Consider the following 113,260-nt stretch of genomic DNA (forward strand, 5'->3'; position numbering starts at 1 on the left):
CGGAAGAATTTGTCTGAAATCTCCTCCTAAAACAACAACTTTACCACCAAATGGCTTATCATTATCAACGGCTGAATACGACTTCATCAAATCAGTCATAGTCCTATCCAATGCTTCAAAACAAAACCTATTAAGCATTGGTGCTTCATCCCATATTATCAAGCTTGTTTTCTGGAGCAACTCTGCTTTTAGCGAACCCTGTGCTACATTGCATGTTGAGCATTCTTTTATAGATATAGGAATACTGAATCTCGAATGAGCAGTCCTCCCCCCAGGGAGAAGTAAAGATGCAGTACCGCTCGAAGCAACATTCAATACAATCAACCCTTCCGCCCTAACTGCAGCAGATAAAGTGTTCCACAAATATGTTTTTCCTGTGCCTCCAAATCCATACAGAAAAAAAAGACCCCCAGATTGAGACAACACTGCTTTCATTATTTCATTGTATATCTGATGTTGTTCTTCGGTCAATGAGCTGAGTAATGAGTTGCTTAAATTTGCCATTGCAACTTTATCATAATTCAATTCATCAGCTATAAATTTGTTAACATACTGACAATCATCAAAAAGTTGAGAATACGGTAAGCATGGATAATCTTTTAGAGACCTCCCATTTAAGTGCAATAATTTCTCCAATTCAACTAAACAGAGATTTTTTAAATCTTCATCTTTTATATGAAGATCTACAAAACAAATAAGCATATATCTAATTAGTGTTAGATAAAAAATGATAACACACATATTCATTGTGCAAAACTCACCAGGTAGGCGTAGTTTTTTTCTTCTTTCATAAACAATACCATCACACAAAATCCGCCAAGACTTTTCCCACACAAATTCAGGTTTACTCATTGTGTTTGTTGTAAGCAACATAACAAAGAATTTTCGTAGTTGTATGCCTGTAAATATAATGTGGATTAATATATATTATATACCATCAATATTTACTAATTATATAATCAAATACTAATAAAACAACATTTATAACAAAATAGTACCCCCTCCGTTCCTAAATAACTGATACTAATTTGGTTCTTTTTTTTGTTCCTATTTAACTGATATTTTTACAATTTCAAGAGAGCATTAATGCTACTTTATCAATTGTGTCCTTCATTTATTGTTGGTAGGAAAATTGAAAAGTTAGAATTGATAAGAGAGATAAAGGGTATAATAGGAAGTTAGATAGTAATTTTAGTAAAATAAGAATATTAATTGCTACTTCTTAATATTTGTGCCACAACCTTAAAGTATCAGTTATATAGGAACGGAGGGAGTACATACTACTAACCTGATGCCAAATCATTAGATTCAATGATTGCATCAATAAATTCTCTTGTCATCTGCTAACAACCCCAATGCATAACACGCATCATGAAAAGAGGCATACACAACATCTTCAATAGTGCGAATGCTTTCCCAACTGGTGCAACCTTTTTGGCGAGTTAATAGAATTCTCAAGTAGTATATAATTCACCAACTCCATGAGGTATATATTGGAGTCTCCCAATAGAATATCCTTTTTTCCTAGGATTGCCATGATTGAGAATCTTCATCAAAGACAAAATATGATGGAAACTCGGAATATGTTAATCCCTTCCCCTCTTCATACATGGCATTTGCTCTCATCCAAGCTATAAACATAGTGTCCTTTTCAGCAGCCTTTTCAACAACATATTGTAAATTATCATTGTCTTCAAAACAAACACTCTGATTATTCTGAAGATGGAAAGTCACCTTCAACACAGCAGGCCACTTGACATGAATATAATATTTAAATGTTCTCCAAACAGCCTCACATGGGGTAAGGTATCTGCAGTCATAATATTGCTTAATTTCATCTTTTACCTCAATTTCCAACCCATCCTCTTTCTGATTGGTAATCTCCCAAATTTACTCGATCAGGACCTTTACTCACATACTTGAAAAGATACTTGATTGCATTAGATTTGTTGCAGTATTCAACATTGATATGACCATTGTATAGCATTAATAATTGAGGATTATAAGGAACAACAAAACTATTATCCATGCGAATACCTTTCTTCTCAACATAAATTCCAGTATCTCTCCTTTTATACAAAGGATAACCATCTTCATCAATAACAGTGCTTTCTTGAAATTTTTTTGGAAAAAACTTGGTGCACTTACCTTCAGACATGCATGGAGATTTTAAAATTCACGTCCACATGGACCATGCAACATATAATTGCAAACAACTTTGTTCAATTTGGGATATAAAATAGGATCAGGAATTTCAGCAGATATGCATTTATCAATATCAGAAGTTGTTACTAACTTGTTGTCCTTTGACAACCATAGTAGGATATGAGCATGCGGTAAACCTCTCTTCTGGAATTCAATTGTGTACATACCTGCAGCAAAATTAATATAGTAAAAAAACACACAATTTGCTAACTAAAAATACTAAAAAATAATAAATGGCTTTAGAAATGCGATGTACATGCATCTAAAGGTCCAAAAATAATACCACTTTTCAAAGTACTAACTAAATGGTCCAATTTCATCTTGAAAACCCGACAGCATATATCGGGCCTTTCATCAGGTCTAAGATTTTTTGCTCGTACAAACCTATCAATTTCTTTCCATACAGAATTGCAAGTAAAAGTGATGAAGAGATCAGGATAGCCGTATCGCTTGCAAATTGCCATTGCATCTTGACAACAATCAAACATATAACGCCTTCCGCCAACAAATGATGACGGCAATACAATACGTGTTCCCAAAGAACCCGCGTCAGTTTCTCCTCGATCCATAGCTTCTTCAATACCATTTAGGAAATCAGCATGAATCAACTTTTGGTTATTTCGAACAAAAGAAAGTCTTTGAGATTCAATCATGGTAAAACAATCTACCAAAAATTGTTGAAAAAGCCTTCTACATAATAGAACATTACCATGCTCCAAATCTCTTTCTTGAATCCTAAATGTTATGAACTCTCTCAATGTCACGCGAGGTTTCAACCTAGTGCTAGTAGATGCGGATACACCACTTAAAGGAATATCTTCTTGCCATCCATCTTCCCCGTAAGAAAATACCAATGGATATTGTAATGGAATAAATGATGTATGAGTTTCATGTATCCGAGAAAGTACTCCATCTTTTTTCACAATAATATCTCTACCAACCTCAATGTTATCAAAGTCACCAATAATAAGCGCTGCAATCTCATCACATGTAGGAAGATTATAGGTTCGAGGATCCTTTCCTCTTTTTCGAAATAGTCTCAAGGCAATTGGTGTTGATTCATTAGACATTACATAATCTCGCACCTTGCGAAAAGTCTTCGCAAGTATATTGTTTTCATCAATCATTTGCTTAAGATCATTCACTAAAGATATATCCAACTTGTCCCCTTTCTTCCCATCACTGCACATCAATAAAAACAAAAATAATAAAATAAGTCCAACCTATACAAAGTGATAATTTGCTGCAAAGAAACCAAAGGACGAAGCTTATAATTCATTACACTTACATGAAAGGCTTCATTCTGTTCAGATTTTCATTTTGCGTATCGTATATATAGAGCTGTGCAAATTTTGGCGCTTGCCCACCTTGAGGTAGCAAAGTCCCAATTCTATGATAATTTTGACCACTCAAGACAAATTGAGGTGGACCTCCACCATTATTCACAGCAGATTCTACTTTTCCACCAATTGAAGTAAAAGCAAACATACTATTATATGCTCTAATGTTATCTTTGAAATGTTTACTTCGGGGATCGATTCCATGTAACAAATTGTATAACACCAAGGGAGGTTTAGATAACAATGGCAACACAACCTTACCTTTCATGCAACACAGCGAAAATTCAGGTCTTATACTCCGCTTACTTTTAGCAATTCTTTCTTCGTACCACATGTGAGCATCACAATAACGACATGTATAAGACGCATCCCCAAGGTCTATCTCATCTATACACACATATAAATAAAGATTTAAAAAAAATTAATCATACTTAAATAACAACTGTCAAATTCAATGTAACAAAATATACCTAATAACTCAGAGTCTTGATATAGTTGATCCAAGCACTGTGACTCTGAAGGTGCTGAGTCATTTCCTAATCCAACACGCACAGAGCCACCCATTATGCAAGTAGTGTCAACAACGGTTCCATTTGATGACTTTCCTATATAGTGCCTTGAGTCAGATCTTTGATGCAGATAATTTTTCTTCACATTGCTCCTTTCATATCGTTGCTTTATATTCAACCGCTTTGAATTGTTACCTACCACCAGTTGTATACAAAATCAGTCTCACGGGCAGCCAAATGACGATTACAGGTTCTCCTATAAATACCTTGTTTGCAAAGAGTTTTGTCCTTACGCAAAGCTACCAATCTTTCCTTACCAGCATCATGGCTCCTACATTTACTTCTTATATAATGTAATCTCCTAGCCCTTGCAAACACACACTGCCGTTTTTTCTCACTAAAATCAACTGCAATTCGAAATCACAACCCAAATTATCAGAATATTACAATAAATATTATCCCAAATTTTCTTAACCAATATTTGCAAACTAACCACTATTATTTACAACATTGGAGATGCCACCTGGAGATGTGGATAACGGAGTTGAAGATAACCTATATTGAGAAAATCCATTGCCTGCAATATACCAACCTCTAAAACATTTTTTAAATCCTATTTCAAATTAATGATATAGATACAACACTATCAAACTTACCAAGTAACCTGCTTGTAGAAGTTACAGTGGATCTGAATGACATGCCATTCACAGAACTACCCAAATCACTTGCGCTCAAAGTTAAACCGTTTCCTTTTGTCAAGTTGTTGGTAATATCTGACAGAGGGGACCTTGAATAATTCTTCCTCACCTTTGTAACTGTTTTACACATGATAGAAAAACATCTATATCACCATACAAATAATAGCATGACAGCTTTGAAAGATATCAAAATATCCCATAAATGTACTTAACAATATAACAAATAAACTACCCATGCAACACTTTACACAATTATAACTATATTCACAAACTTGCCTTCCATACTACTACTACCAGCTTTATTCTGAGACATTTCCTCAGAACTCCTCTTCCTTGCCATTAATTGCTTCCTCCTACTCCTAGCTACATGGGAAATAATAAAAGGCTTATATAAATGATTACTATTAGATATTCATTCCAAAATTAAATGATGCATATAACACACTTTATATAATTACAATTCATTAGGAACTTGAATGTTTAGTTATATAACTCTACCTTGCTCTGAGACATCCTTCGAAACATTTAGAGGCTGATTAGAAAACTCCATGATTCCCTTGTTTTAAACCACAATATTTCTTTGACACCGTAAACTAAAGAACTACCTCCAACTAAAGAAGTTAGATAATAAATGTAAATCAATTCTCCATTACAACACCATTTTCAGTTGGATAAATTTTCGCATAAGCTCATGTTTGGAACATATGCGATGAGCTCTACAATATTTGTTAAAAAATGAACTTTATACAATTTTTTGCCATTGGGCACAGAACCTTCCAATAGTCAGGCACATGTAGCCTACTGTACTCTACAATAGAACCAAGACATTAAACACATGTTGTGCCCAGGTACATATGACCAAATTAATATTAATAAGTGTTTGCAAAATTTAACACACTCACAGAACTGTGGTTACAATCAGTTATATGAGAATGGGTAATGTTTCATCCACACCTCTCTTTTGAGGTGGAGAGGTGGAATGATGAAAGAGATAGGAAGAAAAGAAAAAGTAAAAGAGAGAAAATATGATATGTGATAGATGATAAGATGAGAGAGATAGAAATAAAAATATGTGGAAATGAAGTGTTTAAAAAATGAGGTGTGTATATATCATTACTCATATGAGAATATATGAACCACTAATATAAGGCATTATACAAATTCTGCAAATAAAGTTAACTTCCTTCATGGAAAAAAAGGTATAATTTAAATGCTCCCCTCCTGCCACATCTGAGAGTATAATCAATTATGCTAGGTTAAAATAAAAACTTTTAAAATAACTTACACTTTGTTCACTCATTCTTAATGTTCAGACATTCATTCCAGCTATTAATAAGGATGAATAAACTCAACAGTATCACATCTTGCAGTAGAACACAAAGAAGAAACTTTCATTCCTTAAAGAAACAGAACATAGATAACTTATCTTACAATGCCATTAAACATAAATCTGCAACAGAATGCAGGACTAAACATTGTTCAAACAACTGAACTTAGAAAACACAAATTACACATTAAAGCACAATAGTTAAAACCACCCAGATTTTGAAAAGGACTTCTTCCCGCCAAAACACTTTTCCAGACAAAACAATTGAGACCATAACCTCTGGACCACCATAACCAACTATCTGTCGAAAACAACATCAATAAGCCTAGCAACCCCGTCTGTAAAGTTCATAGTAATCCTGTCACCCGGAAGAACACCGTGAAGTTTACAGAACTTCCGCCACCCTTTGCCAAGTTTCGTGTGACGTCCATTGGTTCGGTGCAAGACGTTAACCCTGATACAGATCCCAGACGGCCCTCTTAACACCCAGGGCTCAAGACCGTGCCGATGAACATAAAGCGCAACCCTACGTGGCAAGGTCTGCAACAGATAAAATGAGAATCAGTTTATGTCATAAAGTGGTAATATAATGATGAAGAAAAAAAAAACTTACATACTGACTCCCATAAGCTCTATAGGGGGTTATAGTACTGTTTAAACCCATATGGTATTGAAGCACAACACCTTCAGGCAGCCCATTTGGTGCAGGCAAAGCCTCCGGGACTACCTGGTCATCAAGGACTTCATTGCACAGCACAGAGACCGGTGATGAGTTCACTTCTGGAACAACTTGATCCAGATGAAGCTCAGGCAAATATTCATCAATGCTTGGTGAAAAGTCAGCAAAAAAGTGGTCCACATCTTCTGGGAGAAACAACGGTGGTGAATCAGGCACTTCCATACGATAGTACAGAATCTCTCCCCCAGCTTCAGCAGAAATGCTCATGTGAAAATGACATGGAACAACCATCTTCAACATACACCAGTGTTTTCCTGATAGACCATAGAACTCTGACAGTGACTTCCAACCTTTTTGGAGAGCAGGATTGTTTAAGTCTTTGTTGAACTCAACCACAAAGATATTGTGTAGAGGATCTTCAAGGTACCACTTTTCCTCCAGCAAATAATCCCATGAAAGAGCATACCTTAGATCAATCTTGGCTACCTCCTATATCAAATATTTCACATTAGAATTTTGTTTCAATATGTTATAGACTTAATGGATTATTATGATCCACAAAATACCCAAAAAAACCTAGAGCCATACTACCACAATTGATGGTTTTAACTGACACAACAAACATAATTTGAAACCAAATCTGAATAATTTTACCATTATTAGAACTTATTATAAGGAAAAAGTTCTTAGATTACAAATTTTAGCGTGAAATGAAAGGTCAAGGTTCCAACAAAGAGTAATAACAACTCATGACTAAACTATGGAATATATAAAAGTTAATAAGATTTTTTTTTTCAACAAAAGATCAATAACCAAATATTTTCAAAGAAAAAGAAAAAACCATACTTCCCCAGGATGCAGAAAAATCCCAACACTGTTAACATATCCATCGTCTGGTTCTACATGCACCATGTTCTTTCAAAATGATATGGAAAAACTTAAAGAGCAGGTAATGTAAAGCAGAGAAAGTATGACTTATCCATAACTCAAACTATCTTTTTATAGTAAAGTATTCACATAGAAAACTTTAAGCTGGGTACTAAAAGGACTACGTGTACATTTTGGCCAACATATTGTATTTTAGAGAATAAAATATTTCATAGCAAAATTTCAAAATAATTTTAACACAATAGATATAAATTACAAAATAATAAATTTACTACATAAAAAGTTACCACAAAAACCCTGCTTAAAGTCTTATTTCATTCTGGAAAAAAAAAAGAGTTTTTTTATTAAAAAATACACAACAATTAAGTGTACAACATTATACTTTTCCACTAAAATTTGACAGCTCCTATTTCCAAAATTAACTGAAATACATTTCTTATAAACGGTTGAAATCAAATTTTAAACACAATTTTACAACTACTAACATTCACACCTAAATATCTAACACATTGTATTAGATTATAAAAGCTCCTAAAACAACGTCAGATATAATAAAATATCTACATGTATAGATCACCTTCATTTACATTATAAATTTAATTGCTTAAGTATCAAATACTCTATAATAATCTATCTACCAATTATAGACTTTCAAATCTGCACAATTTAACCCATGCATTGTTAAAAGATGATATCAAACACAACAATATGACATTTTAACTCCAACTGCTTTTGACTTTATTTATTTATCCAGATTCGAAAACATGCAAAACCAGCACAAAAAGACTTTTGAAATAACTCTAAACCGAGGCCATTTTTCAGACTTAAATCCTAATTAATATGTGCAACTACCAAATCTGGTATATACTCTATTATGTCCTTTCGTGCATATATCAAGAAGATTTCTTCCCCAAATCTTGTGCTGTGGCCTGAAAACCAAATCATTACCTATATTATGCCTAAAATAGAGAAGCAGCCGTAATTGCTCAAATGAATTAATTTCTCCAAATCACTGCAGGACAGGTACACGAACGCACAAATACTGCCAGGCACAATTAATCTTGATTGAGATTAGAACTCCAAGGCTATGCACTAAGCCGCGTCGCCACTAAACCATACATTTCTTCTCCCCAACACATATTCCCACAGTCCTATTGCTGAAAAGATTCAGGCCACAGTAATGTTAATTGATAAACATGAATTGATTGATTCAGTGATGTGAGGCATACCCACATTATTAATTACAACTCAATTGGATCAACAATTCAATTTACAAATTTTCTACTTTCAAATTAACCGCCAAAACAACCTTCAATTTCTAGACTCCAATTTAGCACACTTTAACTACGACACACAGATATAATGGGACTATTTTCCAACTCCTTATTTCAATTGATATACCCAAACAAACACTTATCTGTCTTTTTAAAGTTATTAACCCTACACTATTAATATCACTCAAGCAACCATAACTCCCACACGTTAATATATGTATTAGACACTCATCCAATGTAACCACAGTAATGAATTTGGCAAAATTCAGGATAAACTTACATTCCAAATCATTTACACTATTCAGTGGTGATACCAACACAATATATTACGCATTTGATCTGCCTGCTCTGCAATTTTTAGTCCAAGTGATCTTTCTATATCATGTAACATTTAATGATTTATCCTAATACCTAAATAATTTTATCATCAACATTCTTCTACAACATAGCCTTTCAGTTTAACACATTATTTTTTATAAAATATAACCTTACAAATTTGATATATATTATATTTCTTTAAATAAAAACATGTTGACCTCTTATACCAGATTTAAAAAAAGATGTAAAATTACTCCACTCTAACAGTGATGCATATTAAAGGTCACATATAATGTATACCGGAAGCATTTCCTAACATATTAGTACTTACCTAATCATGTTTACCTAGTGAATATAAAAAATGACATTTAGACGGATGATTAGAATAAGAGCATTAGTTTTAACACCCCCTTATTAATCTCACACCCTATTTTATTTTCTAAATTCTCTTATTAACCTCTCTTATAAAAAGATAATCAAAGTGTGAAAATATTTCACACTCACTAAGTGTGAAACACTTAAAACGACATGAAAAAGGTGAATAGAGAATGAACATACTCGATTCACACAATTCAGTTTCACACTCAAGATCAATAGTGTGAATATGCCAATTGTTGAGAATTTTAATTTCAAGTTTAAATTTTTCATGTCTTTATAATAAGATTTCACACTCAAGTGTGTGAAACATTTTCAAATTTCACACTCAAGAATGTGAGTTATTAAACTAAAAATAATTTTATTTTTAAAATTTTATTTTTTCGTATTTTATATTTTTATTAAACACTCGAGTGAAATCTTTTCAAGTTTTACACTCAAGAGTTTAAAAGAACCAATTGTTAGAAAAATTATTTTTAATTTTAAATATTTTGTTTTTTATAATTAAATTTCACACTCAAGTGTGTGAAACATTTCAAATTTCACAATCAAGAGTGAGTTATTGAAGTATTCATATTTTAATTTGAAAAATAATTTTTAGTTTTCTTACATTTTCATTTCACTATCAAGAGTGTGAAATATTTTTAAATTTCACCCTCAAAGGTTTGAAATAACCAATTGTTAAAAATATGAAATTGTTTTACACTAAGTGAGTGTGAAACACTTAAAACACAAGGAAGAAGAAGAATAGAGAATGAATATTTCTCGGTTCACACTTATAAAACATGAAATGTTTTCACATATATTAAGTGTAAAAAGTGGCAACGAAAAAAAAATATGAGATGAAACTAAAGTGAAGGGTAGTGTGACAAACAAAAATGATCGTAGTGATAAAATAGGAAAATACATATGTTTGGAATGAAATTAAATTTTAAAGGATATTTGTGACATTTTGATGCACAAATTAGAAAAACTTTTATAACACCATTGGTACCTTGTTTTAACCTCACTTCTGGTATGCACATCTAAAAGCAAGGAATAAATATATACACATATAAACTGATACGATGGTTAGTGCAAAACAATATATAAAATAAGCAGCAATGAATATTGCAAGTTTACCTACACACTATTTGAATAACCTTCTTTGAAAAGTCAACTACTGTATTCTATTAATATTCATTTAATCTAAATAATTCTGAGATTTTTAAAATTAAAACCAGGAACGTATTTTAAACCTTTTCTAAAATCTTGTGTTCAAAGACAATGTATTAAAAAATCTCAAACTATACGGCTCCATTGTTGCTTCTCAACTCTTTATATGTACATAGCTAATTTAAAAAATGTTAAGCTGCCCAACCAGTTATTCTATTGAAAAAATGAGCCCACCATTAAAACTGTATTCCAATCAGTCCAATTGAGCCTCTTATGATAAACATAAATAATAAAAAAACTGTAATTGTCCTACGTCCAAAGTGTGACTGTAGAAGACCGTTAAGCCTATACAAACTTAAAAAAACACACAATGATATTTAACACAACACAAATTAAAATTACCATTTTTTTCAACGTTTTAAAATGATGCTCGTAAATTACTTATAAACATGAAGGCCTAATACCGATATTTCATCTGGCCCAAACATACAATGTTTTTTAATCACGTATAAACATGAACGCATAAAAGAACGACAATCTGGCCCACATAGCAAACTGATAGCTAAACCCTCAATCTCCAATCCGTAATTAGTAACAGCCACCAAGTTAAATATTATTTCTTGACAATGAATCATTCCTGTAAAGATTTTACACAAACATATAATGAAAGTGAGATCACCATGGTCAACAAAACTTCATTCGAAATAGTCATAAAAGAAATTTTAACAGCAATGATCAACTATATATTAAGATTCAAACATAGGAAAGACAGGGCATTTCCTTACAATCATCCAATACCAACATTCAAAAACTTAAATAATCCAAATAGTAAACAACTAATCCTACACAGTTGACAAATTGCAACTAAACGTTGCTTCTTCACCAATACTTACACAAACTGTTCCTACACACTTGATAATCTGCAACTGGAAGTTGCTTCTTCACAAACACTTAAACAAATTGCTTCTTAACAAACACATCCGTTAAAATAAACATTCTACAAACACTGCACCACACAACCAATGTCAATCACATCTTGTCCTTCTTCATCTTGAGTGACATCTTCTTCTTCCTCCCAAACCCGGACACCAATTCTTCATTTTCAGTTGATAGACTCCTTTTAGAGTTTATGATGTCCTGAGTATCTCCATTCAAATCAATGGTAGGAGACTCCAGTGCAAAGGGTGTTACAGGTGACTTGTCATCCCCAACAGTCCCAAAATCTTCCATCAAATCCTACCACACCAAAAACACAAACAATTACTTTCAACAGACAATGCACACAATCATAAATAATAAAAAATTCATTTTATAGACTATACAAACCTTTGCAACTCCTTCATGCTTCAATGTTGACTGGGGAGTCACCATAACACAGCTTGAAGATGCCCCAACCTTTATCCCGTAAGGATTAATATCAGACCCATCATTAGGAAAATATGTATAGCAAAAATAAGGCAAATGAACACGTACATTGTGCTCCAGCTGCATTTTTTTGAACTGCTGTATAATATCTTCATCTGTACACACTCGCTTAACACGATACGACGCCTCAAAACGGGACCTATCAAACCTTAGGCTAGTAAAATTCTTAACCTCAATCTTGAAAAGAGCAGCTGTACCAATGAACTTAGCAATTTCCTCCGGAATTCCATTAGAACCATCATCCTAACAATACACAATAAACACCAGATTATAATATGCTATTAGGTACACAACCAGATTAAATATCAAATTATTATAATTTATAACCTTTTCAGTCACTTCAACCATTTCAGTACATGATCTTCCCACCAACGAAGATGCTTCCTTATCAAAAAGAACCAAATTAGCAATCCCAGTATGGTCTTCCACAGTCAGCTGCAAACGATACCTATAACATGGATTGCAAACATCAATTGTTATATTGAATATCCTACATAAATAATGTATAAAGTACTCCAAACAAAACATATCATAACTTCCACATTCAACCTAGGATACACTGCAAGGACATGGCGATTACAGCTTTCACAAAAGAACATCTTTTCATCAGCATACACCTTCCTATTACATCTACAGGCCGTGTACCACCACTCAACACCTTCTTCAATTGGACAAATCCTACCATACACAACACAGATAACGTCCTGCAAAAAACCCACCTCAATAATTAGTAAAAGGACAATCACCACTTTAAATTTCACCTATCCTTTAAACATCCTTATCACCTTCTTCAAATCCTTCAATTCAGCAATTGTCTTGCTAGAAGTTAATACCAAGAAGTCATCCTCACCAGAAACACTTTTAGAATCTGTCAACTGGCTAAGAGACCTAGAACCACTATCATTTTTTTCCAAAAACCTGAACGACAAAATGAAACATTAAACCAAAATAAAAGCAATCTATCAACAATTATACCATCAATCACACTACCTCCTCTTCAACACATCAGCCATCGGTACAGGTGGATCAAACAATATCTTGGTGGCACCATGTACATTTTGGATACTATTATTGCCTTGGAAAGATTTAACTTTGGCAAACTGAACAATAACAACAGGGTTATTTAGGTCACCACCACCAAGGAAGTTGGTCAGCTCATCAGCATAAACACCAAATAGAGCACACTCAATCCTCAAACTGAAAACAACACAATTACACATTCAACCAACAAAACAATCATCCAAAGGCAGAGCTTAATTACATTCTACAAAGGAAAAAACAGTACCCTTCAGATTCAATTTCAACCACATTCATTTTAGATGTCTTCCCATGAGTGACAATCTCCCTTTCAACACCAACCCCAGTGTGAATCCCAATGACATCTGCATTACATGACAACCATACCATCAAACAAAATTCACACATGGAGCATAAAAATGAATACAACAATGATTTATTGCAAACATACCGACTAAAAAGTTTGATTCACACCCAGGTGAGAGGATCTTAGCAAGAGACACAAATGTGTAAGGAAACACCTCAATAGGAAACTGATTCATTGGACGAACCTCAGTCTTAAACATGAAACAAATCTTGTAGTTGTGCCTGGTCGTCTTGTAATCACCACAGCTATCCACCAAAACAAACCCTGAAATACTATACACGTTACCATCCACAAGCAACTTCTCAAACTTGTACATCAAAGTCTTCTTGATTGTGGCATGGATTTTGTTACCCTGCATATAACATACACACACACACATTAACATGGCTAACAGATTTAACTAACATAACCACATAGAGCTGGTATTAACACCTCACCTTAGAATCCATCAGCACCATCTCAAGAGAAAGGGGAAGTTTGGAACTGGCAAAACCTTTGCTATACCAGATCCTAATGACTTTCACCATAATCTTCCACTGTTCCTTTCCACTTCGAAGCTCAGAAACATCATTAAATACAGCTTTCATCTCGGATATTGAATTTCGAAAATCAGACGGGTTTGGGAATGAGTTTGCCTCATCTGCAGGTTCGAATGTTATTTATAGATAGCTCAATCACACACAAAGAAAAGCCACAGAAACAACATGTCAGATGATAATAGCTTGATATTATCCACCCACATACATGCGGTATGTACCCGTATTCGACCTAGGAGGAGACTGGGCACATCTAAAAGAGGAACCTGTAGGTTATATTTGTGGCCACCTAATGGTTAACTGCTGACGGATTTTGACCTACTGAAGAAAATAACTTTAATAAAAGAAAATGAAATAGTTGGATAAATTGACACCTGTAGGACTGCTCTGCTAACGCCACGTCGGATTTTTGTCCTCCTTAAGGGCTTGTGCATTGTATCTAGTATAGATACGGCCTCCATTGTTAATACCCCGTGAATAGACTCCATGAGTCTGCAGCCTGCAAGCATGACGGTCACAAAGGTTCATCAATGCAGTTTGTATTTCTTTACGGGTAAATGGTCACTTTGGTCCTCAAAAGTGTCAACCGACTTCACATTCGTCCCTGAATGAATTTTATTCACCTTGCGGTCCCCCAAAGTGTCAAACGTCCGTCACTTTAGTCCTTGACGTTAAAACACACAAACAGACGTTAACGGAAGGTTGAGTTGGAACGTTGAGAAAGTTTAAAATGCTTCAATTTAGTCCTTGATCTGGATTTTCCCCAAATCTTTATCTTCCTCAACCTGCAACCTTCATCACCTCAGATCTATCCCAGAAATCTTCATCTTCCTAATCAAAAGCCATCCCACATCCACCACCCATTCTCTTGCTTTTGGATCCAATCTCTCTTGACTCCTTTTTCGTCATGCACGCAAAACGATTACCCATTTTTTCCAAACCCAATTTCTCTACACAAAATTGCTGGAAATTGAAGAAAGTCACGATTTTTCTTTATGGGTATGTCCTTTTCCGTGGTTTCTGAGAGTTGTTGAGTGTGAGAGTTGTTGTTGGAATAAATGCATAAAAATGAAGAAAGAAATATGCGAATGAAACGAAGAGTTGAAGACTCAACTGGTTTTAGAGGTTATTAAATGCTTTTTTTCAGGGTTTCAATTCAGAGGTTATTAAACATCAACTTCTGATTATGGTGGTTGTGTTGTGTGTGGCCATGCCAAGAAGAAACCAAACTAGTCTTGGTCACCTCAGCCATTAAAGGATTCAAGAAAAACACATATTTTACTTCAAATTTTCTTGAGAAAATTGAGAGAAAGAAGAGAAGAGAGAATCAGAAGGTTTCAAGGAACAAAGTGCGGAAAAGGTAGGAGGAAAACGCTTTATGCGGGCTTTTGCAAGCTTGTTGGGAGGGATGAGAGAGTGGCCATGGTGCTGGTAAGGGGATCGATCCAGAAAAGGGTGGATGTGGGATGACTTTTGATTAGGAAGATGAAGATTTCTGGGATGGATCTGAGGTGATGAAGGTTGCAGGTTGAGGAAGATGAATATTTGGGGAAAAATTCAGATCAAGCACTAAATTGAAGCATTTCAAACTTTCCTAACGTTCCAACTTAACCTTCTATTAACGTCTGTTTGTGTTTTTTAACGTCAAGGACTAAAGTGACGGACGTTTGACACTTTGGGGGACCGCGAGGTGAATAAAATTCATTCAGGGACGAATGTGAAGTAGGTTAACACTTTTGAGGACCAAAGTGACCATTTACCCTTTCCTTACACGCCCGTGATATTCATCTTGTTTTCTTATTCAAGCCAAAGGATCTTTTAGCAGGTTCGTACATTCTCATTTCTCAATCACATGGTACTTCGTGGCATATGATAAATGGTAAACCAATGTAGTGATTTTTCTTTTTCTTTTTTCTTATCATAAATTGTGTTTGTTTGTTGTTTAATTTAATGCATTATTATTTTAATAGAACTCATACTTACATGTTAAATGTGTAATAGATAGTTGGAGGTTCGAATCCCAACTCTTGCGAATAGAAAAAACTCTTTGGCTAACCCCTACCACTTAGTCCGCTGACCGCGGGGTGAAGGATTAGTCTCACAGCTGTCGGCCTGAGGATACCTTGGTCAAGACGAAAAAAAAGTGTAATAGACCGGTGATATATCGATTAAATAGAAAAGAGAAGGAAAATAAAGAAAAAGTGAAGAAAAAGCTGAAAAAGCTTAACAACACAACCACCATGGATGCTTCACAAACAATGTTCTCTATATGTGCAAATTAAAGCAGGACCGTTGATGTTTCACATAGCACGGTCGTACATTTTATAAAACATCGTCGTGCTTAGTGACACATCTTCTTATTAAGAGCTAAATGTATGGTTTTATATTATATTTTAACACGCACCCTCATGCAAGAGTTCTTTGAACTTGAAGTGTGAATAAATGCAAATGTCCACCTACCATATGCTTAATTCCACTTTTTAATTAGAAAGTGAGTTGAGTAAGGGTTTCTAGAGTCTAGATGGCCGCTAAGTCATAGATAGTTCTTCTATTTTGATTCGAAACATCTCTATTTTTTAACTTTTTATTTTAAACCGAACACTTGAGAGTCACACTATAAGAAAAATCCTCATTAACGTTGACCAAAATCCAACGTTAATGAGACAAAAGCGATAGCACCGGCTTCGTGACTCATGTCAAATGTCAATTTAATGTTTTAGCACTAGTGTTTGGCACTGACGCTACTTTTAGCATCGTCTTAGGTAACTCGCCGAAACAACACACATGCTACCATGGTCGATGCTTCCAATTAGCGTCAATTGTATAAGTTAACTCTAACATTTTCATTTTAGTGTCGGTCGGAGAGGCCAACGCTATACCGATGATGCGAACCATTGGTAATTACTGACAATCGCACCCATGGGTAAGCCACCAACAACCTTCTCCATCAATAGCGTACTGACCGAACATACCATTGGTAAACTACCAACAACTATATATGAATCTAACAGTAATTTTTCCAACGATCCCAATACAAAAAGCTTCATAGCCTTCAAAATTATGTCGGTAAATTAGCATTACTTACGGTTTTCAGTGTCAAAGGCTTTTGGCAATTGCTTTTGAAAATTCAAAATCAATTGGATTCAGCCTTATACGTACGCGAGGAAGGTAATCAAAAAAGAAAAAAAAACTCATCTTGGTAAACAGTGTTTTTCTTGTAGTTTTTTTTTAGATAAGCCAAATGTGTATTGATAAGGAAGTACAAGGGGTACTTCAATCCCAATACAAGAGAAACCAACAAACCAAAAAGAAAAAGCCAAAAAATAACCAAAACAAACACTGAACTTTGAAACCAAAGAACAGTGGCAAACCCAACTAAAAACACCTACGGGCAACACCTAAAAAGCACCTCAAAAGCACAAAACTCACCAAAGATTCCAAACCAGAAACAATACAAATTCACCCCACAAAACACAGCAGCAATCTTAGTACCAACCCACCCAACTAAACCGACAGCACACACATAGTAGGATTCGTGCTCCACTCAAACATAGAATACCCAAAACCCTTCAAATTGGCCGTATTCCACTGCCACGACCGCCACCGAACAAGCTCCAAAGCTGCTGAAAGACAGAAAGATTATCCCCTATACACAATTCCATTGCGCATCTGCCATAGTGTCCAAGCACAAGCCAACCAAATTGATCACATCCCACTACGCTGCTGTTCATTCCCACCAAAATTAAATTGAAGAAGGTGTTCCCTTGCTGTCGCCGGCAGGACTATAATGACACCAAGCCACCGATAACACTCCTTCCACAGCTCTTGCGACGCTGAACAGGTAAATAATAGATGACACACCGACTCCTCCTCTGAACGACAAAAACTGCATTGCGCCTCCTCCTAGGTCAAGGCAATCCCGCGGGCCAACAAGTTTTGAAAACAAGGAAGATGATTGAGCAATGACCGCCACCCAAACGCTTTGACAGTCGAAGGCGCATTCGAGTGCCAAACCAGATTAAACAGAGGGTCAGGCGGACTCAAAGAAGGTTCCTGCATAAACGAGTAGGCAGATTGCACAGAGTACACCCCATCCACTGCTGGCTGCCAAGACCAAGAGTCTGATTTCCTGCCTGAAAGCCACTAGTAGGAAGATTTTGAATCATCGTAGTAAGCCACTCCTGCTCACGCGAACCCAAAGTACGACGCCAAGTAAACCTCCAACGCCATTGATTCTGCTCCCAAACACCACAATTTGCAACAACATCACGTTTCATATTGGACAGATTATAGAGGCGATAGAACTGCTCCCGAAGCACCCCCCCCCCTCCTGACCAATTCTCCAACCAGAACTGTGTGGCATCACCACCCCGAAATGATTTAACCACAGCCTCCTCAAACCAATTCACCTCCCTAAAATTACAAGCCTTGTGCACATCACGCCACCATGGAGACTCTTTTATATAAAAGGCATCCTCATGCTTGGCCTGAAGCACCCAACACCATAATGCACCCCGTTCTGTCTTCCATCTCCACACCCACTTCCCCAGTAATGCTCGATTAAATAAGTCCAAACACTTGATACCCAATCCTCCAACCTCCTTTGGTTGACAAATATCAGCCCACTTCACCCACGCTATTTTCCTTCCCCCATCACTAGCACCCCAAAGGAAATCCCGCATAATTCTATTACACACCTTCAAGACACACGTGGGAATCTTGAAATAAGATAAGAAAAATAAAGGCAACGCCGTTAGCACACTCTGAACCAAACACAATCGCCCTCCAAAAGAAACCATCTTGTGTTTCCAAGAAGCAAGTCTAGCCCTCAACTTCTTAATTACAGGTTCCCATGTCTTCATACAATCCGCCCTCGCTCCCACAGGAATGCCCAGATAAACAAACGGGATTGTCATAGTTTTACAGTTAAGGAAAGAAGCAAACTGATGAGTCACCCCAGAGTCAAGTGCAATAGTAGCCAATTTACTCTTATGAAAATTAACCTTCAGCCCAGAAACCAATTCAAAACAGCAAAGAATGCATTTCAAAACCACCAAATTCTGTATTGATGCCTCACCAAGAAAAACTGTGTCATCAGCAAACTGCAGCAGGGACACCTTCAAGCTTCCTTGCCGCCCAACCTTTATGCCGTTAAATTTCCCCACAGACACAGCGTTCTGGAACAACCCATTTAGACCTTCTGCCACTATTAAGAACAAAAAAGGAGCTAATGGATCACCCTGACGGAGACCCTTCTCCATCCGGAACTCCCTGGTCGGACTGCCATTAACCAACACAGACACAATTGCTGATTTAAGACAACCCATGATCCACCCAATCCACTTCTGACTGAACTGCATTCTCCCCATCATATACTCCAAAAAGCTCCACTCCACAGAGTCATAAGCTTTTTCATAATCAACCTTAAAAACGATACTAGGCCGCTTCTTAATCTTAGCTTCATGCATCACCTCATTCAAGACCACCACACTATCCAACATATGACGGTTCCCCACAAAAGCAAATTGACGCTCATCAATCACCTTCCCAATGACAAAGCTTAACCTGACTGCTAACAGCTTCGAAATCACTTTATAAATGCAGCCTATTAGAGAAATTGGCCTGAAATCATTAAGAGCTTGCGGGGACTGAACCTTCGGGATAAGAGCTATGAAGGACGCATTACAACCACGCGGCCAAGCACCCCTACGCCAAAACTCCTTCACAGCCTTAAACAGATCACCCTTCAGCAAATCCCAGAACCGCTGAATAAACCTGAAATTAAACCCATCAGGACCCGGACTTTTACTCCCCCCACACTCCCAAACTGCCCTTTTAATCTCATCCTCCTCAAAAACCGCAGTTAGACCAGAATTATCATCAATAGTAATAGATTTAAACTGCACACCATCAAGCTTTGGCCTATTTACACCAGCAGACTTGAACTTAGCCTCAAAGAAACCATGAACTGCCCCCTTTACTCTCTCTGGTTCCTCCTCCCAAACTCCATCAATCATTAAGCCAACAATGGAATTAACCCTCCTCCTCCAATTAATAGTAGAGTGAAAGAACCTAGAATTTTGATCACCCTCAACCAACCATCTCAACCGGGCCTTCTGACACAGCAAAGATTCATGGAACCGCAACACTCTCCAAAACTCTGTAAGAAGATCCCTTCTCAACACTACCTCCTCCTGAGACAAACCCTCATCCTCCTCCTTGACATCCAACAAATTAATCTTCTGAACAACTTCCACCCTACGGGTCTTCAGGTCACCAAAAACACCTTTATTCCACTCCTTTAAACACCCTCTGAGACCCTTCAACTTCTCCTTGAGAACATAAGCACCCCAACCATGCACCCTCATCCCCTTCCAAGATTGATCAACTAAAGGAGGCAAACGAGGGTCCTCAAGCCAACAATTCAAGACCCTAAAAGGTTTGGGGGCCCAATCATGATTAAGTTGCCGCAACAGCAAGGGACAATGGTCAGAGACATCACGATTCAGTACCAGTTGCGAGCAATTAGGCCAAGACTCACACCAAGCCTCCGACACCAAGAACCTGTCAATCCTGCTCTTAGCCTGATTATTTGGCCTCCTCCAAGTAAACTTTCGGCCCGCCAAAGGAAGGTCCACCAAATCCATATTTGCAATGAAAATATTAAACTCATGCATCTCTCTCCTTTGAGAAGAAAGCACCCCAGAAGTACCACGCCGTTCATCTTCCCACCGAACAGCATTAAAATCCCCCGCAAGACACCACTCCAAAATACTACAGCTACCACGCCAAGAGCAGAGAGCATCCCACATAGCCCTCTTCCCCTCAATGTCACAAGCAGAATAAATATTTACAATCACACACCGTCGCTGGTTCGGCTCCCAACGCCCCACCAGACCAAGAAAACCCAAACCCTCCACGCACTCCTCCAACACAAACAGCTTGGAATTCCAAACACATAAAAGACCCCCACCCCTATTCACAGCCGGGATTGCCCGCCACTCAAACTCAGAATCACCCCACAACATACTACACATCCTCCTATCTACATTCTGGCATTTAGTCTCCTGAATACATAACACTTCCACATGATTTTGACAGACCAATTCCCTCACCACCCTCCTTTTTGCCCCATCTCCCAACCCCCTAATATTAAAAGTCAACAGCTTCATTGAGCAACCCCATTAGTCCCCTCACCACCGTGACCCAAAAGCCCCACATGCCCTGGAGCATCACGTTTCGCCAACTCCAACAGCCTAGAAACCATCTCCGCTTCATCCCCTTCAAACGACACCCCAAACTCCTCCCCCATTGCCCACATATGCTTTGCATCAGATGTCACATCCCGAAGCCAATCTGTTGTGAGCGACTGGGATTCCGGCAGCGCAGAGAAAAGTGAAGAGATCACTCTCCTCCACTGCTTACGGAAAACTGCAGCTGATTGACCCTGGTCGGGTGCCGGAGGCGCTGAAGATGTTGGACGAGGAACACCATCATACAGACGTTGGGCAACCCCATCTCCCGCCGACCTTGCTTTCAGGCCTTCCACAACCTCCAACGCAATGGGAGAGGTGATCGCACCAGTAGAGCAAGGTTGAGCAACCATTGGAGTACACGATACCCTGTCAGGTTGGCAAGTTATAAGTTTTGGGTCAGAGCTCGCTTGGGTCGGATTTGGGTCAAACCCAGTTAACTTTGCACACGGCCCCACTGATGAAACAATATCCTCATGGTCCCCAATAACCACCTTCCTCGCTGGCACATCAGAATTAAAATGATCATTTTGTATTTCCAAAGAATTAACCCACGTGGGCCCCACAGGTTGTACATCCTTACGCACATGCACATTCTTTTCGGTAACCGTATCCACTAGCCCATCATTGGCAATGAGTATCTCATCATTAGCCTCACCAATCCCACCGCAATCAATGCCCTCATCATTATGAACATTCAAAAATTCAAATGTGCCACCTTGTATGTCGTTACCTGGTATCTCGCAAAAACTATTACTACCCCCCACGAAAAAATTCAAAGCCTCCTAAGTGAATTGCGTCGGCTCGCCTTCCGTCATGGCAATGGTGGCCGGAAGCGTTTCACTCCCTGCGCCCACATCCTCATCAGCAGCAGACCTGCCCAAGCCTTGTGAAGCATCACTTAGCGACCACCTATCTGAACCGTCTTCCTCACCCCCATCTGAACACCCCTTGGCACACTGACAAGGTGTCCCCGGAACGCCGCCAGTCTCTTCCACCATGCGAACCCAGTACTGCACCCCGTTAACACGCAACCTCCTACTATGATCCACAACACCCACCTGCGACGTTTTGATCTGAAGCCTGGCATACTCTAGCACGACCATCTCCTTTGTTTTGGCATCAATGGAGACCAACTCCCCACAGGGACGAAGAACCTCCTCAAAGCACTCCTTCGTCCACATATGTAACGGGAAACCGGTGCAGCGAACCCAAGTCACCCTAGCCTCCAAAACGACCTCTGGTGTCCAGTTGTAAATCGTTGTAAACACTGCATCAGGACCCGCCGTCAACTCCCTAAGAGCTTCCTCCAAGGCAAAGCCCTCAGGCCCAGTCAAGAGAACTTTGTCATCCCCCAGATACCTAACCTGGATAAAGTGGAAGCCATCAATGAACCCAGCATTTTGCAGCGACGCCACCAATTCAAAGTCTTTGATCACCCCCACCAGACTTCTCTGTAGCCAAGCAGAACCCTCAAGGATTGGACCAGTCCAGTCCTCAACAGGTGCAAGACGTGCTTCTGTCCTGGCCCCCTGCCTGTGGGTAGGCTGCTTGGGAACTCCCACAGGTTCATTTATGGCAGCCTGCTTGTTGGCTAACACAGGCACTGACTTGACCGCCTGAGCAAAAGTTTTCTTAGGTTGGATCTCCCCCCTCCTTGTCCCAATCCTGTTTCCCGGTTGCAAAGGCCGCGTCACACCACCACCAATGGAACGCTTGTCAAAACGAGGAAAATTAACATGCATCTTCAAGTGGCCAATGCGGATGGTATCCAGGTCTTGTTCAAGGCGGCTTGGATTCTGCACTCCAAGAAAACGAACAAAACCAAACCTTTGCCCCGCCTTGGTCCTTCTGTGCGCAATAAACACCTCCCAAACCGTAGCATACCGTTGGAAAACTGGCCAAAGCTCCTTCTCTATGAAATCCTCAGGGAAGTTGGAAAAGAAATAGTGAGTAATCTGGCCACCACTAGGTGATGGCTTACTCCCCCATATGCCTCCTGGACTCCGCCCAGCATAGGCAGAGTTACCCCATGCATTCCACTGCTTTTGCCGTCCAATAGCACCCGCTACGCCTCCTTTCTCTCTCCCCTTCTCTCTCTCCACTTTTCTCGCTCCTTCTCTCTCCCCATTTCACACCTCAATAATGGTGCTTCTCCATATTCAATGATGTCTCGTAAGTCAGGTTGTATTTGGTTTTCAGTTTGAAAGAAGTATGTTTGAGGCATTGAAATTCGAGATCGCATATTCCAATGCCTCAAACATGAAAGAGGCTTTGAACCTCCGTTGGGTGAAAGTACTTTCAAACTGAAAATCAAACAAACACTCAATGTGTATAGACTCAATGAACAACTACATCCTAGCCTTTTGGTATCGATCGGTAGTCTTCTCCATTGAAGGATTGAAGGCTTAAAACAGATTGATCTTCTGCAAGGTAGGTCTATTTTCCATTAGCTTCCCATATGAATCGCTTCCCTATAACACTTTAGGTGGTCAACTATGAGGCTAAACTATAATACGAACTGAAATAAACAAAAGAAAACACAAGAATGAGATTTTTCCACTATCTTTGACAATGATACAAGTGTTATCACGGCCTCTTCTGGCTTACACCCAAGTAGTGAGACAACACCTTCAAGCTAACAACAATCATATTTTTAGAAAGACTGATAAATTAAATTCTTCAAATTGAAACTGGTCTTTCTCTTTCAAATTCAAATAATGAGGATGCAATTAAAAGCTTAGCACAAAACTTTCTTCTAATTTTTTGGATACGCCAATTTGCACTAATAGCCACAAGGGGTGATGTAAGACCCAAGTTTTTAGCTTAGAATAAATTAGTGAAATTTCTTATTCACGAATAATTTCGATGTAACGTGAAGTAAGGAAGCTGGATAAACGTTTATTAAATGGAATAAATGTATGGAGAAGATATTTCACGAGAAGGTTAAGGACAAGATTCGAATCGATGGAACTTATGACGCAAGCAGTATTCGCTTAAACCTAGGACAAGAACCTTAGGAAAAGATTAATTCCAAAGATCTTCCACCCTTGGAACACTATAGGAATAAATTCCAAAGATCTTCCACCCTTGGAACACTATAGGAATAAATTCCAAAAATCTTCAGAGAAATGTTAGAACTTCTCTTAATCCTTATATAACAAGCGTTTCAAGGTGAAACCCTAGGATCTACGAACGTCCGATTCCAATCATCGGAAGTTTGCCGAAACTAAAACCCTGATAGTTCAAGAACCCTAAAATGAACTGTCAAGGAAGACTTTTTCTATTCGGAGCTTCAGATGAAGATTTCACACGCGTACGCCCACTCTAATCGACGTTCCAAATCTTTCTTCAGAAGGAAGTTTCTGCATCCGAGGTCAAAATCATAAAGTGCATAAAGTGCATTTTAAGCCGGTAAACATTAAAAAAAACAAGCCTCGAAAACCAAAAATCATACTGATATTTCTTTGAAGAATTAGAAGATTCAGCAGGAAGAATATCGTGTCTAAAATACGTTGGAATCAGTAGGAAAAATCGGAATCGCGAAATAATCATTTTCTCACGTTTTCAATTTCCTATAAATAGGACTTCAAAAAACTCAAAAAAATCACACCATCCTTTTCATTTTCTTTGTTGGCCGTGGGTGAGCTTTTTGGAGGAAAAGGAGGAGATTTGATTTTTTCCAATTCTTGACCGATCGTCGTTCTGTTCGTTGCTACGCATAGGCCTCGAGGTACTGATGTTATTTCTTTCTTCTGATCTTAAATTCCGTCGCTTTTTGTTATGTCTTTCTGTGCTCCAAGTTTTGAGCTTTTTGTAAAACTGTCCAAATAGGTTGATTTTAGTGTCTAAATATATTCTCTTCGTACCCAAGAGTACTTCTAGCGGATTACATTTTGCCGAATGTCGCCGAAATGCTGCCGGAATTCATTTCTGTAGGAAATACCCATTTTTGGCTAAAGTTCCGTCCTTTGGGCTTAAAACTCTCGACTGAGCTTAGCGTTAGTAGGATTAGTCGTCATAATCGTCGTTGGTGTCGACCCCATCTAATTTGTTTTTCGAAATTCTGATTTTGAGTTTCCGAGCTAAAAATATTGACCAAAATACCCCTGTGACAGTTTTCGATCTGATAATTTTTCTGAGAGTTTCCCTGGCCTAGATATCGCCTAGGAATACCTAGGAATTGATTTAGATCGAAGAAAAAGTTCGGAAACCCTATTTTTGAGAGTGGCCGAAACCTATTTGTTAGGGTACCGTGTCCAAAAATAATTTTTGAGTCTCTATGACCTGAGCCATTGAGTAGCTATTTCGATTGTCAAAATTTTGGCGTTGGTTTCGTGTCATTCCGAGTTATGTAGCTCGAGTTATGCTCGTTTTAGCGAACGAAGTCTCCGTTGTCAATTTGTGCCTAAATAGGAACTCTGAAGCTTTAAAAGCTTTCTTTACGATTTCGATTAGTATTGTTAGATCGTGTTGCTTCTAGTGAAGCTTGTGTTGATGATTGTGTTTCCTTGTTCTAGGTTCACAACTTCCATGCCCAACTTCTACTCACGAAGGTAAGGGTAACTCAGTTTTAGAGCGTCTTTGAGTCTTGCATGCTTTTATCGCACTGCCTGTGTTTGAGATGAAGATGTTTATATTGATTGGCAGATGATTATGATTACTATGCTTGCTTATGTTGACTGTTTCTGAGGCTTGTGCCAAATGTTTTCTGAAGGCTTCGGCCGAGTAAACTTATTGAGACGTGTGTCTCCGTTTTCTGAGAGGCTTTGGCCGTTTACTGGTTTCTGTCATTGAACTGAGTTAGTATGCAATTGAATTGAGTTATGCTTGTTGAAATTATGAATAACAGTTGGTTATTCTGAGTTGATCATTGGTTTGGGCATTGTTGTTGACTGACTTGGCATATAGGCTTTGGTTCTTAAGTGGCGATGAGGTGGGTGTGGTCCCACGTGATTGTCCCATCTTTCGAGGCGTTATAAAGTGGCAATGAGGTGGGTGTGGTCCCGCGGGATTGTCCCATCTTTCGAGATGTTCTAAAGTGGCGATGAGGTGGGTGTGGTCCCACGCGATTGTCCCGTCCGGAGTGGCGTTAAGTGGCAATGAGGTGGGTGTGGTCTCGCGTGATTGTCACGTCTTGAGAGACGTTGCTGATCGATCCATTTTGGTAGAAGCATATAGTTGCATTATAGGGAACTAACACCTAACCCTATGTTGTTATTAGTTTATTGATATCTGATTTGATGTTATATGTTTGGTTGTCGATATCTGAATTGATGTTATATGTTAGGTTGTCGATATTTGAATTGATGTTATATGTTAGGTTGTCGATATCTGAATTGATGTTATATGTTAGGTTGTTGATATATGAGTTTAGTTATGTTGTTGGTTTATTTACCATGATAGGTAGTTAAATTTGAATAGCATGATTTTCTCTTTCATACATGGTAATTGTATGGAGTTAACCCTTTCTATTTGCTACTTGTTGTTTGGGCGCTTAACGCTATTAGGCGATGGAGAGCCTTCCGCTGAAGCTTAGCTGTTCAAGTTGGAGACCGTGACCGTGGGCGGTCGAGTAGAGGTGGATGAAGCAGTTGCTTCTCCCTTTTTAGTGGACTATGTCTGAGTTTCTTTTTCCTTCTGAAAACTCTGTTGTTTAAACCTTATATTCGCCACTTGTCTAAGTGAGCGTACTTACTTTGGAAACTTGTTCATGATGATGTATGACACTATTATTATTATGTCGGGAATGGATTGTTGAATAAAGTCTATGTTATATATTCAATTATGTTCAGCTGTTTCGAAAAGGAAAAAAAAATATATTGTGTTTTCTCAGGATTAAGAAATAGTCCTTAGACTTATTAGGTTACTAATGTGACTCCTCAGTTGAGAAATTGGGGCGTTACAGGTGCCACATAAGAGTAATGCTTCGTTTGGTAGAGTAGAGAGAGATAGAGAAGAGAGAGTAGAGAAGAGAGAAATAGGTGAGAAATAGAGTAAATTTAGAGGTTGTTTGGTATAGTAGAGATAAAGGAGAGAGAGAAATGAGAAATAATGAGGTTGAAGAAAGAAAAAAATTAACTTTTAATTAAAAAACAATTTTTTACAAAAAAGGTGTCAGATTGAAGATAGTGGCGGTTCTAAACCGCCACTAAATACACATGACAACAATAATTAAAATATAGTGGCGGTTTCAAACCGCCACTAAATGCACAGGATACGAGAAAAAAAAAAGTGGCCCAGGATGCTTTCTCTTCGCAATTTGCGAAGAGAACAAAAAGTGACATTTTGGCTCCCTCTCTCTCTCTCTCACCTGAATCTCTCCTTCACCACAAGGGTGATTTCACCCTCTCTCCTCTAACTCTCTCTTCTCTCAATCTCTCTTCTCTAACACTTTGTTTGGTAGAGTAGAGAGAGATAGAGAAGAGAGAGTACAGAAGAGAGAAGTTGAGTAGAGAGAAATATGTGAGAAATAGAGTAGATTTAAGCTTCGTTTGGTAGAGAAGAGAGAGATAGAAAAGAGAGAGTAGGGAAGAGAGAAGTTGAGTAGAGAAAAATAAGTGAGAAATAGAGTAGTTTTACACTCTGTTTGGTAGGGGTGAGTTAGGATAGAGAGAGATGAGAAGAAGAGAGATAGAGGGAAGGTAGGGAAAGTTACCTTGTTTGGTGGTAGAGAGAGTGAGGTGAGAGAGAGATAGAGGGTGGGAAAATCCCACTTTTTTATCTCTTCGCGTTTTGCGAAGAGATTCACGTGGGGGTGTTTTTTTTTTTTTGATTACGGTGCAGTTAGTGGCGGTTCCAAACCGCCACTATTATATTTTTTGTCCTTTTCTTAGCATTTAGTGGCGGTTCTAAACCGCCAGAACCGCCACTAAATGCATTCTAACACCTTTATTATAAAAAATATTTTTTTAATCAAAAGTCAATTTTTCTCTTTCTTCCACCTCATTATTTTCCATCTCTCTCTCTTTTATCTCTATCATATCAAACAACCTCAAAATCTACTCTATTTCTCACCTATTTCTCTCTACTCAAACTCTCCCTTCTCTACTATCTCTTCTCTATCTCTCTCTACTCTACCAAACAGAGCATAAGGCCTTGTTTGGCGGGAGAGAGATGGAGAAGAGATTGAGGGAAGAGAGAGAGGTATGAGAGAGATTGATCAAGTACCTTTGTTTGATACCAAATTACTGTAGACAAGAGAGAGATAAAGGGTGGTGTTTTGTTGCTTTTTGCAGTCTTCGCGTTTTGCGAAGAGATGGGGCCAACATGCCAATTTTTTTATTCCTTGCTGTGTTAGTGGCGGTTTAGAACCGCCACTATCTGCATTGTTGACTTTTTTGTTTTAATAATTATTTTTTTAATCAAAAGTTAATTGATTTCTCTCTCTTCCACCCCATTAATTCTCATCTTTCTCTCCTTTATCTCTATCATACCAAACAATCTCTAATGTTTTGTTTGGCAGATGTGAGTTTGTGAAGAGAGAGATAGGTTGGAGAGAGTTAGAGAAGAAAAGAAGAAGCACCCTTGTTTGGTAGGGGGAGAGAGGGGGAGAGAGAGAGGTGAGAAGGTGAGTTTTTCGGTCTCCCCAAAATGAAGAGAAATGGGGAGAGAGAGGAAAGCTGTTTCATTTATTTATATTTTAATATTTCTGGCGGTTATAAGTTGTCAGAAATTGTCAAAAACCGCCAGAAATGTTTTGACACAATAAAAATTATTTTTTCTCTCTCTTCCACCTTATCATTTCTCTTCTATCTCTCTTCTCTTTTTATTATACCAAACAACCTTTAAACTCTCTCCTATCAAACAAGGTCTAAGAAACGGAAACGGGTTGGAAACATGTCTAGCTCATTTTGACTTGTGTTGTCTATGTTCTTCATGACGACATGGCCCACATGAAGAAAGATGAACTCCATCACAGTCTATAGGGTAAAATACACTGCTGAGGGTTGTGATGTAGATTCTATAGAAGCATGCATTCTCAATACAATAAATTTTTTATGCAGAAGAAATTTCTGTCCTTTTCTCTCACATGATCGGCAGTGTATTTCACTATTTCCCAAGAAATACAGATCCAGTATTTTTTTTATAACATATGAATTCCCTACTGCAGTTGGCAAAATTGTAGGCAAGATAAGATCATGTCTTTCCTCACAAATGGAGAAGTGCATACCCTGTTCAATGACTCTATGGAATCTTTTCTATTTCATCATAATGTGTTTGGGAGCTGAAACATTTCCCAACGCTTTAAGATATTGCACAAAAACATTAACTTTTCCAGGTTGCCCCGTAAATGCTACTCCATCCATTCAAAAATTATTGTAATTTAAGGTTTATGCATTAAGTTTAAGAGTTCATTAATTGATGTTATAATTTGACTAAAACACCCTTATTTAATATGAATTATGTGAAAGAGAGAGAATAAAAATTATTGGTCAAATAATTGGTGAGAATTGTGATTGGTGGAAATAAAAAGTGATACTTGGGAGATACAATATTAAATAAGGGCATGAATGGAAGAGAATGAGATAAAATGCTTTAAATATGTAAAACAACAATGGTTTTGAAACAAAACAAAAAAGTTAAAACTACAATAGTTTTGGAACGGAGTTAGCATATACTCCCTCCGGTCCTATTTATAAGCATGAAAGAGAAGAAAAATCTTGGTCCTTTTTATAAGAACCAAATGAAAGTTTGAGCTATATTAATTAATTTTTTCCAATGATGCCCTTATTAATTCTAACTTGTAAAATGTGTCTCATTAATTATTCTCTCTCTTTTCCACTTTCCAACACTAATAACAAAGGGTAATTTTGGAAGTTCATTTTAATTTAAGACAAATTTAATGCATTTTATCTAGTTTAACTACATTTCTTAAACTATGTGAATTTTTTTTTGTTGCTTATAAATAGGACCGGAGGGAGTACGTGGGAAGAAGCCTAGATTTACGAAGAAGAATAAAAAATAGAATGGGATGTCAAATTTTGGTTATGGCAAAGAGAGCAAAAAACTTGATTAATTTCTTCAGAAGCATTTTCACAGTCTAAGCCACCTTCATGATAATCAAGTTGAGAACCATTATCAATAGTAGAATCCATGCTGGCAAAAAAATTCTTCAGGATTTACTTTTTGCAACTTAGTCATTCATTTGTAATCGATCTCAGCAAATTTCTTCAATTAGTTTTCAATTAGAGCTGATAAACTACAACTAATTATTCTACAAACTATGACTATATTTATTATCATTCCTGTGCATTTCCATCAATAATGAAAACAAGAAGTGACAACAAAGAAAGACTGAGAGAGAAGCTGAACGTTGTCAAGAGGAAGAAAGTGAAATGAATGAGAGATGATTATGGCAAGTTGGCAAGACAACTATACTTGTCTCTCACACAAGGTCTCTTAAGTTTTTTTTCCCTGTTTCTAATAAATTTTATATTTCTTTATGTATTTTTGTCAAGTTTCTATTTTTATTTTAAATCATCGAATGATAGTTCAAGTGGTAATAGGAGTTATGAAACATATGAGCTAGGATGAGAAAGTCCATGGATCAATTCATGTAGGGGACAATTTAATTTTAAAGGCTTACCAAAAAATGATTTCGCTCGACTTAACTCATTTTTATTTCAACTCGTGATAAATCAGTTAGAAATTAGAATGAACCGCGTTAACTCACTTGAGGCCTAAATATAATGATGGATGTGCGCACCACTTTTATGATTGTGAAAGCAGACGTTGGACACAACCTTTGTGGAGAGATTCTGGGTTAAAATAAAAGTGCGCGCACTTTATCTAAGTAATAATGTGGGGTTGTGTAAAAAAAATAGGATTAATTCACAAATTAGTCTCTGTCTTTGTCCCGCCGTCTGAACTATGTCTCTGACCGAAAAAATATGTGGAATAAGTCCTCTATTTTATAAAACGTCTGGAGCAAGTCCTCGCCGGAGTCCGGAGTTCCGGCGAGTGATGATGTGGCTTGCTGATTGTGTTAATGGGGCTTACGTGGATTTAAAAAATAAAAATGAAATTTGGGTTTGGGGTTTTTGGGTTAGGGTTTTGGTTTGGAGTTTCTAGGTTGAAAGGGGATTTGAGGTTTCTGGGTTGAAATCCCTCTTCAATTGGTGTTGTTGGTCGTCCAGTATTGTCCCAGTAGTGGCTTGCTGTAGTTTCCAGTTGGGTTCTTAAAGCATTAAAATTTCTAATTATGCTGATACGTGGGTGGGTGTGGGATTCCTTTATGGTAAATGAATTAGGCTTCAATGAATTAATCTTTGATTGTGAGTTCTATATTGATATTGTATGGATTCTATATTGTTGAGACATGAGTGGGTGTGTGAATTTCCCGTAGTTGCACTTTGTATGGATACATACTAGTGTGTGGATTTTCAGTAGCTTCAATGAAATTTCAGTGGGTTTTTGTTTGTTTTTTAAATTAAGGATTAAGTTGTTGTAATTACTGTCAAAAAAGTTGGTGTAATTAATACTTATTTTTTAATTAATGCTTATTTAGATTTTTTATTTATTTTTAATTAATAATTAATATTTTCTATTTATTTTTTAAATCCACGTAAGCCTCATTAATACAGTCAGCAAGCCATATCATCACTCGCCGGAGCTCCAGACTCCGGCGAGGACTTGCTCCGGACGTTTTATAAAATAGAGGACTTATTTTACAAATTTTTTCGGTGAGGGATCTAGTTCAGACGGCGAGACAAAGACATGAATTAATTTGAGGATTAAGCCAAAAAATATTATATTTTCATTCATTGCTATATCACTTTCTTTTTATCCTATTTTGATCCACTTTTTATTTCTACTCTTTATTCTTTTTCATATCATATCATTTATTATATCTTTCATTTCTCTATCTTTTTACCATTTATTTCTCAAGATATTTGAATCAAGAAAAAACAATTAATAACCTATTTTGATTTGGTTTATTCATATGCACTTTACAATTTTTTTTTATCCCAATTTACTCATTTTTAATTTATCTCTTCTTTTTCTATCACATCATTTATCTTATCTTTATTTTTCTTCCTATTTTATTATGTGTGATGTTAGTAATTTTATTTTTTATGTGAAGTCAACTTTATCCAACAAATTTACCTAAATTCACATGTGTCTTTCTTCCCACATGAAGCAAGACAAAATGACCCTAAACCCACGTCTATGCTGTCGCGTCATGTAATAAAAAACATTATCTTGCTTCTTCCCACACTCACCAGGTTCCCGCATTTGAGCGAACCTCAAAGCCAAAAACTCATTATCAAAGATGGTGTATGTGTAAAATTGAGTCATGAAAATACAAAACGAAAACATGTACATGAGATTACAAGAAAAAAATCCAAAAAAGCGTGATTGAAAGTTTGTGACCATTGAAAACTTGTCGGAAAGCAACTTATCATCAACGTTGTGGATCGTGCCATGTTTCGCACTCTCATTGGCTCAACATCACATCAATGATTCAACTCACTCACCGTTGGTCCACGTTCAAGCATCTCTATGGTTCCATCTACTTTTTTAAAAGACTTAAAAAAAGCTTAAATATGTTTTTAGTCCCTAAAAAATTAGCAAATATTATTTATAGTCCCTAAAGTATATTTCTTAATTTTAAATCTAAAGATATAAAGTACATATTTTAGTCCTTGCTTGTTAAGTTTTTTTATGTGACTCATAGAAAGATGATTCGTCATATTTACTTGAAGTCTTTTTTTTTTATCTCATCTGGCACATCGGAACCCACTAATCCATACCTAGGGGCTAGGACTCCCATCGCCTTCGTTGGCAAGCTCGTTGTCATCATTGCATATTTGGTTGACGCGAAATTCCATTAACAACAACATTCAAACTCTTCCTTGATAATGTTAGTGGGTCCCACAATATAAAATCAAATAAAAAACTCCAAGTAAGAAGGATAAATAATAATCATTCTATGATGCACATAAGCAAAACTTAACAAGAAGAAAGCAGAAAGAGGAAAGGAAACAGGCTAGTCCCGGCCGACGGTCTCACAAAGAGACACTCATCATATCCGCAAAAAACAAACTACCCATGTCATTTGGGGGAGAAGCCACCATGTGCAAAGGGTCCTCCTGACGGGCTCCCAACTTAGCCAAGAAATCACCACAAGCACTACGTTCTCGAAGGGTATGTTTTAGATCAACTAACCACGATCTCTCCATTAAGTCCTTGAGGCCACAAAATACTCACCGGAGAGGAATCCAAGATCTAAAACAAATTTTTTTCAGAGATTAAAAACTAGAAAAATATTTTTTAGGGGCTAAAACCAGCATTTGCTATATTTCAAGGGACTAACTAGAAAAACAAAATGACACCCTGTCCCTGAGACTCTCCCTTAAATCCTGACTGGTGAGAAGGCGGCAGAAGACACTTGTCGACACCACCATACTCCCAAATCTCAAGATCGCTGCCAACAACGTTCATCAACAACACGAGTGTTCCACAAACAACACAAGGTAATTTCAATTTCAATTCAATTGTCTCCTTTCGTTCTCACCGCCAATTTTTTTATCATTCGTTTTCCCCTTAGTTTTTTCCTCTTTTACCCTTTTCTTGTTCTTCCATAACAACACAGTTTCACTATAAATTGAACCAAATCACTCGCCTTAGTTCTGAATTCTCCGATCTCGAGGAATCCAACTTCGCGTAGCAGCATCAACTGCGAATTCCCCAAAATAGTAACGATGTTCGAATCAGAAAATAGCAAAATTATCAAATAGTTGATGGTGTCGCATGTGAAGGATTTTAAATTGAAGTGATTTCAATAGAAAAAGCAAGATGGGTTGTTTTGTTAAACTTGTAAAAGGGTGTTACTGTTGGGTGTTAAGGAGGATTGAGCTAACTATTGGTGTGTAAATTAAGTTACATCCACATCAGATTTTTGCTGACTAGATCAGGATCCAAACTAATCTAATTTACCAAACTTTTTGGATATTTTCACTTGTGAATCTTGAGCTGAAAAAAATACTAAAAATAACAGAAGATTTGATCTGGGTTGTGAATCAAATTGCACATGAAGGGTTTGTGAAAATGTTTATTCTAAGATATGGTTACATGTATATGAGTTTCCCTGTAATGTTGTAAGAGGGTAGTAATGATCTGTTGTGGTAGCTTTATTAATTAAATGTTTTTTAATGTACTGAAAAGTGAGATCTGAATCCAGGGGAATCATTGCAAACTACACTGGCTGATAATACCATATGATCTAATTGGGCACATGATTGATACTTGACACAGAGATTGCTTAAGAAAACCTCTTGCTTCTGCTTAAGTATTGGAAAGTGGGGTCAAGATGAATTTCAGAAACTCTGGTGATAACCCCATTTGGGATGCAATGGGAGCTGGGAAGCCACAAGGGAATGTTCCTCTGGTGAGACAGTCATCATCAATTTACTCATTGACTTTTGATGAGTTGCAGAACACCATTGGTGGAATTGGAAAGGATTTTGGATCAATGAACATGGATGAGCTCTTGAAAAATGTGTGGACTGCTGAAGAGACTTCGTCTTTGGCTGGTGGAGGAGGAGAAGGTCATAACAACCCGGGTGGTAATTTGCAAAGGCAAGGTTCTTTGACATTGCCTAGGACTCTTAGTCAGAAAACAGTTGATGAGGTTTGGAGGGATTTGCTCAAAGAAAGTACTGGTGGAGCCCAAGATGGGAGTGGGAATGGTGGTTCATCCATGCCTCAAAGACAACCAACATTAGGTGAAATAACTTTGGAGGAGTTTTTGGTTAGAGCTGGGGTTGTGAGAGAAGACATGCCTCCACAACAAATTGGAAGGCCAAATGGAAATAATGGATGGTTTGGTGACTTTTCTAAATCCAACAATAACAGTGGTCCACTAATTCTTGGCTATCAACACCCAAATGGAAATAATGGGAATTTGGTTGAGGGAAATAACTTAGCTCCAAAACACATTCCTCCTCCAATAAACTCAAACCAATCTCAGAGACAAGCACAACAGCAACCTCCACCACTATTCCCTAAACCAGCAAATGTGACATTTGCTGCTTCTATGCATGCGTTAAACAATGCTCAACTTGCTAGCCCTGGGAGAAGGAGAGGGATGATTGGCGCCCCGGAACATTCAATGAATGGAACAATGATTCAAAGCAGTGCAGTTACTAGTGTTGGAATGCTTGGTTTAGCCCCAACCAATGTCTCAGCTCCAGGTGCTTCTCCAGGAAGTAAAATATCACCGGATGGGATCACAAAGAACAATGTAGATTCAATGTCACCAGTTCCTTGTGTGATCAACAGGGGAAGGAAGAGTGGTCCTGTGGAGAAAGTTGTTGAGAGGAGACAAAGGAGGATGATCAAAAATAGAGAATCAGCTGCCAGGTCACGGGCTCGCAAGCAGGTTAGCCTTTGGGCCCGTTTAGATACGGATCAAAAATCACTTATTGGAGCTTATCTGCTAAAAAAAAGCACTAAATAAGCTCCAGTAAGTGTTCTTTGGTCCGCATCCAAAAGTCTCTTTCATTCTTGTTATACTGCCAGTAGGAAATTAAATTAATTACATGTTTTATCTCTCTTATCTGAAAAATTAAGTACGTATTGAGTTCATTAGTTATCAATTCTTCAATACAAATGATTTTTTTTCTGCTTAGTAAGGTGCCCCTCTTTTATCTCAAAATGATTTCTTGTAATGCCTTATGATGAACATGGCAGGCCTACACTTATGAACTAGAGTCTGAAGTTGCAAAATTGAAGGAAATAAACAGGGAATTGCAAAGAAAACAAGTATGTTTCTCATTTTGCGCCACATCCTCATCAGTATTTTGCCAACTATGGTTTTGGCAGTCTCTGACTATATTTGTTTTGGTACAGGAAGAAATTATGGAAATGCAGAAAAATAAGGTATATAATCTTTTGCATATGACTGCCAGTTTTCTCTAGACAAGCTCAGTATTTAGTATTTACCTATGCTTTTTCCTATTTTTTCTTTGGTTGTCCATGAGGATAAACCAAAACGTGGGGAGCCTGAAATTATGAAGTCAATGGTCAACTTCATCCTTGAGAGAATTTGCCAAAGTTAGTCCATGAAATAAAGAAATGCGTTCGTAAGTTGCTGAATGTGTAAAAATGTTAGTCAAGTTAGTCTTGACGTTTTAGCTGATCAAATTTGACTGTAGGGTAGCTTGACCGATATTTTACATATTCAAAGGGTTTCATATCCATTTCCTTCTTCTATGGACTAACTTGCAGCGGTGAAATATTTCAGGGACCAAGTTCACCATTCACTCTGAAATTATGAAACATTTCCTTGATGATTTATTTACACTGTAGTTGAAACTTGAAAGTCAAATAAACTTTTTTATTCCATTTATTTTGGCAGGATTTGAACTCTGGGTACAAGCCATGGGGAAATAGTAAAAGACAATGCTTGAGGAGGACACTTACAGGTCCTTGGTAGTGGAAGACAACGTGAGTTGGTTGGTCCTTGTTTCTAAGTGACAGCTCTACAAAGGAAGCCATTGTTATGTCTTAAGGACTGGAGTGTATATTCCAGATGTGAGATAAATGCAGTCCAATGGCAATAATAGATAGGGCGATAGCTTATATGTATAGGAACTAGGAACTTTAGTTGTACATTAATTAAACCTGCATCTTGTATAATAAACTATTTCATTTGCTTATATGCTGTTGTCTCTTATGTTGGATGATGATAAGACAAGCCTATTAGGCTATGTAAGTTTCTAACCTCAGTGTCCAATGTAAATATTAGTTTGTATAGTGTATTAATCAATGGACTTGGGCTCTCATGTATCTTCTTTTTAAGCTCTAAATTTTGGTGAATTTTTTTCTAGTTTTTCTCAATTTAGAAAGTAAATCTCAACTAAGTTTTACATTACTGAATGGCAAAAGCTGTTTGATCTGTAGAAAGAGTTTGAGTAGAAAATCCTTTCAAGTTTTAATCTTCAGTTAGTTACAACATGAAATAATAATGAAATTAAGGAGAGAAGATGACACAAGATGTTTATCTCGGCTCACCTTCTGCTATTAGGGTTACATCCTGTTCCAACGCATGTTAAGTCTTAACTTTCCACCAAGTCTTCTACAACCTTGGCAAAAAGATAGCCCTAAAACTTTGTGAAATTACTAAAATAATCAATGGAGATTGCATTGCTTGTGCGAATCATAGGTGCTGGACATATTGTAGTCACAGAGAATGTTGAACTCAAAAAAAAAAAGAGTGACAGATAATTGAACAAAATCTTCAGAAGTATATTGTGTCAATGATAAAGGAATATTTCTTGTCCTATGTGACTTGTAAAGTTGATACCCTTATGACCAATAAAAAAATTCCCGCGTGGGTCTAATATGCACTCAAATATAATGTGTCTAGCACTCTAGCTCAAGTTATTAAAGAATGGGTAAAGACTGCTCAAGTAGTAATAACATGCAAACATGAAGAATTTGCACATCACATGAAGTTTACTCACATGCTATTATTTAGGTTGTTGGGGCTAGTTTGTTAATTAGTTAGATGCACTAAATTTTCTCTTTACGATTCAGTTGCTTATCTTCTACTAGCACCATCCATGTAGAATTACATGATCAGCATTCATATTCATTGAGAAAAGAAAAAATACAGAATTTAGTTTCCTTCAATTTTTCTTCTCAGCTTTAACTTTGCAATTGTTTGAAACATGCACTAAACTAGTGTTCTAATTTCGTATCCTCTGCATATGTTTTTGCTAATGCAACAATCCTCCAAAAAATGAGACCAAGAAGCTGAACTATTGACAACATAATTCTGTACAATTTAATCAAATATTGTTCATCCCTCTTTAGTGTAGTGTGGGCTGTGGAAGATGGCCAAAATTCTCATCTCTTAGACTAACTATAACTATTTCTCCCACCTATAAGTACTTACAAATCACATACTCTTTTTCCTAGGGAACTCAAAAACAAGGCCTTCTGCTACACTTCTTGCTCTTCCAGCACCGAATAGCTTGCTCACAATAGCCAATGAAAAAGCCGTTACAGTGGCAAGTCCCTCACTAGTGATCAGCTTGCCATCAATAACTACGTCGGCGTCTTTTATCGCTTCTTCTTTAAGCTTATCTAAGACAGAGGGATGAGCTGTGGCCTTCTTGTCCTGTAACAACAGAAAGAGACTTCACAGTTAAGTAGGGCTTTACTAAAGAATCGGATTAGGAAGCACAATGGAGATAGTATGGTGTCAGCTACCTTTAGTAAACCCTGTTTGTGTAGAATGGCCGGTGAAGAGCAGACAGCACCATATATTCTTCCAGCTGAACTTTGTTCTTTAAGAAGCTTCTTCAGAATTCTAGATTTGCTTAGCTTTTGAGCTCCAGCAATTCCTCCCTGAAAATTCATGACAATATCAGCAACAAAAAACAAGAGTGGTCTGATTCTGCAGAAAATGACTACCCTAAGCTAAATGGATCGAGTTATTATACCTGGAACAGAAGACACTACGTTTGTTTATGATTCTATTTTCTTTTCTTTTTTTGGCATCTTGAGTCGTGTAACATTATTTGATCTGATTTTCAAATCATTGTAGTTTTGCATATATAGAAATCCACTAAAATTTGCTTTGATTTGAGTGGATTTCATTTTATTTCAGTTTTAAATGCTTGAAATGATAATTTTATCCTTATTTAACCACTCTACCTATTCTAGTTAAGGATAGGAGTGCAGAGGCATATAAATATAATGAACTCTGTTCATTTTTAAGGTGTTCCAAACATAAAAAGTTGATTTACAAATTAACTCAAAACCTATATTTTGCAATGGCTTACAAACATGAGAATCATGTTAAAATCAAATCATATTATAATGATTCAAAACACAACCATAAAGACTTGCCATTGTAGCCTGTACTATTCACCACGAAAAACAGGAGCAGCTCGAAAGACAATATTCTAAACATCATAATTATTTTTTAATCAAATCAAATTTTAATGAATCAAAACAAAACCAACAAAACCCATATCATACCACCACCACCCAATTAAGAAAACAACTTTATATTCTAAGGAATTTAAATTACCGGAAGAATAATCATATCATGTGCTGACTCTTGTGCGTCACTAATTAATACATCAGCAACTATTTTGGTTCCTTGCGAAGCCGAAATTTCAAGAGTTTTCTCAACAGAAGCAACTTTGACATTAGCTTTTGCTCGCCTCAGAATGTCTATCAGTGTCACTGCTTCAATCTCTTCAGAACCATGTGCAATTGGGATAAGAATCTAGGCATCATCATAGTGTACTGTAAGACCCTAGTAGCAGAAGCATAAGCAGCAAAACTCTTCCCAAATTATACAGATATGATGATAGTAACTTACTTTAGGGGGATGGTTGCCAACAGTCCACTCAACTTCATTGAACTCCTTCTTGACTCTATTATCATCAGCAGTTCTCATCAACTTTATAAAAGAAGAAAGAGTGTTTGATCAGGCACAGAACATAACTGATAAGCCTACACACATCAAATATCATGACGAACAATAGAAGCGATTAAATTTCATTAACATTATCATGAACCTACTATCCCATAAACTTAAAGCTGTTAGATGAAGACATGTGAATAGTTTTATATGTTATCCTCAAGCAAGAGCCCATTGAGCTTGAAGCATGGACAATACACATGCTCACCTTCATGTGCTGAAATTCAACTTTTTGTTAGAATAATGAGGACATCAATGATTGAACTCTAGACCACTTAGTCATAGAGGCTTTGATACCATGTCACTAACTACTATTCCAAAAGCTTAAGCTGTTAGGTGAAGACGTGTGAATGGTTTTATATTTTATTACTAACAAACATAATCAAGAGTCAAGACCAAACTTTAGGATCCAGATTGAGAAACAATTTGAAGTAAAACTCATCATTTTGCATTTATTTCCTTCTGCTCTTCTCTTTTCCTCTCTGTCAATCATTTTGTTTTGTTTTTCCACTCTTGGTTAAAAGTCGCCAATTCAACTAGTTCCATATCTAATAACTGAATCTTATTAGAATGCTGTCTTCAAGTGATTACTAAATTTGCATTTCCCTTTCGCGAAATTGTGCAAAATCGGTTGCAAAACAGCTTACCAACGATTCTGCAAGCTCCTTAGCAACAGAGTCCCCAAATAGCTGCTGAACCAACGATAAAGCAAACTGGTAAGTAGTAGCAGGGCCACGGCTAGTTGTAAGCTCTCCCGAGACCTGAATGTTTGATTTAACCGCCCAAAAGGTGGGAAGGTCGCCAAAGAATGCAGGGTGACAGGTTGTCTTGCATGACAAAATGGTGAAAATTAGCCTCATCAAAATATTAAAAGAAAAATAAAAGACAAACAGGCAAAAAATAAATCAAACTCCAAAACCCTCTTGGGTGCCTAGTGTGTGAAAAGTGGAATGAGATGAAACTCTTATATCTTTGAATGTTAAATGGATCAAAAGTAGAATGAAAAGAAAAGGAATTGACTGTAATATAGTAGAACAGAACACAATTGAATAAAGCAACTATAATACTGTTTGAATACTTTTACCATGAAATTAAAAAGAGAAAAACCAATGATAACTCATTCCCAAAAATTGAAGGAGAAAAGGGAAAATATGAGATGAAAATGCATTTTATTATACCCCTACCCCATTCAATTTCATCATCTTTTAAACAACATAAACACTAAAACATAGTATTACTTTCCTTTCCTAGAATGAGTTCAACAGATATTAAACCAATCCAAGTAAAAGAAAGCACCTTCTTCCTCTTCAAAAGACCCCAAGGCAAAAGGGTAACCGCGGGTGCAGCACAAATAGCACCATAGAGCCTCCTTTCCTCAGCTTGTTTACAAGTGATTTTTCGCAGAACATCGCAATCCCTTAACCTCGCCGAGCCAGGCATTCCTCCCTGTTGCATATAATGGTAGCAATATTAGGCCATGTTTGAATCATTGTATGCAAACCATGAACAAAAAAAGCAAGTTCATTTTATCAAACATGTTATCTGCAAAAGAAAAACTCCATTTTGAGAACTAACCGGTAAAGCAATGAGGTCGAAAATTTGATCAGAACATTCAGAGATGGAGGTGTCAGCTACCAACTTGGTACCTCCAGCGGCTTCAATTTGAAGCTGCGGCTCGACAGAAGCCACGGTGACGTGAGCACCGGCGCGGCGGAGGACATGTATCAAGATAGCAGCTTCCATTTCCTCGGTGCCGAAACCGATGGGAAGCAGGACCTTCTTTTGAGGAGCTGCATTTGCGCTATCGGTTGCCGGTGGAGAGATGGAGATGGTGAGGGGTTTTGGGGTGGACCGTGGAGGTGCGATGGAGGCGGAGGGTTTGAGACCAAGTGCGCTGCGCGTGGAGGCGACGGTCGCCGGAGAGAGCCTCGTGGAAGGTTGAGGAAGCAGGAATAGCAACGACATGGAATGGAGTCTGTTACCGTTTTAGCTCTCTACTTCAAAAGGGAACAAAGGAAGTGAATATCAACTTGGTTCCAAGTTCCAACTACAAGTTATCCATTAAGGTCAATATGAGTTGCATTCAATATTGAAGTAAAGAATGCACAAGATAGAATGATAGTACTTGGGAGGGGAATTAGATTTCCCACCCCCAGTTTTAGAATTGTCACCCTAGTCTTTTTTAAAAAATGCCGGGACTACCCTCCGGGACTTAAACATCTATACGAGTCAAGAGGTTGATGTTTTGGACTAGTACGAGAGTTATAAGTTCGGATTCTTTAATTACAGTTAAAATAACATGACTTTAGTCCAATTGCAGCAAAAATAACATGACTTTAAAATTTAAAAGTTACATAATCCAATTTAAACAAAATTACAATACATAAATAATGTAATGGTGTAGGATGCCTTTGGTGCATATGGGACTAATATAGGAAGTAAAGGGATTTATGGTGTAGGATGAATGAGTAATGGGGCTGGTGGTGGGGTTGGTGGTGAAGATTAATGGTGGTCAGAGTTGGTTGTGTGATAGGCAGTGATGGTGGTTGAGATTGTAATTGAGGAATATGCCTTTGGTTTGGTCTTAACTTGCTGCATTTGGTAAGAGTGATCCAGGACTTTAAGTTTCGGATCAATCCAGTACTATAAGTTTCGGATCTCTCCAGGACTATAAGGTTCGGACTGATTGATAATTAAATTTACCACCCCTTTTTAAGACGTCCGAGAGTTGAAAAACTGGATTAAAATGAAACTTCAAGATTCGGATCTCTCAAACCAGATACTGTCACAAAGACAGAAACATGAAAATGCAGTGACAATAATATGGGACATGGGTCTTGGTCGCGATTCTTGGTCGGATATGAGTACCTCAGTATCGCTTCTGGTTCGCTTCTGGGTCACACGTATTGAGAGCTCAGTGTCGCGATTCTTGGTCTTGGTCGCGATTCTTGGTCGGATATGGGTACCTCAGTATCGCTTCTGGGTCACACGTATTGAGAGCTCCGAGTGTTGATGTTCTGTTATGTTCTAAAAGTGAATCTGAATTGATTGTTCTGTTCTAATATTAGCAGAGTCCGAATTTTCAACCTCTGGAGGAGTCCGAATTTTCAACCTCTTGAGGAGTCCGAATGTTCAACCTCTGGACTAAAACACGGAGGGACAATTTTGGTTTTTCCTCACTTTTAAATGGGGTGGCAATTCTAAAACAGGGGTGGGAAATCTAATTCCCACTTGGGAGTTACATTAGAGTGTAAAGATATTTAGAATTTACTTCTTTATTTTTTTTTTAAAAGTATACTTATTCTTATTGGGGCAAATTTGTCTTAATCACTTGTATTTACATGGACTTGAATTCAAAATTTTTGTTTAAACTAAAACAATCTCTCGTTAAGTAAACTATGTAAATTGTTGAATCCAATGTAATATGCACAAGATATATATAATCGTAGGTCATGAGAGAAATGGTATGAACTATGTTGCACGGATACGGGTACGGGATACGACATTTTTAAAAAAAACAGGGTACGAGTCCGCCAGTTATATATATTTATTTAAATATATATATATATAATAGAAATAAAATGTTTTCTACCACAATATTATTAATTAAAAATATCAAATCTCCTAATGTTCAATACTCGTATTTCATAGCCAATACTCACATCAAAGACTAACATGAAAATCATCACAACCTAATGAAAATCATCAAAAGAATATGTAACACCTTAACATATATCTTCAAACACATCAAAACGACACAGTTCTGATAGAGTGAAAGAGTGAAAAATAAAATTAGGTTTTGATCTTTTAGATAAATTGAGAATAAAATTTTTAATTTTTAATAGAGCAAATAAAAACATCAAAACGACTCAGTTCTGAACATTTTTAAATTTTTATTTATTTAAATTATCCGGCGTACCCCAAACGTACCCGCGGCGTACCCAAAACTTACCCGGTTTTTTTTTGGCGATGCATTTAGGTACGTACCCATGGCGTACCCGGTACTCTTCCAATTTTGGCGTACCCGTGCAACAGTATGAAATACCATTGGGTTGCCTGGGTTAGGCCATCAGTGGAGTGGGTGTTGTCAATTGTGATGGCATCGCATTTTTGGAATCCGGTGCAATAAGATTTGAAGGAGCAGTACACGACGACTCTCAAGTTTGGGTGATAGGGTTATTGAGAGTTTTGGTTTCGCATAGGACCCTCCATATGGAATTTATTGCTTTGGGATTTTGGCTTTCGGTGGGTGGTGGTTTGTTCAGACTCCTTGCTTTCTCTCTCTTTGATTTAGAAGGAGGTTTCTTCCTTCCATTAGTATGCGCCTATCATTTGTAGCATCAAGGAGATTTATGCATGTGATTAAGTGATTATGTGCTTTGGTTGAGCATTGTCTTTGTGAGGAGAATGTTGTGGTTGATCTTTTATATAAGCTCGGTGCATCATTTGCGTGTGGCTTTCGGGTTCATACACATCCTTGTATGGGGTTAAATTTACTTTTGACGTGTTCACGCCTCAGATGTAAATTTTGTCATGTTTATTCTTTGCATAAAAAAGAACTTGCATGAGAAGACAAAAAGGGAAGAAAAATCAGAAGAAGATTTTCGAGAACAACATGAATGGTTTGAGGTATGTCACTCTACTCCTTCTTGTATGTATGTGAGAACCAAGGAATTTAAAGATCCTCTTTTAATTTCTATGCAGTATGTAAAACCATGAAAAATGTAACACTTCAATCTTAAATTACTTTTAGTTGAGACTGTTCCCAAGGGTTACCTCAAATGGTAAGAGCTAGGAGACATAAGAGTTGGGGAGGGGAAGGTCCAGGGTTCGATTCTTGAAAGGAAAATTTGAAGGAATTTTCTAACTTACTAACAACTAACAAAACATTTGTCTATCAAAAAAAACTCAGTTAAGACTAGGGTAGACCTTTTTAAAATTGATCCACCGGTAGATATAAGGGCATTTTGGACTAAATCACTTCTTTACCCTTCGCACCACCCAAAGCATTCTCCACCAAACCCTCACTTTCCATTTAGATCGAGACCTTGAAGTGGAACAAGATCGACTCCTCTTTCTTCCACTATTAATAGAGTCATCATCACTTTCATTCTCATCTGAATTGTCATACCTTTGCTTATTCCTCTTCTTGCTCTTGTTCCCTTTCCTTTTATTGTTATTTCTTTGTTTATGATCTTCTTCTTCCTCCTCTTAAAATTCACAATAGATATATGACTGCCTTGAAGAATTAGTAAAATTATTTCTTCCCTTCTTCCTACGTGAATCGTCTATTTCATTATTTGATGATTTCTTTGATGTGGAATCAGATTTTTCCCTAGGTTTAATTTGTAAGCAGAAAATTTCATAAAGCAATTATATGAAATTAGAACACCAACACTTACTTGTTGAAGACATGATTTTGGAGAAGAATGATTGTTGTTCTTGATTCAGTTTTCCTACAACGTTGAACGACCAGATCTTTCTTTGTATCCCACATTCCCTTTCACAAAGCTCAATGGGGCAAGTTGTGGAGCAGATAGTTTTCTTATGTCGTGATTACAGAGAGGACCTAGCCAAACCTATTATAACCTAGTCCCTACCCATCATGGCCCAAGAATTACGACCTACACTAATCAGATTATAGGTAGGAATCACTTAATAAAAAGAAGTCAATGCACCCGTAAGAACTATGAATTAACCTGTTTTTACAAACAAAATAACAATTAATTGCATCCCACACATTGTTAGATAAATCTATATCACCCATTATATCACTTAATTGTCCTCTAATTCTTATCATACTTCATTCCACTTATAAGCTAAGTATTCACAAAACTTAATTCAATAAATTATTTCTCCCAAGAGCAGAATTTTACTGATTGTTAGCTCGTGTCCTAAACACAAAAGACGTGGCGAGGTTATCCAATGTCATAATCATCACATTTTTTTATCTTCATCGGATAGACACAGTTAGCTGGACACTATCATGTGTTCGTTCAATGATGACATTATTAATTGTCGTGTCCGCAAACACAGGTAGAAAAATCAACACTGAATAGCAAAACCACATAGGATAAACAATGATCGGGTTAATCGGAAGAAAAGCAAGCTGGGCATCCTCCAATTTGGTAGGAAGAAGAGGCTTTTGCTTGGGAATCCTTCCTCATAGCAATGGTGGTGCCACTGCCATGGAAGATTTGCTTTCCCAGCTCCAATCTCACGTCCATAAAGCTCTTGCTGGTGGAGGAGCTGAAGCAGTGAAGAGGAACACAAGTAGGAATAAACTTCTACCGAGAGAAAGAATCGATCGCCTTCTTGATCCTGGTTCTTCCTTCCTCGAGCTTTCACAGGTTTGCATATAAATATATAGGTGCCCATGTGGTTTAATTTACTTTTTGTGTTCAGGATTGATTTGGGTTTGTGGAAAGTTTGTGACTTTAGTGTGTTTGGTTACACATTGGGAGCTTCAGAATCAACTCTCATAGAGTGAAATCAATTCTGGATGACAATATTGTGGAAGTGATTTCGTTCAGAATTGATTTCAGCTCCAAAATAGAAGCTAGAGAGAGTGACTTTTGCATTAGACATAATCAATTCTGAGATTTTACAACTGAATTTTATAAGATTACCCTACAAAAATCATTTTTTTCACAAATGTATTGAAATATAAATCACAACATTTTAGCTCATTTATCCTGTGCAATTTTTCTAGAATCAATTTTGCTGACACTGATCCAAACAAACACACATAATAGCTTCTGCGTTGAACATAGTCAACTACGAGATTTCATAACCGGATTGCACAACATTAAAATAACCACTTTTTTCAAAGATGTATCCAAACATAAATCATTTCACTTTTAACTCACTTTACCTATAGTCAAGTTTGCCAAAATCAATTGTGATATCCCTGATTCTAACACGTACTTAGTCATGTGAAGTGACTACTTGCAATGAGTAATGGTTTAAGGGTTGGAAATGGGAATTATGAGAAATGGGTTATGTGTTTTACCAAAGAAAGGTTTTAACTTTAGATTGGTAAAGCTTGCAGGACATGAGTTGTATGAAGAACCCTTGCCTTCTGGTGGAGTTGTCACTGGGATAGGTCCTGTGCATGGGCGACTTTGTATGTTTGTGGCCAATGATCCCACTGTTAAGGGAGGGACCTATTATCCTATTACTGTTAAGAAGCATCTCAGAGCACAGGAGATTGCTTCTCAGTGCAAATTGCCCTGCGTGTATCTTGTTGACAGTGGAGGTGCTTTCCTTCCCAAGCAGGCTGATGTCTTTCCAGACAGGGAGAACTTCGGTAGAATATTCTATAATCAAGCTCTAATGTCTGCTGAAGGGATTCCGCAGATTGCGTTGGTTTTAGGTTCTTGCACGGCTGGGGGTGCATACATACCTGCTATGGCTGATGAAAGTGTGATGGTCAAGGGAAATGGCACCATTTTTTTAGCAGGACCTCCTCTTGTTAAGGTCAGCTCCAGCCACTCTGATATTCCAAAATGCTATTGTGTGTGATAGTCTCTGTCTATTTGTTTGTTCTTCTTTGTTTTTTTACGTTGAGAAGTTCCACATTGACTAGAGATATGGCCAAAATAGTCCTTATAAAGGGTAGAACAACTTTCACTTCTAAGGTAGCTTTTGGGATAGTGTTAGGCCTGACCCAAATTTTAAGTTGTATATCTTTTAACCATAGTTCACATTAATCAAATGATTTTATAGGCTGCTACTGGAGAAGAAGTCTCTGCAGAGGATTTGGGAGGTGCTACTGTGCACTGCAAGACATCAGGTGTTTCAGACTATTTTGCTCAAGGTATTTTCTCCACCACTTATCTGAATGGATAGAGCATGTGATAGCTGCTGTAGTCTTATTGGTTTCTATTATTGATATTATACATTTTTTGCTTCTCTGTAGATGAATTTCATGCACTTGCACTTGGGAGGAACATCATTAAGAATTTGCACATGGCTGGGAAAGATGTCTTGGCAAATGGATTGCAAAATTTAAGCTATGAATATAAAGAGCCTCTATATGATGTCAACGAACTTCGTTCTATAGCCCCCACTGATCTTAAGAAGCAGTTTGATGTCCGATCAGTTATTGCTCGTATTGTGGATGGAAGTGAATTTGATGAATTCAAGAAATTGTATGGCACTGTGAGGGCATATTCACCTTACTGTCTACATGCTTAATCATTATATTTATATCTATGTGTTGCTATGAAACTTCACTTTTGCTTTTCTCTCTAGGTGCTAGTACCCTTGATGAGTTGTCACACATTTATTGGTTGTTAGTTTTCACAATAAATATTTGGAGTCCACCAAGTATATGCAGCAACCAAGAAATGTTTGACAAGTTCTAAATGTACTGGTAGCCTGGAAAAGAAGTACTTTAATGATTACATGCGTGTATGATATATCCTTATTCAACATATATGCAGACTCTCGTAACAGGTTTTGCTAGAATTTATGGACAGCCTGTAGGAATTATTGGAAACAATGGGATTTTATTCAACGAATCTGCTCTGAAAGGGGCCCATTTCATTGAAATATGTACTCAACGTAACATTCCCTTGGTCTTCCTTCAGAACATCACTGGATTCATGGTATGAATTTAAACTTTTTCTTCAGTTACTGTGATTATGATAGTTTGTTTTATTATTCTGAGTAGAATGGTTCCCTTCTCCTTCAGAACATCACTGGGTTCGCAGTATGAATAATATCATTATATTTTAGTGTTTATTAGTTGCGAGATGCTGAATTGTCTAGTATTGTCCATGATGAGTGATGACATGAATAAATGATCTACATGATTGATGGGGGGAATCAGGAAATAGTAACGAGAGTTTGAGAATCATCATCTGTAATTTGATAAAACCATAATGATGTGTAGATTTAGACAATCCAGCTGGATTATTGACACTGTAAGACAAGTCAATGCACATGAGATCTCAAACTTCAGTTTGATCTATCTCCTTGACCTTTTTTAGCCATGATCCATATTCTTATATTAATTATAGAAGCTGAAGAGATACATTTGCTATTAGCTTGTCTCTCATTTTTTCCAGGTCAAGAATGGTTAAATTATTCAAATATGACACTGAAAAACTATCCCATTAGTAGTTTGCTGAAGAATGAGACTGTAATTTGTGTCTATTTGGTAGGTGGGCTCAAGATCTGAGGCAAATGGCATAGCAAAATCTGGTGCGAAAATGGTGATGGCAGTTTCTTGCGCAAAGGTTTGTCAATTCTCACCTATTTATAAAACTGTTTACAATTGTGCTTATATGGCGTCTGCACCATGTCTTTTTGGGGGGTGGGGGGTTGGAGCTGTTAAGTCAATTTAAACGAAAGAAAATAGAAGGTATAGTAGAATGAAAGAGGTTGTAATATGTTTATAAAGGTGAATCTCAACTCATGCAAGATATTCTCGAAAATAAATTTTTTTGCTTCAAATAAATATCTGCAGGTACCTAAAATCACCATAATTGTCGGCGGAAGCTTCGGTGCAGGAAACTATGCAATGTGTGGCCGTGCCTACAGTCCCAATTTCATGTTCCTTTGGCCTAATGCCAGAATATCTGTGATGGGTGGTGCTCAGGTAAGTGTATCTCTCTACAAATTATTGCCATTTCTGAACAGCTCTCGACACCGTCATTGTTCTGAACTTTTTGAGATGCATATCATGTTTTATGCGTGTGTCCTCCATTTGAAATCAAACTTGATTTTTGAATATTTGATTGATCATTAGTTGAAATTCATCTGGGTTTTGTGGATTTTACATATATTCCTGTGGAATGTGATCATCAGGCTGCTGGGGTACTGTCTCAAATAGAGAAAACCAACAAGAAAAAGCAAGGAATTCAGGTAAAATATGATTGAGGAAATATTGTTTAGTTTACTTGCTTATAACAAATTCATGGCTTTCTCATTTGCCTTTTTTGTGTCTTGATGTGCATTATACTTGTAATGCAGTGGAGCAAGGAAGAAGAAGAAAAGTTCAAAACAAAAGTAGTGGAGGCTTATGAGGTAGAAGGAAGTCCTTATTACTCAACAGCGAGGCTTTGGGATGATGGAATCATAGATCCAGCGGATACAAGAAAAGTGATTGGTCTGAGCATATCTGCTTCCTTGAACCGCGCCATAGAAGATACCAAATTTGGTGTGTTTAGAATGTGATTGCTGTGTGCACTAGAACTGGCGGCTATCCTCCAGTGTGACATAGATTTGTTACTTCTGTAATTAAAAGGAAACAAACACTACCTGAAAAGGGGAACAAGTGAAAAGTAATTTATGTCAATGTGTAACAGCCAGATTTGTTTAGAATAAAAAGTTCAATCGCACTTTTAGTCCCTCATCTCTATCGCGACTGTAAGATTAAAGTGATTTTGTTATAGAATTTATTAACATGTTACAATTAGGTTCTTTCAGTAGTGTTCCATTCAAATTTTAGCTGAATTTTCTCATATATGGCCTTGAATATCTTGATAACAATACACATAAAAAGTTCTAAGTTTGTAATATCTAGTTTTTATCTGCATCTATTTCTTGTTGCACCAATGGTTTGTAACTAGCATCAGGACCCAAGAAGATTAAGCTTAATAGAATATGATTATTCATATCTTAGACTTGCTTAATCGGACCAAAAAATCGCTTACATTGGTACGTGGATTATGATTACTCACTACACATAAGTATAGTTGAAAATTCTATGCTACTAGATTTACAACCTAATCAAGGAGGAAGTGACACATTTGGAGGCAATTTGAAAGGGAAAAATAGACCAGTTTTGATTTGTGTACACACCATAATAATCTTGGATTTGGGAACATCATAATAATAATAACACTCACATACATCTTTTTTTCTCTCTATCTCTTTTTTTTGTTACATTACATCACATATCACATCTATTATTTTTCTCTCTTCTCTCTTTTATATTTATGTGTCTACATAAAAAAAGCTGCACACGAATCTTTATTGAAAATAAATGTAGGTCACTGAGGTGTTGTTAGAGGTTCTCAAAGATCATTCTATATCTCATTTTCAGGTGTTGATTGCTAGTTATTTCCTACTTGTTAGATTTCCTATTATTTTCAAAGATGTTGGTTTGTTCCGTGTTGAAGCTATGTTTCAGCTTAGTTGTTTGAGTGTGCATTGCGTTATCACTCGTTGAAATTTATTCTCGCATTAATGTAATGTAAGCGTCCTTAAGAAATCCTTTGAATAATATTTTTTTTTTGTTGAGAAAATCCAAAGTTGACTTGCTGTACATAAATGCAACTCCATCCACCGTTTTCCACCTGGTATTTTCAAGAATCCAGCGGTCCCATTGTTGCATTGATCTCATTCTCAGTTGTGTCACACACACTCGTTTCTCTCGCTCGCCATGGCTTCTATCTCAACCTCCATTTCTCTGACCTCTTCTTCTTCTTCTTCTTCTTCTTCTTCTTCTTCTTCTCACCTTCACGATCCCTTCCTCTCTTCTTCCCGTTCCCACCTCAACCCCTCTCTCTCATTTCCCTTCCATTTGCGAATCACCCACAAACCCCTTCACCTTCAAAACCCTCCTCATCTTCCTCGTTCGCACAAGATTCGCTCTCTCCGCCAAGAAACTAGAGGTATCTATTTATTTATTTCTCCCCAATTTGGAAAAAATAGTGTTAGATTCATGCATTTATTTCAATCTTTCTTTTTTTGTTCTGGGCTTTCTTTATTATTTCGAATCAAACCGGATCGAACGCAAGATTTGAAGAAACCTAGTCAGGGTTTTCAAGATCCATTGCTTTGATCATAAGAGTGTCTAGTGATACTTCTAATTTCTCACCGATCAGTTTCTGTATTATGTTGATGTTTTCGTTTTGGAATTGGGTAACTGAGCTTGTTTCTGTTCTGATGCTCTTGTTAGGGTTTGATGAATTGTGTATAGCTGCTGCTGATTAGATCTTGGAAACAGTAAGCACTGGAAAAATGGGTAACAGTAATTGCTATGCATTAGTGCTAAAGAATTTTGTGGGAGCTGTTGGAAAGTACTATCAGAGACTTTAGATCAGAAATAGGATCACCTGAATTTCATTCATAATGCTTTCTTATTATGGAGTTTTGGAAATTATTTTTGGGTGTTCTGGTAACACTTAAGAGATTTTTTTTTGTCTATTTTCCTTTTTTCTCTTTAAACTGGATTTTTCACTCGTACTTTTACGCGTTCTTCAGCTTTGCTTAGGTTTTCAATAGGTGTGGGAAATATACTACCATGTAATTTAGCAGTGTTAGTTTGAGTGATTAAAACTAGCAACATTAGGTGTCCTTCAAGTACTTGTTTATAATTTGAAGAAATCAGATTAAACAAATTCCATACAAAATATACAATAGTTTTGGTTCATGGGCATTTATCAGGAGGCTAGTGGTCTGTTTTTAAAGAAAAATTTAAGATCTCCTTTTCTTCTCTTCTTTTTTGAGAGAAGTATTAACTGAAATGGATTGTAAAATAAAATTATTGTATTGTTTTATTCTTTTGAATTGTCTTGCAAAATATGCAGAAACTTCCTTCTTACCAAACTCCACAAACTTGACCAAATTGCTGTTGAAACTTGAAAAAGATTCAATCATTTAAACTGAGATTGGGCTATGAAAAACTTGATCTCTGGAAATCATTTGTACCTAAAATTACTTGCAGAGTTGTAGAAGGCCAGACAAATAATGTATGATATGTGTGACCTATGGTTATATTGCTTAGACCTGAGAAACCAGCATAATGAGCATATTACCTGTCATGATGATGTATTTCTTTTCTTACGGATCTTGAGCATTTTAAACCTTTCGATCATTTGCTTATTTATGTTTGCAGGAGGTTGAATGGTCTAGTTGATTATTGTATTTATTCCTGGTTTAAGTTACTAGCTTGTTGCAATAGTTTTCCCCCTCGTTTTTAAGGACTTTAAGGCCAATTTGATAATTTTGAACTGTCTTATTTGTTTTCTCATCTGAAGAGATAAAAACATTGAGAAGTTCTTAATTTGTTCTTGTTACCCCCCTCTCATGATTGTTTTGTCAGTAGGCTTTGGATGCTTGGGTAACGCACGCTCATTACTGTATGTTGAAGTATATTGATTGTTTCTATTTCAGAATTCCAGTTTGTTTGAATTTAATCATGATGATGGACTCCAAGTTCAACCTAAGGAATGAGACATATTAGCTCCCCTCCACCACAAACTGATAAAGGCTAAACCATGTAAAAGGCCTTTGAATTAATCTATTTGGTGTAATGAGTAGAAAGTTTATTTGTGTTTATGTTACTATACTCCTGACATGAAGTAGGGATGATATTGAAAATTTTCGATTGGTGGTGCATGTCTTTTTCTTAGTGTTTCTTATCTGTAGTTTGTCCTGCCTTCAATTTTGTTATCTTTGGGATGCCAGTGTCTATTGTGGCTAGAACCATTAGATGGCCTTTTAATTATAATTTTGTTATTTGGCAGCTACACCAATAACGAAAGATCTTTGGGAAAACTCAATTCTGAAAAGTGATATTCCAGTCCTGGTTGAATTCTACGCAAGTTGGTGTGGCCCATGCAGGATGGTACACCGGGTAATTGATGACATTGCAAAAGAGTATGCTGGGAGGCTTAACTGTTTCTTAGTTAACACAGACACCGACATGCAAATTGCTGATGACTATGAAATCAAGGCTGTACCAGTGGTTATGTTGTTTAAAGATGGACAGAAATGTGATGCTGTTATTGGCACCATGCCGAAGGAGTTTTATGTAAATGCAATTGAGAGGGTGTTGAAGCCCTAGACATAGATCCCTGCGGATAAAATCTCAGTAAAGAGGATAAACTTTTGCCCTTGCATGTCATGTTGAGTTGTGGTTACATTTTCAGTTAGCTTGGCAGAGCTTGTTTAACATGTTGAGTTCTTTCTTGTACATATTATACTTTTTTCCATAATAGGTGCGACCTCTCTAGACTTCAATCCACCTTCAATCTTTATAATCTTTGAAAGAATTTCTGTTTAGCTATGAAACAGTTGAATTTGTTTGTTCCTTTGCTACCTTTTGAACGGTGGCTGTTATTCTGAACGTTCTATTTGATTATCGCGTATCGATTGATTAGCTACGATTTGTTCTTGTGTTTTCCTATAAGGCGTATTGAGCTAGAAAACAACTTATGGAATTTCTTCTGATTTATGTTTCTTTGCCCCGTTTTTTCCCAGGGACGGGTCTTGGGAATCTGTGGTAATATTTCCAGATTGTAGATTCAAATCCTATACTCATCAGTCATCACCTATATTTCGGGCTTTTCAAGTTAAGGCACTGTATTCTTTCCACTCATTTTGGCACACTCTATATTCCCCCTTTCTCTGTTAATTCATGAAATATCATGATATCTTACAAAGACTCCCCTTTCTCATGTGGGTTCGTTCCCTTCTCTGTTAATTTCGTGTGATTTGTGTTCATAATTTTTGTGCTTCTTGGGTACACAAATTGATCAAGACAACTTGAGGTTTTTTTTTGTTGTTGTTAATTTCTGTATCAGAAAATAGGAATAACTTCTACACAAGATTCTACATCGTGATTAACTGGGAAAATGATTTCATGATGTTTGATCTTAGTTCCATGTGTATGTTCACACACGAAGAGATAGGACTAACCCAATTACACAATATAGAGACTACAAATCATATGAATTAGCATTCAACATATGAAAATTATTAATGTAAGATGAATGTAAGAAAATGGTTATATATAAATTCAAAGTATTGGGTGATTTTCTTTTTTTTGATACATCGGAAAATTATTGGATGATTTTCTTTATGAAGATAAACAATTTTGGATGAGTAATAAAATAGTGAGACAATTTAAAAAAATACAAATATCCATTCAATCAGAAGTCAGAACACCATACTAAGCATAATTAAAATAATTGTGAGGCTTGGATATTCATCGCAACAACAATGACTAATCTCTTCACAATAGATATTAGTACTAAACGGTAAGCGTCTGACCACTATATGCGCTAAAATTTTGGACGTGATATTATTAAGGTTTCTTATTTTATAATTTAACCACAATTTATCTTGGGTTAAAGAGAGCATTCTATAAGCATAGTTAAGAGCTAAGTTACATGTAGTAAATAATTTGGAGTGAAGTGTATATTTTAAACAAAAATAATGTTAATATAACTCAGACGAACCCGAAGATGAAGAGGTCAGTGTATTTTACCCAAGGTTGTCAATAGCGTGTGATGGTGACGCAAATGCGGCGGTGCGTGGCAGAATGAAGGTTGACCGCGACGGCGGTAGTGGCGCGAATTTCGCGTCGCGGTGGTAGCAGGGGCGATCGCGGCTGGTTAGGCGTGATAGTCGTGTGATGGATGAAAGGTGAAGTGATGACAAGCAAAATTCCGTTTTTGCCCGTACTTAGGTTTAAAAATTGAGGGCAGAATGGTCTTTTTTGCTGGGAACACTTCCACTTACACTGATTCAGGTAATTCCATAGCAGACTTTTTTTGCTAGGAACGCTTCCACTTGCATCGATTCAGTTTGGGTGGAGGAGGTACATTTGGCTGCAGTTCCTTTTGTGAACCCTGATGTTTTGGTTTCTTTACCTCGCGTTTAGTTAATGTATTTTTTTTTTGGTGCTTCGGAAGACGTTTAGTTAATGTATTGACGAACCTCAAAATAAGATAGTAATTAATTAATTATATAAACTTTTCTCTCACTTTTCTTTCATTTTTCCTTCTTTTAAGAATGATGTTAATTATAACTCTAACCAACCAGAAGATGAAAATGCTAGTATATTTTACCCAGGGTTTCCAATAGCTCGCGAAGGCAGCACAACCGCCATGGAATCTTGAAAATTGATAGCGTAGTCATACATACACATGTATAGTATAATTATATGTAATATATACAAAAAGGAAATTCAGCTTAAAGACCGTTATGCTATAACGGTTTTTTGAATTTGCCGCTACGCTACGCTATCCGCCCTTAACAACACTGATTTTACTCAAGCCAAATCGAAAGAGGTAAATGTTCCATTAAAATATGTAAAGATCAAGATTGTGTCTTAAAACTCCCAAACAAAGCATTCATGGTGAAGAATCAAAATGGATAATTAGGTGAGAGGAATATGATCTTGCAACAAGGAACAAGAATCACCCACACACCCACACCCACACCCACACCCACACGTGGGAGCATAATAAATAGTAATAGAAGGTTCGAAAAGGCAGCACGGCGCCGAAATAGAAGGTTCATTCATCATAGTACGATTGGAACCAATCATCATTAGTGTGTCAGTCATTCTTCTGACTCACTCACTTTACCTATTCCCAATCACCACCTACCCAACCCAAACCTCGATTTCCCCAAAACCGCCGCCATGGAATCTCGCAAATTGGCGGCGCTGCTTTCCTCCCTTGTCTCTCAGCTCATCCTCCTCCTCCTCCTCATTTTCCCTCCCAATTCCACCGATTCCAATTCCAATCCCAATCCCAATTCCGCCGATTCCACTTTCCCCTTAATCCACCACTTCTTGTTCTCCCAACAAACCGCCGCAACCGCCACCCTCCTCTCCCGCAAACGCAAACGACACGGCGGCGAAAACCAAAACCCGCCGCCGCGAAGCCCTGACTGGTTCCGCGCGTCTTTCCTCATGACCTCCTCCACCTTCGAGTGGCTCTCCGGCCTCCTTGAGCCTCTTCTTGATTGCCGTGACCCTGCTGACCTTCTACCGCTCAACCTCTCCTCCGGCGTCCGCCTCGGTATCGGCCTCTTCCGCCTCGCCACCGGCTCCGACTACGCTGACATCTCCGACCGATTCGGCGTCTCTGTCCCCGTCGCTAGATTCTGCGTCAAGCAGCTTTGCAGGGTTCTCTGTACCAATTTCCGATTCTGGATCTCCTTCCCTGGACCTAACGACCTTCCCTCCGTTTCCCATGGCTTTGAGTCCCTCTCCGGGCTACCCAATTGCTGCGGCGTCGTTTTCTGCTCTCGCTTCGATGTCTCCCCTTCCGCCGCCACAAAAAACGCCCAAAACCACCGTGTGGCTGCCCAGATAGTCGTCGACTCCACATGTAAGATTTTGAGCATTGCTGCGGGGTTTTTGGGTGAAAAGAGTGATTCCCAGATTCTTAAGGCATCAACGTTGTGTGAGGATATTGAAGATGGTACTCTCTTGAATGCTCCTTCTACTGATAATGCAGGGGTGAATCAGTATTTGGTTGGTGATTCTGGGTACCCTTTGCTTCCTTGGCTGATGGTGCCTTTTGCGGAGGCTGCTCCGGGTTCTGTTGAGGGGAATTTCAATGAGGTTCATGGCCTTATGCGCCTTACGGCGCTTAGGACTGAAGCTAGCTTGAGGAATTGGGGTGTTCTGAGTAAGCCTGTTAAGGAGGAGGTGAAGATGGCTGTGGCTTATATGGGTGCTTGTTCTATTCTTCATAATAGTTTGTTGATGAGGGAGGATTTTTCTGCTTTGGCTACTGGTTTTGACTTTGATTATCATGAGATTCACCCTCAAACACATGATCATGGCCAGCCATGTGTGTCGGAGGATGATCCCGTCGCGAATAAGGCTTTGGTTATGAGGAATACTTTGGCTACCATGGCGAAGAAAATTAGTTAGTGCACATTTTCGTTTGCATTGGACAAAAGCAAAATCTAAGAGAAGTTGTTTCTGTCTAGTGGTTTTCAAACGAATTTACAAACATACTTTTAGTTCAAATTCTTAATTGAGGGTGGGGAAGCTATATTGATTAATGATTATTTTTATTGATGATGCTCCAATATGAGTGTAATTTTTCAGCTTCCACTTTTGTTTGTGTGGATGCGAGAATGTAAATACCATAACTCTCTTGATTGAGCATTGTTAGCTATTTTTTGCGGATATTCACATTGTTGATTGCAAGTCTTTGGACCCCTGGCTTTGATTTGGACGGATATTATCAAATATTGTTTTTGTGGTTCCTGAGAACTAATGAGTCTGACCATTAAAGTTTCTGTTATGTATGGTTTTATGTTGTGTTGGCTTTTGGTTGATGAACATAGTGAACTCATTGCAACGTTCTTTAGTTGTTTTTTTCTTTTCATTTATGGTGTCAAGAAGAAACATAGAGGTAATTGAACTTTGTTCTGTAGCTCTTAGTTCTGTTTTGACCTTCACCAGGGTTTTCTGTGATTATGGATGATGCTCATAGTCAGAGGGCTTGTTGAAATCTGTAAGTTTCAATATGCTAAATGTGTGACAAATTGAGGATTGCAAACTGCACAAAACATTTCATGGAAGTTGCAGTTGGAAAGGATTTGGTCATTGGAAGGCGAGTTCTTCAATTTTTTTTTTTTTTTACTCTATTGGTCATTCATGCCCAAATGAGTTGAAGCTAAATGAAAGAACAAGCATGCATTTAGTGTGTGGTTTGTTACCTAAAATTGTGTGGCTTACCTACAAAAGCAGTTCATAAGCCCAATCTTGATGATATAATTTTGTAACAGCTAATCAGGAGCATTAAAACCTCCGGATCCCATTGCTATGTTTTACTTCATTGCTTATTTAAATCTCCAGAAAGTTGCATGATCCCTACTTGATTATTGTATTGATTGCCGGTTACAGCTGCTTCCTTTATTGCTCTTGTAAATGATGGCTATTTTGATTCCAGTAATATTTTGGTCAAGTACATGTATTCTCCACGGGAGACAATCCTATTCGAACCGGAAATATCCACATCCTAGTAGCGATGAGTTTCCAATTCCTACATAAGACTCAAACCGAGACCATACTTAAAGAGAACCAAGAATGTACTAATTGACTCATGTTCTTAGTACTTCATAAAAATGATCAGAAAACAAGTTTCTTGTATTTTGTTCTATATAGTTTGTGTTGCTCCAGTAATTCTTTGTCATTGACATTTTCCCCCCCTTCATCACCCATCTTTCCTCCTGCACCCTTTGTTCTGACTATAACTGACAAGAGATTGTAATTGAGAATGCATAGAGACATAAGTGCTTTGTAGTTAACACTAAAATCAAGGCTGGTATCACCGTATCAGTGGTTTGTTGTTTGAAAATTGCTGGAAATTTGAGATTGTATGTGATACCACATGCTAAAGTAGTTTTATGTGGCTGCCATTAAGACTTCAGAGGATGTTGAAGTCCTAAACATGGATGAGCCCAGAAAAGGGTATGAATATTTGCCTTGCAAGTTATGCGGATGTTGAATAATTTTTCAATAGTTTATCAGACTACTCTACACTACTATTTTTTTTATAAGCACTCTACACTACTATTGTAAATATTCACTAAACTTTCTCCATATTAGGTACAAAACTGATAATGATCCGGCTTTAGTAGTCTTTTTTGAAATCTCTTTTTCTTTTACTAAAAATAATATCATCAAACATCACTCTGAAATCTTGAAAGAGTGTATACTAATGCATGAGTATCACTGTAACTAGAAAATTAGCATGGCAAAACAAATATTGGATGTTAGATTATATCATACAGTAGATATTTTTTGGCTTAATTGCAACTTTGGTCCCTGACGTTTACCAATTCCACGATTTTAGTCCTCCACCTAATTTAATTACACGAATGGTCCCTGACTTTGCTGGCCGTTTGCAACATTGGTCCTACCGTTTATATGTTAATGGACGAGGTTTATGTGGATTGTCACTTAGCTGATGTGGAAGTCGAATTAGAGAGAGAAAGAGATCAGCAACTGATTCAACCTTCTTCGTCGCCTCTAGGGACTCGTTTGTTCTTTATCTCTTCCTTTTTCGCTCAATCTCAAGCTTCGAGACATCTTCCTCACGGTGCTCTGATTTTTAAGGATGAAGAGGGTAGAAGATGACCGTTGCAGGTCTCACGTGCAACTCACATGCTTCCCTCTCTCTTCAGTCCTTCTTTCTCTCTCCAATGTGAGCCTCCTCCGTTAACAAATAAACGACAGGACCAACGTTGTAGACGGCCAGCAAAGTCAGGGACCATCCGTGTAATTAAATTAGGTGGGGGACTAAAATCGTGGAATTGGTAAACGTCATGGACCAAAGTTGCAATTAAGCCATATTTTTTTTAAATTGCAGCATTCTACATTTGTGTTCAAAAAATAAAAAAAATCATTACTGGGCAATGGTGCTACAACTCTTGCTTGCATCCAAAACAGCGTTTCTGAAAACTAAAACTTAGAGGAACATGGACTTTACATTTTAATTTGATTCTTTCTTACATGTCAACGTTTCTTTTTGGTCCATAGCCTTAGAAGTAGCTATTTAAAAATAATCTATTGCTAGTTCTGTCATCCTATGCTTTTGCATGTTTCTCTTCTATAAAAGAAACATAGAAAGAATAATCAGTAATGTACTCTTTTATGGGTGCGTTTATTGGGCACCACCTGATTAGGTGGTGTACCCGTCCTCCACCAATTTATAGCATTGGATATAAAGATAAAATATTGGACGCAGGAGATGTAAATGGTTACTGTTGATAGTAAACCGGTGGGTGCAGGTTTAGTACAAATTGCTATTAAGTACGTCGAAATTATTAAATTTCATGTATAAACCATCTAGTTCTCCCATATGTTTCTGCGACATTTTTTCAGTTCCAGTTGGAAGCGGCTCCGGATCGCGCAGTGTTGGTTATATCTTAAATTGGGACTAACCGAACCGAATTACGGTAACGTATAAAAATCTGACAGGTTTACTAAATTGGTGATGAATTATGCAGTTATTTGTGGTTTATGATTAAGGTCGTGTGTATTTACAAGCAGGTTAGTGAATAGTGAACAAGCAATCGGAACTATGGGTTGAATTGCAAGATTCTAAACGTGATGCAATGGAACATTCAGTTTTGAATAAAAAATTAAAATTCCATTCTCGTGTATTCTGTGTTGTAGCACAAGAAATTGGGGTGGTTTTATTGTTCCAGGGTTGAAGACCATAGGTGTTTTAGTTGGAGGGGATGGAAAATAGAAGTTGTTGGTAATGATTCAACTTTTCGGTTCAACCAAGGTAGTCGGGATTAGGATATGGATTGAAATAATGTCAAAAAAAAAGGATATGGATTGAAATTGGAATTTGATGTCGTACGATCTCAAATTTCAATTTCGATCTCGGTTGTGGTCAGGATTGTAAATCTAGTAGATTGAATAATGATCTAGATATTTGAGGTAGGATGTTAGGATCTCTAGCCTATTAGACTTTTAATGGATCATATTATAATTGATTAACTTAGGTAAATTCATTATGGTTTTGTCAATTAATTTATCCAATAGTCAATATTCAATTACCCACCTATTCCAAACTGTAATTGTATTTTGAATTAGAAATAGTGAAATGGTGAATTGAAACGGTGTTGTTTATGTTTCCATTGTTTTTTGGTGGTGTAACATGTGTGTTTGGTTGGTGCCGGCATCTCTTAATTTTGTCGTGTGCCTCCTCAAGTGATTTGTTATGTGATTCAAGGGCATGATTTATTTGTTGCATAAGGCTTTTATCTATTCGTTATGTCTTATTTAATGAGTTTAACATGTATTTTGGTTAGTTTGTTTTATGTTATGTGATGCATGAGTACTACAAATTGGTTTTGGGTTAGAGTATTGTGCCTGCCACAGGTTTATGATATCTTGTGTAAAGGGATTGGGGCATCTGTTTTTTGATTTTGAGTTTTGCTTTTAAGTTATGACTATATATTAGTTGGGACTAACAAACAACAGGTCTTCTTAATTTGTTAAGCTGAGTCAAGAGTAATGTTTTGGATTTGTCGTATAAGAAGACCTTGTGTTTTAATGTTTAAGCATGAATAATTATTGTTCTATATTTACGTTTAAGATATTTGTATTTTGATTAAATACATATTAGTGTTTTTGTAGGATCTTACAATCAACATCCCGATTGTCCGATCTTTGATCGCCATCTTGATTCTACGTATGATCCGGATCCTAACTACCTTTAGTTCAACTATTCACTTTGTATGTTGTATCAGTTTTTTTTCACAACGAAGTTGATGAAAGACGATTAAATATAATAGTTTTGAATCAGTGTGAAAGACAATAATCATAAATTTATTATTAAGTTAACGTATGAAGTTAAGAATAATCGTTAGACCAAGTATATTCCTGGAAATGTGAAGTATAGGAGAAAGATATTAATTTAATAAAATATATATATATATATATATATTATCAAATTTATTGCGGGTCCCATAAATTATGAATGGTTTAACCGGATATAAACGACGGTGGATCCGGCCCAGAGCGAACCGTAAGTAACACATTCTCTATTAAGTGTAAGTGGAACAAACAGGGCCGATACACAACAGTTTGGAACAGTGATGGAACATAGAACTCTGAAAGGTTAAAATAAGTGACGGTAATGGTTTTTGGCAGGAGTTTATAGGAGGCCCATGAGTGATGGATAGAAGTTAATAGCCGATGACCAGTCATGTGAAGCCCATTACCAGATTGCCATCTCAAGCCCATCATGGATGTGTTATCGTTGATGTAGGTCTTGTCCTTCTATAAAAGGTAACCAAGCCATGTTAGATTGAATATTGTTGTGACCCTAACATCAGAATTTATTTGAAGACATGAAACGTACCCTATATGATATAGATACATTTTTGTTTGATGATTAAATATTAGTTCATAACCTTGTTTGTGAACGTAAAGTAATGAATATGAATTTTGGTGAGACTATTTTGTCATTGATAGAGAGTAAGTTGTTTGCAGTTACAGAGAGAGATGCATTTGTCATATATCAGATTTTGAAGCGAGTTAAAATAGATGTTGTTTACTTAGTTTTTGACAACTTAAGATGAAGAATAATGAATTTTTCACACCTCTTGTTGAGGTGGATAGATGTGGAATGAGGAGGGAGATATAAAGAAAATAAAAATAAATAGACATAAAATATGAGATGTCATAGATAATAAGACGAAAAAGATATAAATAAAATGGAAAAGAACAACCTTATCAGAAACACTTAGATTAGGTGGCACTTTCAGGTTCACTCTCCTCTCACCCTCTCACTAGCTGACAAGTGTCAATGTCACCCACATTCGAAGAAAATTTAAGAACAACTTAAAAACTCATTTAATTTGGTTTGATGGTACATCATTGATTAACTATTACATAATCATTAAATAGCCTATTAATTTTTCAATCTGTCATTCTGAATAAAAATAAAAACACATAAATTTCAAAATCCTTCTATATTTGAGAAACAATCTTGATTATGTTAATTAAAAATAATTAAATTACCCCATAAATTTATGTAACGTTTGTATAGTCATTAATACCTTGCATACCTTTGTTGCATAGCCTGTTAATTTTCGGTTAGATTTCAATAAAAGGATTTGAAATCAATCTTCATTAGATAACCCATTAAAATGCAGGTATTTGAATAATCATTAATACCTTGCTGACATTTTCTAAATTGACAATAATCAACAAGGCTTTTCTTTAGAAGAACATAAATTTCGTAGATTAAGGAACCTAATTTATTTAATATTTTTAAAATTGTAAAAAATAATTTTGCTATTTTAGATTGAAATTTAAAATGAGTATTAAATAATTGTAATTTGATCCTTAAATCACATGGTAAAAATCTTTCACGGGGAAAAACATTTTACACTAAAAATAATTGGTGTAAAAACTAATTATTTTTCCTAACTCTTCATTCCCCTTCAACCCTTATGTCTCATAGCTTTTCAACTCTCGGTAACAATGTTTCATCTCATTTAAGTATGTTTTTCACAATTTAAAAAATGTTTTTCACAAAATATTTAGGATTAAATATATATGAGGTTTTTTTCTAAATTTTGCAAGTTGTGTGATACTCATTGTGATTGTGCTTGGTTCAATATTCATTTTTGTGATATCGTAAATTCTTTAGTACGTGCCTAAATAATGAAATTAATATTCCCGCACGGGGTAAAAACGCTAGTTATAAAATTATTGGAACATGGACATGTTACATGCAATTATATTCATTTTGGGTTTGTTTGGATTACATGTATTTACTCCATTTAATTCGTGTTCTACCAGTTTTGTGGGTGTTAATTATATTATTATTTTTTACATGTGGTTTCAAATTTGTGGTTATGAACCTGTCGACGTTGTTGCCTTAGGTAACTGGACCCTGACCTTTATTGCGGACCACATATTAGTGAAAGACAACTGAGTTTACTAATGCTTTACAATTCTACCATTCTGCAAAAAAATTGTCCTCCATCATGGGGGACCCCACCATGTTTCTGTGATGTCCAGATCATACAGTAGTCCCTGTGGAAGAGCTTCTATGGCGGAGCACGTGATGTACCATACTTCAGTTGTCTATAATACTGACAAATCAATCCACTCAATCAGGCGCTGGATGCAGCGTGGTGGGACTCAGGATGGTCACCATATATATTGGAGTTTTATTTTTTTTTAATTTCCTATTGTTTGTCATAAATATAGTACTCTCCAGTTCGCTATTACTGTATATGTCAAACCATTAATGACATGTTTACTCATAGAAGACAAAAGAGAACACATGGTACATTCATTTATTCCTTGACTACGGTGTTGCTCTTGATTGGTTTACTGACTAAATGACATGTTTACTCAGGCTACTTGGCATTTCTAGGCGTTGGAATTATAAATGTTCGAATTTATGTCCTCCAACAGACGAAATTTAATAGAGGGCTGTTGGCTTCATATATAAACAAATGTGTCATTATCTTTGAAAACAAGTTACTATTATATTCTTTTGACAGAAGACCCTTGTTTGGAAATGTCTTGCCGTGGTTCTTGTTCTTTTACCGGCACCGGGAAGGGCCGTAAGACGTACGTTGTGTTTGTTGGTCGTGTCCCTGGTTTGTACTCAACGTGGTTTGAGTGTCAAGAGCAGGTCCATGGATATAGCGGAGCTTCTTTTAACATGTTCCCAACCAGAGAGGAGGCCTTAGCTGCGTGGAACCGTTACTGGAACCGTTTCTCAGAGGGAACAGAAGTTCCTTTTTCCGCTGGGGGTGGTGGACAACATGATCAAAACAACGTAGCGCAGCTTCCAGCTCCATCAACCGGTGTGGGTCTGTTCCAGGCAACAACTTCTTCTTTCCCTGGCGGTCCATTTCCAGGTGAAGCCATCGCACAAGCAAATCCCCTGATGCCCGCTGAACCCACAATGGATGATGAGAAACACTCCTCCGTTCCAACCCAGGGACGTGAACCTGACAATCTGGATTCTAGCCATGTGTGGTTTCTGTTCAGTGTTGTTGTCATTCTCTTTGCATTTATCATCTTCCTTATATTGTCCAGGTGATGGGTTAGTGTTCCGTTTGTAGTGTTTTTTACCCTATGTCTTTCGCCTAACTTATCATGGAATGTAACAAAATGTCTTGTCGTTTAATGTGTGTTGAACTATGGCTTTTTCATATTCTGTAATCTGCTTATTAAGTAGTGTACATTATCGTTCATGCAATCTGGGGTACCATGATTCAGACACTACGTATCACCGATATGTACGTGATATAATGATTTATGTATAGTCCCCCATATTAGCGACAAGATTATAGAATTATTTCGCAACAACACACGTCAAATAGTATTAAAATACCCTAAAAAACCTACTTAGTGGTATTTACATCAGGCTCTCAGGAAAGATGTATGTTTGAACCTTAATACTTTGACACAAGACCAATAATCACATGTTGTACTTGGATATCGAATTGGATTTTATGTAATAATTTGTTTGCCCCGTTACTGAACTGCTCGAGGAGTGGTAACTAATTAATCAAGGAGATCCGCTTCAATAGCTGCAAGATTCATTTAATTAATTTAATCATTATAATAGGGTAATATAGCTGCAGGAGTGATTTCATGATTAAATTTTACTAAACGGCGGTAAACAACGGGCTTTCCCAAGTTACTTCAGTATAACCAAAGTGGGTTACAGTTCTTTTCCCCGCCATTTCAAAAGCACACTTTAACTATGGTTTAAAGTCGATGAACTTTGGTAAACGGATGCAAAATAACCTAAATGCTGACTTGTCTATATATAGAGGAAGGTGGTGTGATTAACATTCAATATCTCAGGTTTATGCTAGAACCAACATTTTCGCTGAAGTCTTAATTTGTGTTGTACTCGATTCAACGCTTTCAATGGATGGCTTGAGAAACCTTAAAGGCATTCAATCACCACACCAAATCTCTGGCTCTCGGTTAAGAACAATTTAACAATCGTTTGTTTCTTCTTGTTTACCATGTTACACGACCTAACCCTAACAATGTTACTTTTGTTCAACCAGTTGCGACGTTTATGAAGATCCGCCAAACGACGACCTGCGTTCACTGCCGAATGTTGTTTTGCAGCCCCCGAAGGTATAGATCCGTTCATTATGTCACTCCAAAGATAAATTTTGTTCTATTACTTATGCTAATACTTATTATTTTTTCTCTAAGAGGGCGTGCTGTGATTACTACGATGTAAAGGGGTTTGTCAATGGTGTCAGTTATAGTTTGAAAACACTCATGGACATGGTTCAGGTAATATAATCACTGAGTTAGCGCTTGTGTCATAAGTTCAAATGGGCTAATCTTAAAGGGACCAATCTTTTACATTTGTTCTCAAAATATTGTACACTTGAAAAAGCTTTTTTTTGGAATTTTGTATCTAGTTTGGAAATTTTACGTGCATTGACTTCAAGATCTGGACCAGATCTGAGTGCTATACGGTAGCACGATCTAAAAAAGGCAAACCACATGTTTAGAAATATATTCCTATTGTCTGATCTGCGTAACATTACTTGGCACGAGCAGTGAACAAATTACGTGGCAAATCCTTTACCCTTTATAAATGCACGTGGTTAACTCACTGAAATTTGTTTGGTTTAGACGTTGACCTGCCGTGTTAATGACGTGGAAAAAGTCTCCAGTTCTGTGTTGACCCAAGTTACTACACTGAAATGGTTAACACATGAGATGCAACGGAAATTGGAAATTAATGTGGTTGAAACATCTGCTAAGATTTCTGCAGCCCAGTTCGCTGACAGCGTGATAAAAAACACTGGTCAATACGACAACAACTCTCCTTCCACAGTGACTGGCTCAAACAAAAAATCGAAATCCAAATTGAATTTGTCTGGTATAGAAGACATTGTTTTCACAGTGTCTGATTCGGAGAATGACGATGAAGATTTTATTATCACTGAATCCGCCGATGGATATGACTTGAATGTCAAAGACCCGTTTGAGTTCGAGATGGTGGACAAATATTAAGTCCTTCAAGCACAAACAAACAAGGGGAAAGGGAAGATGGTTGTCGATAATGAATATTGTGGAGTCCAAACAACCAAGGTAGTTGATAATACTGTTATTTCATTAATTTACATTTGCTACCCTGCATTAATATTTGTCTAACAAAGTTTTATATTTCCCTTTTATGGATGAAGGGAATCAAAATGGCTGAACAAGTTTTCCACTCAAGATCTCCACTGGCCGGGAAAACTTTATTTCATTCACCCCCTAATCCAAAGGTAATGAGCATGTCAGCCACTATCCACGAAAATCTGCTAACCCCAAATACCGGTTGTGGAAATAACCAGGTCAACACACCGACGACACCGGTTACTAAGCGAAAGACAACCTCTGGGGCTGCACCTTTCGTCAAAAGTGTTAAACCCTATGGGTACACACTTCCAAGGGTAAAAGCCAATTCTGTACTGCGTTAATATCTTTGACTATGAATTGTGGGTGAATTTTTTACATGTTGTTAATTCTACAGATATGGGTTAAGATGTGTTCTTATTTTTGCAGGTTTTTAAATGCAAATTTAGACCAATTCCAGAAATGGAGCTTACTCAGAAAGAAGTGCAAATGTGTGCATATATTTATACTCCGGAGCTTGAGGGAACAGAAATTATTTTTAGGAGCGGCCAGAGCATGGCCTTGAGATTGGACCTGGAGTGTCTATGTCCAGGAAGACGAGTTTCAGACGAGGTTACTGTTACATACACTAGAGTTAAACTCATTTCTCATTTACATTGTATATTGTAATGTGCGAATGTCATAGCTGTTTAACCTATATTGGAACAGGTCATGAAATTCTATACTCTTAAGGTCACATGGGGTCAGTGTAGGTCCACAAACCCCCAAATTTGGTGTCTACCACCATCATTCTCTGTAAGTCTTTTACAAAATCTGAATCACCTAATTCGCGACACCCAGTTCCATCTTCCAAATTATGTTAACTAACTATAAACTATTAACAGGAAGGTGTAGAGGAAGGGGTCCCACTTAGTGATATGTTAGCATGCTTTGTAACCAGGGATAAGTGGATGCCAGCTTTTCCAAATTTGAAATATGTATGTGGAAATATGTTAAATAGATATACAATACGAACTGATTTCTGTCACTTTGCACTTGGCAATATATAATTTTGCATCACTAATTTCCTATGAGGTTCTTTCTTGCAAGATTTATGCACCTATTAGAGATAAAACCCATTGGTACTTGATGGTAGTGTGCATCCAAGAGGAAGTTATTTACCATCTAGACTCTTACTTGCCTGTTGAAAAAATGGCCTCTAGAAAAGCACACATTCGCGACATGGTATAGACTCAACAGTTGACACTCGGAAACAAATACAGTAGTTATGTGTGCTTTTACCACCAACCTTTGAAAACTTTTTACATTTTGCAGGCTGAGGTCATTGCGAAAATGATTCAATCTGACTGTTATCCCACTGGATATATGCAACAAGCATACGCATTGCCAGCATGGGACATTAGTGATGCAAAAGGAATACCAAACTGTGGAAAGAGGTCATAACACTATCATCATTTAATTGATCCGGTTGCATTTTGATTAAATTTCACCTCAGCCATTAACATCAAATTTTGATTTGGGTGAATTGCTTCAGTGATGACTCCTCGATTTGGGTTATAGATTGGATGGACATGGAACATGCTTTCCAAAACAACCTCATCGGCGTGGTTTGTATACGAGATTTCTATTACAATATTTATTTGAATAGAACGCAGACGTGTTGAAACTGATTTGTTGTGTTCACCATTTGTAGTTGAAGGATAAGGTTGTCAGAATGAGGGCAGCGCTGAATATCGTGACTGGGGGGCACAACGAGTACTATGAATCTGTGTTCAAAAAGGCGATGCTGTACTGGAAGTCCATCGTGGACACCAACAAAGTGTGAAATTGACGCTGTCAAACACCAATGGAGCAACTTCAGACTGAAAGCTATGCCCACGACCAGCCCTTTTGTTGTAATATAATTGGTGGTTTAGTTAAATAATCTTCCAGTTTGGGGTTGTCTCCCACCTTATTTGTATAATTACTGAGACAGAGCACCGCTATTCCTCTGTTATTTTGGAACTATCAGGCCACATTTACTGTATAAGAAGTGGCATCATGTCAACCTAGTGTATAACAATGCTGGGTTATATGTTTTATCGCAAACAATGCACGGTGTGCTTGGTTTTAATGAAACTATTTGGGGTGTATTTGATCCAGTTCCTTATACCAGAGTTCCTTTTTGCCGCTTTACAATATTTGGCCCAATTGTTAACTTTGGGCCTATATGCATTTTTAAAATATTTTTTAAACTCTTATAACCTGAAACCTTTCCCTTGGCCCAACGCAAACCAACAATCTCCTTATCGGGCCACACAATATTCAACTGCACCTCGTATACGTTACCATGCTTTGTTGACTTATCCAGAAATTAACGCACCCTTAATTTACCATGCTTTGAGATACCATGAATGTTTCGTAGCACTCATAAAAATCAAGTACATCAATCTCACTTCTGTTCAGGTAACATGAATGCTTAATACACATAATTCCTTAATCAAAAACAAGTACTTAAGTCTCACTAAACGGCGGGGTTTAACATTAATGCTTCATACACATAAACATAATTCAATACAAGTACATGAGTCTGACTTGTGTTTAGTTAACATAAATGCTTAATACACATACACATAATAAAAGTCACACATTAGTCTCACAGTGTTCAGCCACAGCTACCATAGATGCATAATACAAACAACATACTTGAAGTACATGAGACTGATTTGTCTTCAGGTCCATGAATGGTTAAGACCCACATTTCATTACAACTTGTCTACAGGTATGTAGACTCCATTATGTACTACATTCTCTACTAATGCCTTTGTTTGTAGGACGCAAGTGCAACAAAAAATAACCCTGCAACAATACAGAAAACTTCACAAATTACCTCAGGTTTTCAAGCTATATTACCAAAATCGAAAATTACAAAACATAATAAAGTATAAACTCATACCGGATTTGTCAGTAATTGATGGTGAATATCTTGGTAGTTAGGCTTCATCATGTGATTGTGTATCACCACCGTACAGTTCCTGCGCCATATCACGACGCTTTATTGTGCCCAGGTGTCCTGCATACACTACACGTAGTCTTTCTACGACGATGACCTTTCGTGCCCGATGTACTTGCACCACCATATGCGCGCTTGGCACGGTCGGGGTTCCTCAACGGGACAGATTGATTGTTTTCATCAATGTTGTCATGTACCGTGTTGTCCTTTTTCTTCTCTTTCAGTCTTTCAGTATGTGTAGTAATAAGGTGTCTAGTGCTTGTGAAATCTTCAACCGAGTCACCGGCCAATTTGCACATTTCTCTACAACCATTTAGTAACACTGCATGGTGAGCCATGTTAACAGAACCCCAATTACCACTGACATCAGCAGCATAACATTCAATTACATCTCTAGCACGTTTGGTCCACCTATGCAGCACAAGACTAGGTGGAATTTCATGCATACCTAAAATTACCATAACAGCTATAATATGCTCACATGGAAGCCCAATTGACTCCATCCGTTGACAAGAACATTTCAGCATTGGTGTTGGTGGATAAAAAGATACATGCCATTCCTTGCTCGGTGTTCGAAACTTCGAAACTGTGAATATCTTGAAAGTGGCAGTGCTTCTACGACCACTAACATACACTAAGAATGCTTTAACAATAACACCCCAAAATTTCTCAAATATGGCCGGCGTGTACACAGAGGCAGCTGACTTCTCAAGTAGCTTGAAGGGAGTTTCTAGGGGTGCCTTCCCAACAACCGATGACAACTTTGCTTCTTCCTCCCTAAACCGCATAAAATTCAAACATCTGTGAAAGTGTTTTAAAAACTCTGAAAGGTTATACCTTGAATGTATGAACTTCTTGATTTCTAAATGCAAACTCTCACATCTTGATGTTGTGCGAAACCCAGCAAAAAAACAGCCCCTTATATGAGCTACTGCCCATATCTTTCTATTTTCATAATGTTCCATCACCCATTCATTGTCTTCCAAACCGAATTTTGATACAACAGATTCCCACTTATGTTTGAATTCACCCACCTCATAGTCAACCAACATGCATCTTTTGAACTGTTGAGTGAAACCTGGAATCTTTATGTTTCTTGTAGCATTCTGCAGCAAGTGCCAGGCACATAATCTATGATGAGCACTAGGAAATACTGTGGTAATTGCATTTTTCATTGACAAATGCCCATCAGTAATTACAGATGTAGGAAACTTTCCTCTCATTGCCTCAAGAAATCTTTCAAGTAGCCAAACATATGTCTCTTCACTTTCATTTGCAATTATTGCACAGGCAAACACCGTTGTTTGGTTGTGGTTGTTTAGTCCAGAAAATATTACAAATGGGTACTGATATTTGTTTTTCCCGTACGTAGCGTCAAACGCTACAACATCACCAAATACTTCATAGTTCTTTTGGCTAATTCCATCTGCCCAAAACAAAAGTTCCACTTTGCCATCCTCGTTAGCATGATGTCGCCAAAACATTGCCGGATCTTTTTTGCGCAAATCCTTCAAGTACAAAATAGCATTTTCAACATCAGACTTTAGCTGCCTCCTTTGTTTGCCTATCTGATTGTGTAAATGCATTTTCGTAAACGGCACCCTATCAAATCCACCAGACTGACTAGCAATGAGGTTGTAAACTCCCGTTACACCTATGCCAGCATTCCTCATCCCATTAAGCTGCATAACATCACCTTCCCTTAACCTTCTATGATGGGCCAACCGACCAACATGTCTTTCGCTTAACAACTCATGATTGTGGTCATCGTCAAATTTTGTAACATACTAGCGACTAGTTGCAATGTGAACGTGGAAATGAAAGTTTGCAAGACAACCACAACGCCGCTCTGCTTGCTTCTTTCTCTTTCTACTTCCCCTTGCAACCACTTTGCGGAATCCTTCTCTAAAACATACAAAGGATTGTTGCACAACCTCCCCTTTTTTGTTCCTTAAGATTTTGTTTTTCCTCGCTGCAAACCCTTTCACCATCGCATACAGGTTGTAAAACTCAAAGCCAACCTCACGATTACTAAATTGAAATTTCATTGCTGCTTCAGTACTCAAACTCTTCATATCATAATTCAACAAATCATCCATTCCAGTTATCACTACTTCTACATCATGGGGTTCTTCATCACCGCCATTTTCAGACATATCCTCCAAACCCTATTGTCAAAAATATTTTCATCATTTACATAAAAACAACCACAATAATCAAATTATGTTTTTTCAAAATCATTGCATAGATGCAAATTATTTAACACTTCAAATTCATTTACCTGTCCTGTCAGACGTTCTTCACCTTCATTTGGGAGTTCAACCTCTTCTTCCAAAATAACCATACCTCAAACCTCGACAATAGCACCTTAGTCAATATACTGCAACAAATATAGAAAAACGTCAATGTCTATAACAAACCTTGCAATCAAACATAACGTAAAGACCCATATCGATAATTCCCAACTCCTTCAATTACCCATGAACCCTGATCTTTTTCTCAACAGTCAAAATGCCCAGACCTTACACATGCATCAACTACAACCAAACTATATCAATTAAAATCTACATGAAATCGATATACTGGAAATTGCTTCCCTTTCAGTAAGCACGGCGCTTAAGACAAATTTAAGTGTAAATCATACCTACAAATAAAATCGTGAAGATAGCCAGGTTATGATCTGGAAGTAATGATCTGGACAACGCGACGTACCCACAAACACACATAATGTAGAACCACCTCGCAATTATAGACCACTAACATCGCCTAAGCTTATCGCTTCTTCAAGGTAACTCCAAGACCGCTCTTTCTCAATGTCAAGTCCTAACATTACCCAAAGTTACAACCCCCTTTTGAACCCTAAATCGACAACTTGATAGAGGTACCAAAGTACAAATCTTAATATTTACCTGGCCCCCACTGTAATTTACTTACCAGCACTACCCTTGCAAATACACTAAACCGAAATAAAACCGGCTAAACCCACTGCAGCAGGTGACTTTGGTGGAGGACGGGTACACCACCTAATCAGGTGGTGCCCAATAAAACCACCCCTCTTTTATTGGTCGAATTAGTAGAAATGCACTCAAAGGAAAAAAGAATAATTGATACAACTTTTTTCGTCCAATCTTGTTAAAGTTGAAACAAGATAGGTGTTTGAATTGTGGTCTCCACATCAGCAAGGCTAAAACCTCAACGTCACCTAAATGACAAGATGGTAAATGTGTAATTTACAATTGATCAGAGGACCAATATATATGCAGGTTTGGTGCAATTGTAAGAAAAACACAAAACATTTGTTATGTGCTCTTAGGAGCTTTGAGATTCTCTCTCTTTGATCTTGATTTAACTTGAGCTCAAAATATCTTTTGCACGTAGCTCCACTTACGTGGATTCTCATTGCACTAACATGCTCTCAGTTACGCGCACCACCGTGCAACACTACATTTGATCGGAGGTTCGTTCCCACATACTTTGAAAGAACAATTGACGTCATCTGTGAGAATTTTTGTAAATTAATGCTTATTACCATGATCAAAATATGTCACAAACAGCTTTTTGATGGAGGCTCAGTTTCAGAACAATAAGAAATTTGCTGAATTCCTCATTCAAACCGTGTGAGAACCTTGACTGTGTGGAATTGATGCCATGAATGCAAGCTATTGATTGTTGGGAATTACATGATGATTGATGACATGATTACATGCCTCGAGTGATGCGGATAACATGATGATATTGTGATATTCATATGAGTTATATATTTTACTTTCATGTTTAACTATATATCAACTGTGATTGAATGTGAAAGTTGATTGAGAAAGTTGTCGTTGCGATGAGTAGAAATGGATATCAATGAGTTGGTGATCCTGATCACTCATGAGAAGGGTGCATCTTATTTGAGATTAAGTTTGTACGTTGTGAACGTCACATCATTTGTTTGACTAATCATGGTGCATATCATTGCATTGGAGAAAAATCATGAAGTTGCTAGTGGACGGAGAGTCCGACTCCTTGTGGATTGAGGATTCCGTGTGTTTCCATTTGAGATTCGATCCCTAATGATTGTGAGAGTAAATCAGAAGTTGCAACAAAGGTAGTTCGCTAACTTCGGGCTAACTGACAAAATTTTCGTGTGTAGGTCCCACCTGTCGTGTGGAGTTGGCGTTTTCATACGGATCATGATGAAATTACACTAAGCATATGACATATACTAACAATAAAGACTAATATGTATTCCATGGAGCACGATCTGACCCTCGGGCTCGACCGAATTTAAGCTCATCGACACAGATTTAAGAGACACTTGGGCTACTATTGTCACTCCTTATGCCTAACCTACTTTGGACGGATTAAAGAGGCTCAATTTGACGATTATGGCACCCCATCGCTAATGAGTGTGTTTAGAAATCCTTGCGTTGGCCCATTCCCCTGTGGATGACATTTGTGGACCTCGAGGCGACTTCGACTGTTACGAGCTCTGCTGCGACCTCTAGCTACTCTTTGGCATCCGAGGAGGCTGTCTCTTCACCTCTTGAGGTGATCCCCATCCTTCACCAGTGCAATTTTGCGTTCTTCATCGAATCGTTGTTAAGGAGGAGGTAGCTCATCGGGAGCACATTGATCTCACTGTCTCATTGGTGGATCTTGACCTTGAGGGTCCTTTGGACGTCTATGTTCTGGTTGCAACGATGGAGCATGACTTTCTAGCGGCATGGAGGAGGATCCGGAGTAGGAGTCTTCGGAGTAGTCTTTTGACGTTGGTGGGTTGTCGAGGGTAGTATAGCATTGCCGAGTTTTTTTATGTTTTCACTAAAGCTTCGCCTCTTCGATTTTTTATTTAACTTCTTCCCAAGGTTGGCATAATTGATGTATACTACCCTCCAGCTTTCAAGGGTATTAAAACCTAATGAAGTTAATTAGTGAAGTTACATATTTGTTAGGAGGTTAAGGATTGTTAGTTAATCAGAAAATGAGTATGTGAGTTTTATTTGCGCGTACTCAAGACTATATAACTAGGTACATACTAATACATGTATGTATATAAGTTTCTCTCATGTACAATTTGATGTAGAGCATACATTCTTCTTCTACCATGTTCATCTATTTTTTTTTTTCCTTAACAGAGTTTTAACCTGTTCAGGATACGGTGAATGTCTCTCCCAACAATTCAACAAATAATCTATCTTGCCTACTTCAAAACAATGAAAACCCAAACCTACCTTGTTGAGTCTGAGTCACTCTTTACTCTTTAGGCCAAGACTAAAAATCCAGGATAAAAAGAAGTCACCGACCCAACCCAACCCAACTTCAAGCCGTACCCTTTGTTGCTTTCCTTCATTCACTTTCTTCTGCACCAGGTTCCCTCCTCCCTCTCTCTCTCTCTCTCTCTCTCTCTCTGTGATTGATCTTTGAGATCGATCATCCATTTGCTTTTTAATCACGATCTTCAGTCACCTTCTTCCAGATTCCAGTTCGTACCTGTGTGGAGGAGCATCAGATTTGATTCGCCAAAAGCTTCTCAGCAATTTCCCGTTTACTGCATCCAATTATTGGTACTACTCTTTTCATTTCATCACTGCCTTCTTCTTCTGAGATTTTGGGTTTTGAGTTCTGAAATTATGAAATTTTAGCTCCGATTTGGTTTTCATGAAAAGGGTTTCTGCTCAATAGCGTGAGAAATTCGGAATGTAAACTGATGCTTTCTGTTAGAATATGTTCTTTTTCTGATGGAATTTCTTTGCTTTGAAATTTGTCTTGCTAGAACTAGGTTTGTTGTGGAAGTTGGCATTTTTTACTGGTTACGCTTTTTGATTACTCTGTTGTAAGGGTAGGTGGTGGAAGTTGCATAAAGTATGTTTCTTTTGATTTGGGTTGTTGTTAGTTTTATTTCAATGGATTTTTGGAATCTTGATTTGATGTATGATGTGGTGTGTGGTGAGGGTTCGGGATATTCGTTGTGGAGTTATGTGGATTTCTATCAGTGCATCTGTAAGTGATTATGGACCCATGTAATGCTGGAGATGTGAGCAAGGCTCGGCAATGATCTTGTTCCATGAAATGACAGCACATTAAGTTAGTGATGTTTGGAAATCATTTTATGTTTTGTGGTTTCTTTCAGAATCATTGTTTTTGGGGGTTGTTCAAGAATATTTGTAGTTCTTAGTTTGGTAGCCTTACCATTGTTTTTGCATCCTGCAATCTGTGAACTAGATTAACGTTGCGTCGGCCTTCTTTGACACCCAGGCAGCCCTGCTTCTTGATCTTGTGGGTTGTAGCCCGTGTTTATAGTTATTTGAGACTCTTAACCTGCTTCTGACTGAAGAAAACTGTGTTTTTTCATAGTTCTGCGGGTTTTGTTTCTCTTAACTTATATGGTGTTATGAATATGTGTATGTTGATGCTTATGGCTAGGATATACATGCCTATAACCTTACCTTCTCACTATCTTGTATGAAATTGTTTATGGGGATTTGTTTTGTTTAGTGATGTTTTCACTTCATTTTGTGCAGGAAGTCTTGGTTTTCTATTATATTGATGGCCACCCCAAGTAAATCAGCACCAATAATGTCTTCAGACTCCTTCGAACAGAATGGGAAAATTATTGAATCAAATGCAAACATGCTTCAATGTCCTATAAACCAGCAACACCGTAACTCCTTAGATGGCCCTGTAGCTATCCTTTGGGATATTGAAAATTGTCCTGTTCCAAGTGATGTACGTCCTGAAGATGTAGCAGGTAATATAAGAATGGCTTTGCGGGTGCACCCAGTAATTACAGGAGCTGTTATGTTGTTTTCTGCTTATGGGGACTTCAATGCTTTCCCTAGGCGACTTAGAGAGGGCTGTCAGCGAACTGGTGTTAAACTCATTGATGTTCCCAATGGGAGAAAAGATGCTGCTGACAAAGCTATCTTGGTTGACATGTTCTTATTTGCTCTTGACAACCCTCCACCATCCTCTATCATGCTAATATCTGGAGATGTTGATTTTGCCCCTGCGCTTCACATTCTTGGTCAGCGGGGATATACAATAATTCTTGTCATCCCCGCTGGGGTGGGTGTTTCATCTGCGTTATGCAATGCTGGTAAATTTGTCTGGGACTGGCCTAGCGTGTCTCGTGGAGAAGGCTTTGTTCCTCCCTCTAGGGGTTTATTTCCACCCCGTGGAGGTCCAATGGAGCTTGCTGGATATTTCACGGGGTACCATATCAACGAAAACTCTGAAGGAGGACAAAATGAAGAAGAAGCAATAGTTTATAGAGGGATGTCACAGAGCTATTATAACTCGAGGGAATTCTCGCTTGTGTCACAGTCTCTATCTGAATACAACACAGCAAACATGCAGTGCTTGCCGGGAACTCTGAGATCGTATAGCCTTCCATCAGGAATAAATGATGTTGCAGGAGGAGCTATGCCTTCTAGTGACCATACTGAAGACCCGATATGGGTGCAACCTGGGGATTTAAATGGTCTCAAGGGTCAGATGGTAAGGTTGCTCGAACTTTTTGGAGGATACCTGCCTCTGACCCGAGTTCCAGCAGAGTACCAGAAAATTTATGGGAGACCTCTTTATATATCTGAATACGGAGCAATGAAGTTGGTCAATCTTTTCAAGAAGATGGGCGATACCATGGCTGTGGAAGGAAAAGGGCAAAGAAAATTTGTGTATCTCAGGAACTGGAAGACCAGCCCAAGTGCTCCTCCACTGTCTCTTGCAAAGAAAGATAAGAAAGGAAAAGGGGCGCAGGAAGAGAATGCAAACGTTGTCACTGGTGGCTGCTCTTCTGATGAGTTCTCAGATGAAGAAAGAGTAGTCGTTGAAGAACACGATGGGAGAAGTTGCAGAGGGAAAGGTAACCAGGCGAGAGAATCCAGTTTTGAAATTGATGATCGTATTCTTGAGCAGTTCAAGTGCGAGCTGCAAGAGATCCTAGTCAGTTATTCTTGTCGAATATCCTTTGATTGTTTCGAGGATATATACAAGCAACGGTACAAGAAAAAACTGGAGTATCAGAGATTTGGGGTGGACAAGTTAGAGGATTTGTTGCAGGAAGTGAGTGATGTGGCAGTATTGCACGAGGAACCCGTAAGCAAGAAGAAGTTTCTGGCCGCCGTGGGTGGTTAGAAAACTTGTGCAAGAGAGTGTTGTTTGTTTTAACCTTTCTGGCATTTATAACTTAAATGTTTACCACGAATGGTCAGCAAACACATGATCTCCCTTGCAAGCTCTTCGATTTCAGTTTCTTTATGCCTCTGTAGTCTTGTAAATTTTATATGCTGGGCGCACGTGTTTTTTTATAGTCACTGTCCTGCATTTATTTGAATCTTTTGTAAAATGTCTGTGTTGCTTATTTCCAGTATCTGCAACAGATTACTTATAAAAGTTGGGAGAATATTTAAAATTAGTAGCCTTTCTACTTCTATCCTGTATCCAATTTCAATATCTATGTACAATTTTCCCATGCATGTTGACTTGACAAGATACTGATTACTAGTTGAACATTCTTTTTATGGTTTTATACACAGAAAGTTAAGTAGGAGTTGATTGGTTATGGTATTACTGAGATGGTTACTGATGGGTCACTAAGTTCTGCTCATTATATTTTTCTTAAATAGTAAAAATGCTAACAACAAACTTAACTCCATGCGATTGTCTTTTCCAAATGCAAGAAAAAATAAACTCCATGTGATTGATTTAGTTTTAAAAAAGGTCAACATATATTTTGAAAAGTGGGGCAAATATGTTGACCTTGGGGCAGTGTTATAAAATATAAATACTCTTTATATACACTCTCCAAGTCTCCAACCCAGTTTGTTTGTGTGTTTGGTTTATTTTTAAAAAGTAAATACATTTCTATGTTTTCAAAATATATGTTTCCCTAAATTTTTTATGAAAGATAAGATGAGGGATGTGATAGGAAAAGAAGAAATATGAGATAAAGTAAGTAAAAATGAGATCGAAGAAAAATAGGAGTGTGAATGAATTAAAACCTGTAGACAAGTGTCTTTAAAAGAATTTATTGCTACCACTTCTCTTATATATATTTTCACCTATTTGGGTTTTGATTTCTCAAGGAGCAATAACTTAATAACTATGGACCTAGAGGGACTATATTTAATAAAAAATAAGGATAACAACAAACAAGATCTAGCGTATTTGGTAGATAATTGAACTTTCTAAGCATCTAGTTCAGAGTGCGCTTCTTGGGGCTGTGCGTATGAAAAAGATTTGTCGGGAAAGACCTACCCACTTAATGTGATATCTGAGACTATATTTAATCAGAATTAAGGATAAACAATAAGATCTAACACAACTGGTAGATAAGTGAGCTCCTTAAACATCTAGTCTAGGGTGCGATTCCTGAGCGGTGTGTAAGAAGGATTTGTTGAGAAAAACCTACCAACTTAATGTGATCTCCGAGCTTCGAGAAAGTTAGTTTCATGGTTGGCGGCGGTGAGAATACATTGTGGGAGAAGAAAAAAAAAGATAGGAAAACTTCAATTAATAGAAAATATAGGGGATATATACTTTAATAATGGGGACCAAAATTTATATCTGGAAACATATAGACAGAGGTTAAGAAGTAATATCAGGAAAATCAAAACTAAAAATTATAAGAATCAATCTTATTTTAAGTTTTTGTTGTATTATATTTTATAGGGATCTCCTTGCGGCAGTGGGATTCTTTGATTGAAAATTCCAACTTATGTCTTGCATACGCAAGAACAATGTTCATTGGACCTCACTGGCACTGTAATATTAATACCTGGCAACTTTGGACCTTCTCAAACACTAATGCCTGGATCAGAAGCAACCTTTTCGGAAATATTTAAGGATGACAATTGAGTTAAGATGTAATAGGTACCATAAAAATCATTAGATGTAGGATTTGTACTTTTAACATTGATCTAGGTTTGGACATCAATAATAATCCATAAAATTTGTGGGTGTTAGTCCCCTGACCTTGTATGAAAAATGATTTGTTGGGAGTCATAAAACTCACTTCGGTGATTGGTACGACATTGAAAAGAAATCCCTTCAAATATACAAGCAAAAGAAGAAATCGCATGCATGGCTAAGAATTTGGCATGTGTCTATTATGTCCAGTTGCAGGCATTGTATAAGGGTTTAAAATGAAATCGCAAAACAAATTCTTAAAAAGTGGTGTGACAAAGAACATTGCTTATGTTTCAGCTAATCTTTATATGCAACTGCAAGCCAATGCGGATCATAGCAGCAAAGAAAGAAAGCTCTGTATTTCTCGTCTTCCCCAATATTTTAACATATGGACAGTTTAAGAGATGTGTTCCTACTTCTTACAAATCCACAATTTTGATGTCAGTAAATGAGAAATTCAAGTCAACTAGAAGAACCTAATGATTGTTTCAGATTGAGAACACATTTGGTGGGGACTGTGGTGAGCCATTCTCTAGCAAAAAGCTTCTACTGCAATATGACCGAGATGTACTAGAAGATGATGCAAGATATCTTCCATCCCCGGTGTGAAAATTTGCCTCATTTCTTTGGATCTTCCCTTTACTTCTTCTTCCTCTCTGCTGATTTCCCTCACATTCATCATCTTCCGCAGCTAGTAGAAACTCACTGTGCATCGGTTCCGATGCCTCATACAGAAGCCTAAGGACCTGTTTTATTGAAGGTCTTGCCCTACCTTCTCTCTGAGTGCACCATCCTACTATGGAGATTACTGTTCGGAGCTGATCCAAGTCAAAAGACTCCCTCACATTGGGATCTACTAGCTCCAATAAACTTGTTTCTGATTCCATGTAAGGTTGTGCCCATTCTACCAAATTCTTGTTATCTTGAATAGCTCGTCTTCCTGTTACAATTTCCAATAGTAACACCCCAAAACTGTATATATCGCTTTTCTCCGTGAGCTCTTGAGTAACAATATATTCAGGATCCATATAACCTGGAATGCATTTAATAGCCAGAATTCAGTATTGTCAGTTATGACAATTATAGAATTATCTTTTGATCTAAGGCCAAAATCAGCTAACTGAAATATAGTGCAGGAAATAATTTTATACCTGGAGTTCCCCGGATTTCGGTGTTTACAGGTTCAAAGCATATCGAACCATCATTTGAAGCTTGTGCAAGGCCAAAATCAGCTATCTGTGAAATGATGTAACATCAGAAAAATGAATTACCTAAAAGCATCTAATGGAACAGTTGTAAATTAGCATTATCCATTATCATATCAATTTTGTGCAGTTTTGAATTATAATGGGAAGCCTGGTGCATCAAAGCTCCCGCTATGCATGGGGTCCAGGGAAGGGTCCGACCACTTAGTCTATTGTATATTTGTATGCAGCCTTGCTCTATATTTTTTTATGCAAGAGGCTGTTTCAAGATGTTGAACCCGTGTTGCGTAACCTCAATCACATGCAACAACCTTTTACTGTTGCGCCAAGGCTCGCCGTTTTGAACTCTATGACTTCAAAATGGATATTAACAGGAGAACATGTGGGATGCAATTAGAGAATCAACCAACCTTAGCAACAAATTTCTCGTCCAGTAAAGTGTTGCTGGACTTAATATCTCTGTGACACAGAGGAGGATCACAATAGAAATGAAGGTACTCCTGCACATGAGAGAATGTGATTTAAAAATAAAATCTATGAAATAGAAAGAATAAAAAAAGAGAGATAAAATAAAGCATAGAATCAATTATGATAAATTTTGAAATGAAACCACGTTCAAAAAAAAATGAAATGAAACTACTCAATCATAATCAGAAATTACCAGTGCATTAGCCACATCAATGGCAATTTGGATTCGAGTTCGCCAACTTAAGGGTGTTTTACCTGGGGCTGTACCAATCAACAAAATATATCACATGAGATTAAGGGGTTAATAGGGGAATAAGCTAATGAACTGAGTTTGTTTCCTCACTACTTGAATGCTACTATTTTATAACAAATAGTATGCATTATGGCCATGCTGGGTATGGCAGAAGGTATTACGAACTCAAAAAAGTTGCAGAATGCACAAGATAGAGGCTCAATTCTAATCCAACATATAAGGTCCAGAATATGATATTGAAAACAATGTATAGATATTGAGAGGCATACAATGAAGATGATCTTTTAAGCTTCCATTTCCCATGTACTCATACAACAGAAACCTGCCATCAGACATGCAGAACGTTTTGATTTGCTGGTATAGGTTGTCAAAGAACATAATCAAGCACACAAGCAAATACCTCTCATGTTTTTTGATGCAAAAGCCTCTCAAAGAAACAAGATGCCGATGGTGCAGCCGAGCAAGAAGCTCAATTTCTCTGCAAAACTCATCCTCTCCCTGTTCCGAGACTCTGTTCATTCGCTTTACAGCTACCACTAGGCCATCACTAAAATGAGCCTTATATACTGTTCCGAACCCCCCTTGGCCAATAATGGTGCTAAACCCCTCTGTTGCCTTCTTTATCTCACTGTAATTGAATTTTCGAAACATACATGAAGAACCTGCAGGACACAAAGGTTCCAAGAATAACAAAATAAAGCACTGGTTTTGATATACTACTGCTAAGAAAGAAAATAATAAGAACAAATGCAATTTAAAAGAACCTGACCTTCCTGAAATTTCCATGTTGCAGAAGGTGGTAAGGTTTTTGAAAAGGTTTTACCAAAATTTTCAGGCTCATCTAACTCTCTTCTTTTTTGGCGAATTAGAACTATCAAGACTATGAACGCTGTAACAGCAAGAGCTGTAACTGCAATAGCAATCCATGGAACTAACGTCAAGTGATATGAATGGTGGTTTGTCTTTGAAGGTACACCTAACAATAGTTGACTTGGGCTATCAGCAGCAACCACTGGACTTGGAGACGCCTTTGGAGCAGGGAAGGATGGAGGTGACTGTGAAACTAGCATCAAAGTTGCAAAAATATGATTAGCCAAGTTTTACCCTATCAGTAACAATACACAGATTTCATTTTACATGTTAAATAAGTATTTTAATATGGAAAATACAAAATAAAAGAGCAGTCATTTGGCACATGTTAACTGATAGAACTAGCATTTATCCTGTTTTTCCTAGCATAAATCAGCTTTAGAATGATTTTTGAATCCCGATTTCAATTCATGCCTTGATATGCCAACATAAAGGGATTTCAGCAACTATCATTTATTCAATGACAAGCTATTATGAGGAGGACTGTTGGTGATTTTAGAATCATCAATGTATTTTAGTAGTAATGTGATCTACTATAGGCTGATGCAATTACTCGTTAGGCTCAGAATCGAGTCAGGTTAGTGCGGAGTGCACGCTCGGTGAGCCAACGCATAATTGACCGCGAATACGAACCGGGGTCCAAGTGACCCTAGTTTGAAATTGTTTGAAGAATTGTGACTTTTCGGAACAATTGTGATCATTCGTGCAAACACAACCTTCTATATAAGGTTGCTTGCAGCCTAAGGAAAAAACACACAGAAAACAAAACCAGAATCGCTCTCTACTTTCTGATCTGTTCTCTATTGCCAGAAGCAGATTGATCTTCAAAATTATCCTATCAAGGATTTCGTGAACCCAGGCAAGAATAGGGTCGAAATACTTTGTTCGGAAAGTGTGCAAACACGATTTTCGAAGTTATCCAGGATTATCATACCCAAAATTCTAACAAGGACCTCTAACGTTATAAAGTAGAGATCTCATCCAATCCATTTGGCTCTACATCACTATAATTCCCATACATATAATGAGAGAGATGAAGAGAATCATATCACAGCCAATTCCTGTTAATACTTTTGATTTAAAACTGTCATTACCAGGAGGCCTGAGAAGTCCTTGAACTCCAAAGAAACAACTTGCAATGTCAATAGTAGATATCTCATTGACTTGGCTTGCTAGTGCAACAAAAGTGGCATCGCGGCATGTGCTCAGTGTTATATTATCTGCAATTCCTAGATGATGCAGATAACCAAAGCCTGCATTTAAGCACTTCTTACATCTACTTTCCTTTCCAAGCGGCAATTTGCAATTCTTTTCAACCTCCACAAATCTGGGAGATTGTAGCATATGCACAACACTAGTTTGGCCCTTGCATTCATAATTAACTGGAATTTTTGTCCCAAATCCACAGAAAACTGCTACATTTTGTGGAACTCCGTAACGTTGCAAGGTCTGAGATATGGTTTGGAGGCAGATATCAGTAGTATTTGGAGGGACACCTAAATCGTTTGTTGCATTAGCGAAACGAGCAACAGAAATCGCAATGTTAGCATTAATGTATCGGCAACATTGTCCCCTGTTGCTTTGGTTTGAGCATAAAGAGGTTGCCAGTGTAAAGTTTGAAGAAGTAAAATCCAAGGGGCAATCTGCAAAAGAAGGATTAGCAATATTAGATCACCAAATTACATTTATAATTCATTACCTAATGCTAAAGTTAACTACCATTACTTTTTAAAAGATTGTCCATTCATGTTCACTCCGATAAGGTTAATGTGCAGCTACAAATCTCAACAACAACAAATAGGATGGATACCATTTCTGTTACAGTATTCATGATGCAAGAGATAAAGCTACACCCCAAAGAACATCCTATGCTTTGTTTCATGACATTCTCACCGTATTGGTTTTGGTACATGCTTATTTCATTACTTTTACTGTTTCTAGTCACAATACGCGCAAGATGATAGCTTTTGGCTCCCTAACTAAGTCATTATTCACCTTGGATAATCGGGAATATGAGAAGAATAATTGTGGAAGAGCATGTAGCCTAACGAATTGAGTCAGCGAAATGCCTACGCCTGATGTTAACATTCATACATCTTATATAGGCAAAACATATATTTGACATTAGCTCTAAAACACAGGAGAAATTGAATGAGAAGTTAGGACATAATAATTTAATAATAAGCATTGAATTTTATCAACGTCAGTACATTGTTGTAGCAAGCATTGCAACAAGGTTCATGAACTTGCATATTATCCTTCAGAATAAAAAGATAAGAGAGCACTCATGTTTCAAGGTTCCAAAAATCATGAACTATGAAGTAAGCCCAGAAAAGAAATGGTTCATACATCTAACATCCCCCATCACATAAAAGCCCTTTGGGGACAAGGGATGGGCAAAATACAAGCCCACTAAAACCTTGTTTTGAAATGATAATTTAATGAGAACAATAGGGGCAGCAAAGATGAATGGTTTCTTATCTATAATAACAGGCATTAAATTTTATCACAAGTCTGAACACCTCCATTTTAAACAATGCCAGAAAAAAAATACAACAGAGAATATGTAAGGGTCAGTTTGGTTTCCACTCTCATTGTCTGTTTGCAATTCATGTTCTGTTTTAACTACAAAAATGTCACTCTGTTCTCACTTCATTCCCTGTTTTCTAAACAAAACTATGAAAACAGAATAAAGGGACATTTTTGTAATTAAAACTGAACAGTAAAATGGAAGCCAAACAGCTCCTAAGATAAGCATGGGTTTGGGGTAGGCCTATCCAAATACTAGTACTAGTCTACAATAAATGCAGTCAAATATTGCTACTCTTTCAGATGGTAACCCACAGTCCACTAGTAACAGATTTATGATGCTAATTAAATTTGCAAGGCTACTACTCTAGGTCTGCAAGGGTATTATTTGACTCTAAGTTGAATATACACTAGATAAATTTACAAGGATTATTTGACTCTAAGTTGAATATAAACTAGATAAATTTACAAGGGTATATGAATGAATCTGGAATGCACTGAAATTTTTCTATCATGATTTCTGCAACCATACTACTAGTAACAAGATACTTATCCCATCATTCAAGCAACTTCATTTCAGAAAGTTAAAAAAAAGGAAACAAAGTGAGAAAAATTTTAGGATAAGAATGAATTGATTAGGTCATGAATACAAAGGGGTCAACCAATCATAACAACCATAAATAGCCATTCTCATTGATTCTTAAACTCCACCATTTCCCAACCTGAGAAATGCTGCTACAAATCAATGCACTAATTTCCCTACTCAGTTTCACAAAAATGGCAAAAAGGGTAGAAGATTCAGAAGCAAAAACCAAGAAAGGAAAGAACTTTTTCAATGAACTAACCAGAGATTACAACAGGGAACTGCATTCCAAGAAAAGCCAACATTAACAATCCCAACAAGGAGGAAGGTACGAAGAACATGGTGGAAATGGAAATGGAGAAAGGTTGAGAACAGTGAAGAAATTTTCAGGTACAAGAAGAAGAGGGTACTAGTTGCTTAACCCATTTTTGGATGGTGCGAATCGGTTTGAGAAAGAATGGTGGGTGTGTGTGAGAGGAGAGGGTTTTGTAGTTTTGTTTGGCTCTATTCAATGAGCACTAATGAGGAACAACAACACCACATTTTTTGGGTGCTTTTGTGGGGTACCCTTCAGATTCCTTAGGGTAGAGTTCATGTTGCCCTTCATTTTTGTGATGCCAACCCTCTCTCAAAAGAATAATGAATTATGGGATGGTGATTGTTTGACTTGTCCCTTAAACAGATAATGTAGGGTTCCATTATTGCCCATGAAAATGGTTGTTAAACGGATTTTTCACTAAGTCCGGGCATCAGCAACGAGAAGATTAGTCGGGAGATACATTGGTCTCAAAAGAAAATTTTATATTGCAATTGTTCAAACTTGTAAGCTAATGCATGATACAACTATGCACAAAAATGTTTTTGTACATATGATTTTAGTTGACAGCTGAGTGACGATTGTTAATTGCCACAAACATTTGTGACAGTTTAAAACCGCCACTAAATTATATGTTCAGCCAAAACTATATGTACACATATCATTACTTTTATGAAAATTTTCAATTAATTATACAACTACATGAATGAGACTTTATAGATTTTTCTTATAATTGATTTTTGGAGCAAGAATGAACTGTGGAACAAAATAATTCAATGAGAGCCTCGATCCTATAATTTTGACTTTTTTTCCCAATTCTACTGTGTCCGTGTGACAAAGTGGTTATTTTTTTTGGCATGAAATGGGAGTTTTGTTTTGCCTTCTTACCTTATCTTATCAATGCTAAAGCATCAAATACCCCATTTTCACTTTTAGCAAATTAATCTAACAAGGAAGGTTGTTTCACTCTTTTTGGGTACATATATAAACTTTGTATCAAATAACAACTCCAGGTTCGTGGTCCAGACAGAGAGATTCTTTTCTTAAAGATTGCAAAAGATTAATCCTTTACTTGGTCACTGATATTTGTTTCCGTTTTGGTTTAGATTTGAAGGTTGAAAAACAAGGTCTATCACACTCAAAGTCCAAACCTAAACGGTTGAGGGTCTCACGGGTCTGCATCAGGTTCTATAATCATGCAAATACATAAATATCATGGACTTAGCTGTATCACCATGTGAGGTTTGGTGGGACCTATGACCTACGCACACTACCATGTGTATATAATGTATATTGCTGTTATTAACTTATTAGTACATTGCATATGTTAGCCGCAGGCAACATCCAATGGCATGGGATGTATGGACACTGTTTACAGGGGTCCGGCAGCATGTCTTTTTCTATTTGCCCACGGATTTTCTGTTCTGGATTTGACCTCTCATTCAAAAATATTTGCATTTTGGTCCTCACAAATAAAGAAATTGTTTGTTGTGGAAGATACAATCTCCTCTTGAACTAAAAGAATCATGTAATAAATAATGAGATAAAGGCAACATGTCAAGATAAGAGAAGTGAAATGATTAAAGCCATAAGAAATGTCAAAGGGAAAATTTTGAGTAATAGAATGTAAGAACAGCTCAACTCAATGGGATGCAAAACCTCCCTAATACCCACATTGTATGCATGACACTCTACCATAAAAGGGTTAATAAAATAAAGCAATAATAGAATTGATGCATCTAAGGTACTAAAAACTTGGGACAAACCTCCTATAAAACCTTTCCAAACCATGAAAGATCATAACATAACTCTCATTCTTTGGTATTGGCCATTGTTGAATAGTCTAACATTTTCTTATGTACTTGGATCTTGTTAAAGCGCACTACATAGCATAAAAAGACTACAAGATTCAAGCAAAAGAAACAATTATCAAATTTAACATAAAACTTTTGTTCCTTTAAAATAGATCTTGCTCACACTTTGCTAACATTATCAAATTTAAGATGAGCAACATGGTTCTTGTGAGAATAGATCTTGCTCCTTGAGCATGGCAAAAGGTTTTGATGAGGAAAACACATCCTACGATTCAAAAATGAGAAAGAAAAGAAGAGAAAGCTACATGAAGTATTCTTATATAATTTTTCATATTATTAGTCTCGTGTATGCTTATTCACACACTTTGCTAACATAATAAGCTTGTTCTCTTGAAAGATATGTCAATGAACTTAACTAATTGTTAAAATATGATTTCTTAGAGATCAGAAGACTTAGTACACGATTTCCTTACACATCACTAATAGCTAGCAAGATTTCCTTGCACTAGTTCTACTAAATAAGACAAACGAATAAAAGTACAACTTTAAACATATAAAATATTAAATGATGAAGACTCCTTCAGAAATATTAGGTGTACACCTGGACACGGTGACGATGAGCTCCTCCCCGTGGACCAAGGCGACGGTTACTAGCTCCGGGCAGGTGGATTCTGGGAGGTGGAACCTCCTAATATCAAGGTCAAGCTCAAGGTGAGGCTAGAGATTATGTAAATGGTGCAGAGTGAAGAGAATTAATGACCATATTTTAGTGTCGATTTTGCGTGAAGGTAACTAATGACCGACTTGAAACTTTTTTTTTGAATGTTTCGTATTCCCTCATGATAAAATTAAGGAATAGTTTAAGGGTTTTGATTTATTCACACCACTCTTTCTCTTCCATCTCATCTCATTTTCACTTCTTTTTTCTATTCATCTCTCTTATTTCTCTATCAAACCACTTAATCTCTTATTTGTTCCTTTCTTATTTTGGTGTAAGTGTAGTTCAAGACTTCAAGTGTCTACATGCACTTATGTATTGTATATTACTCCTAGTTCTTTAAGTTGTTCTTTGGGTCACCATTATGGGATTTTTGTTTCTTGCAACATTTTTTTAGTTTAATAACCCAACTGAGCTGTCATAAGACCGATCATTCTTTAATTATTCTAAGCTGCATAACTCTTCGGAATTGCTTTAGACAAATGTCCTGTATTGATAAAATAGGACTTCAAAAAGACAAAACCTAGCTTCAATTATATTGAGAGATAGAAACAATTTGCGCATAAGTAGATTAAGAGAGTGTAATCTTAGATATTTTCAATCTTAGCTTTTCAAATATTTAAAATGTCATTTCCAATCAACCTGTAATTTGTAATGTAATTAGTAGTTTATCTATGCAATACATAATCTAGTTTTGATTGTGAAACATAACCCAAAAAAAATCCAATGGAGGTAAGTGCAATTAGATTTGCATTCTTCTTGCTCTGCCTTTGCATTTAGTTGACTCTTGTATCCTTATTATCCTGCAGAACTACCTTCTCATTGCCACTTTGGTTAGCGCCAGTCTTGTATTTGGTTGCTATTACATACTCGTCCAGGTACTTCATTATCAATAGAAATTGCTATTAGATTCTAAAAAAGAAAAAAAAAAAAACTAAGGTATAGTAACAATCTTAGCAGTAAGAAGATGAACATGCATGAACTTTTTATTATTATGTTGACCTTAGTTTCTGTATCATATAACAAGGTATGGTAACAATCTTAGCAGTAAGAAGATGAACATGAACTTTTTATTATTATTTTGACCTTAGTTTCTGTATCATATAACACTTGCTTATATAGAACTTTATAATTAAACTGCAATAATTTAACATACTTGAACCATATATAAACTCATAATACATTTTTCTTTCCATTGTGGATATATAAGTGCTCAAAATCCCTCCAAAGGTTATGCAAATTGATGAAAAATGGGTTTTTCCGTGGCTTCATACTCATTCTGCAGAGCATCTCAAGTTCTTTTGCATTACTAAAGCCAATAATTGTTTAATAAATGCCTTTTCTCTAAGCATGCTGTGTGTTATGAAAGAACACTAGCAGATTTCTTCAGTTTCTTTGTGTTGCTTCAATTGATTGCCTTGCAAAGGCACTGGTTATTGTTGTTGATGCCTTTCTTGTACAAAATATTTTTAAAAACTTAGAACATGTCACTCCAAAGTCATAATATCCACTAACAAAGATAGGAACTACTCTTGGCCAATATTAAATGAGATAATTGATGTTTGTCGATGAAATAAGTCTTATCCCACTAGGTGAGGTCGACTATCAGTTTTACATTGGCAACTGCAAACCTAACACAACCTTCCTCAGATGTCACCGCTACAAAATATTAGATTCTGCAGAAAAACTAAGGGCGCGAAAGCAAAGAAGATGATCAGATTTTTTTTTCATCTTCTGCATCACTTTGCAACTGGTACAACACCTAAATACACGGAATTCTTAGAAAACAAAGAGTTGTCAAATACTTGTACCATGAGCACATAGTGTCTTATTTTAAAGTACTTCATTATTAATTAGTATAGTTCCTTATTTCTCAGAATATATGCCTGGAAGTAAAACATGTTTGATTCTCTCAAGCAATGTCTCGAGTTCGAGTCTTGTGTACGGAAAACCCCCCGCTAGGAGAATTAGCACCACGAGAATGTGGATGTCCACGACATTACCTCCCTAGAAGATAACTGTGTTGAGATAAAAAAGAATTAACTTCTATCTATTATCACTTACTCGTTAACTAGTTTGTATCATAATATAAGTTTCTTCTTCTATTTTTTTTTGTGTTTCTTTTGGGTGAAACTAGTTGGCATCAAAAGCTAACTAAATCTCATCATTCTAGGTTAACTTTTCTTTTTCTTCCTGTGAGAAACATTTCCTAACAGATCGCAGAAACATGCTCACGTGATATCAATGACTGTGACTTGGGGCTGCAGTGCCTTGAGTGTCATTCGCAAAACCGGTGCACACGAATTAGAACTATAAGTCCCACTTCAAAGGTTCTTATTTCTTATTCTTTTTCTTTCCATTTTTTTCACAGTACCTGTGAATAAATTTGGTGTGAGATTATTCTGAATGATGTATAGGTGATGGAGCTCCCATTCAATGAGTACTCATGGCTTACAACCCACAACTCATTTGCAGCCAAGGGAGTGAACTGGAGTACAGGTTCTCCAGTTTTGGCCTTCACAAACCAGGAAGATTCCATTACAGATCAGCTCAAGGTATGTTACATGTATTTCTCTCCTTACTCTATGGAAAGAAGAATGAAATTGTATCATAAACTACTTCATTTACTTAGGGAAAGGAAAAAATAAAGAGAAAAAGCATGTATTAAGATCAAGACTCCACGGGATTTGGTTCCTTGCAGTTAGGACAATCCTAAATTCACGCATTCAAGTAATCTTAGCTATTTGATCAAGATCAAACAACTCATAGTTTTCATCAGATCGGATAGCTCAGATAAACTCAAAATTTGAATGTTCTGATTTTGATCGAATGACTCAAATTTCTTAATGGTGTAATTTAAGGATTTTTCTGACTGCGTGGAATCCAAATTCAACTCAAGGGATCAAAATAAAGAGGGATGAAGGGAATATTTACACATTTTACTTCCAATACTTGAGGGGGACATGCATATAATTGAAGATGAAATGATTGCCCCTTAGATTTCAAAAGATATATACATACCTATGATTCTTATGAGCCTTTCTCTGTTGCAGAATGGTGTGAGAGGACTAATGCTGGACATGTGGGATTATGAAGATACCATTTGGTTGTGTCGTGGGCCTTGCACCAAATATACAACCTTTGTAAGAGATACATGAAAGTTTATGATATTGACTACAGTATACACTAAGAGACGGTCTGGATACAGACTAAAGAACACTTATTTGAGTTTATGTGCTATATAAAGCACTAGGTAAGTTCTAATAAATGCTCTTTAGTCTGCATCCAAACAGGTTATAATTTCGTTTGATTTGATTAAGCTTAACTAAGATTTAAGTATCTCTTGATCTATGAAATCTGATTTAACAGCAACCTGCCCTTAATGTTCTGAAAGAGGTCAGAGTGTTCCTCGTAACACACCCAACAGAGATCATCACCATTTTCATTGATGATCATGTAACATCAGGAAATGGTGTGAACAAGGTGTTTGATAAAGCTAGATTGAGGAAATTCTGGTTTCCAGTGTCTAAAATGCCTAAGAATGGAAGTGATTGGCCAACAGTCAAAACAATGATAAGGAAGAATTATAGGCTAATTGTGTTCACTTCAAATGCTTCTAGGGAGGCTTCTGAAGGAATTGCCTATGAGTGGAATTATGTTGTAGAAAGCCAATGTGAGTCCTCTTCTTATTCCTCTATGATTAAATGATATTTGAGTGAATAGTCATTTTTTAGCCCATAAACTTTATGATGTGAGTTCTTGAAAGATGAAAATAGGTAAAATTGTCCCTGAAAAATAAAATGCGATCAATTTAGAGTGTTTTTGTTTTTCAATTTGGTTTATATTTGACTCATGAGAATTCCAAATCTCGAATTCCAACACGGTGAACACATGAAAGGGGAAACTGAGTTCCGTTTCCGTTCATTTCACGAACTAAATTTCAAACAGGCCATTAGTCATTGAAAGGTGAAAACCACAATCAATATAATCCTTGAAAGATGAAAAAAGACTATTCATCTTAGTCCCTTAAAGATTAAACTGAAATTTAGTTTTATCTGTCCGGTACTATTTTGCATATTTCTCTAGTAGCAGGATCAAAGTGACGACCTTATATCTCTTAGAGATTAAAGTGACCATTCATTCAATGATACTTTGATTGGAATCTACATTATGCAGAATAGACAATTTTGACGAGTTCTTAAATTGCAGTTGGAAATGTTGGGATTAAGGGAGGTTCTTGTCAAAATAGACCTGAATCACTTCCAATGAACAATGCTACAAAGTCACTAGTCCTAATGAACTACTTCAGAAATGTCCGAAATCATGATGATGAAGCATGCAGGGATAACTCATCTCCATTGATTGCAATGATGCATGTCTGCTTTAGAGCTGCGGGTAACCGATGGCCTAACTTTATTGCTGTTGACTTTTACAAGGTAAAATCTTACAACCATTTCGATGTTAAGTAATATCTGAAGAGTATAAGCTACTACTTGGTACATTTTATTCTGTGGGTTGTCTAACTTCCCCAAGTGTTAAACAACTAAATCCTTTGTTGACCAATGTAATTAAGACATTACACTAAAAATTCTTGAATAATTTTTGTCCTGAATCTTACACTCTAATTTGGTTTTGGTGTGCACTTTAATAATCGATGATTCGGCAGAGGGTCACATTACCATTACCACATGACCAACATAACCTTACATGAACTATTTTGTTGTCAAGTTAGATATAATAGCTAGCACTTTTAATAAAAAAATATCTTACCGATGGAGAAATGATAACTCAGAGTGGTTTTTTTTTTTACTAGTCATTACATCTGATTTGAAAGCAAAATATGGCATATAAGATTATCCTAGAATAGTAATGCTGGTGTGATCCACTATTAGTCATATCACTGATTAATAGTGTGAGATGTTTTAAAACGGGTCCGAAACTAATGTTATATGTAAAAGTATGTTCCAAAGCTTTAAAATTAGATGGTAGGATCCAAAACCACATCTGATAGCAAAATGATAGACTAAAAAGCTATTTAAGCCTATTAAAAGTTATACCAACTTCTTTACTTGATTTTCTAAATTATATTGGTCTAGTTGTTTAACACTTCGATTAGTTAAACACTTTTTTATTCAATGGAGTTAATTAGTGGGTAAAACAATTTGCAGAGAGGCGACGGAGGAGGAGCCCCAGAAGCATTAGATTTGGCAAATCGAAACTTGATTAGGCTGTGAGCAAACATGTCAGTCATTTGGGAGTTATATATCCAATGAATTAAACTAGCTTTCTATGTTACTTTTTTGCTACATGGAATGAAGGCCTTACATGCTTAAGAATGTGTGTGGTATGTATATTGAAAGATACTGACCGCATTTACATGTTTTTTCCTAATGATTGGCCTAATGTGGTTAAGGTGGTATGTTTTTACCTTAATTACTTGAGTTAGAATCTTAAGTAAGGACTTAAGAGGATTGTTTTTCCTTAAATAAGAAAAAAAAAAGCTAGAAGCCTACAATGATTCACATCCTCTACATTAACATAATGTGAATGAACCCAAAATCCAAATATTCGAAAGACAAATCAATTGAATCATAGCGTAGCGTAATGGAATTGGTTCATACTGTTAAGAGTCTCTTAAAGTTATAACCAAAGTTATTTATGCGAATATTCATTTATTGATGACAAATATGCAAGGGAATTGTTATTCAGACCCCCCGATAGTTATTCAGACCCCTCAAAATTAGTGAATTGTCCAAAATTCCCTTGTTTAAAAAAAAAAACTTCTCACTTTCCCCACTAACCCCCCCCCCCCTCTCCCTCCCCAAAACACATTTCACTTATTCAAAATCTCCCTCCCTCTCTCACGCATCTCCTCCACTGCCTCCGCCTGCCACCGCCATCGCCAGCGACACCGCAACCGAGTGGAGTCGTCGTCACCCCCATCGCCACCTTATGCTGCCAACCATCCAACATTCTTCCCGAAACCCAGGTTTGTTACGCGACCCGACCCATTATGTTATGGTTTTGATTGCACCTTGTAGATGCGTCTGTGTCGCAGCTTGAAGGTGCGTGTTCAGAATGCACGCACCTTTAAGGGGCGACACAGACGCACCCTGAGAGTGCGTCATAGACCCTTATCTGTCAAAGCTTCAATGCCTTTATGTTTTTGTTTTGTTTTGAGTCTTATGTTTCCAATGTTGGTTGATATATGGCAAGAACAAAGAATTTGAATGTGCCCCCGGCCAACGAAAGGAGAATCTCCCCCACGGCATCGGTACGTAAGGAGCGTGAAGCCGCCACCCTACGAAAGAAAGAAGAAGCACGTAAAAGGCGTGACGAGGCAACCCGTAAAAGGCGTGCAGGTAGTGCAACGACTGCTGCCAGTGCAGTACAGGAGCCTGAAGATGATGATATGGTTGATGCAGAACAGGGTTCTGGTGAAGGAGAGGAGGAGAGAACTGGTGAAGAAGAGGAGGAGGGTTCTACTGAGGAGGAGGACGAAGAGGAGGACGGGGATAAACAAGCGGATCAAGGTGAGAAAGATGATGATTATGACATTGTTAACACCAAAATTTCCTAGTTTGGAAATCAATTCCTGAAATATGGTGTACATGGATGCGTGGTATAATTTAGTAGAATTTTTATCATGTTGCCAAATTATTATGGACTACATGTGTGTCGAAATATTAAGACTTGTCATTGATCGAAATCTTGTACCACATTGGAAAGGCAATATGAGAAATATATATATATCCATGTAATGAAGCATGACTTCGACAAATATGCAAGAGTGGGTCTCTTAAATGGTTAAAGAATGATTCAAATGATATGGTGATGCTGGACCATTTCGACCAAGTTGGAGAATCATGTTTTCGACCAAGTGTTAATACTATAAAGCACACATCAAGCTGGTCGACAAATGTGACGGTTTATTGAATGAGCAGATTAAGCAAAGCAACGGTTATTGAAGAAGCAAAACTTAGTGGAAGTTACTATATAATGGCTATTAAAGTGGAGTAAAGGAGAACGTGGCAGTTACTTACTGAAGATGCAACATGAACATGGCTTGGAAAATGGAAGTGGCTGCAAGTTATTATATTTGTACTTATGCTAAGTATGACTCTAGTGTAGGGAGTTATTTTCTAAGATTTAATCTCAACCGTAGGATCTAGTGGCAGTTTCATTCCAAGTTCTATAAGTAGCAAATCTAATTGTAAAATTAGGCAGGCTCACACAATTACTCAAAACTCTCCATGGATGCCTCCAAGTCTCATGTGACATATGGCTACAAAGAGACTAAGAGTGTGTTGTGATTCTCACCTTTTATGTTCAATGCAATTTCATTTCCTTTGCCATTTTGATTTCCTTTTACTTTTTGTGTCTCTTTTCCCTTTCGATCCTCTACTCTTTTTCCCTTTTGTTCATACCGTTCTTCACAAAGACCCAACCTTGACATTTAAAACGTCTTCACTAAAGAACCCAGAAAGGACTCCGAATCCGGTCCTTAAATTGCTTTTGGATTCTATTTGTTTACCAAAATTCAGTGTAAACAAATTGGCACACCCAGTGGGACCATTTTAGTGGAAACTAAGTTTTAAAGTGTCATTTATATCTGGTCTAGAATCTATTTGGGTTTCAGGATTCAATATTAAGACCATAAGTGATTTGACATTGTTTGTGTATCCAATATCACTATACCCAGATTTCTTTACTTGATAAAGGCCATATTTTTCTTTGCTACACATTCTTGTGAAGGGAAAATTTTTCACTCTCCCAGTCTTGACTCGTGAGGAAGCAGCCACTGTATTGCATAAACAACTTGGTGTTACACAAGCAGCTGCTGAAGAGGAGATCCGGAAGTCCTTAGGACCTTATGCTCAGTATACATGGTTGTTGAAGTTGGCTGAGGACATGGCTAAGGAAGGGAAGACCAAGAAAGCTGCTAGAGCCTTCTTGCTGCGTTTGGTGGGGATGACGATCTTCTGTGGGAAGACAAACAACAAGGTGGATGTTGCATATTTGGGGATGTTCATGGACTTGAAAAAGGTTGGGGAGTATGCATGGGGCGCCATGGCATTGTCTTTCCTTTATGACCAGCTGAAGGACGCCACCAAGGTATGCACCACTAGCCTTGGAGGATACTTAAATCTGTTTCAGGTATGATTCTATAACTCTTATTTTAGTTAAATTGTAATTAACGTAATTTAATGTATAAGGTATCACATTTTGATGTATGAGTATTTGATTGCAGGCATGGATATTTGAGCACTTCCCTGCTTCATTGTTTGATAAAAACCTGAACAGGAAATACAGTGAGAAAGACTCGCGAGCTTGCAAATGAGTCACCAAGAGGGGGACTGTGAACCTGCATGCGAAGAGGCTAATCCTAGATGACCTTAGGGATAGCAGTGTTATATGGACTCCATATGACGAGCATATAGTGGATTGGCCCTTTCGGCAGGAGTGTCTTTACAGTGGGTGGATTCGGCATTCAGGCATCATCCGCCCATATCTGCCAGAGCGTGTGTTGAGGCAGTTCCATATGCTCCAGGATCAACCCAATTTACCACCGGCAAACATTCCCCCTGTTGAGGATATTGATGAGAGGTTCGAGAACATGGCTCATTGCGTGGCTGCTCAACATACTGACACTCCAACGACAACGCCTCGCTACTTTGAGTGGTACAAGTCAATCTCACACCGCTTTGTGGTCCCTCCTGAAACAAGAGGTCCTGTGGCAGTAACTCTTGTGGTAAGGATCAATAATTTAATGACTAGTTTGATTTTGTTTATGTTACAATTTATGATTTTGTTTCATTGTTGCTTGTAGGATGTTCTCGAACAATTACGGGAGTTGAGTGATATCACAGTTGACCCCAGTGAGACGCCTCAGCAGATCCTCGAGGCAAACCAGCGTATGCGGGATATCATACTGCAACACTTGGAGTATGGAGGTGATGATGATGACAGTGGCAGTGGCAATAGAGTTGCACCTCATGGTGGTGGTGGCCCTGACAGAAAGAAGAAAGGAAAAACATCTACCTCGAAGACTAGTTAGGTCTAGTGTTTTAGGATTAATTTATGGATGACTGTATTGAAGACAAATTACTTTTCACCTAGGATTAATTTATGTTGACATGTTATGTTATGTTGTGATGTGAATAATTTAGTCTTCAATTGTTGTGTTTTGTACCATTTACCTGCTTTGTTTATTATCATGTTTCTATTTTTGTACCATTTACTGTTTTAATGTTTCTGTTTTGCCTGAAACGTTTCTGTTGCAGAGTTCCTTTATTCACGCACTCTCAGGGTGCGCGAACATCGCACACTCAGGGTGCGACAGAGTCGTACCCTCAAGATGCGTCTTAGACGCTCCATGAGAGTGCGACGTGTAACAAAATCTATGTTCAAACAGTAACTTTAAGGCCAGGGTCCCTGTACATTACACAAGTTCTGAATTAATCGCACTCTCATGATGCGTCCTAGACGCTTCTCCATGGTGCGTCTCAGACGCTCCTTGGAGAAGCGTCTCAGACGCATCATGAAAGTGTGATTTGTAACTCCAAACCAGAAACAGATCTGAAACAGAAACATGATGAAACAGACATGAACAGAAACATATCCAAGAAAAGGACTTTATTCATAATTTTGTGATGATACATTACAAAATTTTCGAACATACAAGTACAATGACCCCTAGACCCTAAGTCCTAACCCTAGTACTTGACATATACAAGTACAATGGCCCCCCCATATGGGATACAATCAGGAGGCAGTCTTCTTCTTCTTCAGGTCCTCTTTCTTGGCTTTTGAGGTCCCCTTCCTTGTCTTCTCCTCCTCGGCATCCCGGATAGATCCAGTGCAACCACCTGAGCCTGGGTGAGTCTTGATGTTTCCATCACAATCTCACACTGCCGGAGGGCATTTTCTACTGGAGCATGAACCTATTCTATTTAGCAACTTTGAGTACTTTAAACAAGCAAGGATGAGCAAGGATGGTCACCCCTACATTAGCAACTTTGACACTCTGAATTTGAAATTTCACTTTCAAAGTACTCAAAGTTGCTAATGTTGGGGATAACATCCACATGACCCCAACCACTCAAAACCCCCTAAAAAACAAGACATAAGAAAAGCATAGAAGAGGAGGGGAGGAAGAAGAGAGATTTTGTGTGAAAATGAAGGATTGGGAAGCCCTTTTTATAGAGCTCCGGTGCCCTAGGTTGTAACGACGCACTTAATGACTCATTTAATGAGTTTTACCGGTTGTTGACTCATGGTCAATGGCCGGTGCGTTTTTAACGCACTCGGAAAATGAGGTTCAAACTGCGACCATCACGCAATTTAAAAATGCGTTCGAAAGGGGTAATTTCGGATTTCAGAAAATTCCTTCGGTCTGAATAGCTGTAGGGGGGTCTTAATAACATTCCCAATATGCAAATGAATGGTTGAGTCTATCCGAGTCTCATAATCTGCCTCCCCTGAACTATACGCCACCCAAAACTAAAACTTCCTCTTAACATCTCAGCTTAATTAATGGGGTCCACCTAATATGCACCACTTTTTAGTGGTGTAATTTTGCACCACTATGTTAATTGTCCATTTTACCCCTGTTCAAAAAATTAATCCCATCAAAATCCACCCGGTAATACCAATATTTTTTTCTTTTTATAAAATAATTTTTTTAACAGGGGTAAAATGGACAATTGGTATAGTGGTGCAAGGTTGCACCACTAAAAAGTGATGCATATTAGGTGCCACCTAATTAATGAGGAGCTATTACCTACTAACGCACTCTTTAGAACTTATTCTCTCATGCACTCTTACAAATACTTTCCCCATGATAATTTTTTTTTTGAAAATCCCCATGATAAATTGAAACTACCTTTGTTATAAAAATCTGATTGCAAGTGCACCTTGGTCCCCTTTTATAAGATTAATATATTAATAATACATAAAAATTATGAAAAAATGAGTAATGGATGATTTAAAAAATTAATTTTTTTGATAACAAAACATATTTCTTCCATGTGAACAACGAAAAAAATTTATGAGAATAACTTTAATATTATTATAACTCCATTAACCACATTTTTTAAGTGACGACAGATAGTTATTTGATTCTTATAATAAAGAATGAAGTAGTATATACTTAAATAAAGTAAAAAAAAAATCTTACTTTTAGATAATTGTGTTGACTTTTTTTAAAAATAAATCGGTATATTTTTTTTTTGATAGGCAATTAGACATATATTGAATAGAAGTACAAGGGGTACTTCAACCCAATACAAGAGATGAGATGAAGAAGAGAGAAGAAAAGAAAACTAATGAACAAGAGCGAAAGTAAAAACCTACCAATGCCGAAGCTGCCCTACCTAATACCCCCTTGAAAATAGACTTAACAAAACAGGCCTCATTAAAACCTCCATAGGATAAAACCCCCCTTGGGAAAACCTAGAGAGGAAAAAAAGTACCCAATTTGCAAAGTCAAAATGAAATTTTCAAGGGGTTTACAAAAAGTCTAATAACCCACCCTAAATGCCATGCCACCAGAAGCTAGTGAACCAACCAACGAAATCATGTTGTGGAACTATTTGAGCAGCAATGACAAACAAGCAAATAGATCCCACTTGCTGAGAAGCAAACAAGGCCCCAAGATATAGATCAAATTTCTGCATCCTCCTACTGTTAAAGCACTTTGCTTTAATTCCAACAATATCACAAATAAGCACCTCCAGCAATGTTACCACACCTTCTACGAAATCTCCATAAGGCACAGACCCAGGGTACAAATTTACAAAAACCTTTCACCTCCTCAAGCCTTCAGAGCAACAAAAAACCAAGCTAGCCACAAACCCTGCTACCACCAATGCTGACAGAATGGAAAATCAAAATCCTACACCATAATGACTTAAAGCACCTGTTTTACATATCTTCGAGACATGCCAAGGGTTCATTAAACCATTCCCATAAAGAATGTTGAAAGCTTCTGTTTCTGGCTCTCAGCCAATGCCACGCCTTCACTCTTGCTTGGTCAAAAATTTCCTCACATGTAGAGCTCTCCTCCTTAAAGATTTTAGCATTCCTAGCAATCCAAATGTGCCAAACAATTGCAAGCCAGATTGAGAGAAGGCCGCGTTTGGACTTTGTGTTTCCAGATGTACAGTTGTAGAATTGAATAAGCTGATCACAAGGAGCTTCAGAGACTACATAATATATCCCCACCCACTTTAGCATCAACGCCCAGATCCTCCAAGTAAAAAAGCAATTAAAAAACAGATGAGCTGTGGTTTCTTCGTCAGAGTCACACAACGGACAAGTGGTATTAGTGAGAATTATATAACATACATTGTGTTAAAGAATTTCTTTTTCATTTTTTGGAATAAAGAAAAAAATTCTTTTTCATTTTAAAAATAATATTTTAAAAGAAAGTGTGTTGCAAGAATTTTTGTTGATTACATGAAGTCATGCTTTTTTAGAGTTAAATTGCTATCGTAATTTTGGCTCATTATGATCAAGGTTAAATTATAGGTCTTCCTAGGAGTGTGGTGGCTCTTAAAAATCAAACTCTTGATCTAGGTGTTCAAACAACCACTTTATATTATTGCCCACTGCGTTGCGTTTGAAACTTGTTGGGTAGCCATACTTTTTTGGTTTGAAACGGGTGTCCTCCTTTGGAGGCAATCCTATTCGAACCGGTATTAATGAGAACTCATTTCTCTTTTTCTAATCCAACTTATTTCTCTTAATGGTAAACCCATAGTATTTTATGTACGCAACTACCCTGCATACAATGAGAAAGCTAGACATTAAAGCTATTAAGAGGAAATGGTTTAAGATTGTTTAGTTTGCAAAGGCTTTCCAACTATGAAGTAAAGCAATCAAGCATTAATATCATGTTGGAGAATCTTTAAAATTACGATAAAGCAACTTTGTCATGTTTAGTATCTAGAGGGTCTTAAGAACATTTGAAGAACACAAAGTTTGAAATTCCTGTTTTTTGGCAACTCAGAAGTGAATGCAAATGTATGATAAAAGTTCAAATGAATAGTGAGAGTGTTCACCTGCTTCTTTTCGTGCTTGTCGATGCTTAACTCTCACGAAACCCAGACTGTATCAACTTAAGAAATCCCTTGTTAGGGTTGCAAGACGACACTACAATGATGGAAGCAAAAAGTGGAGCCTGAGTTCTGATGAATCGACAATGATAACGCGGAGCAAATAAACGTAGCCACTCAGAGGAGAAGATCAATGAAGCGGTACTTAGGATTTTCAATGAGCCCCAAAATTGATGTAATCCTCCAAATAATAATATTCTCCAATGTTGTAATTCTATAATTGTGTCTCCTAATATCTTATTGGATTAAGATATATATCAATCTTATTTTAGGGTAAATGTGCAAAATATTAAGATAAAAAAATTGCGTCCGCAAAAAGAGTGTTTGCTACAACAAAAGGGGATCATCCCACCATAATTTACAAGGGATATTAACTGCATTGGACACTAAAATATGCGGAACGTTATTTGCCTAGAGCTTGACATACAAAAACTCTATCTTCTTGAAGCCAAGGCCTTGCAGTCCTTGATAATGACTGCTGTTTCTGAGGGGCAAAACGATTTATTAAAGAAAAGGAAATATAATAGAAGATGTATTATATGAGAAAAATGTTCTTATGTGATAACATGATAATAACGGTCATGATTTATTCTCATGTTCTCACATAAGAACACATTCCTCATATGATACATTCTCATATCTTATATTAAGAAATAAATGAAAAGAAAAAAACTTAAAATTTTAAAACATAGACTTTTCATTTTAAAATCTTGAAAAAATTGACATCTGACTTTTTTTTTATGGAAAGCATGGTGGTTAACACCTAAATGCAGATAAAGCTGCTACATAAATGGTGCATTCAGGTAGCACTTCTTGTTCACATGTTGCACACTTGGAAATTCAAATTTCCCATTCAAGCTTTATAACTGACAGATACAGGCCATAGTACCTTATCCTTCATCTCTCTCACATTCTCTCTCCATCAAACACCAAAACAAATGATGATGCAGGTAAATCTCCCTTCCTTTCTTTTCCTTCTCCTTCATCCTCTGTTTTTCCTCTGTTCTCAAACAGAGACTTTAATTTTCTCTCATTCTCTTTCTTGCAGAAGCCAACTCTTGCCATTGCCACAACCCTTTTTACCATTTTGCTTCTCCTTGATTCTTCACTCGCTCTCAAGGTACTTTTTGCTTGAATGGTTACAACTTACAACACCTTCAATATTTTTGTTAATTTTTGACAACCCTTATTGCTAACCTTGTGTCTGAGTTCAAACCTCTTCAACAGGAAGGACAAATATGTGTGGCAAACAAGAACTGCAACTCAGGTTTGCACTGCGAGACGTGTGTGACAAATGGAAACGTGAGACCACGGTGCACTCGTACGCAACCAATCAACCCAACTTCAAAGGTCTCATATTTTTTTCTTCAGGGTTATGTTTGTTTTGGAGTTTTAATAGTACCATGAATGTGCTTTGTAATAAAGTTGTTGATTTTTTGAATAGGTGAAAGGGTTACCGTTTAATCGGTATTCATGGCTGACAACGCATAACTCATTTGCTCTTCTGGGTCAGAAATCAATGACTGGCTCTGTGATTCTGTCTCCTACAAATCAACAAGACACCATCACCGATCAGCTTAATGTGATGTTCTCTTCCATCCCTTCTTTTTTTTTAATCCAAAATAGTCACGTCTAAGCGTGAATCTAGTCTAGACTAACTTGACCGACGTTTTATGTGATTATAAAGTCTAACTTGACATTTGATCGGAAGGATATTTCATTCTTCTAAAAACTAACTTGCCTAATGCGAGTAGACGCTTGCAGGATGGATTTGAATTGAGCATTCAAACACTATTAATTATTGTGTTTGGTTACTAGGAAAATTTAAAGTGGAAGTTAAGAAATGACAACCTATTTAAACTTGTTAGGTGATCCTTTGTCGTGTTTCTCATAATGTTTTGTCTAGTCTTACCGGGAAAGTTAAGCTCCTTCTGCATTTTGGTCATTGAAACATAGCAGAAGGTCCCCACTTTCTATTTTTTTTTACCCTATTATTTGAAAAAGACTGAAAGTGGTTGGCGGAGAATAATTTGCTATATATTGAAGTTTACTTTAGGCCAAGAATGTGCTGAATGTTAGTATGGGAACTAATATTTAAAATTGGCTAAACAACTGGGATTTTTTTTACATGGTTGAACAGTTCAAAAAATTACTAGTTTAGTAGGATTAGTTAGAGAGATTCTGTGAAAGAGTACTTACTTTTTTGTTAAAGAATGTTTGTTGGATATTTTTTAGTTACACGTTTATAATTTAATTAAAGACACTAGTGATGAAAATAGCATTCTGTTTTCGGCAAACAACTTTGAAATAATCAAATCTAGCAATGAGGGAAGTTAGTGGGTCTAAGAAAACAAAAACGGAAGTGAAAATTTGTACTCATGTCTTCTAGAATAGAAACAATTGAAATGAGGAAAGAGGAAGGTATGAAAATGGTTTTTTAAACAAAATAGAGGGAGTTAAATTGATGTTAATCCAGTTAAATTAAACCTAACACGTAGTAGTTAATTAAGTCAAAATTGATAACATGTATGTAGAAGGATGTAAATTGGCTTAAAAAAATTATCAGGGATGATATTTAAAGATTTTTAGAGGACCTAACATATAAACATATTTAGGCAAAAAAAAAAAAACCTTGAATTAAGTGATGCCTAAGTGCCTAACAAGTGGCATGATCCCTACTCCTGAAATAAATGATTTCAGCTCAAGAGCTTTGAAACCTTAGAGCATCTTTATCCATCACATTTATTAGAGTGTTTACACTTTATTCTTTACAATTTTTCATAGTGTTACATCATCTAAACCACTTACTAATTTTTTACTCCAACCAAAAAACTCTTAAAAGTTTCTCTTGTAGACCCCACAATCAACTACATACTTTGGGTGATTAAATGATAAGCAAATATAATAATATTTTATATGAACATATTTATGAGAGATACATGAGAGAGAAGTGTCTACACTACCACACCCAAATTAGACATGGTAGAAGAACCGTTTCCCTTCAATGGTGTGAGACACAAGTGGGAGAGTCTCTTTAGTGTTTAGTGTGAGACACTCCCATCGGAGATGCTCTTTTTAGTTATTATGCTTATATTTCAATTTTTTCTCACAGAATGGAGTAAGAGGTTTGATGCTTGACCTGTATGACTTCGAGAACGATGTTTGGCTGTGTCACTCATTTGGTGGCCAGTGCTACAACTACACAGCTTTTGTAAGTACAAATCGGCTTAGTTGTTGCTATTCTAAATTAAGGACAATGTATAAGAACAAAATGAATCTTTCACACTAACTTCAATGTGTGAGTGCAAAATCTTGTTATGCTTTTTTTCACTTCAATAGTTACTTATCTGGAATGTGAACAATGCAGCAACCTGCCATCAATGTTCTGAAAGAGATTCAAGTATTTCTTGAAGCAAACCCATCAGAGATTGTCACTATTATAATTGAAGATTATGTTACTTCACCAAAAGGCCTAACAAAGGTGTTTGATGCTGCTGGACTAAGAAAATACTGGTTTCCAGTATCTCGAATGCCGAAAAATGGTGGAGACTGGCCAAAGGTAGATGATATGGTGCAGAAGAATCAGCGTTTAGTAGTCTTCACTTCAAAAGCGTCTAAGGAAGCTTCAGAAGGGATAGCCTATGAGTGGCGATATTTAGTGGAAAACCAATGTAAGCACACCAGGTTCCTAAAATTTAAGTTTTTCATTGAAATAAATTGGTTTTGCAATTCTGACTCAAGTGTGGTCAAGGGTTTTACCAAAAGCGCGGCTCTTAAGAGTCGAACTTTTGATTAACGCTATTTTTAATCACTGCGACAACACTTATTTATATTCTAAAATTTAAGTTTGGTAACAAAATTTCAATTGGATTTGCAGATGGAAATGGAGGCATGAAGGCTGGTTCATGCCCAAATCGAGCTGAATCACCATCTATGAACACAACATCAAGATCCTTAGTCCTGGTGAACTTCTTTCGAGATCTTCCAGATGTAGCTCAATCTTGCAAGGACAATTCAGCCCCTCTGCTTAGCATGGTCAGCACTTGCAACCAAGCAGCCGGCAAACGTTGGCCTAATTTCATTGCTGTTGATTTCTACAAGGTATTGTATATTAGCCATGTTAATTTTTTATTTTTTCTAAAAAAACACCTTTTCATGTTGGCATCAACTTCTTTTTCTTTATAATCAATTCTGAATCCAGAAGTGAATGAAACTTCTCCTTTGATTAGTTTTGTCTTTAGAAAAATTGTAGAAGCTACACACATGCACTGAATTGATATTTGCCAACAAACAGAGTAGGAGAAAATGCTAAGTAAACGAAATATGTGTTTGGACTTTGGATCAACATTGTCACAATTAATTTTAGATAAAATTTATTTTGGCAATATAGATTATAGAAAACGTGACTAAAAGTGAAATGATTTATTTTTAAATATATTTATAAAAAAAAAATTTGTAGGCTAATATTGTGAAATTCACTTGCTTCTCAGATTTAATTATGTTTAAAATAATTGTATATGAAACTGAAATCAATTCTCCTAGTAACAAAAATAAAATAAAAAATCAATTCTCCTAATAACTACCAAACACATATAACATCATTCAAGATTGATTTTACGCTATCATTGTGCGCTTTGAATGGAAACCAAACATGTACATGCATAATAAACTTGTAATACATTGATGTTTCAGAGGAGCGACGGAGGAGGAGCCCCAGAAGCAGTAGATGTTGCAAATGGTCATCTAGTGTGTGGGTGTGGAAACATAGCCACCTGCAAGGTTCGGTTAACACCAATTACTTTCATTCCCCCTCACACTCATCTAAATTTGCATGTACTGAATTTTGATTTGTGCAGGAAAACATGGGATTTGGAGCATGTCAATTACCTGAAGCTGAAGCAACTCCTCAACATGCAGCAGCAAAAGTCTCGAGCTTTGGCATTCAAAATTGCAGGCCTGTTGATTTGTTATGGTCTTTAGCCACTACTCTTGTGGCTATGCTCATTGCATTGTGAAAGAATTGTCATTTCAATTGGTAAAATGGAAGTGGAAGAGAGTAGGAGAAAAGAGTATGAAAAAGAAAAACAAATTTTCTGGGGTAATGCTGAATTGGGCGTCAACATGTATGTTCATCCTCAATTTCTCCATTATTTTTCTTTCAATCTCTCTCCGTCCAAAATGTGAACCATTGGTTTTATATCTTAGATTGGCGATTCACCTCCAAGCTTTTTTGGCTCACTAAGTTTAAAATTGGTGGTTCGGGTCTCGAATGGAGAGTGATAAAGAAGAAAATGAATAGAGAATATCTGATTTTGGTTGCAAATTCATGTTTGAATAGATTAAGATGGGGTGTGCTGCAATGTAGTGAACTTTCTTATATTTATTTGATTTTTATTTTAGGGGTGAGTTTTAAAAGCTGTGGTTGTAATTTTAAAGTCATATTATGTATTCAATTCGCTAAATAATTAAAGGGTGTGATTTTTTTTAGGTTCTCTTATATTTTACATTCATACTATGTTGTCTTGTTAATGATGACTCGTAAATTAGACGGGGAAATGCAGATCATGCCTGGGAGTGGGAGTGGGAGTGGACGCTCTCGGATGTAGAAGGAGCAGGTAGAGGTAAAAAAAAGAAAAAGAATGAACATTAATGATTGATGGAGATTTTGGTAATTGTCATGTGTTTCAATGCAATCTATTGTGAGAACCAAGCATGACTAATTACTTATCATAAAAAAGAAGGATGGACATTATAATTATGGTAAAATATGGTTAGAAGATAGAGTTGAGTATTATCATCAGACTTTCATGACAATATACAGAGCAATAGTTAGGTCAATAACAATGTTCGATTACAGTGCTTGTTGCCCGAAGAGATATCGCTGATCTTCTTGTTTAACGGCTAATTCACTTGAGAGAGAATAAAATCTCATTCTAGGTGGCTACTAACCGAATTAACATAGTGGAACGCACTCTACCGGGCACGTATCGGATGATGTTCGATCAATTACATTTTAAAGTATACAAGCATCTAACGAATGTGAACTTCTCACAATTCATGGAGCAGACAATAGAAGGATGTTGAGATTTGTGGAGTGTCCATTTCTGATATAAGTGTTCTACTTGCTATTGGTGACATAAATAAGGTGGAGAAGATACATTTAGTTTTTTGAAACAGACAAGAATTTCATTCCAAACTCATCATGCATGTTATTGATAGTTTCACTGCTAGCTAACCCACTGATTGAAAGCCTCTTCATGAGAATTATCAATATCCACGAAAAAATTTACATGAGTATTTCCAATTATTTGTCGACACTCTAAGTTGTCCTAATACCCTTGTTCTAAGGAACCTTGAAGTATAGCCTTACCTGAATAATCTTAATTTAGCTAGCCTTCTGTGCTATAATATTTTAATGACTAGTGTGAAGTGTGCTAACAACTTTCGAATCCTATAAGACCCATCTGTAAACCAACTCATTAATAGTGCTAGATTTCCAATTATGCTAACTGTTGTAGAAGTGTTGGAAAAAAAAAATTCTACTTCCTCTAACGTTCATTTACTTTTAGGACAACATCAAGAATATATAATCATCTGGTGAGCACGTTGGCTAAGCTTCATAAGCTGACAGTTAGGTTTTTGTACACTCTCCAAGTAGATGCACTAAGGGAGGTAGTTTATTCAAAATCACATTCTTAATTCATTTATTTTATATTTCACTTGACATCATGAGTGGCAAGCATCACAGGTGAACTTAAAATTTGATAAGGACAAATGCACTCAATTAAGCGAGCCACAAACATCAACATTGGAAGTTTAGATGAACTGATCATCCGAATTTGCCCCAAAAATCACCGCGTCGTACTCTCCTAGTACTCGATGGCTGCGAATCATCTTCCCACCTCACCCAAACTCTCAATCCATCGTGAGTGGTGAAATGCAGTTTTAATCTTACAAGAAATGAGGAATGCTATAGTTGTAAGATTAAAATTTTGTGGGCAAAGATTGCAACAATGTTTTAGCAATCAAGAAGTAGAACATGGATTCAAAAGAAAGTGCAATGTGTGCGTAGCTTCGATTTATGGCTATGGTTTTTTTTTTTAATAATGGTTATAGTTATGAAATGGTATTCAGGAGTTTAAAAAGCATCTCAATTAACTTTGATGAGACATTGGATTTCAGTTTATTAGTTAATAATCAAATTTGTATTCATACACTTTAACATTGATTTTTTTTTAATTAGTACATTTCTTTAACTTTTTAAGAATTTTGTTGATTTCTTAACAAATAAATCAATCACAATAAATATGTTAAAGTTATCATTAAGAAAGTTTTACCAGCATTTTTAGGAATGAATTACCGGATTGCTTAAAAAAAATGGAATTACCGGATTTCAAATTTTGATCCATAAATATGAAGGGTATTGGTTCAAGAAGAAAGTGCCCAGAATTCTATTTTTGTGATTTTGTTTTTGGTACGAGACTAATATTTTCTTTAATGGGCATGGGATTTGACTCTTTCAAGGCTTATAAGTAATAGCCCATTGTAATGAGCCTATAAAGGCCCAAAAACAGCGGGAAAGGCTGGTTCTCACCACCCACACCAAAAGCAGGATAGCATATACTCGTGTGGTATTATTCGTCCAATATTTAAATTGGTGTTTTTAGTTGTCTTCACTTTGGGTTTTTTTTATGAACTTTTGGTCCCTCTTTTATTTTATTGGGAGCTACGGCTTACTTGTGTCATTCATAAATATTGTTGTTCCAAAATAGCTAGATGATGTTCTTGAATTTTGGTGCACGATTGGTGCACTATTATGAGAAGATCTACTAGCACAACAGGGTGACTATGATGGAGGTATCTGCAAAGATACTCTGACATACAAGTCAATATGAGAGTATTTAAGGAGGAACTATAAAAGTTATAAAATAAAAATAAAAGAACAAATGAGTTATACTTATGTAACAATTAAAATTATATTTATATGTGTGGTCAGGCCATACCTGAGACAATATGCCTTAATTAATAAAGTCTTCGTATAAGTAATCCGAGACAATGCTCTAAGATAATCGTTGCTCATAAGCTACCTTGAAGGGGCGTTATAACTATGTTGGCTTGAGTCTATTAGGTTGTAAGTTGGACGAGATGAAACTTATTTCTAGTCTCTCATTTGACTATCATTGAGTCCACCTACTTAACATGTAGATGCTACCATTCATAATCACATGTGGTCTCATAATTATCAAGATTTTATCTCTTCTACAATATATGATGCAAAATTGAGATTAAATATAAAATTTAAAAATTATAGTTATCAGCTTAAAATTAATTAATAATTAGTATTGGATGATTTTATAAATATTTGTGTATGTATCCATATATTGTTACAAATTTAGTTAATATTTTGCATCAACTATTTTCCATTTTATATTTTTGGTCGACATCAACGATTATTTATAGCGCACTCCAACTATATATGAAAACACAAATCCATTCAAAAGACACCGTCATCCACAAAATCTTGCCATTAATTGAAAGCAGGATGCAGGAACCTTCAAAAATAATCCAAAGCCAAGCATAGTAGAGAATAGAGATACATAAATTGCATGCATCGCTGGAAACTGTAGCACCTCAAAATCTGGCTCTGGCGTTGAAGTCAGAAACTGCAGTTGAAAATATGAACCTTATTATTATTATAAGGGGACCACAATTCCACATTGGTGTAAATGTAATGGTATGATGCAAGCAAAGAGCTACTAGTAAGACTAAACACGTGGTGAGCAATTGGTTGAACAGAGTGGAAAGTGAGTTCAATTATTAGTCAAAAGATTTGATTAGATTATTTGACCTTCAAATATTCAAGAAAATAAATAAATTAAAGATTAAAGAAGATTAGATTAGACGAATCAAGCTACAGAATTATTAAATTCTTTAGGGCAAATCACAATGCCAACTAGGCTTTGCTTAATTTCCACAGTCCACACACATGCTCCCTTTCCAGAGTCTTTCCACGAGTGGGACATGGCGATGGCGCCATAACAAATGTCTGCAAAAATAATATTTATATTAGGTTTAATATATCAGAAAACCTCTAAAATTGTAAAGCGAATCAATTTCAAGGCCTGAAAAATTTTCGCATCAAATTGGGTCCTTATAATTTATTTTTTAATCCAATTAAGGACAAAGTGGGTCAGCCGATGATATGTCTTAATTTTTTCACTCTCACCTTTTCCACGTGGCTTTTTTTATTTTATTTTTAAATCTGAATAATGCCACATGTTATGATTAATTGAAAATCATTATCAATTCCTAATTAAATCATCTCAGCTCCAATTAAGCCGTAATTAACTCATCTCAGCCCCAATTAAGCTCCAAACCCCAACTGCAAATACCACCAAACCCATAATCAAACCAAAAGAACCCAAAATCAAACCAAGAGAACCCAGACGTTCCACACCTCACAAATCTTGGATCGAACCCATATTCTGCTTACGGCGAAGGATTGAAGAAGGGTAACGAAACTATGAGACAAAGACTCTACACTTGAACCCATCTTACTGGGTTCATATCTCTCATACTTAACATCATAGCTTGACTAATGTTATTCCATTTGCCAAAGCTTAAGGACATGAGGCGACCCATAGTTAACAATCTGCTTAAATCTTGGAGAGTTAAGCTCCTATATGTTTGTCTTGCTTCTACAAAATCATTTTCAACTACCTTCTGCACTTCTGATCCAATAGAGTGTGGAAGTTGTCGTACAGTAGCTAAATACCACCTCAAAGCTTCTAAAGCTTCCACCAACATCATCTTCAACACATCATAATCATAAAAAAAAAAACCAATCCAAATTTGCAAAGAAAAACTCAAATCTTCAAACGACACTGTCACACCACCCCCAACCCCTACCCGCACCAAGCCACCACCCCCAATCACCAACAATCCCCATAGAACCCCAAAACCCCATCCCAGATCTCCATGGTTGCGACGGCGATGAAGCTTTTCCCCAGAGAGAGAAAGCGAACACAGTAAGAGAGAGAAGGAGAAAGAGAAGAGGAGAAGAGTTTGGAACAATGGAATCGAAACCCAAAATCAATAATCTTGCTCCAGGCTGAGGTCGAGGCAGAGGCCAGCCGTGGTTGTGGAGATCGGAGGAGGAGGCGTTGATGTCGAGGTAGAAGCTAGCGGCGGTGGTGGCGGGATTACTCTCCTTCCCTTCTTCCTTCTCTTCTGCGTTCTTCTTCCTTCTCTTGCAGCTTTTTCTCCTTCCAGATTAGGTTAGTTAGGTTTAGTTTTAAGGTTTAATTAGAATAAGTTTTATTTTTATTGAAATGAGATGGAATTAAAAATAAATGAATAACATTAGTTTCTAATTAAAGAAAAAGATAAAAGCTACATAAATTAAGTTTTGGAATTTTTCAATTAAAAAAAATTAAAATGTCACGTGGAAAAGCTGAGTAGGCTACACTTCAGCATCAGACACACTTTGTCCTTAATTGAATTAAAAAAAATTTCTTAGGGACTCAATTTGATGCGAAAAATTTTCAGGCCCTGGAATTGATTCCCTTTACAATTTCAGGGGTCTTCTGATGTATTAAGCATTTATATTATATAGCTTATTAATTATTATTTTGTTATTTGTTGTATTATATACTAATGTGATACTGTAAAATTTATATACACATGCAAACAATTCATATCCGTCAAATTATAAAATATATCTTTATATTTAATATTTAAAATTAAAAATAAATTTAATTATTCATCTTACGTAGCATAATGCTAATGAAAGTTTGTGGAAAACTATTTTGCACATTAAACTCGATTCTTATATACTATAAGGGTAATTTAATTGTAAAGTGAAAAGGTCACTCTAGATTTTAAAGAGAAAATATGGTCATGAATTATGAGGGCATGTCAGCAAATTGATTTGTTTTCCCAGCACTTCATCCACTAAGATCCCTTTAATTAGGGCAACCACCCGTGACATGAAACCTACGCGAAAAAAGGAACTGAGCTAATTTAGGCACTTCTCTCTCAGCTCTATGGTCTCTTCACCTATTAAGGAGTAATGTTACTCACACACCTCTCTTTTGAGGTGTGTCAGGTGGAATGATGAGAGAGATAGGAAGAAAAGAAAAAGTAAGGGAGAGAAAGTATGGGATGTGATAGATGATAAGAGGAGAGAGATAGAAACAAAAAGAGGTGAAAATGAAGTGTTTTAAAAATGAGGTGTGTATATATCATTACTCCCTATTAAGATACTATATGACTCAGATTCCGAGAGGCATGTTAATGCTTAAACTTTATACT

The 113,260-nt window shown here is 37.0% G+C and overlaps 11 protein-coding genes across 14 annotated transcripts; 6 read left to right on the top strand and 5 right to left on the bottom strand.

Moving 5' to 3' along the window:
- Positions 1–11,544: 11,544 nt before the first annotated feature.
- On the bottom strand, positions 11,545–13,553 carry LOC130716260 (replication protein A 70 kDa DNA-binding subunit C-like). The gene is made up of 7 exons (XM_057566467.1): positions 13,479–13,553; positions 13,184–13,390; positions 12,979–13,111; positions 12,743–12,897; positions 12,521–12,641; positions 12,095–12,436; positions 11,545–12,004 (listed from the first exon to the last, which is right to left on the bottom strand). Exons 1-7 carry the CDS (start codon positions 13,505–13,507, stop codon positions 11,798–11,800), a joined length of 1,194 nt encoding a protein of 397 aa, XP_057422450.1. The 5' UTR covers positions 13,508–13,553; the 3' UTR covers positions 11,545–11,797.
- On the bottom strand, positions 13,542–14,164 carry LOC130712255 (uncharacterized). The gene is made up of 3 exons (XM_057562088.1): positions 14,015–14,164; positions 13,685–13,929; positions 13,542–13,575 (listed from the first exon to the last, which is right to left on the bottom strand). Exons 1-3 carry the CDS (start codon positions 14,162–14,164, stop codon positions 13,542–13,544), a joined length of 429 nt encoding a protein of 142 aa, XP_057418071.1.
- A 19,524-nt stretch (positions 14,165–33,688) lies between these two features.
- Positions 33,689–37,161, top strand: LOC130710461 (bZIP transcription factor 46-like). 2 transcript variants are annotated; one of them, XM_057559742.1, is made up of 5 exons: positions 33,689–33,845; positions 34,553–35,752; positions 36,064–36,135; positions 36,223–36,252; positions 36,731–37,161. In XM_057559742.1, the coding sequence occupies exons 2-5, from the start codon at positions 34,682–34,684 to the stop codon at positions 36,806–36,808; spliced, it is 1,251 nt and encodes a 416-aa protein (XP_057415725.1). In that variant the 5' UTR covers positions 33,689–33,845; positions 34,553–34,681; the 3' UTR covers positions 36,809–37,161. The 2 variants fall into 2 exon arrangements, with proteins under 2 accessions (XP_057415725.1, XP_057415726.1); XM_057559743.1 differs by having other exon boundaries at positions 33,741–33,845; positions 34,627–35,752.
- Positions 37,162–38,117: 956 nt separating this feature from the next.
- LOC130710460 (protein DJ-1 homolog C) lies at positions 38,118–41,959 on the bottom strand. The gene is made up of 7 exons (XM_057559740.1): positions 41,390–41,959; positions 41,111–41,260; positions 40,462–40,641; positions 39,713–39,793; positions 39,416–39,616; positions 38,590–38,727; positions 38,118–38,497 (listed from the first exon to the last, which is right to left on the bottom strand). Exons 1-7 carry the CDS (start codon positions 41,777–41,779, stop codon positions 38,276–38,278), a joined length of 1,362 nt encoding a protein of 453 aa, XP_057415723.1. The 5' UTR covers positions 41,780–41,959; the 3' UTR covers positions 38,118–38,275.
- A 3,043-nt stretch (positions 41,960–45,002) lies between these two features.
- LOC130711581 (methylcrotonoyl-CoA carboxylase beta chain, mitochondrial) lies at positions 45,003–50,177 on the top strand. The gene is made up of 9 exons (XM_057561259.1): positions 45,003–46,164; positions 46,859–47,293; positions 47,543–47,633; positions 47,736–47,977; positions 48,262–48,426; positions 48,985–49,059; positions 49,290–49,421; positions 49,631–49,687; positions 49,796–50,177. Exons 1-9 carry the CDS (start codon positions 45,895–45,897, stop codon positions 49,997–49,999), a joined length of 1,671 nt encoding a protein of 556 aa, XP_057417242.1. The 5' UTR covers positions 45,003–45,894; the 3' UTR covers positions 50,000–50,177.
- A 939-nt stretch (positions 50,178–51,116) lies between these two features.
- LOC130713711 (thioredoxin M3, chloroplastic) lies at positions 51,117–53,864 on the top strand. Its single transcript, XM_057563508.1, has 2 exons — positions 51,117–51,441; positions 53,299–53,864. The coding sequence occupies exons 1-2, from the start codon at positions 51,210–51,212 to the stop codon at positions 53,616–53,618; spliced, it is 552 nt and encodes a 183-aa protein (XP_057419491.1). The 5' UTR covers positions 51,117–51,209; the 3' UTR covers positions 53,619–53,864.
- Positions 53,865–70,208: 16,344 nt separating this feature from the next.
- On the bottom strand, positions 70,209–71,849 carry LOC130712257 (protein FAR1-RELATED SEQUENCE 5-like). The gene has a single exon (XM_057562089.1). It carries the CDS (start codon positions 71,847–71,849, stop codon positions 70,209–70,211), a length of 1,641 nt encoding a protein of 546 aa, XP_057418072.1.
- Positions 71,850–75,388: 3,539 nt separating this feature from the next.
- LOC130711658 (uncharacterized) lies at positions 75,389–78,596 on the top strand. Of its 2 annotated transcripts, XM_057561365.1 has the most exons (3): positions 75,389–75,533; positions 75,641–75,728; positions 76,686–78,596. In XM_057561365.1, exon 3 carries the CDS (start codon positions 76,711–76,713, stop codon positions 78,298–78,300), a length of 1,590 nt encoding a protein of 529 aa, XP_057417348.1. In that variant the 5' UTR covers positions 75,389–75,533; positions 75,641–75,728; positions 76,686–76,710; the 3' UTR covers positions 78,301–78,596. The 2 variants fall into 2 exon arrangements, with proteins under 2 accessions (XP_057417348.1, XP_057417347.1); XM_057561364.1 differs by having other exon boundaries at positions 75,418–75,728.
- A 1,811-nt stretch (positions 78,597–80,407) lies between these two features.
- LOC130714834 (probable receptor-like protein kinase At1g49730) lies at positions 80,408–86,554 on the bottom strand. Its single transcript, XM_057564795.1, has 9 exons — positions 86,244–86,554; positions 83,964–84,512; positions 82,769–83,062; positions 82,400–82,661; positions 82,269–82,321; positions 81,940–82,007; positions 81,689–81,778; positions 81,225–81,309; positions 80,408–81,106 (listed from the first exon to the last, which is right to left on the bottom strand). Exons 1-9 carry the CDS (start codon positions 86,320–86,322, stop codon positions 80,562–80,564), a joined length of 2,025 nt encoding a protein of 674 aa, XP_057420778.1. The 5' UTR covers positions 86,323–86,554; the 3' UTR covers positions 80,408–80,561.
- A 2,857-nt stretch (positions 86,555–89,411) lies between these two features.
- Positions 89,412–94,262, top strand: LOC130713528 (PI-PLC X domain-containing protein At5g67130-like). The gene is made up of 8 exons (XM_057563293.1): positions 89,412–89,561; positions 89,639–89,707; positions 91,046–91,159; positions 91,247–91,384; positions 91,883–91,972; positions 92,199–92,502; positions 93,039–93,265; positions 93,998–94,262. The coding sequence occupies exons 1-8, from the start codon at positions 89,556–89,558 to the stop codon at positions 94,061–94,063; spliced, it is 1,014 nt and encodes a 337-aa protein (XP_057419276.1). The 5' UTR covers positions 89,412–89,555; the 3' UTR covers positions 94,064–94,262.
- An 8,479-nt stretch (positions 94,263–102,741) lies between these two features.
- On the top strand, positions 102,742–107,434 carry LOC130715069 (PI-PLC X domain-containing protein At5g67130-like). 2 transcript variants are annotated; one of them, XR_009011548.1, is made up of 10 exons: positions 102,742–102,897; positions 102,996–103,067; positions 103,175–103,297; positions 103,392–103,529; positions 105,060–105,158; positions 105,315–105,618; positions 105,825–106,048; positions 106,640–106,726; positions 106,804–107,070; positions 107,153–107,434. XR_009011548.1 is itself a non-coding variant. In XM_057565069.1 (9 exons), exons 1-9 carry the CDS (start codon positions 102,886–102,888, stop codon positions 106,960–106,962), a joined length of 1,218 nt encoding a protein of 405 aa, XP_057421052.1. In that variant the 5' UTR covers positions 102,742–102,885; the 3' UTR covers positions 106,963–107,434. The 2 variants fall into 2 exon arrangements, 1 of the variants encoding a protein (XP_057421052.1); XM_057565069.1 differs by having other exon boundaries at positions 106,804–107,434.
- Positions 107,435–113,260: the final 5,826 nt, after the last annotated feature.

Source organism: Lotus japonicus, chromosome 4 (genome assembly GCF_012489685.1).
Source record: "Lotus japonicus ecotype B-129 chromosome 4, LjGifu_v1.2".
Classification (NCBI taxonomy): domain Eukaryota; kingdom Viridiplantae; phylum Streptophyta; class Magnoliopsida; order Fabales; family Fabaceae; genus Lotus; species Lotus japonicus.

Bases quoted from the DNA above. Each gene is read 5' to 3' on its own strand.
- LOC130713528 (XM_057563293.1), top strand. The intron at 91,973-92,198 runs GTAAGAGATACA...CTGATTTAACAG, and splicing joins GCACCAAATATACAACCTTT to CAACCTGCCCTTAATGTTCT. The intron at 92,503-93,038 runs GTGAGTCCTCTT...CTTAAATTGCAG, and splicing joins TTATGTTGTAGAAAGCCAAT to TTGGAAATGTTGGGATTAAG.
- LOC130715069 (XM_057565069.1), top strand. The intron at 105,159-105,314 runs GTAAGTACAAAT...TGAACAATGCAG, and splicing joins GCTACAACTACACAGCTTTT to CAACCTGCCATCAATGTTCT. The intron at 105,619-105,824 runs GTAAGCACACCA...TTGGATTTGCAG, and splicing joins ATATTTAGTGGAAAACCAAT to ATGGAAATGGAGGCATGAAG.
- LOC130712257 (XM_057562089.1), bottom strand. From the start codon at position 71,849: ATGAGGAATGCTGGCATAGGTGTAACGGGAGTTTACAACCTCATTGCT.
- LOC130716260 (XM_057566467.1), bottom strand. From the start codon at position 13,507: ATGAATGTGGTTGAAATTGAATCTGAAGG. The intron at 13,391-13,478 runs GTACTGTTTTTT...TGTTGTTTTCAG, and splicing joins GTTGAAATTGAATCTGAAGG to TTTGAGGATTGAGTGTGCTC. The intron at 12,437-12,520 runs GTTATAAATTAT...GTGTATTGTTAG, and splicing joins TGGTTGAAGTGACTGAAAAG to GATGATGGTTCTAATGGAAT.
- LOC130713711 (XM_057563508.1), top strand. From the start codon at position 51,210: ATGGCTTCTATCTCAACCTCCATTTCTCTGACCTCTTCTTCTTCTTCT. The intron at 51,442-53,298 runs GTATCTATTTAT...GTTATTTGGCAG, and splicing joins TCTCCGCCAAGAAACTAGAG to CTACACCAATAACGAAAGAT.
- LOC130711581 (XM_057561259.1), top strand. From the start codon at position 45,895: ATGATCGGGTTAATCGGAAGAAAAGCAAGCTGGGCATCCTCCAATTTG. The intron at 47,294-47,542 runs GTCAGCTCCAGC...ATGATTTTATAG, and splicing joins CAGGACCTCCTCTTGTTAAG to GCTGCTACTGGAGAAGAAGT. The intron at 47,634-47,735 runs GTATTTTCTCCA...GCTTCTCTGTAG, and splicing joins TTCAGACTATTTTGCTCAAG to ATGAATTTCATGCACTTGCA.
- LOC130712255 (XM_057562088.1), bottom strand. From the start codon at position 14,164: ATGAAAGCTGTATTTAATGATGTTTCTGAGCTTCGAAGTGGAAAGGAA. The intron at 13,930-14,014 runs GTGAGGTGTTAA...TGTTATATGCAG, and splicing joins TGGTGCTGATGGATTCTAAG to GGTAACAAAATCCATGCCAC. The intron at 13,576-13,684 runs GTGTGAATCAAA...CATGTAATGCAG, and splicing joins GCTAAGATCCTCTCACCTGG to ATGTCATTGGGATTCACACT.
- LOC130710461 (XM_057559742.1), top strand. From the start codon at position 34,682: ATGAATTTCAGAAACTCTGGTGATAACCCCATTTGGGATGCAATGGGA. The intron at 35,753-36,063 runs GTTAGCCTTTGG...TGAACATGGCAG, and splicing joins GGTCACGGGCTCGCAAGCAG to GCCTACACTTATGAACTAGA. The intron at 36,136-36,222 runs GTATGTTTCTCA...GTTTTGGTACAG, and splicing joins GGGAATTGCAAAGAAAACAA to GAAGAAATTATGGAAATGCA.
- LOC130710460 (XM_057559740.1), bottom strand. From the start codon at position 41,779: ATGTCGTTGCTATTCCTGCTTCCTCAACCTTCCACGAGGCTCTCTCCG. The intron at 39,794-40,461 runs GTAAGCTGTTTT...TCTTTTATAAAG, and splicing joins AGGAGCTTGCAGAATCGTTG to TTGATGAGAACTGCTGATGA. The intron at 38,728-39,415 runs GTAATTTAAATT...ATGAATTTTCAG, and splicing joins ATGATATGATTATTCTTCCG to GGAGGAATTGCTGGAGCTCA.
- LOC130711658 (XM_057561365.1), top strand. From the start codon at position 76,711: ATGGCCACCCCAAGTAAATCAGCACCAATAATGTCTTCAGACTCCTTC.
- LOC130714834 (XM_057564795.1), bottom strand. From the start codon at position 86,322: ATGTTCTTCGTACCTTCCTCCTTGTTGGGATTGTTAATGTTGGCTTTT. The intron at 82,662-82,768 runs GTCAGGTTCTTT...TGTGTCCTGCAG, and splicing joins AACATGGAAATTTCAGGAAG to GTTCTTCATGTATGTTTCGA. The intron at 81,779-81,939 runs GTAATTTCTGAT...TCTCATGTGCAG, and splicing joins TTGATGTGGCTAATGCACTG to GAGTACCTTCATTTCTATTG.